At 38.3% G+C, this 144,179-nt stretch overlaps 6 protein-coding genes, 1 long non-coding RNA gene and 1 other non-coding gene across 10 annotated transcripts; 5 read left to right on the top strand and 3 right to left on the bottom strand.

The window, feature by feature from the left end:
- The first annotated feature begins 25,075 nt into the window (after positions 1-25,075).
- On the top strand, positions 25,076-27,369 carry LOC136266767 (TNF receptor-associated factor family protein DDB_G0290965-like). Its single transcript, XM_066061788.1, has one exon. The coding sequence runs from the start codon at positions 25,090-25,092 to the stop codon at positions 27,238-27,240; it is 2,151 nt and encodes a 716-aa protein (XP_065917860.1). The 5' UTR covers positions 25,076-25,089; the 3' UTR covers positions 27,241-27,369.
- A 5,052-nt stretch (positions 27,370-32,421) lies between these two features.
- LOC136266674 (E3 ubiquitin-protein ligase UBR4-like) lies at positions 32,422-90,467 on the bottom strand. Its single transcript, XM_066061674.1, has 104 exons — positions 90,339-90,467; positions 90,196-90,287; positions 89,672-89,896; positions 89,167-89,554; positions 88,929-89,116; positions 88,671-88,861; positions 88,555-88,614; positions 87,321-87,445; positions 86,896-87,133; positions 86,495-86,798; positions 84,463-84,716; positions 83,923-84,008; positions 82,481-82,670; positions 82,161-82,318; positions 80,979-81,161; positions 78,279-78,393; positions 77,963-78,158; positions 77,496-77,590; positions 77,224-77,355; positions 76,971-77,084; positions 76,757-76,843; positions 75,787-75,897; positions 73,981-74,989; positions 73,577-73,874; positions 72,676-72,879; positions 72,414-72,533; positions 64,805-64,928; positions 64,623-64,693; positions 64,156-64,403; positions 63,791-63,906; positions 63,709-63,738; positions 63,348-63,521; positions 62,953-63,135; positions 62,838-62,906; positions 62,373-62,462; positions 62,043-62,135; positions 61,933-61,992; positions 61,653-61,877; positions 61,416-61,503; positions 61,162-61,234; positions 60,942-61,107; positions 60,680-60,724; positions 60,501-60,619; positions 60,392-60,441; positions 60,244-60,320; positions 59,273-59,362; positions 58,925-59,059; positions 58,712-58,802; positions 57,938-58,190; positions 56,152-56,218; positions 55,974-56,096; positions 55,443-55,854; positions 53,868-53,989; positions 53,474-53,636; positions 53,101-53,381; positions 52,376-52,421; positions 52,121-52,218; positions 51,188-51,328; positions 50,641-50,890; positions 50,108-50,313; positions 49,867-49,971; positions 48,795-49,061; positions 48,579-48,743; positions 48,451-48,528; positions 48,347-48,400; positions 48,199-48,284; positions 48,003-48,087; positions 47,816-47,894; positions 47,539-47,730; positions 47,268-47,446; positions 46,775-47,212; positions 46,532-46,729; positions 46,276-46,382; positions 45,765-45,903; positions 45,376-45,567; positions 39,830-40,036; positions 39,000-39,137; positions 38,798-38,889; positions 38,564-38,739; positions 38,308-38,438; positions 38,038-38,260; positions 37,827-37,983; positions 37,633-37,774; positions 37,327-37,582; positions 37,064-37,266; positions 36,930-37,002; positions 36,734-36,867; positions 36,513-36,688; positions 36,243-36,396; positions 35,283-35,474; positions 35,018-35,209; positions 34,866-34,963; positions 34,706-34,811; positions 34,530-34,655; positions 34,191-34,406; positions 34,006-34,139; positions 33,853-33,943; positions 33,508-33,737; positions 33,368-33,455; positions 33,177-33,316; positions 32,985-33,081; positions 32,836-32,928; positions 32,689-32,755; positions 32,422-32,622 (listed from the first exon to the last, which is right to left on the bottom strand). The coding sequence occupies exons 1-104, from the start codon at positions 90,443-90,445 to the stop codon at positions 32,546-32,548; spliced, it is 16,422 nt and encodes a 5,473-aa protein (XP_065917746.1). The 5' UTR covers positions 90,446-90,467; the 3' UTR covers positions 32,422-32,545.
- LOC136266455 (uncharacterized) lies at positions 65,404-69,942 on the bottom strand. Its single transcript, XM_066061471.1, has 3 exons — positions 69,897-69,942; positions 68,590-68,634; positions 65,404-68,533 (listed from the first exon to the last, which is right to left on the bottom strand). Exons 1-3 carry the CDS (start codon positions 69,940-69,942, stop codon positions 65,874-65,876), a joined length of 2,751 nt encoding a protein of 916 aa, XP_065917543.1. The 3' UTR covers positions 65,404-65,873.
- LOC136266677 (uncharacterized) lies at positions 69,577-72,145 on the top strand. Of its 3 annotated transcripts, none has more exons than XM_066061678.1 (4): positions 69,577-70,244; positions 70,292-70,474; positions 70,534-71,586; positions 71,643-72,145. In XM_066061678.1, exons 2-4 carry the CDS (start codon positions 70,318-70,320, stop codon positions 71,762-71,764), a joined length of 1,332 nt encoding a protein of 443 aa, XP_065917750.1. In that variant the 5' UTR covers positions 69,577-70,244; positions 70,292-70,317; the 3' UTR covers positions 71,765-72,145. The 3 variants fall into 3 exon arrangements, with proteins under 3 accessions (XP_065917750.1, XP_065917749.1, XP_065917751.1); XM_066061679.1 differs by having other exon boundaries at positions 69,595-69,664; XM_066061677.1 differs by having other exon boundaries at positions 69,577-70,474.
- On the top strand, positions 90,454-99,036 carry LOC136266676 (transmembrane protein 237-like). Its single transcript, XM_066061676.1, has 13 exons — positions 90,454-90,571; positions 90,622-91,149; positions 94,124-94,171; positions 94,360-94,414; positions 95,266-95,306; positions 95,671-95,799; positions 95,850-95,959; positions 96,330-96,384; positions 96,433-96,586; positions 98,301-98,377; positions 98,437-98,530; positions 98,597-98,799; positions 98,852-99,036. Exons 2-13 carry the CDS (start codon positions 90,660-90,662, stop codon positions 98,866-98,868), a joined length of 1,473 nt encoding a protein of 490 aa, XP_065917748.1. The 5' UTR covers positions 90,454-90,571; positions 90,622-90,659; the 3' UTR covers positions 98,869-99,036.
- Positions 99,037-103,207: 4,171 nt separating this feature from the next.
- LOC136266673 (uncharacterized) lies at positions 103,208-104,433 on the top strand. Its single transcript, XR_010706219.1, has 3 exons — positions 103,208-103,304; positions 103,355-103,769; positions 104,230-104,433. It is a non-coding gene; the product is annotated as an uncharacterized lncRNA (long non-coding RNA).
- Positions 104,434-104,437: 4 nt separating this feature from the next.
- LOC136266672 (uncharacterized) lies at positions 104,438-108,239 on the top strand. The gene is made up of 4 exons (XM_066061672.1): positions 104,438-105,056; positions 106,059-106,226; positions 106,394-106,658; positions 107,263-108,239. The coding sequence occupies exons 1-4, from the start codon at positions 104,454-104,456 to the stop codon at positions 107,931-107,933; spliced, it is 1,707 nt and encodes a 568-aa protein (XP_065917744.1). The 5' UTR covers positions 104,438-104,453; the 3' UTR covers positions 107,934-108,239.
- Positions 108,240-110,189: 1,950 nt separating this feature from the next.
- LOC136267839 (U2 spliceosomal RNA) lies at positions 110,190-110,382 on the bottom strand. The gene has a single exon (XR_010706802.1). It is a non-coding gene; the product is annotated as a U2 spliceosomal RNA (small nuclear RNA).
- Positions 110,383-144,179: the final 33,797 nt, after the last annotated feature.

Below are 144,179 nucleotides of genomic sequence, written 5' to 3'. Positions count from 1 at the left end.
AGCAAGTTTTACGTAGTTTAATACTTAAGACTCAAGCCAAAAGGGGGCAGACACTATGAGGCACATGAGCAATAGTGTTAACAGGACAAACCATAACATGGTCCATCAAAAAGTCAAGCACTTCAGATTCTGAAGCAGCAGGACCTTGAAAAGAACCACATGCAATAGAATTTAAACCAACTTGTAAAGGATCATCTGAAGTCAAATAAGATTCAGCAATAATAGGAGGGGTTGAAGTACATGGGATGGACAGCAGAGATGTGGGGATGTCAGAAACAGTGCTAGCAATGTGCAAGTACAGCATCACAATGTTTTCCTGTACTCAAAAGACGTCTGCATCCAGAATTGTAATAATGGCAGTGAGAGGCCCAACGACAAGAAGGCTGTGAGCAATTTAGATGATTACGAGAGCCAAAAAAGTCAGCAAGTGGAAAAGTGGACCTTGATATATGAACAGAATTGTGTTGCCAGAGGTGTGAACAAGATAAAAAATGTTTATTACACAGTGGGCAACCATCTAGAATTGAATCAGAGGGGCTGGCTGCAAGAGAAGATGACAATATATCGGAACCATTAGCTACAGGGGCTGTAACTGGTGAAGCAAGAGCTACTGATTGTAGAAGGTAAGGACTTGCTGACTGGAGATGTTGTACTAACAGTTGAGGACTTATTAACTAGAGGAAGTAACCAAGGACTTACCATCTGGGGTTGAATTAACTGAGGGCTTGCTGACTAGTGGGAGTGAATTATTAACTGAGGACTATTGCATTCTACTGTAAAATTAGGCTTGCGCTAATGTATGGGATCCGGTCACATATTACTAAGCAAGAAATAACATAACATTACGTCACAGCTTTCTTATTTTCACTAGTGTTCTTCGGCTTGTAACTCACTCTTACCTCATGCATTCATGAAGATAACCTGTGATTATACAGAAAATAATAATGTGCCATCAAACTGATACCCTCTACATAGTAAATAATTGATATTGAATCCACTCGTGACTGGAGAAAAGAGTGCATTTGAGTGCAACATTGCATTTGAGTAGTAATTACTGTAGGAAAGTAAATAATAAAAGGACTATGCATAAATTTAGTATCATACAATGCAATAGTACTGTATAGTAGGGACCACAAATGTGTAGGCCATGAAAAACATCACCCAAAAACCATGCAGCCATACTTTCCCTGATAACAATGAAGCAAGTACAACTAAGCCCAAACAAGCATTCAGATCGACCTGAAATACTTTCAACAAGTTGCTACAGAATTTTAAAAATAATTATTTAAATGGAATTTTCTAGTGACTGACTGACTGACTGAGTAACTGACTGACTGACTGATTCCTTCAGACAAGCATAACTCGATAACAGCCAAGGCTACGGGCTTGATTTTTTCACTGTTTGATGTTGCTTTGGCCCGAAAGGTGCCTTTTGGCATACTGTAGTACGTACAATGCATTCTTCGTGGATTTACCGGTGTCCTCCTTTTTGTCCCATTCATCTTTGCTGACAGCAAAAAGTGTCAATTTGGCAGTAGGCCTGCACCTATTATGCTGGCATAATCTTGAGAATAACAGGTCACCAATTTCGTGAGAATAATTCCGGGATTATAGGATGGTTACAGGCATAGTTTTAGAATAATCAGACGATCATGGGAATAATCGGTGGAATTAGGGGGCATGTCTCTTCTTGATTACCTAGAAGAAAGAGTTAAGCTACTACAAATGATATAAAGCTGACGGGAGTGCTAGCTGAAAGGAGCTAAAACGCCTCTAAAAGATTGATAAACTCTAATAGAACGCTCGAATACTCTAATAGGGCAGTCAGATTGTTTCATGTTAATAATCTGCAGCCAGCATCAGGGATTTAACTGCATGATTATCTGCAATTCTAAAACTTGTACATCTTATACCAGTGTATCTTCTTCATGTCTTTGAGCATTATTATCTACCTAACTTAGTAGCTATACAGTAGTTACAGCATATTATTATTATTATACACTAATAATTGTTAAAATATACACTTGAATAATTACTGTAGATAGCTATTCTAAGTCCGCTGTAACTATTATGGATAGAAAAATGATGTGTAAGGTGGAATGCTTCATATATGGCTATTAATAATTTGGACAAAACTACTTATAGCAGCATCTTGAAAACTAAACGACTAGCCACAGATATAATACTGAATGAGAATAATTATGGAATAATAGGCTGGATACAAGAATAACAAAAGAATAATAGGAGAATTTTTTGGGAAATTCTGGAAAGAATAATAAGTAAAATTTTGAGCATTATAGGCTCAGGCCTATTTGGCAGTAGCATGTGATGGCTTCCCTTCGTAACAGAAATTGTCTGTATTTTTCATAGTGGCTACTTTGATTGCAGAGGGGCTTTTTGAACAGTTCTTGGTTTGTAATGCTGTGTAACGGGTTGAACATAGCTGACAACGAAGTGTAATGGATACTTCACTTTTCAGATGATAATTGATAGCTTGGGCGCATGATGCCATTTCTTTCTTTGGTATGGTATGTGTGGGTTCACCAGTCATAATAATTTTATTTTACAAAAAATGTTAACAAACAAGTACACAAAGAAATTTGGAATTTTCATCTAGAGTAGGGACCATAACACATCGATAAAAAGTATTGAAAGAAGCTGGAGTGGTGCACGATATTAAATCACAGTAAAACAATAAGAAATGTTATATCCCTATTGTGTTCAAGATACCACAATGGAAATGCGTAGTAGGGATATTCTTTTGTTTTACTGTGATTTAATAATGTGCACTACTCCAGCTTGTTTCAGTACTTTTTATCGATGTATTATGTATGGTCCCTACTCTAGTTGAAAATTCCTAAGTTTTTGTGTACTTTTATAAGACCATAATAATACTATGCTATCAGTCAATTTGGCTAGCATTCATTCTATCACATTATAGGCATCCAAGGACCACAGGGAGATCCAGGACAACGTGGAAGAAAAGGAATTAAAGGAGAAAGGGGTTACGCAGGGTTGAAAGGGGATAACGGAGACATGGGTAGCAGAGGTAATAATGAACCATGCATGCATTTTATTGTTTATGTAATTGTATGCTATTAGTCATTTTAGCTAGCTTTTGTTCTGTGATGCTTTATAGGTATCCATGGACTACAGGGAGAAACAGGACAACCTGGAAGAAAAGGAATTAAAGGAGAAATGGGTTACACAGGGTTGAAAGGGGATAAAGGAGACATGGGTAGTAGAGGTCTAATTGGACTTGCTGGTCCCAAAGGAGCCACGGGAACAAAAGGAGATAAGAATGGAGGAGTTGTATATGTGAGATGGGGGCATGATCAGTGTCCATCAACTGCTAAGCTAGTGTATAAAGGAAGAGCTGGTGGATCAGCATACAGTGAAACAGGAGGTGGAAGTAATCCACAATGTCTACCAGAAGATCCTGAATATCTGGATGAACCAACACTTCCACGCATGTATGCAGCAAGAATTCACGGTGCAGAATATGAAACCCAATCCAGTAGACTTAAGCGTGTGCACAATCATGATATACCATGTGCAGTGTGCTATGTCAGTGACCGTTCTGCAGTGTACACAGTGCCTGCTAAATACACCTGTCCTGATGGTACCTGGACCAGAGAATACTATGGATATCTGATGGCTGGACTATGGAAGCACAATCGAGTTCAATTCATTTGTGTTGATGTAGCACTTAAAACAATCAAAGGGTTAGCAAATGAGAGTGGCAGTATGTTGTTATATCCGGTTGAATCAAAATGTACAGGGTCACTCCCTTGTCCTCCATATGGAAAAATTATTGATCTTAACTGTGCAGTTTGTTCCAAGTAAATGTTAAAGTTAACTGATGTAGTAACTATACTTATTTTACATTTTAGGCTGTGCAACCAGAGACACAGTTGCGAATGTATCGGTATATACTGTAGCCATATTTTCAGAAAACATTTAAGTGTCTTATGGAAACTTTCTAACTATACCTGTCAGTAATAGTGTTTCTGCTGGCAAAAATAGCTTTGTAATGGTACTTTATAGCAGACAAACAATGATTTATGTACTTTAGTCTTTAGTAATGGTAGATCCTGTTGGTAATTGTAGTTTAGGAAGACATGATAATGTTAGTTTTGTTATTGTAGTTTTGTAGCATGTAGTCTACAGCATTCCTGAGCATGAGTTGCATCGGTGTGCTGTCTATTCTGTAAGCTACATGTCATCAATTATGCATTATGTTCAATATTTCCATGCATAGTGTAGAGAAAAGCACTTATCAAAAATACATACACAATACTATTGAAATCAACATGCACTAAATGTCTACAGATTAATTGCATTGTTGAGTTAGCTGTTAAGGAATGTTTGGTGTTATTTTTTGTTGTATTTTTTTTACTTGATTCATTTTTGCTTCCACATTAGTGCTGGGTTGGGAGATAAAAGGATGTTTACTGTTAATTCTTCATTAAACACACAGAGATCTCTATTTGGACTCAATGGATATGGTAGAAGGAAAATGCAGTGTTTTTATATAAATCAGAGGTAGATAAGTACTAAGAATGCTTCTGTATTAAATTAACTTAGTGCTCGGAAATTACTATACCAGTAATACTGTTTATCGTGATAAATTAACATATCCGGTTATCATACTGAGACAATCTTTGATAACCAATATATCAAAATACCAGCAGCTTTTGGTGTTTAATTAATCAATTTGTTGATGGTAGGCTTGCATCGATTATGCTGGCATAATTTTAGACATAATAGAGGTTGAAAAGCATAATGCTGGCATAATGGAGCATAATTAGGAGCATATTACAAGGGGGTGACACACAAGCACTCACTGTAGGTAGATCTGTAACCGCAGTCAAAGTCTTGGTCAGCCGAAATTTCGCTTTGACCTGTGACTAAGAACCTTTTTTGATCTTTGACTAGTGACTTAGCGATGGTATTTCAGTACTTTTCGATTGTGTGTTGGAAATTTTTAGCCTTGGCTGTTGACTTGGCACAATTTTGGTGGCCTGACCTTTGACTTAGACTTTGACCGTGGTCACAGATCTACCTACAGTGAGTGCCTGTGTGTCACCCCCTTGAAATTAATATGCAAATTTCTGCCACAACAAGTATGACTTCTGCTATAACAGTCACAAAGGCAATTAAGAGCCAACCTGTTTTGGACAGTGAAATGATCCTGACAACAAGTCTTACTACAAGTTTCCGTTCAATGGAATGAACACTTTTCATTGTGGGTTTGAGTTGTATAGGACACGTGCAGTCATGTGACCAAGGCATGGCACATGTTCACTACAGTAGCTCCATGTAAACCACAATTACAAATATACATATCTGAATTAAGTTTATAAATGCAAATAGACCAAAAACTATTTCATTTGGCTTCAAAATACAACTAATAAGGTATACATCAGTGACAAAATGATTCATCATTAATTCATCATTGATTTTTCTCCACTCAATACCACTGAAAAAGCGAACACTATCAACAGATATGCTGACAGCATTTTTGCTCTCTCAACAAAAGTTTCTTCCTTAGCTTTTTGGTTAAACTACAGTAGAGCGGAATTTTGTTATCACTAATGATGACTTCCTCTATGTTGCAAACAATATCAACTTCTGCAAGTGCGGATGCAATCAACGTGTTGAGTTTACTAGAGAAAATCTTTGAAGTCAGTGTATATTTCTTAGCAGTTACTTGACTATGCAGAATTTCAATATCCACATTTGTAATATTGCAAACAATAAAATGCAATTTATCTAATTGTTCAATTGAAGATAGTGCAATTGAAACTTGCTTAGAGGTATCAGCATTCAATTTACAACAAAGAAACATCCATACAGTGGCTGATGGCTTCAACTGGAGTGCCAGTGCTAATTGCTTGTTAGTTGGATTATGAAATGATAAACTGTCCTTAGTAACCAACACTACTGCAAAGTTGCAATGAGCAATAAGCACAATATCCAAGGCATGACTAGCAACATTACATGTACTATGCGAAAACAATTCTCTGAGCATGTGACTAATCTCAAGTTGCATCTAACTTTTAATTGGACTCTTTACTGAATAGAACACCCATGCATAGGAACCATTTCCAATAATTGTGTTATGTAATGTCATTTCAGGCTTAGTATTCTTCAAAGCTTCAAGCACATTCAGAACAACAATCTCATCAAAATTACAACTGAACATGGTTAAATTCTGTAAATGTCTTAGCTGATCTAGTCCAAGAGCTATCTCATTTACCTTTGAAGCAGACAGGTGGCAATTAATCAAAAATTAGCTAAAAACCAAGAAGTTTACAGATTGAAGCTTAGCAAAAATTATTTTCCAGTGTACATTATAAAAAACCCAAAGTTTTCCGTACCGAAAGATCAAGTGGCAAATTTCATTTTGGCACTTCTTGTAGACCAACTTGAGCTGCTCAATTAAAGCCGTACAAAAGAGACACTTGCTGCCATCAATGATAATTTTTTCAACGTCTATGTTTAGCAAGTGCAGAGGTAAATGATACAGTTAATTTATTTGAAGATATGTGCATTTCTTTCATTACCAGTAATGACTGCTCACTAATCCAAGTATATATTCTGTGCTATTTCAAGTTTACTAAATACATAACCAAACTCTAATACTGACAACTGGCTGCTGAACATCAACAGATGTGTAATTCCTTTGTGAACAACACAATTTAGGCCATGAAAAGTTAATTATATGTTTCTGGTTCCCTTCCTGATCATTTTTTGCAGAATGAATTGTGCAATCACCATACAATAATTTATAATCTTTAATAGTAGAGCAGCTTACTGAAATATTTGTGCACTTTGTGCAAAAAGTATGAAACTTTGCACATAGTATCTAACTACCATGAAGTGTATTTTGAGATGTGGAGCCATCGCAGATTTGACCTTTGGTGTCCTCTACAGTTCGTTTTATGCTCAAAAATAGTGACCTTTGTCTATATATCACCCATACAACACTCAATTTGTTCAAACTAGGTGCCAAATTGATGATCTTTATCCAAGATACAAGTTGGTACTTGTTGTAAGTTCATAGCATATTCCATTTCAAAGGTATGGTAATTTTTACCAGCAGCAAATTCATATAAAGTCAACCGCCCACACAATTACACCGTTAATCTACATTCTTTGTTTGCCATTCAATTATTTATTTTTTTATTCTAACCATGAGCACTGCAGGTTACATATACAACCAAAACATGGAGAGATATCCAGGAGTGAAGGCATAGGGGTTATGTACAATACTCCTGTGAGATAAACCAACAAACGTCATAATTTATGTAGCTATATAGTTGTGTCATCAGATTAAACTCAAATTTGAGGTTGTTTATGGCTATAATTTTGCTTTATAATGCATAAAACTCTAAGGTACATGCTACTATCAGTCACGTTGGCTGAAAAGCCTTATAAGTATCTAAAATACCGTACTGATAGCTAATTTTGTGAACTGACTATAGGGAGATTATGGCCCTGAACTATGCCTACATCTTGTATCCCCTTAAATATATATATTCGCCTGTAGAGAGACACGCACACCCAAGATGTGGTGGAGTGATTGGAGTCTGAGGGCATAACCATGCAACTAGACAATTTTGTGTTTCACAATTGGTTCTATGTAGCAAAATATGTTCCATGTTTGCAAGTATAGCTAAAAAGCTAACAACTTCAAAAAAAAGTATTTTCCAAAGCTTTACAGCAATAAAAATTTATCATACAGGTTTACTATCAGTCAGACCTTCATCTAGGAAATGACTAAAGGGGAGTCACAATGAGAGTAATGAGAGATGATGGTATAAGATCTTTGTGTTCATAGCTAGTTTACACACATGGCATCTAAAGGGGCATGCCATGCACTCAGGATATTTTAGACTCCCACAGATGCATTCTCCGGTACAACCTCTAAAGTACCTGAGAATGACTTACAGTACCTGAGAATGATGAGAAATAATCTTATGCTTGTATTCTCATGTACAGTTCTGGGCTGTTGTACCAGGACAAATACACATGTCATGTATTTCATTCAATGTTACAGTTGTTGTTGATGTATTCACTGAGATTTTGATTTATGGATTAAGGAGTTCATTTGTCAATGGGGGTAAAAAAGCCAACTATTACAGAACCCCCATTGTAGTTAAAACTGTTGATAGAGTAACATACATATAATTATGAACTACTTTATTTATTTAACTACCACAAGAGAGGAGGGTACATGCTCCACCCCTGGATATCTCTCCACTTTTTGGTTGTATATGCAACCTGCAGTGCTCATGGTGAGCTACAAATATACAAAAATTAAGTGGCAGACAATGTAGATGAAGAGTGTGATTATGTGGGCGGTTGGATTTATATGAATTTACTGCTGGTAAAAATTACCACACCTTTGAAATGGAATATGCTATGAACTTGCAACAAGTATCAACTTGTTTCTTGGATAAAGATCTTCAATTTGGCACCTAGTTTGAACAAATTGAGTAATGTATGGGTGATATATAGACAAAGGTCACTATTTTTGAGCAAAAATGAGCTGTAGAGGATACCAATGGCCAAATATGCAATGGCTCCACATCTCAAAATACACTTCATGGTAGGTAGGTACTATGTGCAAAGTTTCATGCTTTCTGCACAAAGTGCACAATTTGCTCATTTTTGCTAGCTAAGCCGCTCTACTATTATATCTGTTGAAAGGTTCATGTCTTGTAAACACTCTTTTCTTATAAAGATGCACTAACTTTATATATATGTTAACCTTGTTTTCCCCTATAATTCCATGTACTGCTATGTCAAATGTAGTATAACCACATCAAAAAGTTGCAACAAAAAAAAACAAGCCTGGTCACCTGGTCAATTTCGGGGAATTGGTAGGACCAGAAACATAGAATTAACTTTGCATGGCCTTAACAGACAATTATTAAATACAATCCATACATTAATTACCATCAATGATTAGCTCTTTAATATAGCATAAAATAATAATTTCTGCGAGTACATAAATTATGCCATTGATATTGTTAGGCTACTTGAGGAAATATACAGCTTCTTTAACATTACATTGGGACCTCTAGATCTGTGATCAGAAATCAAGAAATTGTAAAAAGTGTTGACTTCAGTGCTTCCAATATCACAGCCACTGAACTCCAATTCATCCAATTGCTTGGTAAAAATCGACAGAACTGAAAATTGCTTACATAAGTCAGTATCTAATTTGCAACACAGAAATTTCCATATGAAAATTAATGGCTCCATCTGGAGTGCCAGCGCAATTTGTTTGTCAGTAGGATTACGAACTACTAAGATGTACTTATTGACCTCATAACTAGCGTCACTGCAGTGTAATGACAAGCCGACAACATGATATATATCCAAGTCATAATTTGTAATATTACAAGTACTATGTAAAAACAATTCATACAAGTTACATGAAGATAATACGGTAAATAACTTCACTAATTCTAACTGACAGTTATTGATATGATGATATAAAAGTAAACTTTTACAGTAGTCTATTATTGTTTCATATTGTCTGATACTTAAATTACAGTTACTAAGATAAAATGCTGATACAAACTGATTGCTTTGACAAAGCTCTAATGATATCTTTGTATCTCATTTCATAACAGGGGCGTAGGGAGGGGGGGTTCAGGAACCCCCTGTAAAATTTAGCCTTCTGCAAGCAGGATCCTAACACACCATTTAGTGTGGCAGGACCAAATGAGTGAGTTGATAAAACTTACATTCATCTCTCAGGGAAGGGTTTACAGAGGTAACATGAGCCCTCTTTAAAAAGATCGATATACTCTAATAGAGCAGTCAGGTATATACTCTAATAGAGCAGTCAGGTATACTCTAATAGAACATGCATGTAAATATCCATGTCCATATGAAGTTTTTCAGACATTCCAACATTAAATACAAAACTTAGCATGACCTTATACTGCTATAGCTTTGGTGTGCAGTGTTTAAAGATATAGAGCTCCAGTAATTTATCACTTTTGTTATGCAAAATTAATTCATGCTATGCATATTAATTTTGTATAGTTAGCTATATTGTTTTGATTGTCATTTGTATCAGTGGATTCATGGCTCCTATACCACAGTGAGATATAACCATCACTTACAGATTACTATATGTGTCTCTCTGTCTGTTTCCACTAGGTGACTTTATCTAGTACTACCTTCATCCCTGGGGCACTTAATGCATCATAATTAATGTACTTTTTGCATAAAATATAGTAATTTGCTGAGTTTTGATTTATTAAAATATTGAAAGTCTCTCAGCGGCTGGAGGCTGTGCCCCCAGACCCCTGCTTCTAGTAACTCAATGCTGGTGCTGGAACCCCCCTTCAAAAAATCCTGGCTACGCCCCTGCATAAGCAATTCAAGCATTTTTTTCAATTAATGCAATCTTTAGTTGAAAAATACAAATATTTTTGCTTATCAATGAAAAGTGAATTATTGTTTCACTTTTACAATCATGCCAACGCAGATTATCATTCCATGAAGTTACAGATGAACACATTCCAGAATGTAAGGATCTCATTCTCACAATGAGATTTAGTATTTCCATAATATTATTATTAATATAGTTCACTCCTTAATGAACATGTACGTACTATTCCTTGTATTTTACTCTTACTAACTACCAGTACAACAGAGGAAGAAATATTTATGGGTAATAAATTAACTACTTCATCTGTAACGTGATCAGATAAAGCAAGGTCATAAATGAAAAAACCAGCAACTCCATTGTGCTGGCTAGCAACCGCTTTCAAAACATCTGTATTTAATAAATTCCCCCTGCATGGGTGTGCACATTTATAAATGTTTGATTCTTCAGCATGCTGTTTGTTTCCAATGCATTCAATTTCCAATACAGGGGCGGATCCAGAGTTTCGAAAGAGGGGGGGCTCCTTTCTGAAAAACAGTTGAAGACCAAAAAAACTTGCTGAAAACCAGTTGAAGACCAAAAAAAAAAAAAAAAAAGGTCACAACAATAATAGCTAGTTATCCTTACCAACTATATCACGTCTGTTATGTAAAATAAAATCCTAATTGTAGCTTCATAGGTAAGCTACACTGCCTCATGAACATTGTGACTGCTTTATTAGAGTAATTGACTGCTCTATTAGAGTATCTCGATCTTGTATGCAATTTCTTGAAGGGGGGGGGGGGCATTTGCCCCAAATGCCCCATCCTGGATCCGCCACTGCAATATCAATGATTTTAGCTCTTCAAGATGGTGTAGTAGCAACTAGATGGATGCAAAGCCATATTTTTGGCTTTGATGTATGCGACAGCTGTCGCATTTACAGACGAAGTGTGGAGAGTGTGGAGCATCTTTTAAGTAGTTGTACACCTCTTGCCCCTACTATGTATTTGAGGCGGCATAATCAAGTGTTGAAAGTACTATATCACTACCTTGTTGGATCACATACTAGGGATTATTGGCGTGACCCTAAGGCAGTTTATGAGAATGACTCAATTAAGCTCTATTGGGATCAACCTGTTGGCTATTGTCCAAGTAACCACCCAGATATTGTACTATGGAACAATCAAGATAACTGCATGTGCTTACCTAAGTATTCCAAAGGACCAAGTGACGGCAACTTTCACTCAAAGGTTTGTGAAAAGATTACGAAGTATAGTGATTTGGCCATGCTGATGAAACTTACTTACCATCTTGAGCGTGTTGTCATCCTGATCTCATTAGAATTAAAAGCTACCCTTCAGAGTATAGTTGAAGATACTGATATTATGAAAATGATTTCTAAATTACAGAAAGTGGCACTTTTGGGCTCATGCAGGATCATGAGAAGTGTTCTACTAAGGGACTAACTAGCCTTCTACCCCTACAATTAACATCTACAATTAACATCTACAATTAACATTGATACTCGCTTAGTTAATTAATGTAACCGCATGTATCTCCAATGCTTTTTTTCAGCTCTGTACATGTATGGTTTGGTTAATTCAATATAAAATTAATAATAAGTGCATTAAATTTGCAAAAATATCTTAGCATTCTCTTATAGCAGCTAATTATAAGTGTGCTCATGGGATGGTGCTGCAGATCCAAGTTCTCAAACTCATGCAGTAATAACTGTGGAGGATTTTATAATTGTGTGCTGTTGTATTAGAGTATTTGACTGATTGCTATGAAAAATTTTTTTGGGGGGAAGGGAGTCCGGGACATGTGCCCCTGTGCTCCCCTCATGGATCCGCCGCATGCTAATGCGGCGGATGTGCCAACATGCGCAGGTCCTGTCACAAATTCCTTTTGTTGGGAAGGGCTTAATACGCATGCGCACTAATATGCAAATGGCGAAATTGATGGCTTCAACTACATGCGAAATTTCTTCGACTGTATCCTCAGATCCGTTGTGCTCAGTCATTCAGGGATGAATCAAAAAGTTAGTTCTAACACACTTAACGAGTAATAGTTGGATATTACCTGATCGTTTAATGCATAAGGTAAGTGCGGGTAATTCCGGACAGCTGCTAATTCCGGACACTTAGATCGTTCTCAACAATGGTAGAATCCCTCGGCCTATAATTTGGTATGCTAATGCAGTATCCTATGGCCTATCTACAAACCAAAATTGAAGCGAATCCGTTATTCCATTGCGAAGTTTGACGCGAATTTGTAGCGCAATCACGGGTAATTTTGTTCAAAAACTTTGAAAATGTTAATCTAACCTGTCAGCCCAAGCTCATATTTTCGATTTTCAAAGATTTATAGAAAGACCATACCCTCAGCTAATTGCACACCAAACACCGTAAGAATCCATGCAGCACAGGCGGAGTGGCAGTCGATTTATCAGCAGCTGTTCGGTTGAAATACAAAGAAAATATTCGCGAATTACATAAACTTTTTAAAATACGCACTGCTGCTTTCTCCCAAATGGTATGAACTTTCTACTTGATTTATAAGCTGCAGATGAGTGGTACCTTAGTCTCCATACTTGTAAAAGAGAATTGGTAACCTGTGGAAGGCTCTACTTGCTTGTTTTTCGAAGTGTCCGGAATTAGCCGCACGTTGCATTTTTACACGCTGTTAAATTTTGGTTCATAACTCCTCAGCAGTTCATCGTATCGAATAGAAACTTGTACTGCAGATGCACCATAAGATAGGCTTTACAACGATTCCTAGAGTTTGTCTTAACTCGTTGTGAGTCCAATGTTAGATCGATTTTATCAAAGAGTGTCCGGAATTACCCTCATTTACCTTACTGTACTGACCGGGACCGTGCATATCCAACAATTAAGCGACTTTTAATAAAAAAAATTTTATTGGCAAGATACACGCGTCTACACTGGAAGAAGGTTTTCAAGGCTCTGTTATGGAGCGTCAGATAACTTTTAAACCTTTTCCAGGTTCTAGCAGGAATGGCCAGCATGACATCTACTTTCACGTAAAATGTAACAGCTTAATACGGCCTTCTTCATGGTACAAAGTAGGGGGTTTAACATTACACATAGAACCATTGGCAATGAAAATATTGGCTCACCCCAACAATCCAGGCGCGAACTTTTTAACGAATCCAGGTTATACCAGGCTAGATCTATCCTTTCTTGAATACTTTAGCTAGCTATACCGTTCGTGACGAACGTTTTACACGGTACAAATAATTTTATAAAAATCACCATCTCAATCCAATAGTCGCATACCCCGGCTGAGCACTGATTATTAGTGACGCGCGCGCTATATTTCGTGGGCGAGTTGCAATGGAGAACTATTCCGTTCTTGAATGTTTAATTCATCAACTTTTCAATGGTCAATAGTCCTAGTACATCATGCTAATAACTTTTTTGATCACGTGATACATCTTTGTATTTTGTACATGTAATCAAATAAATATTTTTAAAAATGGTCATTATAAAAATTTCAAGTTAGTTGTTTGCAGTTCTCCAACATATAAACCTGTGGAAAAAAATAGTCACATTTAAATTGGTGAATTTAAAAAAATCTTTATCACGCACACACTACACTCACACACACTACACACACACACACACATACACAAACACATACACACACACACACTACACACACACACACACTACACACACACACACACATACACACACACAAACACGCACACATACACACACTACACACACTACACACACACACACACACATACACACACACACACAAACACACACACACTTCACTACATATTCACATAAAAATAAAACACTACAAGGTATGGTAATGGTTGTTTACATTGGTTAATTTTGTGGTGCGCCACATATAGCAACAAGGGAAATGTGTATCTGTGATCAAGAATTTAATTTAGATTGTAATTAGATGGTCACACTATCTTTGTCAACTAGAGATGAACTGGCTTTTGGTAAAAAGCGAGGGGTAGCCAATGCCTTGGGACTCTTGTATGCTATGGGAGAAATCCAATCAGAAATACACAAATATATTAGAAACCAAATCCTAAATCCAAAATCATGTAAAAATAATGGAGAAAGTGAGTTTAACAAAGTAGACAATGATCAATCATGAATAACTAGAACAAGATGTAGATCAACAACTGTACAGGTAGTTACTAGTTAGCAATATCACTAAATGCTTTTAAAAATACATAAAGATTGGGAGTCTCGTACACGCCATTTGGGTGCTTTGCGTGGGCATTGGCAACCCCTCTGGTACACCATTTCTGTGTTTTGCGTGGGTGTTGGCTACCCCTCAGGAAAAATAAAATAATGAAAGACTATACAGAAGCTGATCTGTACAGAAGAGGAGCCCTGCACAGCTACGTGGGCTTCTTTTTACAAAGCATACACTCACCTTATTTGCACATTGCTCAATCGTCATCATGGACGCTTCCACATCCCACCTTGCACTAAAGTAATAGAAACAAACATCATTAAATAATATAAGCATTAATATTATTATAGCATAACACAGCAGCACAATATTACAGCATGATAAACAAACCAAAGTATTTATACAGAAAACTATGTCATAGACATTTAATCGTCTTTGAGCAAGGCCATTTTAACAAAGGCGCAAATTGGGCGTGGGCGGGCAATTCATTACATTCTTTTCGCCCTTTATAACTATCACTGGCAAACTAATGCATTACAATATCAAAGAACGTATATATTTAAACAGTTGTATGATACTTATAGACTGTTTTTTCACTGTCAACCACTTCTTGTGCGTGGGCGGCCCACCACCCCTCCCCTCCGCATCCTCCCACCCACCCACCCCCTATATGATATACGTGCTATACAGGTGAGCATATAAAAGTAACATGTTTTTGTAGAATCAGTTTTATTTTTAAAATTCTAATTGAACAAACAGTAAATTTTCATACTGTAGCTGAATGACATTAAAATACATTGAATTGTCTGATATGGCGAACTCCGGAAAGCTGCCCGGCTCTGCACAATAGCTACAGGCAAATCCCCGACAGAATTGATGCTTATACCTTTATTCTTACTCACCCGGCTATGCAATATACTACCCCTACTTGATATTGTGCACTCACAATCTTTAAGAGGCTTAAAGAATAATCCAGTAAACAAAATGATGTATTATAATTGAGGTGGTCTGGTACGTTACCCCCAAATTAAATTAACCTCTCCCCAGCTAGCTAGAAGGTTATGAAACCGATTGTCTCAATGTAGTAATCTATACCACATTTCTTACCATGTAAACACTGCTGTACTGTGGGACTAGGCGTGGCTTGGGCATTGCATAAGCTGCCAATGTAGTGTGTACCATCAGAGGATTGAAACTAGCTGTCTTCAATACCTGTCAAAAAAGCAAAAGAATTAGTGATTTTCAGCTACATATTTTTGAGGTACAAGCTGAGGTAGTATCAACCTTTGATGGCTACATTTAAACAATACTTGCATGATATAGTCCCTAGATGTTCAAACAGATTTTGATCCTGGGATCACGCACTACCATTAAATAAAATTTTATGGAAGCATTGCACCTTATTATATGTAACTCCCAGTGTGAGGATGAAAGGGGGATTGCTAAAGGTTGTCCATTAAAGATTGAAAACGTGAGGTTATAGCTACATGGTTATTGGAGAGATCAGAATTGAATTGGTATTTATAGTGCACAAAAATCTGTCTTACCGATTTTACTTAAATCGTCCAAATCAGCTGCCAATCCAATACTAAATCAATAGGTCAGTACATCTCTACTACAGGTTGCATTCAACTTTTGTCTTGTTATGTTCTTCAAATGTTTCTGTTTACACTTCAGAAAGATCATAATAACTTATGTGCTTTATGTGATTTACTTCACATTTGGAGGACAGTAAGAGCATAATACAGTCCAATTTTTTGTACAAATCAGAAAGAAAGGAAAAAAACAAGGAAGGTATGAAAATTATGAAAGCAATTTGTTGTCACACCTACAAGGTAAACTGCTTGAAAGTATAATTTGAAAGTTACTGTAGTTTGTACATGAAGTGAGAGCACTACATTTTTTTGTAATAGGCTCTTTACAAGAAACAAATCACTTTGTGTTAAAAGAGCTTGAAATTATATTCCACTCATACATGTACAAACCTAAAGAACACCTTTGTAGCCTTTGTCCACAGAATTTAGTTGTTAATTATGAATTACAAATACGTAATTAAAATCAGTAAATGATACATACTATTAAACAAAAAAAAAACAGATTACATTACATGGTTGATTAATAATCAACTTAATGTAGGCAAGCGCATGCCTGTTGGTTTCAGAAATCCATGTGTGTGTGTGTGTGTGTGTGTGTGTGTGGGTGGATGGGTGCGTACTTGCATGCATGCGTGTATGTGTGTGCCTTTCTACACCCAAGTAAGATAAAAGTTTCAAACTGCTTCATTTCATTAATAACTCAATGGTTTGTAATCTGATCTCTCAAAACCACTGGAAGGCTCTTCTATGGTGATCAATCTACTTAAATTCCAATTTTCAGCTCATGGCATTCAACGGTTAGTCTGGTAGGCACAACAACATTTTCTTAATTCACGAAACTAGATTACATGCCCATTGGCATTTTATCACCATCATTCAAATCACACTAACTAAAATGAAGAAACTATGTACTTGCAAAATGTCCATGTTATAAAACTGCACAAATTTATATTGTTTTTATTTGACCAGTGAAATGGCCATAGCTATCTTCTCCCACTACAAGTAGTTCAGTGACTACACGTTGTACAATGTATAGCACTGCTTGTTCTATCAAGTGTATGGCATAATGTACTTGTGCGTGTGTAGTGAGGTAATTGAGTGTCATCATCTGTTGTAGAAACAGTGGAAGGTGCAGTAGTGATTGATCAAATTACAAATAGTGAGTGATTTGTATGATGTGTTATTTCCATTACCAGTACCATGTGTGACCTGTAGAAGATGATAGGCCAACAACGAGAGACCTCAACAGATTTGTTACAACGAAATATGCTGTTGACTGGAAGGACATTGGTATAGAGTTGGGATTAAGACGTCATGTTCTTGATATCATTGAGAGAGACAATCCTCATCAAAGTGTGACTTGCTTTCAAAAGACACTAGACAAGTGGTTAAAGACAACTCTTAATGCTACATGGAAAAATCTGCAGGTTGCCCTTACTAATGTGAACAGACAACACCTTAATCTTGATCCTGTTGGTGATGTGTATGGTGGTAAGATTTACATGCTCTGAGTATAACTATATCACATTTGTTCTTGTTTAGATTCCTGTATAAACATTAGTAACACCAAGACCAATAAACAGTCAGATGTAGCAAGTAAGTACTATCTTCTACTCTGTGAGTAAGCTCATGTGTGTAGTAGCATATAGCAGCATAGTTTGAAGGTGGGGTTAAATAATAGTTATAAAGGTAAAAATGGTTCTATGGAGTTTAATAGACCCAAAGGCCTGAGTCTGTAGCACACAGGTGAAGTGAGGGTGCTACTAAGGGCCTGAAGGTTTATGAATTCCATAGCTCACACTGTGCCTTTATAACTGCTTTTAGATTCTATTACATTACAATTAAATTACTTACCGCATCTATCACTGTGTGAGTTTTAGTTTTGTATTTGCTGGGGACCATCTTGTACAAGTTTTATATACCCTGTCATTTGACAAAATTGATATTAATAATTTTTCTTGATAATACTTGCACCATAGCAACCATACTTGCTCATGTGACAGAATTTAGTGCTCCACTCCATCATGCTAGGAATGTGTACTCAGTGATTAAATTAACCTATAGGCCTAGATTTTGAGTGTATGTTATATGCCTGAGGGCATCATAGAGTACGGTAGTACTGTATATTAGGGATCACGGAGGTTGGAGATAAAAAAATCACCATAAAACCGGCTTCACAATACCATTCTGGCACCTTGGTAGTATAACCAAGCCCAAATTGTGTCTTCAGTATGACCCTAAATGCTTCCAATAGATTGTTGCAATTTTTTTATTAAATGGAATTTTCTACTGCCTGCCTGCCTGCCTGCCTGCCTGCCTGCCTGCTGTAAGACCTAGGTGTACGGTGCCAGAAATTTCAGACAGCTAAGATAATGACGGCAAATTCACGTATCTGTTGCTCCAATTATGTTCTGTCCACTGCACTATGCTGTTTGCTTTCATCATTCATTCACTTCTTTGTTCTAGGATAATAATAATTGCGGCGCTTAATAGTTGCGGCGCACACCACAACTCAAACATGTGATTTTAATGGAGTAGTACCCAAGGAGTTGTCTCTAGAATTTACCAACGCTAGGTTATATAGTCTTAATTACCAGTTTAGCTTTTTTGTGAGGTAGCTAGCTAATAATGTCCAGAACCACCTAGGGATCCAGATTTCTAAAAGCGAGGATTCCACTAGCCCATGGTGACACAGTGCTGGATCACTTTTCAGCTACTCAGTTGAATTCAGCTGCACAAAGTCGAGATACGTAGTCATCATAAATATACTCTAATAGAGCATTCAGTACAGATTATCGCCACTGTTCTCATTACACTGCTTGGTCTAAATCCTTTACATTTATGTTAAGGCCAAATAAACTTAATTATTAGTTTCTCATCCCCACCCACATCACTGTTTTTCTTACCTCGTGAAGGGTTTTTTGCACCACTGGTGGCTGAATGCAGCCACCCAACACCTTTTAAAGTTGGTACCTTGCTAGAGCAGTCCAAAAAAACTGCATTCTGAGTCATTTTAGCTAGCTAATTCAGCTATTTAGTTAGTAAAAAATAAAAAATCCACCCTCCCGCACTGACATTTTGAGTACAGGAGGATGAGAAACTAATCATTAAGTTTGTGTGGCCTAACTGTCTCTGCATTATTTTTCAAAAGTTCCAATGAGTCAACTGTATGGTATTGCACTGAGCTAATTGATCATGCATATCATATGCATTAACAGTTACAATCAAAATTATAGCCTCCACATGCCATTTCAAAGCATATATTTTCAAAATTTTCTTTGAGGGAGCATGCCCCAGACTCCCTAGCTTGACATGCTTAGCGCATTCAGTTGAGCATCACATGAAAGAGATAACCTCTGACTTAAAAAGCACATCAGATCAATAAAAAGTACAGCGTGCATGACTATGACCTCCATTGCAGTCCATGGATAACCTGACCACTGAAAATATCTGTATATCTCCGGAGTAAGTTGTGTTGAATGCAATTAAGCTAGTCTAATAATTGAAGCATGGGAACTATACTGTAGCATTAACTAAGCTGGAGCATCACTTATGGCACGTAGAAAAATGTTCAGAGTCTTTCTTCCATCCAACCAGATAGTCAACCTGCAAATGCTCATACTTCAAAGTATTTGTGAATCAGTTGAGTCAGAAGCAGACCCTCTCAATTAGGTCAATATATAGCTAAACTTTGCCTCGGTAAAACTTTTTTCTGGCTACACCACTGAATCCCTACTTCCTTCTAAAATTATTAATTTTTTTAAATAGCTAGTAAGTACTTAAAACACATCAAGTTAAGTCAAGTAATTCTCAAACACAACGACCTCTTCAAGGTAGATGTGCACCGATGTGACTTTTAGCTGATATTCCAATAACCGGCATAAAATAATATTATCAAGTTGATAAACAAAGCTGATCTGATATGGTAGCATAGAGTACAAATAAACTTAGTTATTAAGGACTTTAATCAAAACTTGACATTACATAAACAGATGTTACTAGCATATTGCTAGAGCATGGGTGCCCATAATTATCTGTTGCTTGTTACACATGTTACCGAGCAAATACTGGCATATGCTAAAACAAGACTGATATAGCCAATAATCTGATCATTGGTACACCTCTACTTTAAGAATGAGGTTTTACTGCACCTGCTTTGGGTACAAGATGCATAAGAGTAAACAACAAACACATAATACAACAATACTTACCTGTATAGACTTATTCACTCCAGTACTACCAGCAGCTGCGGCAGCAGACAGGCTGGAGGAAGAGACACTCACTCCTCCTTCATCTCAGTAACAAGTCCAGCTCATTCTTGTGGTTCACCAACTGCTTGTACTTCTTATCAGCTTTCTCCAGTATTGTATTGATGGAGGTTAGTGTCTGTAGGATAGAGACAAGTAATGCATGGGATAGATGTGTACAAGGCAATGTAGGTTGACTGACTGCATATATTACAACATATTAAAAATGTATGTTCTATTTGATTAGGTAAAGGTACAAAATGTACGTATTCTGTGTGATTCCCAATCAGCAGTAAGGACTAATCTATACAATACCTTCTTCCTATCCTCTTCATTCTCAATAGGATCAACAGCAGCACAACTTTTCCCAGACACTGTAGTCTCAAACTTAGCATACTTGCTGTACCCACAAGAGCTACACAGGAAGGGATCACGTTCAGTTGATAGCTCTACAATATGAGAAGACAACTGATTCATTAAACACATTTGGCAATTTTTTAGAAGACTACATCACGCAACCTTGTCTCTAAGCACTTATTTTGTCTGTCACCAGCAAATTACATATTTAAGTAATATAGTACACATTATTAATGATTGCAGTGTACTACACTTGTGACACTGGTAGACATTCTCCCCACAAGTACCACACACCAGGGTGTGCTGGAACTGAGGCACTACAACATGGACACTGTAACATCTCAGGAGTAGCCTGAAGAGAAAATAAGAAAAGAACAAATCAACTCTGCTAAAACATCTATTAATCATGCAGTAATATAACACAAACTTTAAAGTACAAAAGTTAAAGTGCAAAATACCTTCATAAAAACAAAGGACGTGTTATGTATTAGAAAAGTGTCAGTATTACAGAACTTGGCAAACTTGATCATCACATTACAGGTAATAATCAGCAGTGAGAAGTCAACCTTAAGTCAACCTGATGTTCCACAATGACCCCAACACTGTTATAAGCAAGAAATGAACACAAATATAGTTTGTACTACACACACTTTTCTTCTGATAGTCAAAGACCATTATCCCTCTTGAAATCATCATCGTCTGCCCCAACCCTCCATGGAAGGTACACTTACCCAGCCAATGGGTTCTGAATAACTCATATACAAGTTATTGAATTTAGGCCTGGAAAAGGGAATCACCCAGTCAGAGGATGCTAAATAACCTATTTTACAACCTGTTGAAATTTATACCCAATGAGAGGATGTAAATAGGCCATAGATAATAGCAGGGACCTGAGTCAAAGACTTGGTCAACTTGTGAAAAGCATATGCATGATGCAAGCATGATGCAAAGCCCTCTTGTTGGCTATGGCAGAGTCAGGGGTGTTGTCTGTCATTAGCCACATCACCTATGTTACTGCATCTGTCACATGTCCACACAAGCACACACAAAAGTAAACAAAGCCTTCAGCTGCCGTGTTAGCATGCAGCACTGGAACACGTTTACACTACTCAGGTGCTATGACTCAGGGCAGCCTGGGGTGAGACTAATGGCCCACAGGAAGTTGTGCCATGTCTCACAGGTAAAGGTGTGGGCACCCAAAGTCCCACCTGAACCTTCGCCCACTATGTGAGACATAGACAGTTGGCATTTGTTTCCCTAGCTTCCCATGCTGGGTGGGCTGCTTCCCCACACCACCAGGTCCCATTTAAACAGCTGGGTATATTGGAGTTATGTGAGTAGAAGTTTCTTGCTCAAGGAAACAACAACAACGACACCTATTTGGCTCAACTAGTCATCAAACCTTGATTTCCAGGTCAATGCTCTAGCCACTTGGCTATGCTGCCTCACACTACATGTACACCAACATATTCACACACACGCATGCATGCACAAACATACACTATTTAAATTCTACACTCTATGTACTAAACACACTCATTCTATTATATAAATAATCACACACATACACTTAGTGTACAGCATACTGTACAATTTTTACCTTCCATGTGATGACAGTAAACAGCCTTAGCAAGTTGTGTCATATCTCAAGTAATTAAAAGCACAGAGATTATAATATCTTGTACATACAAATATGCAATGAAAGCAAGCAATCCACAAAATTGCAGTTGACCCCCCTCTCCGTCTGTTATTTCAAAGTAGAAGTAGAAATACTTACAGTATGCTTGCTTACTATTGTTTTACTGCATTAATAGCCAGTTAAAGAAAGTATAGCATTGGATAGCAGCTTTATAATTGATTGATAAAAAGTGTCAGTGATATGGACCATCCTATAAGTACATTGCATAAGAGTGTGAAGTCAGGTGGCTGGTAGAACGTGATACATGAGTGGTGTAAAGATGACATATAACGATGTGTTAGAACAAAGGTAGATTTAGCAGGAAGGAATGCTGGCTATTTTACTCATATGCATACAATTGTACTGGTATTCTAGTCATCAACATATTACATACCATATAGTGCAAAATTTTAATGGGAGAAATCTTGATTGATTTGTCAATTTCCTTATGATTCATCAAATTTTTCTCTTAATATGTTGTATCTTTGGCATATTGATTATTTTGGCACTTTTACTTAACAGAATATACGTACTTACTTGTCCAATTCAAAAAAATTCCTTGTACTATAATATACATTGTTATTAAACTATCAGTTCAACCTCCAGTCACACATGCTCATAAAAAACCATAGGAGAATTCATCCAAGGTATATAATTGGTCTACAGATGGTAACAGACCGCATAAGTCTAAAGTGCTAGGAGGAGCACTTGTGTTCCAGTGGTGGAGCTGTAAGTTTGTCAGTCCCTGCATCATAGATGGATACGGCCTTAACACTATATACTACAGTGAATTCGTCCAGAAATGAGAAATGATGTCCATCACCATAGATTATTAATCCCACACAGTGTGGAATTATAATCTATGCCATTACCAATGCAGGTAAGGAATATAGTGGAACCGGATACCACTATAAGTGTTAACTAGGTCAAGTTTGTGGTGTCTAAATGTGCATACACTGATGCACTTGGGATTATTCTGTGAATGCTATCCCACTAGGGAACTGTGAGAAGGTTAAAGCCTGTACCTAAAATGTGATTATGAGAGTAATTCTTATCAAAAGTGTCCAAAATTTCAGGGTGTCCTTTCTGAGGAAATCCTCTGTATAGTTTTTTTTAAAAAGAGAAGACTGCTCAATATAAATTGAATACTACTTTTCAGCAGTGCCCTGACAAACATACAGTTATTTCATACGCACAAGAGTATACACATAAGGTCATCATTATTAAATTCCTTGTTTCCCGTCACCGCCCACGTCAATTTTTAGGTAGCCGCACCAAATTTTTATAGATCACGTGAATGCACTATTTCATGATAAAAGTAGGCACAGAGTGACCAAGTTGTAAAGTAAATGTATTAGCTGTGCATATAAACATAGCAGAAGGGTGGAAGTCCCTCTACTCTTGTTCAACAGGGTGCATGGATGTTACAGTCCTGGCAGCCTTCAAGATCAAGATACTCTAATAGAACAGTCAGAGACTGAAATTACCAGAGCCAAGTGTATAATTAATACAATAATCACTTACCGCCCACATCAGTTTTTGCTCCATTGGGTGACGGGAAACAAACAATAAAATAATGATGGCCTAATTATATGCGTAAAATTTAAATGACTTAAATATTCATATATTTATAATACACAATCTGGTCTTATATGATTAGCTTGTGTGATTGTACTACACATGAGTTTACACAGTAATGCTAATCTCTATCTTTGACACTGGCATGACTGGTGGGAGGGCAACACACAGAAGCTCACGGGCCTGTATGCCATCAAAATTCAAGCAAAACTGACTTTACCAATAACCGCATGATCACTCACAAAACACCATGAAAACACAAACTTAGCTACATGCACTAAACTTGTGATAAATCAGCTAGGTAGGGTGGCTAACTCTCCTGAGACCTCTGCATATATGCCCCCTCCAGGTTCCAATCAGCCACTTGCGCAGTAAGATAAGCTTAGTAGCTATACTGATGCCCGGGCATTACTCCGAGTATTCCCTTACAGTACACTGCACCGTATATTGATAGTTTGTTAAAGGTACTTCGAGGTGCTTCCGCTCCCCTAAATTCGCCGCGGCTTTTGAGGAGTTGTCTCCTTGACCCAGTCTCCGTGCATACTGGGCTTGAGAGAATGCTACAACTGATAAACCATGTAAACCCCTGCAGGGGGGTGGCACTCCAATATATCCTGTACTCTGACCTTCGTCCTCGGGGGTATATTGGAGTGCCACCCCCTTGCCCTGTCTCACGCATGGTTTTCCATCTCACGCATTACAATTCCTGGAAAATTTAGCTCTCATGTAAGTTAATTCCACTTCAAACCTCTTGGCAAACTGAGTACTAAACAGTGCTCTAATGGCTAAAAATGGAGAGGTATAACTGAAAATCAGTAGCCAAACAGAGTTGTCTATTTTGCAATTTTTACAGGGATTTTCCTCACGCTGCGTAAGTAACTAGCAAATCTCACTCATTTTAACCTCAGGTCTCACTCCAAGTGCACTTTACAGGTTGAGGTCTCTGTAACTCTCGATAATCTATGCTCATAGATATTTGTATGTAACTAGTCTCGCCTGGGCCGGGTTATAAATCTATGCGTAGGTCATGTGAGCCGCACAAATATGGCTGATTGCGGAGGATACGAGTACAAGTTCGTGGATACACCACCAGATGATGTGATTTGTCAAATATGCCAGTATCCTAGTAGAGAACCATACCTCAGTGTGTGTTGCGGACATGTCTTCTGTAAATCTTGCTTTGAAAGATGTGTAGAGGGTTCCATCAGAAGCTCCGTCAATCCTGAGGTCAAACCTGTTTGTCCAGTTTGTCGTTCTACCGATTTTCAGGGTTTTCCCAATAAGCAAGCTGATCGTAATGTAAGGAATATTCACGTGCTTTGTGCTAGCTATCAGAAAGGATGTCAATGGCAGGGTGAAATAAATGCTATTGGTCAACATCTTAATAATGATTGCCAATTTCATGAAATGTTGTGCCCTAGTAATTGTGGAAAATTAGTGTTACGGTCAAACTTAAGTAACCATAGAGAACAGGAATGTGCATGTCGTATTGAAGAGTGTGAACATTGTCATTTGAGAGCAGAATACTGTTATATCAGTAGCCAGCACTTGAATGAATGCCGTGAGTTATCTGTTGCTTGTCCTAATAAATGTGCAGCTAACAATATTCTTCGTAAAAACTTGAATGCTCATGAGAAAGTGTGTCCTCTGGCACAGGTAAAGTGCAAGTATTATGAAATAGGCTGCACTACTTTAATGGCTCGTAAGGATGAAAAAAAGCACAATAAACAGAATGATGAACATCATTACAATCTTGTTGTACGCTATTGTGATACCACAAAGTCCCAACTTGCTAACAGAAAACATCAACTTGCTGATAGAGATCGTCAACTTGCTATAAAAAGTGATCAGCTTATAAAAGCCAATAGTGAATTATCACAAACTAAAAGTATACTAGCAGGAACTAACTATGAACTAGCCATGGTCAGGAATCAGTCAGAAGCTATGAAATTTGTACACCAAAAATCTATTAACACTAAACAAAGGCTAGCTGTTGTTCAGCAGCAATTAATTAATAGTAACCAAAATTTAGCAAACACCCAACAAGCATTATATAGAACACAACAAGAGTTAACTAACAATAAACAAATGCTGACCGAAGCTTTAACTAGTACACAAAAAGAATTAACCAATAATAAACAAAAATTAGCTAACGCTCAACAAATATTAACTAGTACACAAAAAGAATTAACCGATAACAAACAAAAATTAGTTGATACCCAACAAATGTTATCTAGCAAACAAAAAGAGTTAACTAACAATAAACAAATGCTGACCGAAGCTTTAACTAGTACACAACAAGAATTAACCAATAATAAACAAAAATTAGCTAATGCTCAACAAATATTAACTAGTACACAAAAAGAATTAACCAATAACAAACAAAAATTAGTTGATACCCAACAAATGTTATCTAGCAAACAAAAAGAGTTAACTAACAATAATCAAAAGTTAGCTAATACCCAACAATTGTTAACTAGTACACAGAAAGAGATAACCAGTAATAAACGAAAACTATCTTATACCCAACAAGCATTAGATGTTGCACAAGATGAGCTGGTGAATCATAAACAGAAATTAGCCTGTACCCAACAATCATTAGCAAACAGACAAAGAGAATTATATGATAAAGAATGGAGACTAGAAGATGCTCAGCAGAGGTTAGATGATGCACAAGAAGGACTAACTAACATGGAAAGAATTACTGAGAGCAAATTTCAAATCAAGATTGATAAAATTGAAGCTGAAAGCTGTAAATTTGTTGAGATAGTAGAATCCAGTGCACAAGTGTCAGAGATGGCAATTCTCATGTGTAGTATTGTTGCGGCTGTTCATTGTGGTATTTTGTTGGTCTTTAGTAATGATGCAGTGGAACGACTATCAGAGATATCAATTTTCTTTCGAACCATTGTAACGGTTGGTGGTATAATGTTTGGAATTGCCTTTTTTCTGATCTATCTTTACTTGTATTATATGATTAAATATGTTTTGGCTTGGGTTTCAGTGGTATATCCAAAAACCGTTCAGTTATATGTTGCAACTAAGGAAAAGCTGGTAGCCAGATTTAGTAATAATGACTCAGAAGAGGCAGCATTATTCCTACGCCTATTTTTCTGCTTACCTTTAAACACCGCTAAAGTACTGAAGCAGAAAATCCAAGATATAAGGCGATCTCCAGATGAATTGGAAGATTAACTGTGTAGTACAGTGACACTAGAACCATACATGTATAAAAATTACAGAGTCATTTTGTTGAACATTAGAAATCATCACATGTGTACAATGTTTATGTAGACCAGTCAGTAAAATAGAAAAGGTTGAAGATGCTACAACTGGCTTACCAACTTCTGATGCATGCCAAAGATACAACAATTAATGTAATGATGGTGTACTTGTTAAGGTTCACACCAGTTCGATACAATGCCAAATTTGGGAGAAATAACACTTCATACATATTCTGACTTTCATTTTCTTGTGGGTCATTAGTTGGATACATAATCCCTTACCCACGTAAGGAGTCGTGCATTTCAACTATAGATATAACAATTTGAGTGAAGAATTTGAAGCAATGCAGATTCTGTAGGCAACATGTAAATGGACACCCAAATTATCTAGCTAGTAGATACATTCAAGATGGAAAGAACTTCATTAAGTCAAATTGTAGGCAATTGAATATGTGACTTAGCTGCTGCAATTTACTCTTCCTCATTAAGATGTATATACGTCAAACATAAATGCAAATTTTGTTTACATGTGTAACAAATACCCCCCTTCCCACTCTTAGGTTTGGCTAGTTGTAAAACATAGTTTTTTTAGCCACTGCAATATCAGTTGTTTTACGATTGGGTATGTGTCACGTACAATAATATATAAATACAAGTATATGAGCAGAGAGACTGAAATGCACACATGTGGGCACATGCATTTTTGTTGTTGTAGTGACATGATCAAAACAAGTATGAATATAAAAATATTGAGCTACAATAATGCACCTATTAATGTCATGCCCCACCTAACCCAGGCCAGGGATTTGCAAAAGCTAGATGACAAATTACCCACCCCTGGGGACAACTTTGAGTTGCAAACAGAAGCGTGTACGTACTTTTAATTCCATATTGTGCATCTGACTGCACACTTCAAAGCTACAAATCTAATCTGTTTTTGTTCTACCTACATCTGTAGGAAAAGGAGTCGCTGTATTGATGGATCATGGATCAAAGGATCGTGCATGTAAAAGGTAAAATAATTGGGACCTGGCATTAGCTGCAGCCGTAAATTCTAACTGTTAACGTTATGTCGCTTACTTAGGTTAACTCCAGGTGAAACTTTCTTCTCTCATGATACACTTCCAACTCCACTGTGTAACTTTCATTGTCAATATTGTTGGCCTGCTCCATTGCCCCAGAAAGTACTTAGTGTCAGAATCTTACAACTAAAACTACAGAATACAGAAAAAAATCCCTAGTAGTGACTTGCCAGCAACAAGCAGTCGGCTAGGCATGAGTTGCCATAAACTGCACCCTCGAGCTCCTGATGATAATTGGTTTTATTAACTCACAATATACAAAAGTACATAAGTAGAGATAGGTAACGAATTACAACTACTGTATAATGTATTCTGTACATTGAGGCAATGAGATAAAAGTCCATTATGGATCATATAAATGACTTTCACTATTATTAATAGCTATATATGAATAAGCAAATGAATAGAATTAAGCACTTTCTGGTGGCTGCAGCTTATATTAGTAGGTCAGCAATTGTCATAAGGTTTCATATTATATGTAAATTTTGGAAAAATCACATTAAAAAATTATTTAGTTTTGAAACACAACATATAAGTTGAATAAACCGTAAATTAGCTACAAGAAACAAAATTATTAACAACATCATGCTAGTTTCAAAAATTCTAATTTTTTCAGTCATGACAATAAGGGTGACTTTACAAAATTCAGTCACATATATAAATTGAAGCAAAGTAGTACAGTTGGCATTTAACACAATACATGCATGTGATCCATATGTGTAGAATTATACAAGTGAGAAACATCAGTTAGATTGTAAATTATGGGAATGTTAATGGTGCCAATAAGATATAGTCAATATAATACCTTCACAGGTATACTGCTGGTATGTCTGACAGTTTAAGTAACAACATACAGTGCAGTACTACAATTTCTTTAGTCAGATACTGGATACATTCATAGGAATTGAACCAGGGGAGGAGAACAGTACTCAAAAGTGGGGGCAAGTCATGTGGGGTGGCTGAAAGTTACACACACTAGCATGCGAACCATGCCAATACCATGCAAGGGGTCTGAAGTCATGAGATTTGATTACTTGGAGATTGAATCTGAGAGCATTTTCAGTGGTACATGTAATATACTCCAGTGGCGTAGTTACCATTGAGGCAACCGACTCGGTAAAAATTCTCAACAACAGGCTGAGCAGGCCTGAGTTTTGGCACCCCTGATTGTCTACTCAAACATTTACACTAGACAGCATTACTGTATCACACATAATAGAATCTATGGCTGTAGTACTACGCAGGGCCAGAGCCTACAGTGACACTTTTCAGCTACTTGAATTTGTAAAAGATCGAGATACTCTAATAGAGCAGTCATCGTAATATACTCTAATAGAGCATTCAGTACAGATTAGCTACCGTTCTCGTAACGCTACTTGGTCTGAATTGCCAATGAGTCAACTGCATGGCATTGCATTGAGCTAATTGATCATACAAATCAGTTACGATAAAAAATAGCCTCCACATGTCATTTCAAAGCATATATTTTCAAAATTTGCCTTGAGAGAACATGCCCCCAGACTCCCTAGCTTGACATGCTTAGCACATGCATTTGAACATCATATGAAAGAGATAATTTCTGACTTAAATATCACATCATGCAGATCAATAAAAAAGTATAGTGTGCACGACTATGACCTCCATTGCACTGAGTCTTTTTTTTAAAAAGATAAAACAAGACATAATAAACAAAAAACAATTAAGTTATCTTAAATATGGGCCTCAGCGACTTGCACAGCAATCGGTGCCTCAGCAATTGAAGGTATTTGTGAATCAGTTGAGTAAGAAGCAGACCAAATAGGTCAATGTATAAACTTTGCCTCTGTAAAAGTTTATTCCTGACTACGCCACTCACTTGTACTCATGTAATATTACAATTCATCAATGACTATCAATAAGATACTGTACATACAGCAGTAAATGAAGACGTTTCAGACAGACGCATGTTCTTGATTACGCATAGATATAATGTATTAATGGAGACAGATTGAATTGCACCAACTCAGAATTATGATTCCACTGAATGCTCTATTAGAGTAGTTAGGTGACTGCTCTATTAGAGTATCTCGATTTCGTGCAGTTCCATTCTTGCATAACCTTTAGCTAGGGATGCGCCGATTTTGCCGGCAAAATTTTTTGGAAAAATACGTTGGTAAAATCAAAGAGCAAAATGCTGGAAAATTAGGTGGAAAATTGAAAAAATAGGCACCAAGGAATGGCAACTTAGATCGAAATACTCTAATAGAACAGTCACGCATAGTATTAGGACAACATATGCTCATAGGAAATGGTGACTTAAGATCGAGATACTCTAATAGAGCAGTCACTATGTACGAAATATTCTAATAGAGCAGTCACACATGTATGTGAGCTAGAGATACTACAATAAATTTTTACTGATGCTCAGCAAAAAAAAATTGAGCAAAATAGGTAAGAAATAAAAGAATCGCTGGAAAGAAAAATAGGTAGAAAAAAAGGCAAAATAGGCTCATCCCTACCTTTAGCACAACCTCTGATAAATCAATATAAACTAAGTTGGCTAATGACTATAATATATAGTTGTTTTACTTTAACAACTGGGATTTGGAAAAGGTGAGGGGGCACTGCCCCTCCACTTGTAAAAGTAGGGGGTAGTTGCCCCCCCCCCCCCCCCCCATTTAGAGATGCGGTGATTATGCCGGCATAATTTCGGGCATAATAGGTATGTGTGGGAATCAGGAATTATGCTAACATTATGAGGTGATTATAAAGCTTTAACAGTATAGGAAATGCATGTGCAGATTGCACGATTCCGTTAAAAAATCAAGATACTCTAATTGATCAGTCAGAAACTCTAATAGAACAGTCAGTGAATATAATTTTACTCTAATAAAGCAATCCCATTGAAATGAAATACTCTAATACAGCAACCAGCTAAAGAATTCAAGATTATTTGAAGCTTTTAAACATGGTCTGATACAACACATTATTAGCCAATTATGGTGGTATAATTTGGGAAATTATTTACTGTAATAAAGCAGTCACATTGAAATGAAATACTCTAATACAGCAACCAGCTAAAGAATTCAAGATTATTTGAAGCTTTTAAACATGGTCTGATACAACACATTATTAGCCAATTATGGTGGTATAATTTGGGAAATTATTTACTGTAATAAAGCAGTCACATTGGAATGAAATACTCTAATACAGCAACCAGCTAAAGAATTTGAAGCTTAAACATCAATGAAAATGGTCTGATACAACAATACTGATACAGCAATAAACTGGCATCATATATTTAGCCAATTATGCATGGTGGCATAATTTTGGGAATAACGGGCAATTCTCAAAAGCATAATATGTGATTTTTTGAGCACAAAAGCATAATGCTCAATTTTTGGAGCATATTAGCCTCATGCCTACCCTATTTAGCTGCCGCTGAATTGAACTGTTGATGAATTTCAGGTAGTGCTTATAGACTATAGACATTGTAAAATGGCCTGTGCAGTAAGCTTCAAGTTGTTCCAGTGCATAGCTATACTTTTATCCACACTAATAATTAAAACAACACATCACTTTTATGCATGCCAAATATCAGTGGAACTGTGGCAATTCAATTTTGTTGAATTTTGAACTATTAAAAATCTTCAAGATCTGTAGCCAGCTGCATGAGTTGGGTCTAACCAGATTTTATTAAAGAGGAGCTCCAATGGACAACATAACCAGTGTCCAGCAGCAATTGCAAGCCGTGAACATTATAGCAACCAGCTACCAGCTAAAAGCTCATATGGATAATTTTAATTAAGGATGTCATTCTTCATATTAGACATTCACTATTGGCCACACCAGATATCAGCTCTTATAATTTAGACTTTAACTTTCTTTGACACGCCTTTTTTAACAGCCATGTTTTTGGAGAGGGGTTAGGCATCTGCATTACATTAAAACATTCATGTGCAAATTTACTTATTAGAGGAGGGGATAATGAGAAAGAAACATGTGCTACTTGTAGAAGTGGTGGTAACTTGGTTATAATTATTGTGGCATGACATGTACTATATTTTTGGTACCACCCCAGTCTTAACGACTTAAGTAATAACAGCCATTAAGCTATCACACATTATGTGATACAAATCTAATTTGCACCTTCACAATAATTTATGCATTCTAAAGTTTTCAAGTTCCTAAAATACTACAAATTAATATTTCAAGTTAAGATGGCTTCACTACCACAGTAGCTAGCAGTTCAGCTATAAAGTTTTGTGGAGCTGGTATCTCCTGAAGGAGGCCTGGAAATAACAAAGAATAAAAAAAAAATGTACTAAATCAGAAAGTGTGTAATGTACACATCTTACCTGTGACATCACAGAACTCATCAAAAGACTCTACTGGTAGTAACTCCTTTTGGTAGAACTCCAAAACCTTTAACAACAAATAATTGATATCACACAAAAGTATACATAACTAATTGGCATGAAGTAATAGGGTAATGTACTACTTACCTTTTCTGAAACTTCGGCTACAGCTGTGTTGTTCTTCCTTATAAATTCCATTAGTGCCCGAGAAAGCTCTGCTCCTTTTTGTTCTAGAGAGCCCTACAAATACACACAATAGTTTAACTAATGGTGTATGATATTCTACGATAGCAAACCTTCAGTCGTTTCTGTAACTCATTCACTAGTCCAAACAGCACTAACATTGGCTTGTAGACACTAAACTCTAATGGCTTGCAGTTCTCCTGTGGAAGTCTAAAAAAATAATCCATAGTAAAAATGATTTACAGTGCCTTTAGTTGTACAATATGCAGTTATAACAACAGAAATCTTAACTAGGATCAACTTACTGTTTGATATGAACAGACGACACATTTCTCACATGCGCTAACACAACCAGTCTCTTAAGGAACAACACCTTGGTCTCATTCCATTGTTCACAATTTTGTATAAACAGTGACATCACCACCATACAAGTAGGACCATCCAACTATTCACATATGTGTATACTCAATATAAATACATTCATCGGATTATGTACCTCGTATGAGACAGAGACCCACTTATCCATCGGATTTCCAAGGAAATTCTGCAAACTCTTTTCTTCATTTTGGAAGCTACGTGAATTACTGAAATACAAATATTCAAACTCCCAAATAACAAACAGTTCACACAACTAACCAATTGAGCAGGTAGAGGCCAACATGAAGGACATATGGTAGGAAGAACATGTTACTTTGTGGTCCACCTCCTCCACTATCAACACTGAAGGATTGTTCGTGAGCAAATCTCAGTAATAGTAGTTTCAAGTCATGGAGGAATAGATTGAACGAGTGGACATACCATCCCGTCACAGCTTGAAGCTGATTAGTATGATGTGATAGACAATTCTCAAACTGAGCTTCTGGAACCTAGTGGGATAAAGGATTAGCAAGTGTGTGTGTGTTGGTCTGTGTGTGTGTGTTTGTCTGTGCGCGTGTGTGTGCGTGTGTGCGTGCGTGCATGTGTCATATTCAAACAAATCACCTCTGGTCCCCATATGGGGAGAATAGCATTACACTTTGTGTTTGCATTTTGAAGCATTGCACTTTCCCACACATCACGTCCTTTAGCTAACCTAAAAAATTAAAACATTTACAGAAGTCAAACCAACACACAAAGCAAGTTTGTGTTGCTTACTTTACAGCAGAAGCATGACACTCAAAGTGGATCACATTAAAATGAGATACTGCACAAAACCCTTGTGTTTTCCGAGCCTTGTTCTCAAATTCATCTAAAGTCACTTTCCTGTTGTAAGTGTATATCCCCAAAACCTACAGTCAGTCAGTCAGTGAGTACCCTCCAGTGTATAGAGTACAGTGTACCTTCTTTGGTTGATTGTTGTATCCTTCTAGACAAATACAACACTTTAATCCTGGTTCATCTGCCAAGTCTTTCTCCATTTCTTTGAGGTGTTTTGATGAAGCTATCACTTGTCCCTTTTCATTAACTGTCATTCCAAAAGCTTTCAACTGTTTATCTCTCATAGCCATTGCTTTACGTTTCTTCTCCGCTCGAGTAGCAGCACGTGCTTCCTTGATCTACAAATGTGTAGTACATGACAAATAGCACCATAAAACTACATACACATATGTACACATACAATCTATGGTATGTTATGTACTTGCATTATAGTTGAATTATGGGTTACAATATTCCATTACCTTAGCATTCACAGACTCGTTCTCACTGAGGACACGTAGCAGGTTTTCAGCCATAGTTCCAATGTGTTCAGAGGATGATACTTGCTCCATTAAGTGTAAATGTGGTATAACCTCCCCAACTAGTATCTATGGTTTAAACAATTATGGTACATTGTACTATGCATTAAATAGCACACCTGAGTTTGTGTGTGATGTTGAGCTAATCCAGTTAGTATCTTCAACACATAAGGCAGTGATGGTCGTGATATACAATCCTTCCATTCTGATGACTCAAACTCTTTACTACAGAACAATACAATGTGATATATAACACTCTACCATGTTAGTATACAATACCTCTTATCAGGAACATGTTCTTTGATGTAGACAACACCAGAATGAACCATATTCTTCTCAATCATCAGATCCTTCAGTTTCTCACCACTAGCATCATTCTAAGAAGAGAATATAAAGAAATACAAATTGACTGCATCTACACAGTTACTCACTGATATTCCATTAGCCACTACAGAGAAACAGTCCAGGTAAAGAGCATTCTCTGGTGAGTGTTGACTATCAAAGACAGAGAAGTCAAGGTATGGAGCAAAGTGAGACACGAGGTGCTGCATGTTCGTCGGGTCACCAAATGTGAGAAACGGAATGACATGCATCAACGCCTCACGAATACTGGGAGTGGATTGCTAAACAAACACATGAAAACATAATAAACACAATGCTACCCACTGTGACCTAACATATGAAGCTAATGCTCACCACAAAAGGACTCTGCATGTGTCCCAATAACATGTTCAGTTCAGACTGAGCCTCAGTGTCTTGTGAGGCTTGTCTGATGATGACGTGTTGTGAACTACTAGCTTCTTGTAACACACTCTCCATCACCAGTAACACCTTCTCTGCTATCTGAGCACCTATACCATTGCTGTACTCTTGTTCATAGAACAGGGCCTGTTAAAAACATGATACAATAAATAAAGACCTAAAGTGGATCCTGTGATTTTACATGCATGGTTTTAAACAGGCACATCTTGCGAAGTGTTCATCCAATCTCTTAGAAATAGAGATTTTCATACTTGAGAAGGCCTACCCTTTGTAACAGTATATAAACTTTTAACAAATAACAAGGATCTCATGCGCTACGAAGCATTGAATCAGTTTGTTTCGTTTCAAGTCAGTATCGTTAGTGCTCTTGCTGGCCATTTTGTCAATCACGTGATAGCTGTATATCAACAGAATCGCCAACACATGACAACCAAGATGACATCAAGAAAATGTTTCTACGATGCAGTATGGCCGAGTTATGGCCTATGGTGTATCGATATGCGAAGGAAGAAGATGAAGAGATAGTTCATTTGTACTTTAAAGGCACAGAGTGAAGTTCTGGGATGAAAGGATGCGACAAAGGATAGACCCATTTAAACCAAAATTTAACGGTGAGTAACATGGTGTTTGTAGATTTTAGACAGCTTTTAAAGTTCTTATTCTATATTAATTTGTTTAAAAGGTTTGCGTATAATCCAGTTATCGGGATTATGCATTTTCAGTGCTTGCATTTTGTAAAACGGCTACAGGTTTAAGGGTTAAACAGTAGACTATGAAATGTGCATGCTTGATAATCAGGTCACATGTCAATGGTTCCATTTGTATTACACATTTATACCCTTGAAATTGAGACTCCTCTCAAGAACATTTAACATAAAAAAGCAAATAATTTACCTTATTTAGAATAGTTAGTAAACAGTTGAGGGTGTTCAGGTGAGGCTGAATGGCATACTGACGGTTCACCTTCAACTTAAAGCAGTAGTCCAGCAACTTCAATATCACTGAGACCAACTGGTATCCCTGATGGAGGTTCTTCACATGATACAACCTACAATAAGTAAAAACACACTTTAGCTTTTCAGCTATTGCATGATGGCAACAAGAATTAATAACAGAGGACCTCTATTATTGATAGCTTTACTGCAATAGATTTACAATACACACCTTGATAACATGGCCTCAATGCCACCACATTTAGCCAGCACAGCTGCCATCTGGTACACTTGCTCCTCATCTTCTCCCTTGTTCCCTCCACTATCCAAACTCTCCACCATGTCCTCAGTAGCATCACCTAGTAGTCCTCTCATCCGGTACACCACATGCATCACCTCATTACGTAACTACAATAGCACATATTACATGTGCTGGATAGTCAGTTAACATACATTGTTGGCATTAGGTCTAGTACACCATATCTTCTTGTATACATCTTTAACAGGCAAGTCAAGACTAATGATCTTGTTACAGACAAGTAGTTCCATCCCACTGTCATCCTCTAGTAGGGCTACCAGCTCACAATCTGATGACACAAGTTAAGATATAACATTGGTCTAAAATTCTAACTATAGTTTCATGGTTTACCTGTGCAAATCTTGTTCTTTATATCTCTCATTAAAGGACCTAGTCCTGGCTGAGTAGAACTATATGGATTACCCTGTAAAACAGATAGACAAATCAAGTTGTACTGTTTCAATTTGTAAATTAGTATTTCATACCTGCATTCGTCCTTGAAGAAATTCTTCCTGCTGGGGGTCTTTGTCAAGAGACAGGTAAAACTGACCCACGTCTTCAGTTTCTGGTTTGATGATGTTACACAATCGTTCAAATATGAATATCGGTGTGACCATGTCACGTTTGCCGTAGTTGTCTAGAGTCTTTACACACACCTCCATAAACTCTTTACGCTCTGTCTCTGTACCTACAAACACACAAAAACATAACCGAATATAAATCGCCTTTATTTTACTTTGCCGCTAACCTGAAGTCATGTTTTCTAGTAGTTCTAATAACATGTCTTGTGTGTCATCGATCCGTTTGGTTCTTTGTACAACAAGTCGTCGTAAGGCGAGATATCCATTGAGGACCACCCCAACAAGTTTGTTTTTGTACTGCATCCTGATCTTGTCGTGTTTGCAAAATGAATTGAGCAGTGATGTGAGCATTTGAAGGGCATAGCCTTGAGATAAGTCAGAACTGAGCGATGTCTCTTCCAGTTTAGACAACACATTGATTTCCTAAACAAGTAATACAAAACATAATACTAGACACAGAAGAAGGATCACACCTTAGTGATCAGCTGCCCTATAGTGGGTAGTATTCCTCGTGATGCCAAGTAGAACTTCCATTGTGAGTCACTAGTGAGATTCTGAAATAGTCCCAAAAACTCTGTAGCATTTTCCCCAGCTTTGCCAACTTCATCCAGGTAGCTGCAATAGGCCACAGAGTTAGGTACAATTAATATATAGTTGTTATCCATACCTGGCCAGTAGATCTAGCATCTCCTTCTTCTTCACTTCACCCACACAGAGGCAAGTCACCATTGCACAGGCTGACAATCGAATGGAGCGTGACGAAGAATTGAACAACATACGTCGCAGCCATGTAGAGTGACGCAGTTGAGTCTTAGCGGAAGAAACTAATCACAGAGCAACTGATAATGGGGACAGCACCAAACTACAAACCAACTAACCTTTCTGTACTTTTTGTTGCCATCTCAGACCATACTTCTCCATCAACCTGTACTCATGAGTTTCCTGTTTGTTCAGTGATTTGATCTGAGTTGACTTCTGAGCTGCCTTTTCTTTCCATGCATCAAACGTCATGTGAGGACTACCGGTCAACCATTGAGCAGCATCAACCTCCACACTAGTACCACCAAATGGTACTGTACCTATCTCATGCCAGGCCTTGTTCTACATAGGTCATAGTAACTATACCTGGCATGTACACTATACTGTACCTCATGTGTTTTACATGACGGCTTTATGGAAGGACTGGTAATGCTCTTCAATATCTTCAGACATGGTAAAGTGACATATTCCATTACAACTGGATTACACTGGTGTTGGGTTTGTTGGAACAGTGATACCACTACAGGGTAGAAACACGCAGCCCAAGGATATAAAATTTCCTTCGTGCTTTCAAAGTATGCATGTAGAAGTTTAAACAGTCATTCAGGGTATTCTATTACACACTTGACTGTACTGTAGTGCTACCTGCTCTTAGTCTTTGTTCCCAACAAGGATCTTCCATCTCCAGGCAAGCGGTGAGTAACAACATTTCAGGATGAATGGCAGTAGCAAAATTAGGATTGATACTCTGATTGGCAATAGCAGTCAAGATCCTGTTCAGTATGATCTCATTGAGTACAGCAGTGGCCTCAGCATTACTCCTAATAGAACACACATCATTCAGTTACACTCTAGTAGGTGTATATACTTGAAACTTACTTGGTCAAAAGACACAGCAGATTTCTGACCTCTTTCTGTACTTTAGCAGAACCACTTCTCTGATTGAAACTAACAAGCTCTTGTATCAGACCCTAACATAGAGCAATACCTTAACATAAATACGCGAACAGCTGTTAACACCGCTACTAAAGTCATTTACCAATGGACACACTGTATCTGTAGTTAACACATGGTGGTATACCTGTTCTACCAGCTGTTGCCTGATATCAGGCAATGTGGACAGAGCTCTCAGTAGTGTAATACAATACTCTATGGTAGCTGAGGCACAACCATAACACTTCCCAGCTTTAGGAGTGGACGATGACACAGGAAAATCTCTCTGTAACAAAAAACATTAAATTATAAATCAATCATGCTAGAATACAATTTCTAGCCTGTTGTACAAGTTTTACTAGTATAGCACTTACTATGTACAGTGTTATGCTACATGTATATCTAGAGACCAATTCTCACACACACACACACAGCACACACACACGCAACACACACATACACACAGCACACATGCAACACAATGACAACACAGGGGAATCTACTGGTCAAGCAGAAACTCCTTCCAAAAAATAAACTATATAAATATTCACTACTTGTTTATTCAACATTGTTTCTTCAACATTGCTGTTTTATACCAACACTTGCAACATTCAATTGTGGGATTTAATTTTCTACCACAACTTCCACATACACACTATACAATACACAACATCACATCACTAGAACACAATAGACCAGTTTACAGTGTTTTCAAGTGTACATATGTGAAAGAAAAAGTAATATGGAAGTTATTGACTGTAACACATTTGTATACCCAACATACTCCCTACATACTTGCTCATTATAAAATTACACCTTACACATGACTGTATTTTAACCCTTAAAGCAACATAGGCCGAAATATCAGCTGCTACACGTGGTTGTGAACATAAATTTGAAAAATGCTTAGGGGATCTATGCCCTTGAATATGCCCCCCCCCCCCACCAAAAAAACACAGTTTATTGATTGTTACTCACCTGTATATCAGGGATAGACAGAGATGTAGAGGAAGATCCACTAGGTGTCACTACTGGTGTGGATGGTTCAGTGTCAGATAGTTTGATCATTTGTTTAGTTCTATCATATTCCACTAGCTCCTTACGTGAGGCCAGTACTCCTCTGATCAACTTGCTCAACTCATGATAAGTACTCTTACAGTCACCACAGTACCTCTGTGCTACAGACTGTAATGAAATAAGCATCAATATTATCAATACATATTTGATATCACTACCATCTTAAACTATATTAGTAAATGGTCCTACTAAACCTGTTACCATGTACACTAACTAAAGGATGTGATCTGAATAAAACCACGTTGGATTACACACAATGCACAGCACAAAGAACATTCCATTTCAATCACATGACTAGTACTCCCACTGTTGGCTTGCCTTACTTAATTTACATATCACCTGATGTAGCATTTATTTAATAGTTGACATTAATAGCTTTATAATAACTGATAAAGACATTTACAACAGTTTACAGACAGTCACTACGTTGAGCGTGAGTGAGATTTAAATGGCTACAGGCTTACTAGCATACACTATCCTAGTTGTCAACTATGGTCAGTTAGCATTGTCTCATAGTGATCTGGAGACATTTAGATGTGCTAGACTTGGAGCCTGTTCTATAAATCCTGTAGGGATATTTATGACAACAACAGAGATAGTCATGGACATTCAGGATATTACTGGATTGAAACAGATAAAGTGTACAAAGTCTACTAATGACATGGAGTTGAGTTGTGGTGGGATCAAAGGAGGTTGGATGATGATAGCTAAAGTTAATACCAGTCAAGATGATGACTGTCCTGAAGATAAGACATCCACGGCCATTGTGTAGAGGATCTGGTGATCCAGCTGGCTGTTATTCTGCATACTTCTCTAATAATGGGGGAGATTATACTTCCATCTGTGGAAAACTACGAGGGTACCAATAGGGTTCACTTTCAGCTTTTGCATCAGGACCAAGAATAATCATTGATCAATCATACCTCGATGGAGTTTCCATAACTGTTGGTGATAAATATCGAAAGCATGTTTGGAGCTATGCTACTGGGTATAGTAACATTAATCGTCATCCAGATTCACAGTTGGAGAACTGTCCCTGTGCTAAATTACCCGGTAAAACTCCTCCAATATTTGTTTAAGACCACTACTACTGCGAATCTGGTGCTACTGATCGACCTGACCTAACTACATTTTATGGGTCAGACCCACTTTGGGATGGCAAGGGTTGTCCAACTGGTGATAACTGCTGTACCACTCTCGGACCACCCTGGTTCTACTGCCACTTTATTGATCCAGAGAAGGGAGCAGTTGAAGTGAGGATCTGTCGTGATGAAGGATATCACAATGAAGCTACACTAGTGAAACAAGTGGAACTGTATATCCAGTAACAGCCACTATTGACACTTGAACTACAACTTGAACTACAGCAACACACAACATGTTTATTTTAGACTTTAGATGCCATGTATATTTAGTACAGCGACTTGTGACAAAACTGTGCTTTTAACGACAAAAGCATGAAATTTGGCTCAGCACAGATCTTTAAGAAGATTTTGGGCTAAGGGGGCATCTAAGATTTACCTCTGGTGACCTTTATGGCCACTTTTGTACTGAAAATCCTTTTGTCTTTATCTTCCTCAGGAGTAATTAAACTTGTTACGCTTAGGTTTCTATGGTAACAGATAAATGTAACTAGGTTTCTACAGCTATGGGACAGTGAAGCTTTTACCATAGCAACTCGCAGCAAACTAGCCATGTGTAAGTCAATAAATATAGTTTAGCAACAGCATTGAAACCAAGTCGGGTCATCCAGGTCCCGCTTTACAGATTATCCGGGTTTGACCCACGCAATAAATTAATTAGTGTAATGATGTGGAAATGTATTAATACACCATAGCATAGTCCTGCTTCTTTTGAGAGCCACGCCCACACTATTGATCATGAGCTTGCAAAAAAAGTTCACAAACAAGCATAAGAAACTTATGCTACTTCTAAAACCCAGGCAGCCATACAGTTAATACTTTCCCATCCTAACTAAATAGGCAATTAATCAACCATGTATATTTAATTCATGCTATTGCTATTATTAACTCAACTAGATAATTGGATTTGTAATCACTGCAATTTAGCATATTTTGTAATTTGTGAATTATTTTTGTAATTCTGTAGTTACATTGCTGTGTGCTGCCATAGATAATGTATGCGTTCCTAATGGATTGGAAACGCTCGTTAAATTATTTTCCTATCCTAGTTATGGTGCGCCAATACATTGGGAAATATGTTGAGTGGCTGTTTGGCTTTCTCTCGCTTGTTTGAAGGCCAGTTTAAAGGTGTGGACATTCCTTTTACATTGTTGATTGTGTTGCGTTGTGTACTGAATAAGAACACAGCATGTCTGTGGGCACTGGGAGAAATATTGTTTGCGACAGGTGACAATGGCAGGTACGCACCAGCTGATAATTCAGCAGCAGTGCTATTAACCAACTTCTCGTCACCACATTTACACAACCAAAGAAATGTGTGATACATTGAAATAAATTTTATGTTACAGTACTGCTCAGCTTGAGCTAAACAATTGCACAAAGTAGTGCCTGTTTTCAGACGTTTTATCGAAGCAGTGGAAGTATACAGCGAAGCAGTGAATATCTAGCTAGCCTACTACACTCTACCTGCTACAAGTGGTGTAAACAGCAGCAAAGAAACAATGCTACACTTTCTGTTTCTTCAGGAAATTTGCACAACCGTTTTGAAACACCATATGTCACCATTGAACCTGAATTTTCTTACGCTGTTGTTTACTACTCTCCAGCGTCCCTACCCAGTCCCGCCTCCAATTAGTGTAGGTGGCAACTGACCCAGCTGTAAACAACAAACACTAATTTGCTGGTTACAAGAACAGCGAAATCTTCCACTTGTCAAGGCCATAAAGTTTACGAACGAGGATAGCCCATGACGTCACTATGTAAATAATACGGGCGTTTCCAATCCATGTGACATACATTATCTATGGTGCTGCTAATGAAGCGTAACTATAACAAACCACTTTAAACAGCAAATTACGCACAGAAGTATCTTCTCATTTGTTTTATAGTGTGTCTACTGGGTTTTCTCATGCAAACTGTTTAGAGAAACCCTTGAGGCTGTCCTTCATTTTAGTTCACTTAAGTACGGGCAACGCCCCCTTTCAACTAGAAGGATATGCTATCTCTGGTAGCCTAGGACTTCAATGTTGTTATGAAGTTGTTAAACGTTTATTAAAGACCGCTCACAAAGAGTTGCCATACCCATATTTCAGACCACCGAGAAGAAACCACCGCAGAGCAAAGTTTATGTGTGTGGAAGTTTAATACAGAGCTTTTAATTCTTACATCCTAGCTGCTTTTTACCATTTAATAATTTTGCTCAAGTGGGTGTATACGGACAAACATAGATAGGTACACACACGCATGCATGCACGTACGTACACACACACACACACACACACACACACACACACACACACACACACACACACACACACTTTTACGAAAACAATTTCAGTAAACCAGGCACGTGAATGGTTTAAAAATTAGGAATTTAAAATCTTAGTAGGGACAGTGTAGTGCTGCAATAAAATGTACTGAAATGAGCTGGATTGGAGTAGTACGTAATGTCTACATACTGTAAAACAATAAGAAGTGAATATCCCTACCACACTTATTGGTTTACAGTATTTGGACTTGTGTACTACTCCAATCCAGCTTGTTTCAGTACTTTTATTGCAGCATTATACACTGTCCCTAATCTAATTTAAAATTCCTAATTTTTTTCTAGTAGTACGGAGTCATACATACGTAGTGCACCAAACAGAAATTTACCAACATTCTGATAACTAACATATCGATTACAGAATTACTAAATCTGATATAGATACTCAGGCTATATGTGAACACAAACAACTTCTTTGTAACAATAGCAATTGTGAACACGGTGGTTGAAAAAGCTTATGAAAAGCTACAAGACTAAACTACCAAAAACAGTACAGTGTTTTAAATAGAAATGAGGGATGACATACTTCTAAAAGCGAATAGCAACTTTGGGGATTTTGATTAAACCAACTTCAAGTAGTCTTGATTAAACCAAGGTATAAATAGCCAAGAAGATACTTCACATGCATTATCATAACAAACTAACAGTGTGGCTAGCTAGTATAATCAACTATATTGGATTATGTACATAACACAGTTACAACATTTCTGTACAATCACATGACTAGTACTCCCACTATTCGCTTGCCTTATTTTGCACATCACCTGATGTAGTGTTTCCTTAAAACTTCACATTTATTTATAAATACGTACATACACTCGTTGACAGTTTACAGAAAGTTACTGTTGGATGTGAGCAAATAATGGCTGCAGCAGACTTATTGATAGTATGCACCATCCTGATGTTAGTTGTTAGCTACGGTCAGCTAGTTATATGTTATGGTGGTGTAGAGTCACTACTAAGCTGTGCTGGTAGACTGGGAACAGATCCCTCTAGCCCTGGTAAATCATGTAGGGATATTTATGAATACAACATGGCCAGTCGTGGACATTCAGGATATTACTGGATTGAGACAGACCACATACACAAGGTTTACTGCGACATGGAGTTGAGTTGTGGTGGGATCAAAGGAGGTTGGATGAGGATAGCAAAAGTTGATACTAATCAGGGAGATGATTGCCCTGGTAGTTGGAAAAAGATAACATATCCACAAGCATTATGTAGGGGATCTGGTGATGCAGCTGGCTGTTATCCTGCATACTTATCTAATTACAAGGAAGGGTACAAATTCTATCTGTGGTAAACTGAAAGGATACCAACAAGGTAGTACTGATGGTTTTATAGGGCATAGCAGTTTAATAAATGGACCGTATCTTGAGGGTATATCCATTACAGTTGGCACTCCTCGTAAGCATGTATGGAGTTATGCTACCGGGTACACAAAGAGCAGAATATGCCCTTGTGCAAATATAGATCCTGGTACTCCACCATTCTTTGTTAAAGACCACTACTACTGTGAGTCTGGTAGTACGTCGAGTCTGGTAGTACGTCAACTCCAGCATATAACCAGTTTCTGGGATCAGACCCTTTGTGGAATGAAAACGGCTGTCCAGAAGATGATGATTGTTGTTCCAGGCTTGGAGCACCTTGGTTTTACCGTCACTTCACTCCAACAGAGAAAGGAGCCGTTGAAGTGAGGATATGCAGGGATCAAGAGTTCGCAAATGAAGCCACCCTGATAGAGCAAGTGGAGCTGTACATTCAGTAACTAATGCTATTGGCACTGTAGACACTGTAGCTGACACATGGCATGTATGTATGCTATTATGTTACTGTATTTCATTAGACTATAGACTGAATCTGGTGTTATTGTCAGAATTCATTGACAGGTTTCTAAATAAATTTACAAAATGGAGAGGGCATGACAAGTACAGGTATCTTAAAACAACGACAACCTTTTAACAAACACCAATGCTTACTTGTATAGACTTATTCACTCCAGTACTACCAGCAGCAGCGGCAGCGGCAGCAGACAGGCTGGAGGAAGAGACACTTACTCCTCCTTCATTAGACACACATCTCAGTAACAAGTCCAGCTCATTCTTGTGGTTCACCAACTGCTTGTACTTCTTATCAGCTTTCTCCAGTATTGTATTGATGGAGGTTAGTGTCTGTAGGATAGAGACAAGTAATGTATGGGATAGATGTGTACGAGGCAAGGTAGGTTGACTGACTGCATAAATTACGACATATTCGAAAATGTATGTTCTACTTGAGTACGTAAATGAGGCATTGGTGTATAAAATGCATTATAAGGAACAAACTATATGTTATGTCAAGATTTCCAAAGGACTAATCTATACAATACCTTCTTCCTATCCTCTTCATTCTCAATAGGATCAACAGCAGCACAACTCTTCCCAGACACTGTAGTCTCAAACTTAGCATACTTGCTGTACCCACAAGAGTTACACAGGAAGGGATCACGTTCATCATAGTTGATAGCTCTATAATATGACAAGACAACTGGTATTGAAATATCACTTATAACCGTATATCTTCTCACAGCCCACATGTGCATACACAATATTTACTACATATGATTTCTCTTGGTAACGTTTTCTAACACTAAATAAATCATGCTAAACACTAAATTTTTCTCTGTCATCAGCAAATTACATATGTATTTTACACTAGGGTTGGGCGATATTGTAAAAGTGTACCACAATATATAACAAACTCGATATATCACACTGTGTAAAAATAGCCTCAATACAGTTATTGTCTCATGCTTTTATTACGATAGCAACGATATAATGTTATACTGCCCAACCCTATTTTACACTACACAATATTGATGATTGCAGTGCAGTACTGACCTACACTTGTGACACTGGTAGACATTCTCCCCACAAGTACCACACACACCAGGGTGTGCTGGAACTGAGGCACTACAACGTGGGCACTGTAACATCTCAGGAGTAGCCTGAAGAGAAAAATAAGAAAAGAACAAATCAACTCTGCAAAAACATCTATTAATCACACAGTAATATAAAGCAAAAATCAAAGTGAAACATTAAAAAATAAATAAATAAAGGACACATTACATGTTAGAAAAAGGTGTCAGGACCATACCTGTAAGTTATCATAGAATTCAGCAAACTCGATCATCACATTACAGGCAATAATAGGCAGTGAGAAATCAATCTTAACTTCTGTCTGGCCAGCAGTAAGGTGACATGACTTAGCTTTACGCCACAAATTCCTCTTGTTCTTCAACTCAATAGCATTCTGAACTGTCCTATTTGTGTAGTAAATATTGATAGTACGAACCTGAGAAAAGATATTATAAAACATTTGTAATGGAATTATTCCTACCATTTTTGCTCTCTTGATGTCAGAGATTTTGATGCTTATTTGTGAGAACATGTAGGACCCAGTCAACCGGACTAAGATCAACGTGGGGCTGTACCTCACTTCAGACTTGATAGACGTTAGTCGCACAACAGAGTATGGTACTTCAGGGTCATTACAAATCAGACACGGCTCACTCTCTAAATAATACCCATCAAAGTCAACTAGAGTTGAGAGCTGATTGTATATGTGAGCATTAGGATGAGTTGTGACTAGTTGATTCTGTGAGCTGAGAACGGTGAATGCCTTCTCTGCAAACTGCTTGCAGAGACTAGGAGAGCTTTGTTTGATATTGTTTGTAGTGATGGAGAAATAGCCAAGCAAGTCAACAAATTGAGATGCTCTGTTACCATATGCTGGTACTGATGGCCACAAATTCCACATAACATCCAGCAGATATACCTGTAACATACAAATAGAAGAGCTTGTATAGTGTGTTACTGTAAGTACACAGTACCTGCTGGTTGAAGTTACAGCCTTGGAAGACATATTGCATCATGGAGTGTACAGCCCATTTCAGTGTTGAAGAGTTAGACTGTAACATGAAGTTGTGTACGAACGTTATCAAGAGATGATGTTCCAGCTCATAATTCATCAACTGTTGTACTAGAGCAGCACATGTGTCTTTGTCTGGAGCTAAGAAGAAAGGTTAGTTAGTGAATGTAGAATGTGTGCGTGTGCGTGTATGTGAGCGTAGTGTGAGCACAATATACAGTAATTTACTGTACCTGATTGTTTGGAGGTTGACTTTGCCTTGGCAGCATCAGATGTCTTACTAGTTCCCTTACTACCAGAGTGTGACCGTTTGTGAGTTTCAGTTGATGATACACCAGACAGGCCGATAGTAATCAACTTCACAATCAACGGTGCTATCTCTTCATTGAGCTGTAGACTGATCCTCATTAAAAAAGGCAAAACATCTAAAATGTGTACAGGTAAATCATAGTGGGAATACAGCATTCAATGGACACAGTACAACAGTCATGTATGGTGTATACAGCTCACCAGTATCTTCCATACACAGTGACTGCCAGTTACGAACTCGTGAGGTAGCCACTTCAGAACAAGAATCAAGATGGTCGATCTATATCCACAAATACACAGTAAAAATACAATACAGCTACATGTAGTTGATCATAAGTTACTTGACACTACAATACAATGCAATATATTTACTATAATAGTACATTACCAGAGTTAGTAGGGTGTCATAGGAGAGGGGTGCTGGTGGTGGCATAAACACATCAATATTGTAACCTCCTGACTTGCATATGCTCCTAATAAGAAACATACATGAACATGTGTACTGTATTAACTGCATACACTATTGACTATACACATTACAAGATTTAACTCAAAAGTTTTCTACAGTTGTTAACAAGACTTACCTTATGTTGTTCAAGTGGGACCTTAGTGTGTGCAAGTCCCGCACTAGACGATACTTATCTTTCGACCCACACACAGATAATAGAAGCTGTATAAATGTTCAAGATATTAAGTTTACAGTCATCATGTACACAGTAGTTCATCTCATACCTTTCTAACATGTCTTCTCCCAATACCAGCAGGCTGCATAGCCACCATAGTGAACTGGAAGAGAATCATCAAACCAGGTACTCCTTATTTGTACTAGATCTCACCTCACAGAGTTTCTGTGTCCAATCCTCACCAAATGTGTATGGCTTGATGTGCCTTGTACACTGGCTCAACTTCTTCAACTAGAATTGTTACATTATTTTGACACACATGTACACTTTCCCATACTTACCTGGCAAGGAAGGAACAATACAATCTCAGCCCATAGCCGGTGGTATGGCTCAAAGATATCATCACTGTGACCCTTGACATATTGACGCTGGAAAAATGGACTCAAATCTCCAGGAGTGGAAGCCACATGAGCCTTTAGTAGTGCACCAGGTAGGGCAATGGGCTCCTAAAATATAATTGATTAAAAACACAATGGCTGCAACACATTTAGAATTACTTCTTTTGACATTAAAGATTCTTTGATGTCCAGCAAGGCAAGTAATATCTTGTAACAAAACTGCATACAGTCCGACTCTTCCAGTAACATCTTGGCTGTGAAAAACCAGAGGAATTGCCCTCGCTTGCTGGATGAGCCCTGTGTGCTGCTGGATGATTCTTCTTTGCGCTTTTTGTTTTGTTGCAATAGGATGTTGAAAAAACGGACCAAGAGCAAATGAACTTCAAACTTCTTACTACGTCGAATCCTGTCAGAGGCATCCTTCACCTATAACAACAATGTCACCACATTGTATAAGATGTTTTATTAAATATAAAATATAATTTAAATTATCATGTATCATGAAACCACTTAACTTCAAAAGAGAATTCCAGGGCACATTTAAGTTAATCCATGTATGGCCATGGTTTAACTTAAATGTACCATAGCCTGGCCATGGTTTAACTTAAATGTACCATAGCCTGGCCATGATACATTTAAATGTATCATGGCCTTGATATCTGATGAGGTAATGTTGTTTGTTTTTATAAGAATCCTGGCAGTATTCGACTGTGGGAGTTTATTATTGCTCACGTGATGAAAACCATGAACCCGATTTTGCATTCTACAGCACTCAGATGGAGGCGATTCGACACCCTTACCACCCTATGAGTTGATAAACGGAAGTTTACGTGTCTGCGTGTTTGATTACGTACCACGCCCACTTTTCGTATATCACGAGGTAACCACTCTACAGTGAAGCTTACCCCTCTGGATGTTTCGAAAACGTTGTAAACAGTGGTTAAACGATGTAGCAACTTTGAAACACTTGTTAAATCGTAAAATTGAGTGTTTCCGTGATATTCATAGGATTTCCCATTAACAAATGTAACTGCAACGTTACTTGCTGCTGACCCATAATCGAATTTTACAAGACCCTCTATATAATAAATCCAGCGGGTTGCCTCGTATTGGCTTGGGTGATTAGTCGCCTACATGGTACATATCAGGCAAATCACTCGGGTACATGATACAACTATTACATATTCAAAAAGGCTTAGTTAGTATACCAGGTATACACTATTGATCATACTTCAGTTTTTATCCCAAGTGCGTTGATGATTGCTTTGAGAAGATTGTAGAGGATCAACTTGTTGGGCTTGGGTAGTTCAAGATATCCGGTGAGACCATGAAGTAACTACAGAAAGATGGGATATACGGCATATGGAGACATGTATGTACTAGTACCACACACACATCACATATGCACATAATACATACACATACAAACACACTACACACAAAATGTTTATAACTGTCTCATTCATACGTACTTGTAAAAATGGAATGGATCTCAGTCCACCAACTTCTTCCAGTTGTGGCAGGCAGTCTATCAGTCCCTCCAGCAACTTCAGTCTGATCTCTTGTAGCTTGTTTTCTCTCTCCGTCTCGGGACTGTCATCTTGTTTGTCAGTGACAGGGACATCAGCAGTGTTGTCCTCGTTAATCTGTTTATCAATATCTTCAGCCACTGCAGGATCTGTGAAGGAGACATCACTGAATTAATAAAGAAACCAGTGCTACATACACAAGTATATACAAGTGCGTTAGTACTATTGCTCTTATTCTGCAGGCACACATCAGTGTGCATTGCACTGTTAAGACGCTCTCTTGTGCAAAAACACAACACTGTTACCATGTTATAGACACAGACACACAGTTGCACACAGTCCACTGCTCCATGCATTTATGTGCATACACCCACATACACATTTTACACTTAGATATACTACACATACATCCAGATTCACATGTTACACAGACAGACAGACAGACAGACAGACAGACAGACAAACAGACAGACTACCTTGTCCTTCTTCTCCACTACTATCAGCTGCCATTTCAGGTTCAGAGCTAACATTACCATCTTCATTAACGGGAGATGATTCAGCTACTGCTTCATTGGCTGCCTGTTCTGATGTTTTCTTACTACGATCACCTCCTTGTAGTGGTATGATCATGTCAGGTGGGGTGAGGGTGCCAGAGGACCTGGCTGGCTTTGGCTGCTCCTCACTTTGTCCTTGTGAAGATGGTACTTCAACTGGTTCATCCAATGACTGTAATGACATGCCATGCAACAAATTGACCTAATGTACTTTAACCCCTCCATAGAGTCTGTATAAAGGACGACCTCCATGCAATTTAAGTTACACCAAAACATAAAGTGTCCTAGGTTTTACTGTAAATTCACTTAATAAACACTTCCTCACTTCCATAACCTCTAGCAAATGCTAAACCATGGATAAAATGTACCAGGAGCTTACAAGCTCCTGAATGTAGTAAACAACCCTAAGAGTAAGGCCATAAATGTAAACCCCCGTCCTACTAAGGAAGTTCACAAGTCAACACATTACCCTATAAGGGTCCTCGTCATCTTGTAGAACATATTCATTGTCATTGACTACATCATCAGCTGGTTCTGGTTGTTCCTCCTGCTCGTCCTGTTCTTCCTGTTCAGCCTGTTGGTCTTGTTGCTGTTGCTGCTCTTGTTGAGACTACAGAAACACAACCCATGTAATGACCATCTACACACCAAGTTGTTTAAATTTGATGGAAAGAATATAATTTCCATGAAGAAAAATGTCAAGGATTATCAAAGTACTATGGTACATATTCTCTACTAACATCTCAACACTTGAAAAACAAGAATACAGTGCTCCCTCCAGTATCCAAACTCATTGGGCTCTGGGTGAGTTCAGATAATCAAAAAGTTCAGATAATAGAAGCCCATCCATTAATACCGTATTTTACTGGTTAATAGCTGCGCCTTGTACAATAGCTGTTCCACAGCTTAGAATTATTGCCATAAGAGCCGTGGCTTGTATTTGAATATACTGATGCAAGTGTCGATGAGACACGTTTGAAGCAGAAACCGGGTTGTTTAAAGCCAGGTAATAACGTTTTTGGGAGAAGTTCAAATGAATTATACTATTAAAGGATGATCAAACAAGGTCAGTCACTCGTGAATCCGTATAAATGCCACGGGCTGCTGCCACACAAGCCCATAGTAGCCGCCTTCACATAGTATCCACAGGGTTTTCATTGCTGAAAGTTATAGTAGCCGTGGCTATTAACCGGTGAAATACAGTATACAGAACTTTGTTCAATTACTCTAATAGAACACACACCTTCATCTAATAAAACAGTCACTTAGATAATGGAATTTTTGGATAATTGATGGCCGGATAATATGCACACACGTCTTTCATCTTTGTGAAATTCAGTAATAAGATATGGCCACCTCATCACAAGAGTTGTACGTTGATAGTCAATACACAAATACTCACTCCTTCTTGCAGGCTCAGAGAGAGGGCAAGGTTCAACCTAGCATCTGGGTCAAGAGCTGGTAGTATTCCCTGCATCATCATCATCATCTGCTCTGGATCTGTCCAGGGAGAACAAGTGAACAATAACAACCACTCTAACATTATTGTTATTATTAGTAATCACAAGTACCCTAAGGGTGCTATTGAAGACCTGTACAGCAGTTTATGTAAGTCTGAATTTTGACATTGAAATTTTGCAGAAAAAAAATCACTCACTTTGTACAAATTGTTCCATGATTTCAGCAGGATTGTCAAACACTCCCTGTGGCAATAAAACAATAATCATTAAAACAGTATTACTGCTTCGTGAGCAAAGTATACAACAAGTTATTAAAATCACTGTTACCATATAGAAGGAAATTTTGGCGAATAGCCAGCTAAATTGTATTTGGCAAAATAATTAGCTTTGGCAAATTCTAATGCTACAAAGATGCCAATCTCAGGCACTACGAGTAATTAGCAGGTAAAACTTTAGTGAATTTGTAGTAAATTTCCAATTTTTTCTCTATACGGTATCAGGTGTATGTTCTATTAAAGTAACTGGATGGAGCGTTGCATAGATGGAGATAACTTGGAATAGAGATAACTATACTACATTTTCCTAATGTGTACTAGGTAATTAATACATGTCCCTTCCCTGGGAAAGCCATAGCTACACTACACAAGTAACTACAGCGACCAATTAGAAGGTCATGTTAATATCGGCTCCTCTTTGACTCAACAGTGTACTGAGTGATGAAACAAAGTGAGCTTCGTGAGGGCCATCACCTTTTTGATACATTACAGAGAATATAACCACTAAGCTGTATTTTTTGTTAATAAGTCCAGCTTCTTTATTTCATTCATAGCACTTTGACAACTAAGAAGGGCCATTATTGGAGACCAGCAAAATCTTTTATGTTATGAATACAACAAAGTACTAGATTGAAATATCAACTAACCTGCATGGCTACTAACAATTCTTCCAGTTGTTGCTGCACTGCTGGTACATCTTGATTAGCTTCTTCGTCAGCATCGTCATCACCTTCCTCCTCGTCATCATCATCATCGTCGTCCTCATCTTGATCCTGTTTGCTGTCTGCTTGATCTTGATCCTTTGTGCTTTGCTCTTGGCCTTCATCTTGTCTGCTCTGCTCTTGACCTTGATCCTGTCTGCTCTCTTCTTGTTGTGGCTGCTCCTCTACAGCTTCACTCTTTGCTGCTTCAGCTGGAGGTGCTTCACCTGTGGAAGTGACAACAACATCAAGTGCATCACAACACTGCTTGTTTTGAGACTTCATCAACAAGTGAATTTGTAAATCAAGCTAAACATACCATCTGTTTGGTCCTTGGGTGAGTCCTCTGCAGCAGCAGACACAGGCTTTTCTGCCGGTTTTTCATCACTTGTTTTCTCGTGAGCTGGAGGTTTAACTGTCTTGTGTCGTGACTTCATCAAGTACATCAATGTCTGAGCACACGATGAGCTAACTTGGAAATCCTACAGCAATGGGAAAAATACGTGATAGTGGAGACACCATATGCACAGCCTTAGATCAACACTAGTTTATCAATCAGTACAGTAGTTGGCATTCAGTGTGTCTTCCGTGGCATACGGTGTGTAAAACATGTGTACATGTATGGTGCATGCACATGTGTATGTGTAGTGTAGCAGTGTGTGCACACTTTCACAGAAATTCCACTAATGTTACATACTTAACTACTACACTACCTCAGACAACAACATCTTCACAATATGGGGTAATACTACAGTGACATTTGAAGGACTGGCTTCCATGAAGCCCCATATCACCTCCACCATTGCCTGAACTGTCGTCTGTATCCCTACCAGCCCTAAAATAATGGAATACAGACACAACAATGAATCCTTCAGCAACAAAAAGGCACAGAATGTCACATATTTTACACGCAAGTAAAGATAAACACTAGACAATTCAACTATTTACAAATAGTCAAACAAACTTTATTCAACTACAGATCAGATTATCCGTTTACGTCATTTTAAGTTAGTAACAGTTACTAGCCACCATGTTTTTGAGGCATAAATCAATGGGACCCATGTGAGAAATTGAAACTTTTTGTGATTTTGCACAATTGAAGAAAGACTTGGGAGAATTACTACACCGAGTGATTAATAGCCAATTGAAGAGCGAGAATAAAAGGGACTCCGTTAATTCAGCAGTACAAGCCAGTGGGCAGCTGGAGTTTATGGCCCTGTTTTTTTCCAGCTGCGAAGTGATATTACTAAGCAACAAATAACATAACAAATACACCACAGCTTTTTTATTTTCACTAGCTTTCTTCAGCTTGTGACTTACTCTTGCCTCACGCATTCACGAAGATAACCTGTAATTATATGGAAAATATATAGTGTGATGTTTATACGGATAACCTCTATAATCAACGCCTGGGAACATTGGAGCTCACAACATACAACTCAATGCATAATTGAAAAATATATATAATAATACATGTTCCTTCCCTGGGAATGCCATAGCTACACTACACAAGTAACTACAGCGACCAATTAGAAGGTCACATTAATATCGGCTCCTCTTTGACTCAACAGTGTACTGAGTGATAAAACAAAGTGAGCTTCGTGAGGGCCATCACCTTTTTAATTAGTTTAAGAAAAACATTATTATGCATATTTCTATAGCACGTTGCTACATTATAGATAAAGCATTGTCTTGCGTGTGTACAGAAAATACAGTATGAGGGGGGAGGGAGGAAGACTAATCATGAGGTGAAGCTGAGTGCTGTATTTGCCTCAAGACATCCCCCAAGTGCTGCATTTTTCGTACACACAAGTGTTTATTGTACTTCCTGGTTGTCTTGCTTGGAGCGATTTTCTTGAGTACCCAAATTGCTTCAATTTTCGGTGATCAGACTATCAGTAAGTGTTCATGTAATCTAGTCATAGAATCAACTGATAGTCTGGCTTGTTTTAGAGATTTACAATGTCATGCACATGATCAATCGTGCCATAGATAACTAACCACAAGTACCTGGGGTTAGTATATCTATGATCGTGCTGTATTATTGGGGTTGTTTTTGTAACATTTCTTACACAACTGCACTGCATAACTGTACTATATTTGCCCAATCACGCTGTATTTGCACAATTATCCACATAACCATACTGTATGATTCATACAGTAAGGTATGCAGCTAATGGTACAATATGGAAAATACAGTACGCGGCAGAACTTTGATCCTCCCACCCAAAGCACTAATAAAAAGCACTTTGCATATACTAGAGTTGCTACATATAGTCAATACAAACCTTCAGGTGCAACTGGGGCTACGACGGGACTGAATGGTCTCTGCTTGTACATCTTCCAGAAACTGCTTGTCATTTGAGAAATGAAGTCAGCTTGTACATCAGCCTCAGCTAGTTGAGCTGATGCTACTACTGGCTTAGCCTCAGCACTCTCTTCACTTGTGGAATCTTTCGACTCTTCTTTTGTTTCAGCAACTTGGTCATCACTATCAAGTTTCTTTGGCGGTGTGATCTTTGCCTTGCTTGTTAGCAGAGCATTAGCAATGAAGTTAGAGTCAGCTAGTTGTGCTAAGTTTGTTGGTCTGGCTTTAGCAATGGCTAACAATATTTGAAGCTGGTATTGAAATGTTTCTGAATCAATACTGTCTATTTCATTGTATAATGTATTGATGACATGACACAGTTGAGTCTCATCCTAAAGGGGAAGTATATTGTAAATTGTGTGTGTGTGCGTGCATGTGTGCACGCGTGAGTGCATTGTACTTGTCAGTCATGCACGCACGCACTCACATGCACGCACACACAATGACACACCTTATGACGATAATACTTCTCCTTCTCAGGCAGCAAAGTTGCCAACATGAACTTACAATGATACTGCAGCCTCTGAGGCAGGTTCATTGTCAACAACTGAGAACTGGTTTCAGCCAGACAAGCCTGTACACACAACACACATACACATCCAGTTAAGGAACACTAAAGACACACTCACTGGTGCAGTCTCTTGCTTGGCTAGGAGGTACAAGTTACTGAGTACTGTAACCACATTACACAGCAACCTGTGAAAGAATAACACAACATAATCCTTTATGCTCTCTTGCCCACTCTAAAGTGTCATGCAAAAACAATGCACAGTGTAAGTAGTTAACCCGTTAACTTGCAGAGAACTTTTCGGAAATGTGTGTTTACATAATATGGGCACTCACAGCAACACTAGGTAGGGTAACTTAATTCTTACAGCCTACAAATAAATGCAGATTAAATGTGTGTTCACTGGGCTACTTGGAGAAGGTTAAATGAACACTGTAACTACAGTGGCTTACTTGTTATGAAGCGGCAATGAACAGCGACTCGTCGTGTCTCCGTGTTTCAAAATTCTTGCCACGTGTTTAATTTCAATTGTGGGTTTACTAATGTGAGTCATATATGGCCTGATAGAAAATTTCACAACAAATCGAATGGATGTTGTTGCAAGGTGATAGGAGCAACTATCACTGAGTTATTGACCATTTTAAATATGTAAAGGATTTGCATGTTTCTTTACTGAAAAGGTATTTTCACGGCTAGTTTTGGCTTCACCATTTAGCGTTAGGGTAAAACCCTGGGTACCATTTAATCCTTGTTAGATCACCAATAGAATGATGTAAATTGCATATAGCTATAGGATGGATGCTTCAAAAGTTACAGCACTTTGTGCAAGGCATGCGTATTTCTAACCCAGTTTTCTGGATTATGCAGGTTTAAGGGTTAAATAACCATTAACCAGATATCACCTGTGTACAAATGCATCTATCTACACCAGTTTTGTTGGTGGGCTGCAACCTTTTAAGGCCCTGAGGACCTTTGCAAAAATTATACTTAATTATACTACACAACACAACTTCTCTCAAATGGAGGCTCTTTTGCTTTGGTTATATAGCTACGCTTGTAAGAATTGATTGTGGGTTTTAATTTTTGGCATATAATTGTGAGCAGTTTGGTGACATTCAATTGAATAAATCACTTATGTCAACAAAAGGTTCAAGCCAAAAGAACCCATTACAGGCTCAACTGTAATGGTTCACTGGCAAATCATGCCCCCTCCCACAAAAAATAAAACAAAACTACTAGACAGAGGTACTTTTTTGCGTCAAGTACGAATTCGTGAAAAATTAATTAAACTGTTGCCACTATTTGCCCATTACCACACAAGTTATATCACCACCTTACTCTATAAACATACTTCTAAAAGATTGTTGGTTCTGGATGGCTACGCACCATTTTAAGGTCTAAGGACCTTCGCAAAATTAATGTTGAGGTTTAATTATGGTTTTGTGGAAATTTGTTTACTTGATGTATAGCATAGTCTGTGGGAATTGATTATGGGTTTCAATTTGTGAGATTTGCTTTTAGCTTTTTTTAAAGACTTAGGGTTGTTGAAGAATGAAGTACAGAAGCCATTCCTGAGTCCAACAAACTATGTAGCAGTCATTTTTACTCTGAAACCAGCTACAATGTGGTCATTGAACATTTTTACTGCGGCATAATAAAGTAAAACCCACAATTAAGACCTGCATGGTAAATTGAACAATCAGAAAGGCTTTGCATACATAGGAAAGGTCAGAAAAGAAAGATCTAGAGGTAACAATTGATGCTGAACTTAAATTTCATACACAATGCCCAGCAGTGGTTAATTGGTTGAAGCAATTTCCAGTCACACAAACCACCACCATCTGGGAATTATCTGCATCTGAGCCCCCCACCTCACACACACACGCACACGCACACACAGTACATACAGGTCAGTGTTGGTAAACACTTGAGTGTTGATAGGAACAGACAACAATTCATCATTATCATCAAGTCCTCCAGCACTATCATCAGTCACACTAGATGATGGTTTAGCAGCAGAGGCTGCTGGTGCACGGGCTGCGGCTGAAGCAGCAGCGTCTGCCGCTGAACGCTCTGTCCAGCCAAACACATCTTTAGCCTTGCAGTACACCTTGATACAGTCGATAAAACTGACTCCTGATGGATCTATGCTAGGACCAACTACATGAAGGAATAAAATACGTGCACACTATAGTACACACACGTGAACGCATCAAGTAAATTTCAGGAATAAAACACGTTTTAGAAATCCTGAGAACAAGTTCTTGAAGTTAATTTGACCTTCATTACCACGACTTTCATACATTGTTTTCAGATATTCATACCTTTGGAATGGTTGGTCCTATCAGCAAAAACTAAATGGCATCTTACTGTAAATGATGTAGCAAATCTGTTGAACTTTATTTCAAGTCTGTGCACTATAGCATATGAAAGTTGTTGCCATTTGTATTTTGATAAAGAATTTCAATAAAAATATGTACGTAGTCAAAATTTTACATGATGCCATCAATTATTACATTAAAATTACATCAAAACTCAACACTATGTAGCTAATGCCTTGTGTAGTGATATCATTAAATAAAGAGAAAAAATATTGGGTGTGAATAATTCCTGATTTTTACTTGATGCATTCACACTGTCATACAAGTGAACACAATCAAACTTATAGTCTTAAAACTTACAGTTTATCTTGAAGGATTTATCAGCAGTTAGTGATTCCTCCCGTGAAAACGGGAAATCAAACCATCTAGCTGTCCCACTGGGGAATGCGACCTACAAAGTAGGACAGAAATTATAATAATAACCAACCCTGCATTGCTTATTGAAATATCATAAAAAAGCAATAACACGACATGGATTTATTGCAAGCATGCACACTAGAATATCGGTCTCACCTGCATCATTCTACCGAAGCACTCAATGGTAGAGGGTGCTCTATCCAGTGATCGTGATCCCAGTAATACCCTCATCCCAACCATCACTGTGTTCTTGTGTTGGATGTTGGTAACCTCCACACTAAAACCACTCATCTGTAATAACCAGTAATACATCCTACACTTTGCTACTTTGAACATGTACTACATACTAAACAAATGAATCGATTGGATACTTTACTCTTCCAAATGTCACACATGTATATGTATATTATGCAACATAATTATACACAACACACATACATTGTAATAATAGTATATAACGTTCATACGTACCATACACGCACAGTACAACATACTAATACCTACCCTGGTGTTGACAACATATAGTCCAGCAGAGTTGAAACGATTCTTAATCTGTTGTATGTTGTAGACATGTAGCAAGTCTGATCCTCCAAACTAAAAAATGAAGTACAACAAATACTCTTATGCCAATAGCAATATTCCAACAATTAAAAGTTGGTTTCCATATAGCCATAAAACCGTCTGCATCATACATCACCTTCTTACCAGAGTATTTACAGGGGCATACAAAATATAATTTGATGGTATTACAATGACCCTGCCATTGCCATTGTAAGAGGATAAACTTTTCTGGATCTTCTGGCGGTGCAGGCAATCATTCATAAATAGAAATGGTACTACAAACAGAGCCAGAAATGTCCAATCAAACTGATGCTCACATGAAAGCCATGCTTTATCTTGTGTCACTAAATGCTGACAATATTGTAACAAATGGTAAATTTGTTGCCAGGTTTATTTCCAGTGTTTTATAACTTACACTAAAAATAAAATATGAGAAATACACAACGTTCTATCTATCCTGACTATTGTCTAATATCGCAGCAACCTCAGGGCATTAGACAGCAGCATGCACTTCTGACTCCAGTGACAACGCAAGCATTTGTGGCTACATGGACACCAACCTTCAAAGATAGATTTAAAAGATACAAACACACAACATATGTTCCCTGGTTTGGTGACCTTCCCTACACCATATACCACTACTACTATAACAACTAGTAACACCATCACTACAATGTACAGTCATGGTACACTAGTTATTATAGTAGTAGTGGTGTAGGAGAGGCAGACACTCAAACACACATGGGGAGGGGATGATGTTACACACTCATGACTCGTTATCTCCCAATAAGAACAACCAGTAAAGCTGCTGGATCACATGACTAGCATGTGATCCTGAGAGAAGACTTAAGGAAGTGTGTAAATATTTCACTTCTGATAGTTAGTGTTGTGATTGGTGTATAGGGCTATAGTACCTCTAAATCTTCATTCTGCATCTGCTGGCAGTGTTCAAAGAAGTCAATAGGAAACTTCAGAGTTTCTTGCACATGAGCTATACAAGAATTTAATAAGCATACGCAAGTGTGTGTGCGCATGTATTCTATGCTTGGGTGATATACACACCTTGCTGTTTCGACTTTTTCCTTGCCTTAAACTTCAGTGATGCCAGTGGGCTACAAGACACATTACACAATACAAGTTCCTTTAATACTAGTAGTACAATAACACTCACCTAGATGGCTGGAATAACGGGTGTAACCAGCAGTTGTTACTCTCATTATTGTTAGCAAGGTAGATCTTCAAACTACCATCTTCACACAACAAGATAAAGGTAGTCCTTGGAAGAGAACCCTGTATTGGACAAGGGAGTACATTCAAAATGTTTTCAAGAACAAAATAAGTGGTATATACCTTTTCCCCAGCAGAGAGTTGTCTTAATGCCACCATTCCTTGTACCTACACAGGACAATAAAACAAAACGTATGTACAAAGGCCACTACACCAAAAAGCTAGTACCACAAGGCCACTATTACTGCCACTATTACTTTGGCCACGTCTGGACCCAAACTGGCATTATACTGGAATGCATATGTTATAGACAATTTACAAGACTCAGACAATAAGTGCATTAAAGCAAAGCTTCTACTTCACATGTTAAAGATCATTAACTAACCTTTGCCTTACTGGAGAACACCTTCAACTCGTGTACTTGTATCTCTTCTTGTTTCATCATCAACACTACAGGGTTACTGGTGGACTGTGCTAGGGCAAACACTAGTCCAGGATGATTGGACACCTCAGTCCACTGGACTAAAGCCTGAACACTGGATTTACCATTGCTACAGGACAAATATTTTCATTATTATATGGTATTATGTGTGACTGATACTAACCCTTTGAGTGGGATGTAGAAGACTTTATCAAATGCCGTGTACGAGGGGTGGAAGTGAGCAACAAAACTCTTCCCTATGAACAAATCACAACAGTATGTTACATATAAAGTACTTTACAAGAAGTGCCACAAATACTTCCAACTATCTATATGATATTAACATAGGTACCATGGATATTAGGGGTCATGTTACATTGTAAGCTTTACACACACACGCACACACGCACGCACGCACACACACAAGTATATACTTGCCTTGGCTGTAGCTGAAGAAGAGAAGTTGTAGGGCATGAGAGTAGTAGACTGAAGCACCTCCACCAAGTATGACATCTTCTACTGGTTCCTGTGAGAAACAATACAGAGAATAAAAAGATGTACACCTTATGCACATACAAACTCACAGGTATTACAAACACATTTACACATAGCAGACTTGCGTGCACACACACACACACACGCACGCACACACACACACACACACACACACATTACCGTCACTTCAGCATGGTTCACAGGGATGTCAATAGTAAAGTACACAGGTCCATCAATAGCACTACAAGCTGGTATGATGGGCTGACAATACAATGACCCATTAGACATCATCACTATGAGAAATTTGTCAGAATTGGTCACCACAAATGTGGCGTCCATGATCTTCCCAGACAGTGCAATGAAATAGTAAGATGGGCTAATAACATCGACTGAAAGATCGTAAATCTGAATTAAAATGCATTTATTTAGGAAGTGATTTTCTTTATACATGCACACTAACTTTGACAAAGGAGTCTGCTACCACAGCTATCTCTGTCTGAGAGCCTGGCATCCATAGTGCCTGGAATACACCACAGTTCAAGGATATGCTTGAAGGATGGAGTTCCCTACCTTCACGATATAGCCGGATGACTCTACTGATGGATGAAGCCCCAAATGGTCCACCTGTTGTCCAGAATTGTTGAAACTCAACACATGACACTCCTGTAAGAACATATGTAAGGTAACATGCGTGTAACAGATAGTCATAAACTATAACAACACAAAACTGGGTACGAAATGGGATTGCATAAATAGAAGACATAAGAAGGTCAAACACAAAGAACACAACACTAGTATTGAACTAAGCTAGACATTTCTACATTAAGTAACACATTACGACGACACACATCCTACTCTACACTGTAATGGGAGGTCTATTAGTATTACTCATGTATGTACCTTTAGTCCACACACTGCCAGATAATCCTCACTACTAGGATTGATGGACAGTGACAGTACAGTGAACGGTAAAGTAGCTGATCCCAGTCTCTGCATAGGACAACAAAGTACATGCACTATCAGAAACCACTACACTGCATACACAGTTACACAAATACAAATAAACAGTCAGTGTATTATGCATGCATGTAGCATGTTGTTCTGATTTATAGCCAGTCTTGTATAAAATCCTGGTCCCTTTAGACACCAGGGATTGGAAACGCCTAACCAAAATATGATGAATAAAACAACGAGGAGGGAAGAAAGCAATGAACGTTAGCTTTGTACTATCACCAGTCACGGCTAGTGGTCAGAGTGAAAACTTGTATAAAAGAAATAACTCTCTGGGTCACAATCTAAGACAGTGCTAACACACAGTGTATACATGTATGAGTACACACTGCAAAACATGACAACACTTCTCACTGTGAGGGTGAGTTTTCTTCTGTTGGAGTCAGCTTGTTTCAGTAGAGAAGACAATTGTAGTACAGTAAGCTATAAATAACACATCAACACAGTTGACTCATAACACAATCCATACCTTCCCCTTATCATGGCTTACAACCAGATGTTGTTTACGTCCCTTCCCGGATGTCATACAACACATGGCGACACGACGTATAACAAACTTGTTGAGTAGTCCACGAATGACTTGAGCCTGGTCTCCAGATGTGTTGAGTCGTATGTTATCAAATGTTCCCTCCTGAGATCCCAGCGTAGCTGACTGTAGGGTGGTGTAACATCACAAGTGAAATAAACCTGTATTTGTGTGTTATTGTATAAACTGTCTAATCAGGTCACTGTGTCGATTAAATGCATAAATTCCCCAATATGTCATTTATGCATAAAGCGACGTTCATTAATTAATAACACAAGGAATTTTGGTCCAGAAACAACCACAATAGACATGTTGTACTATTCTAAGGTAATACATACCATCACAGATTCCACATGAGATATTTTCTTCTCAGAACATTGTAGCTTGTGTAGTGCTTGTTTGGCCACTGCACTACATGACCGACCATGAGTAGTTGAAGTCTCGAGGTCCATTTTAGTTGCCGCTAGTTTGTTGAAGAGCTGTTCACAACTTGATAACAAATCACACTGATCCTAAAATGTGTGAATTTCAACGTACACGCTATAAATCACAGGAATATACAGTATATCTATTATACAAGTCCAGTGAACAAAATGAAATAAAAAGAAGCTAGTGGGCTACACATTGTGCTGTGCAATACAGTAATACTAGCTGTGTTGAAAAATGTATAGACATTCCACACATGACATACACACATACCAAATATTCTGAGAGCTCTTTCTTGTAGTCCTGGTAACACACAAATTTGTACAAACAGTTAAACACAAAAGTAGCGACTAACTTTAATATTTTCTGCCACCTTGAGGACAGTAGCGGAAGGGCCTTGGGTAGTCGTACCTGCACCAGATGACTTGTCAGTAGTAGCATGACCTGTATTACTTTTCTTGTGAGCAGGCACTGTGAAATATAGTAACTAGTATATATGATAGATTAAGGCAAAAAGGTAGACAGACACAAATACTCAACATACAATGTATGGTGACTACGGGGCCACATTGCTACACTATACTAACTAGTGGCACAGAAAATCACCAGTTGTTCTACCTGTGTGCTTCACGTGAACCAGTTACCATAGTAACAACTGGACACACAAATTTCACAGGAACACATCAATGTAATTATTTTAATACAAGATATGGTTTTTACCTTTCTTAGACTTCACAGTGGTTGTTGATCCAAATGGTTGGGTATCAGCAGTGCCAGCCTTACCAGCACTAGCTGCACCAGGACCCCTTCTGACCAGTGCTTGACAGCTGCCATCCTCCTTGGCTCCACAGTCACAGAAGAATGAGCCACACTTTGAGTAACTTAGCTCATGTCCCTTATGACACACCTTAGCACACACTGTGCACACTCCAGTACCATCCACCAATTTACAAGTGTGACAATGATACCTGGAATGGGAAAGAATTGATAGCGCGCATAATTTGAAACCACATTTGCATTCCGGTCACACAAGTACCATATACTACGATCACCAGACTCTTACTCTATACGAAAGGGCAGGCACTGCCAGGCTAAGTGCAACCAATTACAGATGCAAGTACGCACTGGAGTGCACACATGGACACAGACAACATGCACGTACACTACAGATGCAGACACACACTTACCAATGCTGCTCGGTAAACTCCCTTTGAGTATGAGTGAAGGTGCACAATTTGGAGTTAATGGACTCATCATCCTAAACAACAAACACCAACATCAACAGATAAATACAGCTGACCCTCACAATTTCCAAATAACACAATTCAGACAGACCCTAATTATTAAACACAATTTCTACACAACTAACAGAGTCCTCTCCCCCACTCTCCTCCTCTTCAATGTATCCACCATCATCACCACACTCTGAGTCTGTATCATGTAGGATGGAGTCTACATCAGCAGCTAACTCATGAGTACTCTGGTACCGATCCCTATTATGTGAGTATTAAGTGGCATGAATCATACAACTAGCAGTTATTAAGAAACCTTACCCACATGAAAATTTTGATAACAGTTTGCATGCAATTTGCAAATGCATGCAAACAAAACCTTAATTTATGGGCAGAATGTGTGCATTATGGTAACAAAAAGCTGCACGCTAATTGTGCATGTTTTGCATGTATACAGTATAATAACAATGGTATACAATTATCTGGGTTTCTATATTGTTTGCATGCAACTTGTTAACACTAGACAACATCATTTTAATAACTGTTTGTTGCTATATTGTTTACATGCAACTTGTTAACATTCGAGAACATCATTTTAATAACTGTTTGTTGCTATATTGTTTGCATGCAACTTGTTAACATTCGACAACATCATTTTAATAACTGTTTGTTGCTATATTGTTTGCATGCAACTTGTTAACATTCGACAACATCATTTTAATAACTGTTTGTTGCTATATTGTTTGCATGCAACTTGTTAACATTCGACAACATCATTTTAATAACTGTTTGTTGCTATATTGTTTACACGCAACTTGTTAACATTCTGCAATATTATTATTTACAACTATATAATTGCTACGTATAGCTACATGTGCATTATTAAGAGCTTAATAGTTATTTGTTGCGGCTACATTACAATATTAAGCCAGGAACAACAATGGTCAACTGGCAGCACCTAAAAAGCCACCTGTCATTGATTCCTCAACTCTTGCAAATTAAAGACACACTATGGGCTTGCAAAACCACAACAATGCAAAACAGTACTTTAGCGTGGGTACTGACAAGTCAGAATGCAACACCACACAAAGAACCACTGTGTACCAGTTTTGTTTGCTGGCAAAGTCGTAAGGCAACACAGTGAGGTATAACTGGATTTCACGTGACCGACATTAAGTTCAATACAAATTCAAAGGTGTCATAATACTAATCTTTTTCTAATGTATTTACAAGCATTGCTACATACACATAATCTTTCACACTAGCAAAAGAAATATACACACAAGGACCTAATATTTGTTCTACAGGAATCGCTATAATTTCTGAAGCTTGGTTGTACGGCATAAAAGTTGAAACATGAGGTGTGTTATCACATGGACCATCACAGGGTATCAGTTTGGTCAGCACGCAGTACACTGATGAACAAAGTGTGTCATGGTAAAAACTTTTTGCAATACCATAGTGAATTTGATTGTTCACAAAGTAGGCCAATGCTGAGTTATTCCTTTGTGTTGCATTTCTTTTCCAATCGTAACTGTAAAAAGGGATACCGTGAATTTTTATACGTAGGTATTTCACAACACGAGAGAGGTCTTGGCAACCTAAAATAACTTGTTCACTTGCAGATACTGAATTTTTAAATGACTTTCCTAAAAACTGTATATTTGGACATTGAGTAGTTCTGTTATCTGCAGGATTATGCTGGTAGTGAATGCGCTTAAAAGCCTGGTGATACAATTTCATGTGTACAAAATCATCTGCAAGAGCAGGCAAATGTTGCAAGTACGAGAATGATGTCGTGAGTTGTTTATCAATCTGATGGGTTCCACGAACAAGTCCTTTAAGTATTCCATTTAGTCCCTCAAAATGAAAACAAGAATATGCCCACAGTGGGCCCAACTCTTTCACTGTGTCTGGCAGATGGAGTAACAAGTGTACATTAGCAGACATGTACCGGTAACCATACAAATTTTGAAAATCATGACAAAATTTCATTAAAGATCTCTGACAAAACTGTAAGTGCACATTTGAAATTGAAGGTTGCAACAGGATATAGATAGACATGGACAACAAAGAAAAGTGATTCCAATATTCAGGAGGTAAAATTCCAAATAAAACTGGCAAGGAGTAATACAGTAAAAAGGACCTGAGCTCTGAGGCCTTGTAGTATTTGAAGTGCTCTGAAATTGCTCGAGGTTTCCGGCTGATTATGGATGGAGGCTTAATTTCTTTTAGGCGTTTGTCAACTAATGAAACATACTTGCCAATATAATAGCTTTCTCTGCTATGTTCAGTGCCGAACCACAAGGACAATAAGGCCTTCATCACTCCAAGTAGTGTACAATGCATATAATCTATTGAAGTGCCAGCAATAATATCATGGTGCTGTAGTTTCATTAACCAGCTGGGACCTTTTATGCCATTAACAACTGTATCTTTCTGGCAAGCTTCTCTGGCATCTTTTTCATGTAAATCTGCATTGCGTTTTGGTCCAGTCGGATCCATTGCATTAAATAAATATACGTGAGTGTGGCCATGACCTTGTTCACTTGTGTAAAAAGTTTCACCAGATTGAAGGCACTTGTTACAACCATAGTTACCATTGAACTGCATTGAGTTCAGTACTAAACATTTGGCTGGAAGATCACAGCTTCCTGCTAGTAAGATGGCCTTACACAGGAAGGGCAAAGGTACGAAGGGAGAAGAAATTACTATGCCAGGATTCTCCAATGTTATCAGCTCCTTTACAATAGTTTTTAAATAAATACCCATATTTGGTTTTGCCTCTCCAAACCACAAACCTGCTAAAATACAGTTTTCCTTCAAAATTCTTTGCCTGTGTGGTAGTTCATTAATTACAAAGTACATAGGCCATAAGCTATACTTGGATGACTTAAATAAAGGAATGCCATCAACGTTCCACAGAAGGGAGAGATTGTTCATACTTTCTAGAACACCACCTGGAGACATCAGCTTCTTATATAATGATCCATCATAAACATCTTCGTAATTATCTATATGTTGCTTCTGCCTCTGAAACCTATGGCTTAAACCAGCTAAAAATTTCTGTTTTGAGAACAAAGCCCTGATTTGAGTTGATATCGAAAAATGCAAAAAGTAAGCCATATCCTTAGCAGACTGGAAGATTGAATTACATATGCTGCAAACTGTATCCTTTGCTGAAAGTTCCGAGAAGCAAGTTGGACAGTAGTAACACAGTTTTACTGGAGTAACTAAATAGGAAAAATACTTTTTGAACTTGTGTACAGTTGTACAACACAAATTTGGCTTTGGGCAAATCAGTTCAATGAGGTACAAAAGATCTGAAATTGCTTCGTTACTCAGGTTATGACGTACCACAAAGGTCAGAAGTAAAATCATAGTTACTTTCAGTGTAATTGTTGCACCAGGATATAAAGGGACATCTGTGTTAGGACTACTAGCATTATGTTGCTGACCGTCCTGTTGGTGGTCACTGTCTTTTTGTTCACGGTTATTGTCTGATTCACTGACAAATTGCTCATGGTCACTATCTGAGTCACTGAATGATAGGTCACTGTCTGATTGCTCATCCACATGGTTATTTTCACTACACTCTCTCTCTGGTTCACATTCTTTGTCAGTAGTAGTAGTGTGCTCAACATCTAGGCTGGCATAACTTCTCTGTTCTTCATCTTGTATGTATCCTTGTTCTCTGTATGGCTCGTCACCATAGTCATATGGCTCATCACCATAGTTATATGGCTCATCACCATAGTTACTAGCCATATCATCACTCATTTCAACATCTGGTAGCACATCTTCATTGTTGTCCTGATTTTGTATACTTGGTTCATTTTCAGAGTTAGCAATAATGCAAGTGTTGTCTATATATGTACCAGGTGTCATAATTAAATGGCACAAACAACCCTAAACAACTCACCTGTTATAAGACGTTCAACAGTAGGAGAATCAACGTGTGATTTGACTGGAAAGATTAACAAGGAAGGATTAAGACGATCGTGTCAATTACATTGTTGTCCTGTAGTACATGTTATCTAAGCACTCTGCTTTAAGCAAATAACTTTACATGTAGTCATCCATGCATGGCGAATTTTGCTGGGTCATACTATGTTTGAATGACAAGATCTAAGGCAGGCACCTTCCCTGTGTTACTTAAACATCAGATAGTTACTACAATTAGTCCTGTAGAACCATCTACAACTGGGATCAAATCAAGTGATCAAGGGGTAAATTAGCACTGAATCAAGCGATCAAGACATTCTAGAAAGTGTTGATTAAGCTAGCTCACAAACAAAATAAGAATTTACGAAAATATATGCTAAATCATCGAGCAATCAAGGCTTTTTTGTGATCAAGGTATATTTTCATCGATCAAAAACCTTGATCCCTGTTGCAGATGGTTCTACAGGACTATTGGTAGTAACCCACCCCTTGTTAAAAGCCAAAGGCATTGTATCATAAGCAAACAAAGTATGTAATTAAGTTTATAGCTTCTGTGGGGTGCCTTAAGCTTCTGTTAACTACGAAACTGTGTTTTTTGGTGGATACATCTTTGCTTTCTACACATATTACTCCAACGTGAAGCTCATTCTTATGTGACATCATTTGTGTAGAAAGCAAAGAAGATGTCAAAGGGCTATAACAGTAAAACAACCATTAAACTTTTAAAACTTGATGGATAGATTGAGGGAAACACCACTATCAGTGCTCTCTCTTGCAAATAATAAGCAACTACAGCTGGCTACAAGGCCAGATTAACAGGCACTATTCAACAAGGATGGATTAATTAAAGGGACAGTGTACCAGTATTGTTTACACGGTGAAGCCATTTAAGTTTATGATGCAACATTACCTAATTGCATGACGTAAATTAATAAAGTAGTGGGCGAAGTTTGTAAGCTTTGTAAACACCTACTGCTGTGAAAGCATAGCGAGGCACAGCTGTATGAAATAACACTACACTACAACAACCTGTGTTCATGTATCACAACCAGGTGAATGGTCAGCACGCTACACAGCGATTATCATGAGGCGCCTGTAAAATTCCAGTTGTGCGATGATTTCGCTGGCAGTGAAATAACGCGGAATTGAACGGCTTCGATACCGATGCACTATCCCTTTAATAGTAATGTCAAAATACTTCTGTGGTAATTTAAGGCACCCCACTAAAGTCATACAAGAAGTAAAAATTTGGTACTCACACAAAACAGCTGGTTAGAAAATTACCTGCATAAAGACACTTGCTGTAATGGTAACGAGTTCGTCTAGGCATATTCATGAGTGGATTTTCTGTCGCCAAATACGTATTGTAAGGCCCCCTTTGGCTTTGATTCAACGTTGCCATGTTGTAAATTTTCTATGTGAGTATCCGGCGATGTATCGCATTTCGTTTTGTTACACTAAAAGCGCGCTAGTTACTTACTGTTACTTTGGCAAAATTCGTTAGGCAGGTGCGCTCGTATTTGTAAGCAGTTTTACTCCGAGAAGAAGCTGTAACCAGCAGGCGCTTTATTGGCGATACAACAGGCGTTTATTAGCGCAAGAAGCCACACATTGGTTTGTGGGTTTGTACAGGTATGTAATTGGCTTCCTGGTAAATACATTTTTCTTACCATAAACAGCAGGTGGGCTGTCTCACCACTACAAGATGACAAACCCAAAGTTTGTACACATTATTTGGACTGGTACTGAACTACACAGTGTACAGGCATCTAGGACTGTGGTTCAAGGGGAGATAAAACCTGGGGAAGACATAACAGCTAAATGGAAGGGGAGATCATATGGAGCAACAATTGTGGCAGTTGGTATGTGCTGGTGTAATTGCTATAGATAGCATTATAATAAGTGTCACTGATGTATCTAGGTAATGACAAACCTCCACTTGTCGCCGCGATGAAAAAGGCATGTGAGCCTGACACAGTCCAACAACTTAAATCTTTAAAATGCAAGCAAAAAGCTGCTCAAAAGTCGATTCAAAAGGCAAGGAAAGAATTTCATAGTGAATTTTATGAAGAGGAGGAAGAAGTACCTCCACTGCCACCACCATTGCCAATAATGCAGTTGATGTCCACCACCACCACTGTACCAGTTACCACCATGCAAGACATCCTACCCACTACTAACACTGGCCACCATGTTGTACCAGCACTCCAAGCAGCTACCTTACCAACTACCACCCACCATGTTATACCATCACTTCCAGCAGCTACCTTACCAACTACCAGACACCATGTTTTACCAGCACTCCCAGCAGCTACCTTACCAACTACCAGACACCATGTTATACCAGCACTTCCAGCAGCTACCTTACCAACTACCAGACAACATGTTATACCAGCACTCCCAGCAGCTACCTTACCAACTACCAGACACCATGTTACACCATCACTTCCAGCAGCTACCTTACCATCTACCAGCCACCATGTTGTGCCAGCTTTTCCAGCAGCTACCTTTCCAACCACTAGCCACCATTTTATACCAGCACTTCCAGCAGCTACCTTACCAACCACCAGCCACCAGGTTGAACCAGCAGCTACATTACAACCACCACCACTGTTTGCAGATTTATTAGACGATGGATTGCTGGAAGTCCTAAGATCCGTTGAGCAAAGCGAAGGGGGCTTGAATGATGTACAGCCCTTTGTTAGCCTCAGCAGAGAAGTGGCTGACATTAAAGAGAGGTTGGCACGCTTGGAGGACATAATATCTTCAAACAGTAGTAGCATTCGGAAGACGAATGATGGTTCAGCTACAGTACAACTTATTCTTTCTAACACGACTCTTGGATGGAAACTTGCACTACGCAAACTTTTACTATTGAAGTTTGGGGTAAATATGCTTGGAAATTCCTGTGCTGTGGGAAGAAAAGACGCGAAGTTTAACAAACTTGATGAAGCAAAGCTGCTCGAAATCAAAGGTACCCATCTGTATATACAATTATTTAATGTTATGTACGTACTGCTTAAATTACAGAGATGATCTTTGCTACATACGCTGGAACAGAAAATTCCAAAGACTTAACACCCCAGACTTTCAACAGCGTGGTGAATAGTGCTTGTGCAGTAGCACGAAGATCTGCCAAGAACATGACTTGAGTATATACCTATATACACATGCATATATGCTACCTATTAACTGTATTTAACATGCATGTATTTATTTCAGAATATTTATAAATAACTGTAATTAGCATACGAAAATATAATTACAAATGTTTGTTAACAAAAACTTATATACTGCATGCATGCGCACACTAACATACAAATTGCATGCAAACTGCACACATGCACAAGCACATATGGACTAATTTATAACACAAACAAATTGCATGCAAATCGCATGCATGCATTGGTATGCAAACCAAATGCAGTCACATTGTATGCGTGCCTCTGGGCGAAATACTCACATGCAGTTTGTGTGCACAGTGTTGGCAAAAGTTCACATCTTGCATGCATACACATGCATGCAAATTTTTGTTAGGGTAGGGCCACTTATGGAACCAAATTAATTAGGCCTATAACGAAGTGGCCTTATTAATGAGGTCATGTAGTTTCATTAGGGGTCCTACTATATAGATGAGGTAGCCACAATAATGCAAGGGTTAGGTGGAAGCTAAACGTGATTTTACTTTACCAAAAGCCAACATACAGACAATCACAATTCTTCAGCAGTAATGTTTGGAATTGCACACGAGGATAAGCGGCATTTCCCTTATATAGACAATCCAATGGACTACAGTCTTACTTGTTATTGATGTACTGTAGTGCTGTAGTGATGGTAGAGATGTAGTCCATGATGGATGCTACTATCTCCAGTAGTCCATCCTTCGCCTTGTTGTCTTCACACTCCAAATCAACAAACGTCCTGTATGTGACAAAAACCATATACTTGTATGCTTTGTATTGTGTGTGCGTGCGTGCGTGTGTATGTACGTGCTTCGGATAATCAATGTCCCACTGTATTTTAAAATTTCACTATACAACAATTATGACTACAAATCCATTACCCATTCGAGATCCACCCAGATAGAGTTGCCACTATAGTGATGTAAGACTGATCCACCACTGGTGCCAACAAGAAGATACAGCTCAGCAATACAGTGAACCGTTGTAATGGATGCTTCTTTGATATCATATAAGATAGTAGTTCCCCACCCTGGGGTAGTAATAGCTCACACAGTAACAGCTTACAAAATGATCGATCCACTGCACTAGAATATACAGTACAAATAATTTAAACGCAGCAGATAGGATAACTGTATCACAAACACAATACAATTCAAAGTGAGTATCGATAAAGAGTTGATACTGATAATGGCAGATCATATAATCATTTAATTAAAAATTGAAACAATGGATATTACAAATATCATAATTTATAACTAATTGTACTTGCAGCAAGTCTCAATCAAGTATTGTACACACTAAGCTACTTCAGCAGGCTTTGCCTGAGTTTTAACCACATTGATATTGTATCCTACTTACAAGAAGAATGCATCGGATATTGTATAAAATTGAGTATAATCCAACCCCATGCATACATACACCAGCATTTCGATTTAAGCCTTTTCTCATTATTTCTTCCAACTACTTTTTCCTTTTACAATGTGTGGCAGAAAGACATTAGCTTCCTCAGACAAATGCCTCGATACTCAACAAGGTGAGCAAATAGATTGCTCTTCAGATTCGTCATCTAATTTGTCATCACCAGAAGCTAACTAACAACTGTCTTCAAACTGTATTTATAACCACCATCAGAATAATTGATTGTGGGTTCTAATTTATAAAAAAACTCAAAGGTATTTGGTTATACCAACAGTGTTAAAAGCTTTACAGTATGTACATGAAAACACATACGTTGCTGCAATGCTGAATGCTATACAATGCTGAATGCTACACAATGCTTACCAATCTTCTTCAACTAAAGCAGTGATGAAATTCTTAAGTTGATTCATGTTGGCAACAGCTTGAGACTCAGAATCAGTTTCATGTCCTTCACGTCCAAATATCAACTTCTTTGTCCATTCAAATACCTCATCTAATGGACGGCTGGTTAGGCTGGTAATTTGGTGACACATGAGGACCAAGTGTGGCTCCACTAGCTTGTTACTAGCCTCAACAACTTTGTGAAGTAACGTGACTCCCTGACAAGCTACCTTACTGGGTAGTGCATCCTTGGAGGTAGCCATCACCAATGTAGCTAGATCTGTGAACACAAACAAACACAAAATGCAGCTAGTTTAAAATCAGTTAAAAACATTGCAGTAGACAAACACACACACACACACATATTACTAATACGATCACTATACCGGTGGGTGGATCATTAAGATACAGTAGAGACAGGGCGGGCCAGACCGAAGAACAATCAAGGAGATAATTGAATAAAGTCAAAGTGTCCGAAAGTAGCCCACCATAGATGTCATGATCTTGTAGTTTTGGATTGCAGATGAGGCGGAAACAGTTCACGATTAATAATTTGCTAGCATCAAGAGCTAAAGCTTTCTCGTCACCCCAAGCAAACTTCTCCTTGCTTTCCAACACAAAGCCACTGACTGCATCGGTATACAAGGGAGCTATGAAGTGAGTGAAGTTTTCACCAGGGCTAAGCTGTTGTAGACGGCTAGATAGTTTAATCAAGCACAACATTGCTGTTTTAAGACTCCTTGATGGATCAAAGGGTCTGTAGCCAGCAATGGCTGAAAAATGTGCTTCCAGCGATATGCTAAATAATGCCTCTCTCCTGTTATTATTAGGAGCGTTATTGGCATCACCAAGGAGTAAAGAACTTGACCAAGACTTTAGCATTTCTTTTATCACATCTGGCAAGTGATTTGCAAATAGAGTTGTATTTCCTGAAATCCCAAACATCGATGATTTAATTCCAGCAACAGACAGCAAAATGTCATAGACATCAGTAAGTGAAGCCTTCGATTCTGTTTCACTATTCTTCAAGCTGCTAAGAATGAATGTATGAGCATAAGAAATAAGCCTCGGTAACAATCTGCTACACAATATAGACACTGTATCTACAATTCGTTTCTCTTTCTCAGCAAGTTGAACAGGTTTTTCCGGTTCAGCAGGTTGATCCTGACCACCCTTAGCATCATCACTGGGTTTGTCATCACTTGGAACTTCAGCAGCACTATCTACAGAGTCTGTTTTCGTGTTGTCAGGCTCTGTAGGTGGTTTCTCTTCTTCAGTCATGCTATCTGAGATGGTGAGGTAGCTGGAGATCTCCATGTCTAACAAGTTCACTAAAATGTCTATTGCAATTATCGTCACCAGCGATGGCTGCATGTCTGAGGTGTCTTCACACAGCTGGGTAATTTAAAATACATCACCAAATACAGTAGCATAATTGGTGAATTACTAGTATAGAACAAATAGCAGGAGGGAAATAATATGGCATAATTATGACTGTCTCAGCAAAAACCTGTCTAGTTCGCACAAGCATGTGTATTGAGAAAATCAAAACTTAAAAATAATTCATAAAATTACACATGCTACAAGAAAAAATATGCAAGTTTTTATCAGGCCAGTACTTGAAGAAGGAAGACTCAAATTGATTAAAACTATACATCAACTTATTCGTCTACTCATGGGGAGTTCGAAAATCTTTGTTTCATTTCTGTAACCCCAATGGTTTGCATGTCACGTGCGTTTTGTTTACGAAGCAGTAGACGTAAACAAAATTATCACCATTTCTTCAACAAAACCGCCTTCATATGCCTATGTGTAAGTAACTGCAGGGCTAAAACTATACCTTGGTTGATCTGCCAATCCACAGTGAACATTGTAAGCCAAATTCCAACTTTGTAGACTAGAAGTTATGGCTGCAAATGCAAGCTCCTGTACGTAGTTTATTTTTAGTATAGTCACTGTACAAATCGATTTCCTTGTTCTTCCTACTTTCTAGCGCTGTAATTCCATAACTACTCACCACAGAAGGCTGAAACTTTGGTGAACCATTCCTTGGACAATGCAGATAATGCTGAGAAATTAAAAAAATAATTCAGAGGTTGTGCAAACTAGACGGGTTTTCGCTGAGAGGATCACAACTGTTGAATTATTTTATAGTGATTCAAAATGAAATATCTTTACATAGTATTACTGACCTTGCCAAGAATTGTGATCACCAAAGAGTTAGTTTGCTCACTGGAGGACAACGACGTCACTTTTCCAACAACTTCATCCGCATCTTCTTGTCCAGACATTATCAAGGCATCCTAATGAGACAAAACATTACAAATAGCAACACTTTAGACCAGACTACTTGTTTCATGGACTTTTACCTGACAGGTTGAACATATATTATAAAATTGTTTCAGCTATATACCTAACTGTTCTATTAGAGTATATTGATTGCGATTGTCTAGGTGCAGGAGCTAAGTCCTTCTAGCCTGTCAAAACACTGCCCTAACACATTTGCAAAACACCACTTATTGTTAATTTTGTGTTTCAGATTCTCCACCTGCATGCTAGGTCTCACCACCTAAATTTAGTCATTATTATGAACTAATGATCGTATAAACTAACTTACTTACTTAGCTAGGCATAGAGAAGGAAGACTAGATGGGCTATAGTAACAATTATATTATCATTTACCAGCACAGCTCTTCAGTAGTCTTGGAACATTACTATGTTAAAAAGGAGCTGGTTTTACCACTTGAACTGTAGACTTTCAGTCTTTCCCGGTGTGTAACAAGTAAAAATAGTATAGCTAAGTTTTATAATTTCCTGAGGGAGACAGGTCCTCCTCCAAAACTGGTATACATGATATCAATATTTGGTAGTTGTGCAGCAAGGTTGACACCTAGCTTCCTCATTCTTTTGCCTGTTGTACTATCCCCGACATACAAAACTTAGCTATGCAGGCAAATTACAAAACACAATACACATATTACAGTGAACCCTGTGTATTAAGGACACTTTGGGAGTATCCCGATTATCAAGGTGTCCTGATTTTACAGGTCAATTTACATGCTAATGGATACTTTGGGACCATTAACAAGTGTCCAGACTATACAAGTGTCCTTATTTTCAAGTATCCTGATAAACAGATTCCAACAGTACAAGCTCACTTACAATGATATCTGATGGATCAGTGAGCTGGGAACTGAACTTGAAGCAAACACGCAGGGAGTGAATAAATCGTGAAGCACTGGATGAATCCTAACAACATACAAAATATACGTATATGATACAGGTAAGTTACACCAACATTAAGAACATCCCACCAAGCCAATTTTAATCCCACACACATGCACTATAGCAATGTGTACATGTCATAATTTAATACCTTTATAGAGAAATTTTCCTGGGCAAGAAGTGCTTTAAGAAATCTTCCTGATGGTGGAAGATGGTTGAGCAGTTCCCAACAAAGACCAAAACAATGACGTACTGCCATGGCTGACTGGAGGAGAAACAGTATAACATAAGCACAACAATGTGTGGCGGTGTAAAAAGTATACAGGTGTAGAGTGGATAAAGCATGTGTGTGTATGAAGCATTTACAAATGTACAAAAACACACACACAAACACACACACTGACCAACACTCGCGATTGCTGGGGTTCCATGGGTAGAGTTTCATCAGCTCCAGTCACCATCAAAGTCACCAGAGCATCATACAAGTCATTGTAGTCTCCATCATCACCAGAATAGGTGAGTAATAACTTGATCACCTGAACAACATGACACTACCTCATACAAAGACTGAACTAAGTGTAGGATCTAGTATATGTGTATTTTTAAAACTAACAAATTCTCTTCAACAGGTAGAGCTTTCTTCATTATTGTGTAAGTTGTGTGTTGCTGTCCATACCTCCACTTCTTCTTCCCCTTCTCTTTCCTCTTCCTCCCAAGACTCATCATCTTTACCAGGACGTCCTCTGATCTCATAAAATCTTGGCACCATTGCTGGAAGAGAAACAACCAGATCACTAACTAATGCAGGCTAACATGTTGAGTACTAATGACAGCAAAATGTAGTCAGTTTGTTTATTGTTCTACAATGAATCAAATACAATACAAAAAATGTCACTACATACACAAAACACTACACACACTCAATATAATATATACATTATACACAGTACACGATGTATGGTGACTACGGGGCCACATTGTTACACTATACTAACTAGTGGCACAGAAAATCACCAGTTGCTCTACCTGTGTGCTTCACGTGAACCAGTTACCATAGTAACAACTGGACACACAAATTTCACAGGAACGTAGTAACAAGCCTCTGCTATAGAACACCCTTTCATTTGACACATAATAACTTACCATCTAGTGTGTCTGGTTTTGGTTCAGTTTTCTTGTTCTTCTGTTTCTTGTTCCCCTGCTCATCAGTTCCCTTCTTAGAGCTCAGTTTGGACAGGATGGTACGATAGTTCACCTCTAGTGTGCTGGGTAGGCAATCAGGACTGGATGACAAGGTGCGGGAAAATGATGGAGCAACCTTGAATATGTTCTTGTTGACCTAATGGAGGATCAACAAGTTTCTAGTTATCTCTTGAGTATGTACATAAACCATAACTGTACAAAATACACATTATGCCTGTTACACGTATGTGCATGCACGCACTACAACTAGTCTCACTTGTTGCAGGAGCACTTCAAAGTGTGAAGACTTCTCCCCGGATATCATATTCACCATATAGTCAAACACTAGTAGAAGTCTTGACACTGGTAATGGTGATACTAGTGCACCAGACCTGTTAGTAACAGGTACAGTAACTTCTGTATACACTGTGGCTACAGTATAGTAGTAGTACTGTACACATACAAGTCATAGCACTGTAACAAGTGCAATATGGAGAGAAAAATAGAACTACAAAAGCGTCATGATGATTTACCAGTTTTTTTTGTTTTGTACTCAACTAAACTAATGGCACGATCAAAGTGGGGTGATGTTAGGTAGCAGGAGGTGAGACTTAAATAGAAATGTAATCTTCAGTAGAAATTCCACAAATAGCCTGTAATAGCGCCCAACCATCATGAAGGAAAAGTGAAACTGTAATTTTTCTTAAAACCTGGTTTACTGACATTGTTTTCGTAAAAGTGCGTGTGTATACCTATTTTGTCCGTACACACCCAAGTGAGCAAAACTGTAAAATGGAAAACAGCTTTTACGTAAGAAGTAAAAGTTAAATGAAGTCTGTATAAACTTCCACACAGGTAAACTTTGTTCTGAGGTGGTTTCTTTTCAGTAGTCTGAAATACGGGTGTGGAGACTCTCCTCAGACTTTGTGAATTACCTTCCCTTCAGGTTTCACAGGCGTTTAACAACTGAAAAATAACTGTGCAGGCCTCATAGACTACCGGGAATAGCCTATCCCTTCGAATTGGAAAGGGGGCGTAGCCTCTACGTACGCAAACAAAAATGAAGAGAAGTTTTGAGGCTTTGTCGAGAGAATTTGTGGAAAAAACACGATAGTCAAACTATGAAACAGTTTAGAAGATACTTCTGTGCGTAATATGTTGTTAAAAGTAGTTTGTTTCCTTAGCAACGTATAGCAACATAATTGAAGAATTACAAAATACGAGAATTACAATAAATTAATTAAGTATTATTGTACAATCGAAAACCTATAATAAAATAGTAATGTACATATAGTTGGTAAATTTCCGATGAGTTGGCTAGCTGCATGGCGTCTGGTTTTAGAACCACAACATCAACTTGTTTTAACAGAAAAGCCCATAACAGTTATGCTGTACTGCATAATAGGGATCACAATAGTTTTGGTCAAGATCATCATCAAACCTACCCACCTTGTGTCGCACTTTGGGCTATTAAAAAGCCTTGCAGACAAGATAAGTATGTGCTCCAAATAATTATGCTTATGAGCTTCCGTGGTCAATTATATATGCTGTCATGTCACAACTGATTGTGGAGTTTAGTTATATCCTAGGATTGGATTTGAAAAAAAAAAAGACTGGTCTTATTGCCTATGACCATGAGTACATAATAAAAATAGGAAGGGCTCCCTATTTTTATTATGTACTCTTGCTATGACAGCAGATAAGATTTTTCACCAAGAACACAAAGCTACATGAATAACTACTGGATCAAATTTCATAATCAAAATCAGGTAGACTTGAGTGGTTTAATTTTGATGGTTACGTACTTTCCCAAGCACCACAGTGGGCGAGCTGTAAGAGCAGTCTGGGGCATTGGCCAGCCTGGGGTAACTGCATATGGCTGTACAGTTCTGTAATGTTGAATAAACACCTGTGCTGTAGTGTTGATACTCGAAAGGTCCATAATTCCTCCCCACGTGCTCCTTTTTCATTTTGTAGGCAACATCTCCCACTACCCCTACTGGAGCTCACCTGATACACTCAACATCCTATCTAAAATGGCAGGAAACTTAGCTGTTGGCTACTTGTACAGTAGATGCTCTGGAAGGTAACCAATGTATTTAGACCATGGATAAGGCCACAGGCTTAATTTCATCACTGTTTTACATACCTTCCCGCATATGCAGCTACAACGTTCTTTATTTCTTCATCACTACCATATAAGGTTGTTTGGATTGGAGCTTCTTGTACTGTTCTTAGTTTTGTAAATTAAACGTTCACTAAGTATAGCGGCAGGTGTATGACTTTAAAACATTATACTAGTATCATATCATGCATGCCATCTCGTTATTTCTGGTTTTGCATTTCTTCATTTCAACAGACTTCATTATAAATGTAATTCTGTTTTAATTACTAACCATTAACACCTCCCTATCTTGTTAACTCCTTGAGCTATAGCTGACATGTCTGGCAAAGGAAGGAACTGGAACTCTGTACATAATATGAATTCACTTATCTGAACACTTTTACGATTGAACAGGCACACAGGTGTTCGGATAATGGAGGTCCTACTGTACACTATATGATATTTATGTTTAGACATTTAAACCTACTGAGGCTCCGATGAATATTGAAGAGGTTCTCAGCATCCATCTTTAACCAAAAAAATCAAGAAACTAAAGCCCCAGTCACAAATATGTTGTTCATTCACAATCAAAGGATTCTACTGCTTATGCAACAGGATACAAATGACATCGCACATGTGTAATGAACCACTTAGATTCTATAATCTATTTGGAATTTAGTGCTTGAACACAATACAGTTCCTACATTAATGTAGGGAAGATTTAGTGCTGGAGCACAATACAGTAACCTGCATTGATATACGGGAGATTTAAGTGCCACATGGCACTAAATCTCCCCTATAGTAGTGTAGGAAACAAAGCCCTTTTAGCGCCAATTTGTACGGAACCCCCTCAAACAGCCCAAAATAAAATACCTAACAACTCCAGACACTCTTATCAATGACCCCACACAAAGGGACAACAAGTCACTCTGTGAAGCAGTAGACAATCGGTGGAACACTACCAATAGTAGTTGTAGGTTGGTCACATCAAGATCTTCCGTCACTTCACTATCTTTACAATCAACACTTGCATTAATCTCCAGTGATGTCAACAAGCTGAATAAAAAAATCAAAATGAAACAAGTTGATATATGTTCTACATATATAATAGAGGTGTACCAATATATGGTATCAGTGGCCAATAAAGAAATTTTGATAATGTAGGTGAGAGCCAATATTGCTGCTAAAAACCGATTATGATATGCTAATCTTGTAGGACACTGTGTTATCCACACTATATTCCCTTTATACATCAAACACAGCTGGGAATGGTAGTTATCTTGCTTGACTGAAAACGCTATGCAAAAGCCATCTAAGTGTGCACATGGCTACTGTTTAATACAATCACACAACAAACAGTCAGTGTTGAGCACTGTGAAGTAGTAAGAAAATGAACAAAAGAACACAACATAACACAACAACCAGCCATCTTCACAAGCCATTAAAAAGCGGAGTAATCCCAACTATTCTTGGCAGGGAAATGTATCAAAATATTTGTGGGTGTCTATTGTGTGAGTTGTTAATAGAGGAACATCACCATGGGTAACCAACTAGTCAGTGATTATAAATAACTTTTAACCTGTCATCAGTAGTTAAAATAAATAGTTTAACTTCCAAATTAGGTACACTTTGGGTTTATGGGTATATCAAATTAGTATCGTATTGGCTTCAATAGTTTCTTGTATTAGTTTTCTTATATCGGCACATTTCTACCTGTGTAGTTAAACAACTTGTACCTATGAGATATGACAACAATTAAAGGACAGATTATTTTCAAAGTTGAATATGAATATTGCACTATTTACTTTAATAGCTAGAACATACACTTACTAATGGAAACACAGTTGAATACTCTCTAATAGAGCAGTCCCTATATACCTGGAATGCCCACATTGGCACATCCATATTTTCTTGACAAACCCATTCAGGACATTCTTAAGCCTGCCTGTCACAGGAACATTCTATTGTTCTTAATTACTTTTACTGTCATGCATGCTTACATTCAAGGGCATGATCAAATAGTTTAATAGAATAGTCACATGTTTCTTCACTCACCCTTTCCACACACTCAGACACAGTGGGTCATCATCTGATTGATCCTTACTGCTCTTCAGTCGACTGATCAGCAATCTAGCTAGTATGAACAATGATCGAGGTGGTATGTGTAGTGGCCAACAACGAGTGGATAATCCCAACTCATTCAACAACACATCCTATATAAGAAAACAAAAACAAAAATAATACTTCTGTACCAGCAGAGCTACCCATCAGGTAGCAAACCTTGCTTTTGGAACTTACATGGAGCTAGACCTGTTGGGATCACACTCTGTCATATTATGAGTTTTCACTGTATATACTGTACAAGTCATACCTACCTGTAGTGAATACTTGAGCACTTCACTGGTGATCATCTCCTGGACTAGTTGTAGTAACTTCTCAGCAAACTGTCCAAACTCTTCCAGCTCCACTAGTTGTTTGTACTTGTTGGGGTCATCACTAGTGATCACATCAACACTCTGGATCACCTGAGCTAGCTGTGACACGTGCTCCATTGTCAGTGAAGTCCTGTATGTGAGAGAAGTGAAAGTGTACTTATATTTTGTAAGATTTCATTGCATATAACAAGTAGCTCACACCACTTTTTACTTTTGTTGCGTGTGGATTGTAGCTTGTGTCATAGTGCCAGACAACTACCCAACAACTACCCAACAACAACTACCCAACAACAACTACCCAACAACAACTACCCAACAACAACTACCCAAGTCAAAAACAGTCAACCAGAAGGCAAGAAATGCACCTAGAACAGAGAATCAATGATGAAAGGTGACCTCACTGCAAGTGCATCGAAAGCTAGTGGAGCAGAAATGGTCACAATTCCTTTCATGAGTGGAAGTACTAGCAGATAGTGGTCAGCGTTCCTGATGCAGTTCCCAATTTTTCATACAATTTGGGAACAGATATACACCAATAGGTCAATCCCTCCATAGTTCTGCAAATTGTAGGATGTCATGACCAATCTAGTGGTACTATACATATTGGTCAGTCATGTTAGCTAGGAAATATATAACGCACTATTATTCAGCTTCCAATCAAAGTCTCTGAATTATTACTGAGATGGAAATTAACACAAATGTAAAGGCAACCTTGTAACCAATCCTCTATATCATATTCCAAGTTATATTATAAACCATTAGAGGATAATGTTATTAAGACTTTACAGCACAACATACAACGGACATAAGTATTGCACATACAGTGCAGTAGAGCAATGCTCTCATCTGGCTGTCAATACAAACCTCACCTATGATACGCATCCCTGATAATGCTAAATAGCTAGCAACTACTTCTGTGCTCTGGGCCAGTTACACCCTTTTCATATGGACACCCAAAAGTGGGTTCAAGCTGGTGTTGAATAACCCACATTCAACAGTTTCTGTTCACAAGCAATCATCACATGATGGTATTCATTGAGTGAAAATTGTCTTCAATACATTTTATGTATTCATTAAAAACTGCAACTCACTTTTGAAGCCATAAACTGAGAGTTCAACAGCCTACTGCTTTGCAGGGTTGAACTTGGTTATGACTTTGAGGTTCAACCTGGGTTCAATGTGGTTGAGGTGGTCATATGAATGCATTAACTGAGCGTGTTAACCGGGTTGAATGTGGGGTTTAAAGTGACCATACGAAAGGGGTATTATGCCACTACAAACATGTGTAAGCATTAATCCAGAAAAACAAGGAACACTTCGATAAACCACACAAGCACGCATGCACACGCACACACACAACAACAACACGTACTATTACATACTTCAGGTAATCTTGGTAAGCTTTGTGATGAGTGTGTTCAACACCAGCCAACAGGCAGTCAACAATACATTGTGCCACCCTCACAAACTGGAATAGGAAACACACACAAAATTATCAAGTGTCCACAATCCAGACATCTACACCATACCATAACTATGATAAATATAACAAAGCAGTGATTCTCCTACTATATATACTACTAACAATATCACTTCTACCAAGAGTACATAATAATAGAAGAGGGAGAGTAACGTACTCTTGCTTCTACTTATAACAGAAAAGTTGGCATTTCATGACCTGTTTGGGTAAGTATAAATGATATAATTCGAGATCTTTGTCCAATTGTTCTAGTGAAGTATATATGCCCACTTCCAAATACGACACACACTTTAACGATACACTATAACTAAAGGATTGATTACCGACATTGTTCACAAAACCAATGCTTAGAAAATGATAGAATTAAATGTGATGAATTTCAAATAAACATCAGGAGTCAAATAACAACACTAGCTTCATTCAATCAACACATGATCAATACCTGGACTGGTTTACGTCTTGTTCCATCACCCAACTTGTTATCGTTACCACTGCTCTTTCCACGAGGTGGCAACAGAGGTAATCGTGGTCCCAGTGATGATGGCTGTTCTGACTTGGGTAGTGACACTTTCCTCTTTGGAGGGAGTGGCGGGGGTGGTGGTGGAGGCACAGCAGATTCATTGATGGGTGTGGCCTGTTCAAAATTCATGGGAGTGGTCCACTGCATGGCACACATTGGGAAGTTCGGCCATGGCTCTAAATATAATATAAAATATTGGAATTATATATATACACATTGCAGCATAGACCACCATTATCTAAACAGCTGTATATAGCTTCAGTAAACTGTTTAGATAACATAGCCAGGAGCTTATGAGCTGCCGAAGGAGCATGAAACTTACTTTAACACTGCCTGCCGGGTGCCATCGAAATCCAAATTCATTAGCGATTAGTTTCCATATAAGGAAAGAAAAATCTCATTAGTAGACGCCATGTACTAATTGTGCGCGACACTCGTAGCAATTTATTCAAAAACATGACGTAATTTGGATTGTGATGGAACCAAGTTTCATGCTCCTTTGCCGCCTCATAAGCTGATATAGCTTATATACACATAGAACTCCATTTGATTATCGTATATAGCTGGTTATTTTCTTTGCCGCCTTATAAGCTGATATAGCTTATATACACATAGAACTCCATTTGATTATCGTATATAGCTGGTTATTTTCGAACCAGAAATTTTCATAGAACAGTAAAATCCAAAGTTTTAAATTCGAAGAATAAATATTTCGAAGTACAGGTGGATTTCAAGCAAATACAAATTCATGTCACAAATTACAAAAATACGTAGAGTCTACGTGTGCTCGCCTTACTGATGGAATCGAGGATGGAATAATCCCCACTTTTGCACACTGGAAAGAAGACAGTTATAATAAAGAGGAGTAATTACAGTAGTTAGCAGCCACTGGCGAGGCAATTGTCGGCTAAATCAGGGTACAGCAGCAGACGACATGGATTCTCAACAATGGCCATTCTGGATAGTTTACTGGCTATTGATGCAGTAATGATGCAGTTCAACTGTTATTGATACTACTGAGTTTAAACTTGTAAAGAATACAATACACGTTGTACAATCACATGAAAGCATGTTATGCTTACTTGTGGGAATTTATTTTCGAAGACAACAGGACTTTGGAATCTATTTTCAAAGAGAAGGGCCTCTTCGAAACATTCGAAAATAAAAACCCTTTGAAGATAACCAGCTATACGGTATACACTTACTCAACTACTCTAATTGAACAGTCACCTATTTGCAATTTGCAACTTAAAAAATCATAAGCTTGGAGGTAATTGGAACAAGGAATTCGAGCACACACACACACACACACACACACACACACACACACACACACACACACACACACACACACACACACACAATGAATCTGGGCACTGGCCTTTGTGCCAACCTAACAAATTATTAAAATAGCTTAATACAGTGACCTGATTATACAATTGAATTCATCACCTTTGCAATTGACTTCGTCCTGTTTGCAGTAGAATTTGTCTCGTTTGCAATTGATTTCGTTGCTTTGCATTAGAATTCATCGCCTTTGCACAAGAATTCGTAACAAAATTGGCAGCTGCTGTCAACACGAAAACAAGATGTAGCAGCTAATACATGATCTTGTTGAACTACAACTGTTGTAAGCAACTCTTTATGAGGAGATAACTCTTCTGCTATGGCTTCCGATGGGTGTGGTCACTCGCAAACAAGTTAATTAACTTCACAGGCAGCTAATGGCTTTGCCTATAACCAGTTTCAATTACTCTCTAGTGTCTCAAGTGGTATTATCCATGGTGAAAAAGATTCACCTTGTGATGAGCGGCTGGTTTCTTACAGTCAATGTTGCTATGACGAATTCTTGTGCAAACCCGACAAATTCTAATGCAAAAGCGACGAAATCAATTGCAAACAGGACGGATTCAATTGCAAAAATCTGTAAAGATGTGCTGGCCTGTACACTCACCAAGAGATGCCTCTGATCCAGTGTCCTCATCACTGAATAGATTGTACTCACAAATATCATCAGAAGAAGCAATGGACAATGGTGGAGAGTTACCAGTGTGTTCTTCAGCTGCCTCTTTTGTTGCTGAGTCTGTTGTGTCCTTGCCTGTTGTGGCAGCAGCTGCCGCCGTGTCAGAGCTAGCTGGTGGTGGCTTTCCATCACTCTTCTTTCCAGATGGTTTACTAGCAGTAGATGATGCTGCCACAATTGCCTCAGTAGCATCACCAGCAGTGCTACTAGTAGTTGACTTCACCACTTGAATAGCCTATAACAGAAATAATAAATAGAAATACAACATGTGAACAGCAACACACACTGCAAACTACTCTAATAGAACACACGTACACACACGCACTAGTTACCTTCTTATATGAGCTACACAATAAGGTGAACAACACGTCTACTAGTGGTACTGAAGCTATCAACATCCTCATCCTCTGCCATGGAGTGTAGCTGGCTAGGATGTCCAGTTGGTCGGCAAACGGGATAGACTGGTCTGACTTGTTGGATTCGTCATACTCCAAGTCTTGCACTAGAAGGCATAACACTTGGAAACCTTTAGTAACCAGGTCCACTGACCAGCCAGCCAGCTTGGCATAACTGTAGGAATGACACAGAATACCATTAATATTTTTAGTAACACAAATAACAATTTTTTCTGCTTTATGCTATAGGCATACATCACAAACCAGCACGCACGCACGTACATACACATGCACACGTACGTACACATGCACACGTACGTACGTACGTACACATGCACACACACACACACACACAACCACACCTCAGAGCAGCTGAAGGCTTGTTGCCTACTGAAGTATCCTGTTCAATCAATGGCTTGCCAGTCAATAATGGTTGAAGGCCACCAAATATGTTATATGTTATCAACACCCACAAGTTTAACAACACCTGCACACAGATATAATGGCAATAATTTTATATGTTACACTGGATAAGAGATAAGTGGTCCGCTACCTACTTATACAAGTCACTACAACTAACACTTCAATACCCAAGAAATGTATAATATACAATATTGCAAGTTTTGTTCTTGTAGGAGGTAAGGGAACTATAAAGCCAAACCTTACGGGACCCAAAAAACTCTTTTATTATAACTAATTTCTATTGACTGAAAGCATACTATAAAAGACCCTTTCTAGTATCTATCTATCTATCTATATATGTAATATATAAACCATGGCTACGAGGTGTATTGCACTTGTATACACCCCGACTCCGAAGTCAGAGGAAGGGTGTATATAAGTGCAATACACCGAAGTGAGCCATGGTTCATATGATATATACCATGTTTCTAAATTAATCCGCACTACATTACTTACTAACAAGCCATACGTACACAAACCAACTTCAAGTATATACTTACACTTAATTCGCCATAGTTTGGCATGGTAGACATGCTGGAAACGTCCCTCTCACAATGAAGAATCAAATTGATTGTGGGACTTAGTAAACATATCACTGTATATCACCAGGACTTGTCCGTTCATATTCAACAAACGTAGGAGCAACGTTACTTGCTGCCACTCATCATCAAAGTCACTAGGTATGGGTATAAAATGAGTCCAGTGGGTGGACTCGTACTGGCTGGGGTGATTGATCGCCTAGCGTGACGAAGGCTATTAACCCGAGTCATCTGGGTGATTAGTCATGCTAGCGTGGGCGTCGTTCACCCACCCACATCGGGCTATCAGCCTATTATCGTGACACAGTAATGTGTCACGTGACATCCCAGGTGAGTATAATATATACTTACCTGAGTGAGTATATATACTCACCTCAGGTAGGTATATATATACTCACCTGAGAGGGTTGGGGTGTATATGCCCTATATGCAACCAGTGGCGCCTTTGAAGTTTCACGTGACCATGGTATATATATATACCCACATACAATATATATATACCCACATACAACTGGTATAATCAAGAAAAATAATTTAACATTTACATCTTTCCACAACAGAAGTACTTGTACACACAAATAATTTTTCCACTCACATGTCCACTAACTCTGGAAGACTCTGCAATTTCTGACTCCACACAAGTACAAGCCTTCAACTACACAGAATAATTCCAACATATGTGACTAGTACTACCAACTAAAGTGTACTTACTGAAGACAATATGATGGCATGAAGGGCATTGACCATATTCTGAACATTACACACCATCTCAACTGTCTTGCTACACTGCAATTGTTGCAACAACTCAGCCACCTCCATCTTGTCACTGGTGGTAGCTGATGATGACTGTTCTCCATCTACCTTCTCCTTATCACTAGACTGGGCCTCTGATTGCTGTTGGTCTGTGTAGGAGAGATGATAAAACATATGCTGACTATGCACACACGTACACGTACACGCGCATATTACCATTGTCAGGACGAGCTGCTTTAGTCAATGATGTGACAGGTACAGCATAAGCAGCAACAGCAGCCTGTAACAATAGGCAGAGCAGCTCCTTCACTTGACCAATATGTTCCTCAGTCAAGGACTCCAGAGTGTCAGGAATAGTGAGAACCAGCAGAGATGACTGCACTGCCACATATAACTGCTTCACTCTATAAAAAAACAACTGTGGTCTTTTCTGCTCACCATATGCATGTGTTACCTGTCAAGTAATTCTGAGTTATCTGTAACTCCTACTGGTGTACCAACAGTCAAAAACTTGCTGGGTGCTTTACTGTGTTCTCGCAGGGAATTAAAAACTGGTAAAGATAGACAAAAGTTCAACAGCTCCTTTCTACCCTTCAGCTCCCTCAACACAGTCCTGCCGTTCTTCAAACAAGCAGCAAACTGATCCTCAGACACAACATGTTCGTCATAGTATGCATCATTTGATATGCAGTACTTCGGGGCAAGACCAGAAGAGTCAAATTTTTCAAAAAGCTGATCAACACTCAGTGTCTCCTTTTGTGCTGGTGGTGGCACTGGTGCTGTTGCTGCTTGGTCACCTTCAACTTTGTCCTCTTCAACTTTGCCCTCCTCTTCCTGGGCATCTACAGTAACAAAACTATATGAACTGTTACGGCAACAGTAACCATAGGTATGTCACACTTGTGGGTGTGATGCACATGTATCCGTGTGTGTGTGCGTGTTACAATACACACAATGACCTTTAGTATCCTTATCTTGGCCATCCAAGGAATCAATGTAAGAGTTCACAACTCCATTTAACAGCTGTAGATCATCAGAAGATAGAGCATCTTTGCCATAACACAACTGAGCTATGAGCATCAAGAAGACCAGAGAATCCTTGGGACTGCACTGGGTGATTGATTTGAGAGCAAACTGCAATAACACTCTGTACACCTGCTTCTGTTTGGCAGCATCAACACAAGCTGGGAAATAAAAATATACCATCAAAAAGTCAATGTCTACAGCTAAGACCATCAATGCACATTCTATATTTCAAATACTCAGTACAATCCCCCCAGGGCAGTACACTCTTTTTACACAGTACAAAATTATGCATCTCTAAAAATTAAAGGTTCAAGAATTGACTTTGCCCCGAATCAATAGCAGCACAATGACACACTTTACTGTCAAATTATCCTATGGAGTTTTAACAGAATTTTGCTGAGTTGCACATGCACTTTTATTAGAATAATGCACGTTTAATTCTCAGTTGTCAACTTACCGAACTTTTTACGTTTAAAAAGTTGATTGGCAGCCAACAACAGAGCGCAAACATCAACTGCGTTTAAGCTGCCATCATTAACGGCTGTTTCACTGTAATAAAGTGCGTATAAATCGACAAACGATAACGCTATTATAACTTACTAGTTTGTAATTTCATCTAGAATTAAACAAAATTCATGTAGGGAGAGATTATGAGCGGTGACGACAGAGAGAAACTCAACATGTCTCTCTTCGTCCGCAGTAGCCATTTTATCTCTCTTATTACTATCACATGAGTATGTACGCATGCGCATTTAGCGTCCTCGGGTGTCTTGGCAACAAATTGACTTAGTAAACAAACCCGAAGACGGATTAAAGTTGTGGCAATATTGGAGGTATGTATTTTTTCCTGACTGCAGACTAAGGACAGAGTGTCTTGCAACAGGTCGATTTGAAGAGTAACGTTGGGCATTAATAAGAATCATGGATGGTCGAGAGTTACCGTCAAGCCAGAGTTACACAGATTCTGGACCAATAAGTGTTTCAGATTTGCTGAAATCAACTACCAGCAATAATGCAACTAAGAAAAGGAAAGAATTTAGAAGACAAAAGCCAACAGATCACGCCAGGGACTCGGCAAACAAGGCTGCATCTCGCGATGGTGTACCACTAGAACAGCCCACTGAACCTCATACCAATAGTTCTACAATAGAAGCACCCATTTTAAATAGACTACGTAGTCGGTTAGATCCTATTTACAATCCTTCCTCTGACATGCCATCCCAGGCAGCAGCAGACTCAGACTCCAGTGCTGCACCCGTGGAAAAATCAGTGAAGAGGACGAAGAAGAAAAGGAAAGGTAAAAAGCCAAGGAACACTGAAGAAGAAGCAACTCAAGATAGTGTTGATCAACCTGTAGCCACTGTCACTGCTTTGTCCACTGAGACAGATAAACCAGCTGACAACACCACAGGTTGGTATTCAGTATGTGTTAGCTACATGGGGTCCATGCACACAAGAACAGTCAGATCAGTACATACAGTGTATAGACTATGGCAAAATATCTGCATGTGTGTACACTCTCACGAGTGCACACACATACACTCCTCCAGCCATTGACAAAACCCAGCCACCCATTATGTTATCAAACCATTCTAATAAATTAACTAGTGTCCATTTGGTTCTACCTGGGGTACTTAGAGATAATGAGTTACTCTCTAGAATTCCTATGGATATAATTACATGAAAATAACAAGGAGAAAACATCCTGACCACCAGGTAGACTCCTGTAAGTGTTGGAGCGTAAATCGGATGGCTGCAGGTTCGAGGCTACCTATAGGTCCAGTCATGGATTTTTTCTCCTTTCTCCAACTTTTGAAACACACCTTAAGTAGCTAAAGTCTTTGAGAAGGCTGTAGGACCAGGTGCCCTACAGACTGTAAAGCATTAATAAATAAATAAATTCTCGCAGTGGAGTATTGTAAATTTATCACTCAAGATATCATAGTTATTTTATGACTAATGGACAAGAAGCATTAGCTAGCAACATTTTACTAACAAAATCCGACAGCTGCAACTGCATAATTATATGTTCTGAGGGCCTTAAGTATAGCTATATTTGTTGTAGTTATTTGAGATTCATATCTTTCTACATAGTAGAGCAGCTTAGCTAGCAAAAATGAGCAAATTGTGCACTTTGTGCAGAAAGTATGAAACTTTGCACATAGTACCTACCTACCATGAAGTGTATTTTGAGATGTGGAGCCATCGCAGATTTGACCTTTGGTGTCCTCTACAGTTCATTTTATGCTCAAAAATAGTGACCGTTGTCCAAACTAGGTGCCAAATTGAAGATCTTTATCCAAGAAACAAGTTGATACTTGTTGCAAGCTCATAGCATATTCCATTTCAAAGTTATGGTAGTTTTTACCAGCAGCAAATTCATATAAATCCAACCACTCATGCAATATTACACTCTTCATCTACATTCTTGTTTGCCACTCAATTTTAGTGTATATTTTTTTAGCTCACCATGAGCACATGTGCAACCAAAAAGTGGAGAGAGATATCCAGGGGTGGGAATGTACCCTCCTCTCTTGTGGTAGTTAAATAAAGTAGTTCATAATTATACATATGTTGCTCTATCAATACTTTTAACTACAACGGTGGTTCTGTAATAGTTCATTTGGGGGGGGGGGGGGGGGTGCCCCTTTATCCCCTTTGACAAATGAACTCCTTAATCTATAAATCTAAATCTCAGTGAATACATCAACAACAACTGTAATACTGAATGAAATTCATGACATGTGTATTTTTCCTGGTACAACAGCCCAGAACTGTACCTGAGAATACAAGCATGAGATTACTTCTCATCATTCTCAGGTACTGTAGGTCACTCTCAGGTACTTTAGAGGTTGTACCTGAGAATGCACCTGGGGAGTCTAAAATATCCTGGGTGCATGGCATGCCCCTTTAGATGCCATGTGTGTAAACTAGCTATGAACACAAAGATCTTTATACCATCGTCCCCTATTACTCCCCTTTAGTCATTTCCTAGAAGAAGGTCTGACTGATAATACTTTTTCTAAAACCTGTATGCTAAATTTTTATTATCGTAAAGCTTTGGAAAATACTTTTTTGAAGTCATTAGCTTTTTAGCTATACTTGCAAACATGGAACACATTTTGCTATATAGAACCAATTTGTGAAGCACAAATTATCTAGTTGGTTATGCCTTCAGACTCCACGTGTTTGTCTCTAAAGGCAAATATATATTTAAGGGATACAAGATGTAGGTATAGTTCAGGACCATAATCTCCCTATAGTCAGTTCACAAAATTATGGTATGTTTGATACGTTTAAGGCATTTCAGCAAACGTGACTGATAGTATCATGTGAAACCTTAGAGTTTTATGTATTAAAATGTTATACAGAAGCAAATTGTAGCCATAAAGAACTTCAAATTTAAGTTTAATCTGATGACAAAACTACATAAATTATGACGTTTGTTGATTTATCTCACAGGAGTATTGTACATAATCCCTATGCCTCACTCCTGGATATCTCTCCATGTTTTGGTTGTATATGTAACCTGCAGTGCTCATGGTTAGATTAAAAAATAAATAATTGAATGGCAAACAAAGAATGTAGATTAAGGATGTAATTGTGTGGGCGGTTGACTTTATATGACTTTGCTGCTGGTAACGATTACCGCAACTTTGAAATGGAATATGCTATGAACTTGCAACAAGTATCAACTTGTTTCTTGGATAAAGATCTTCAATTTGGCACTTAGTTTGAACAAATTGAGTGTTGTATGGGTGATATATAGACAAAGGTCACTATTTTTGAGCATAAAATGAACTGTAGAAGACACCAAAGGTCAAATCTGCGATGGCTCCACATCTCAAAATACACTTCATGGTAGGTAGGTACTATGTGCAAAGTTTCATACTTTCTGCACAAAGTGCACAAATATTTTGCTAACCCGCTCTACTAACAAAGGCTAAGCTACACATAACCATATAATTTTTTCTATCGTGTGCAACTTGTCCAACTGACTAAGAGTATCTATTGCTAGTATAACTTAGAGTGGAATCCATTCTAAATGTCTGGAACTGCCATTGTACATGTGCTACATGTGTCTACGATACACTATGAAACTTGTAGCATTATATAACTGTGTATGAGTCCATGTACAAGTATATGTAGATAATATGCCAGCATATCAAGTATATACTTTTGGTACTAAAAGATTTTGTCAAAAATTAACATTTCCTGGGAGTATAAAGTTATTGAGCAGCATGGTCTCATATATTCAACTATTTTATTTCAGAATGTCTTACAAAAATCTTTTCCGTCTTGCTATTGTTACAGTTAGAGGAATAGGTTTATTGTTACAGTTAGAGGAATAGGTTCACATGCTTGTAAATTATTTTTTTATGTAGAGAATCAGGAAAGACTGTTGCTGTCTTCACCATTAAGACAACTACCAGGTGCAGTAAAAATGTCATCACTTTATATATACGGTACATAGTAGATCTAATATTTGACCCTCTAAAGGAACCACTGAGTCATGCACAATTTCACACAAAACAGATTTTACGCAATCATAATACAAACTTGAAGTCAAATCCTCTTAGCAATGTATGTATTGTATTTTATACATTTGTTCATACTGTAGCTGAACCAGCAGAATTGGATAATGTAGAAAATCAGGACAGGGGACTACCAGAAAGGTAATAGCCAGTACTCAGTTTTTATAGCCGGATATTGTGCATGTAATTAGAGTTGCACCGATATGCATTTTTTCACATTTGCCGATACCGATTATTTGCCTATTCCTGTAACCGATATGCCGATATTTACCGATATTCTTCATTTCTTCAGAACAGAGGAGGAGGAGCAGAAAATCACCTAAAGTTTATGCGTATAAACTGCATTTGTAATGATAATGTAATTAATTACGTGGGCGGCCGACTTTTACAATGTTTTACACAGTTTTGCTACTATCTCCTTTCATGGAAAAGGAAGCCAAGTAGTTGTAAAACAGCTAATCAAACAGTATTTTAGTGGGACTACAGACTCTTTGTGAAGAGTGATCAACTAATTGCGTGGGCGGCCGATAAATATACACAGCCTACTATAGCCTTGCAACCACACTTGTGCAAACAAACAAACTCAAATAGTTACAAAACAGTTAAACCACTTACTGCTACATTCACCACCTTTACTTTCACCTGTTCATTGTCGTCAACTTAACGATTGATTGTGGGTTTCGGTTAACCGGCAAGTTATTTCCGCTTCGTAGCCGATACCGATACTTGTAAAATTAGCTAATATCGGTTGTTACCGATAATTCAACCGATTATCGGTGCAACTCTACATGTAATGTACATGGTTATTTATAGGGTGCATTGGGTGTTAAGTGTACATACCTGTATAGTGTGAGCCTGCAAACTATATACAGGGTAGATCATAACTGCAAGTATTATAGCGAACAAAGCGCTTAACTAAAAGAGTATATAGATATCTTAATCATCTAATGACTGAGTCATATATAACAGTCCCGATGGTGTTTTCTTTGCAGCAACAGATATCAGCCAGGAAAGCAATACTTTGACCCTGAAGGTACAGTATGATGAGCATTGTATGTGTAAAGTTGGTACATTGATATTTTTAGACTGACAGTATAATCAAACATGAGCATTTCAATCCTCGCTGTGTGACCTTTTTTGCTTAAGAGCTACTTTGATATATTGAACTCTCCATGACTAGATTTGCTTAGCAAAATCATGCATTTGTTCTTGATCAATATTGAACCCATTCATGATTTATAAAACTATAGGTGTCATTACAGAATTACTATCCTAACTGCTGTATTTACAAATTATTAAATAACTTTGTGTCAGTTAGGTCCCAACCATCTACACACATAGTACAGCTTTCACTGTATATCCAATGTATGTACCACACTATCCAAGCATTTCTACAGATCCTCACCTACTGGTATCAGAAGAAGACATCGTAGAAGGAAACATTGATGAACTTGTTACTGATACTTTACCACAGGATCAGCCGAGGGTGATTGAAAGACCATCCACTGTTTTTGTGGAGCAGAAAGGTACTAATACATTTCAGATTGTGTCATGTTTGCATTGTTTGGTCCTTCAGGCAAGCGTGGCTTTATTGAGCATAAAAGAGAAGAGTTAAATGCTCCAGTGATGAATCGTAGGGACACCATCCTGCCACTGACAATTGTTTCCACAACCCAACTTTGCATGGTTTGTTCATATTGATATAACATACTTGTGTTAATAATTATGACACTAGTATTAAGTTCAATGTAGCCAAATCATAGCTTCATATTTGTGTAATATCTTGGCAAAGGTTGTAGCTACATTACTTTGTTAATGTGTGTTCTATTAGAAAGTATTTCAGATTTTGTATTGTGGCTTGCATTCTTGTACACTGTGGTGTCTTAAGCACTTATTTTATATGGTCAAAATTACACACAATGTTGCAGTGCAAATATCTTATTAAATTCTCACAATTACTGTAATAGAACAGTCAGTTCAGATATACACAATAGCTGAATTACTTCTGGCTATAACACTACTGTCAAAACATTACATATATTTTCTCATCCTTCAGTATATTCATATCATCATCAGTAAGATTTCTAATGCAGCACATGGACTTCTAGCAGGTGAATATATAACTCTAATCTAATACTAGTGATATCCCTGTAATATAGGCTTGTCCCTATGGGAGTGCATTATGGTGAATCTGCTGGCAAAAGAAGAGCCGGAGCAAGTGCTCCTTCTACAGTTTTATTCAATGCTATCCCTACCATCTCATTTTGTACATTTGTTCCTGTCAATTCTAGTAATCATCAGCCTGTTGGACAGGTAATGTTGTATCTGTGTGTAGCTGATAGAAATATGTTAGCAATAGCTGGACCTGGGTGGTAAATTGGCTATATCATAATGCCTTGATAATACTGGCAGTATAACGGTACAAGTGTGAGGAAAAGTTAGAAACTTTATATTTGTGTAGAAATAAAAGCAATGAAACAAGGAGGTCATCTACATCTGTAGTTGTAGTAGTGGACATTTAATTCCTACTTCAGCCATATTCCGTATGACAGGAAATTTTGATGAAAGAAAACTTTGATGAATTGACGAATTAGCAGTCATCAAATTTTAATTTGTCAAACGTCAATAAGTACCCCAAAATCAGTGTTTAGATCTGTGATTTCTTGCTTTTTGTCAAAATTTTAGTTGATCTAAGTTGTGATTTGTCAAATTTTCCTTTTGTCAATATTTCCTGTTGTACTGTACAGAGTATAGCCATGACTGAAATATAGGGATTAAAAGTCCTATAGTATACAGTAGCTGTGGTGAAGATGATCTCCCTCTTTTTATTCCTATAATGCCTACTCAGGTATAAAATTTAGTTTTCCTTACACTTGTAACATGACTGTTGAACCAACGCATACTGGAAAGAATGGTAGTGGCCAGACATACTATAAAAATCAATTGAGCGACTTATCATGGTGCCCCAACTATTAGTTACTGGAAAGTGATATTCCACTTCATTTTCAGCTTTGTTCCACCAGTTCCTTATATAACATTGCAAATGAATAACAGCACAAGAAGCATCTCTACCATTATTTCAGTCACTATGGAAAATGCATTAAAATGCACACCCTGACTATCGATTACTGGGAAGTGAATGACCATTCCTCTTTGTTATGTTCTACCTGTTATACAGGGTTATGTTCTATCTGTTATACAGTGTTATGTTCTACCTGTTATACAGGGTTACAACAGTACTAGTAGCGCCTCTGCTATCAGTAGTCACCGGAAATTATGGATGATTCTCATCACAGCCAGCTGTCCTGAAGCCTCTACGTGTTGTTGATAATCAACACTTATGCAGAGAAAAGGGACGTAAAGACTAAGTCCATGATGCATACTTTGTAGCTGCTGCAATTGGCGAAGTGACAAGTCTCGGGACAAAGAAACATTGAAATCATTCATGTAGCATTAACCATAGTCAAGGCATCTGATCAGTCAGTCAATCAGTTAGTTAGGCAGCCAGACTCAATTAAATAAGAAATTTTAGAATTCCACAAAGGATTTGGGGTCACTCTGAAGACATTTATTACATGCTCATGAAATTTTAAGGCAAGACTGTTACTGTTACAGTGGAATCTCGATTATCTGAACTAATTGGGTGGAAAGGGTGCTCATATAATCAAACAGTACGTAAAATTGAATATCCAGAGCTTTGCTCAACTACTCTAATAAAGTATACACTTGTTGACAAAATACAGTCGATTTGGTGTTCGGATAATCGAGAGTTCGGTTAATCGTTGTTCGGATAATCAAGGTTCCACTGTATTGCCACACTCAGGCATGCTGCACTCAGGCATGCTGCGGCGTCGCTGCCCAAAGGGCTGTCTTTGTCAATATTGTTTTTCTATTCTTATCCATCACTATCCTAACGCTTCAGAGGGTGACAAGCACACATATAAGGGAAATCACCAAGATTTTTGCTAGGCGCTACTATAACTGTTGTGTGTTTGTGTTTATGAACATGACATGATTTCCTCTATAGACTTGATGTTGTTAAAACAAGTAAAACTTGTTTGGATACTTTCATCAAAATGCCACACCAAATTAGCATAATTATTTGTAAGTGTGAAGATTGTATAATGAATGGTGAATTTACATGTGTTATTTCTTCCTCACAGCACTGGGATTTCTTTTAATTGCATATGTGTTCACATTGAGCATTGTCGCAATTGATGAACGAATATCACTTATCTCTGATGCTCCAGATGAATGGTAAGTATTAAAGAATACAGTTTTAATTTCTTTAACCAGTTTCACCACCTCCCTTATATTCTGCAGGTTAGATGTATTAGAAACATCAGATAGTCCACCAGTTTCTCCTGACACAATACAATTTGTTCTCAATGGCACTGTATATGTGTCCAGTGGATCAACTAGTAGTAGGGTAGACTCTTGGCTTGCCATCAATACAGTCAGAGCTATTTGTTATAACTTGAGCTGGATGTTGTCAGTATGGCTTGTCTCGTATAACAGACTTGAAGGTTAGTCAACTAGAGGTGTATAAATTTTTTTAATACTCTGTATTCTTTGCAGAGAGATTGAAGGTCTAAAATATACAGCTATATGAAGTGCATAGCACACCACACTACGTATGACGTGGAAGACACAATGTACATGTACAATTGAGTATATATGTATATATATATTTACTGTTTATACTATAGACTGTGTAATACCCATGCATTTGTGTCTCTTTGTATACAACATGGTTACTGTGAGCCTAGAAAATTCCTAGCAGTATACAGGTTATTTAAAAGGTCCTGTTAGTAATTGTGTTAAAATAGAAAAACTATGTGGTTAATCAGCAAATCTGCTACATCATACTAACTGTGAAAAGTACATGTTCAAAGACAAGCTAAGGTGGATATGTGATCTGGACTAGCTTTATGCCCATATTAGGTATATGTATTCAGGGGTATTATGAAACTTTTGATTAGCTAATGTTAAAGAAAAAGATCATTGTGCATTAATACATGTATACTCTTAAAACTGCATGGTAGAACTGAAACACAACTACAACCATATACACTAAAGTGTACAATTATCATTGTTTCAGATTGCATTCTTTGCATGGTGTATTGATTTGACATTTTTATCAGTCATAAGGTCATCACCTAATAAAATTCCCTCAGCAATAACGAACATTGACCTAATTGAAACCTTAATCCAATGCACAAAGATCCATTTTATGAATAGAATTGCAGATTGTATAACCAAATGATTAAAAGTTTTAAAACAATGAAAATGGTGGTATGCTACATGGTTAAGGCACACAATGAATGTGAATGCCAAATCACCTAAAGTAACAAATTTTCATGTGAAACAGCAATACAGTGAAGCCTGTCTATAATGTAGAATATGTATGGATACCATGTAGCAACCATCGTATTTTATCACCTTCTATTGTAATGGAAATAGCACATACATTGTGCATGCATGTCACTTTTATCAAGTTTCATCTATTATCATAGCTACGTATTATCAACACACATGACACATGTACACATATACATATGCCCTTCCCTATTAGTATAGCGGCACAACACATTAATCGTGCACTTTTAATTTCATAAAAGCATGAAACTTTCCACACAAGTATAGTACTGCTCATGACATAATTTGATACAGTGCCATTGCAAATTTGGCCTTTGGTGATTATTATGTCCAGTTTTTTTCCTGAAATTTGCTGTCTTTATCTCCTTGAGACATTAATTAACCGGCTCGCTAAAACATGGTAACAATATAAGATCTTTTTGAACAAAAACAACTTAGTTTTTATTTTGAAGTTAAGAGGTGATTTTACTCCAATATTATGATCATTATTTATATTACCCATGAATTTTGAGATAATTTACCTCCCATGGGTAATTTACACCCCAAGGACAGATAACCTCAGAAAATTTTGGAGATGATAATAAAAAACAATCATAACTTCAAAACAGAATTACCTTTTAACTTCAAATAAAAACCAAGTTGTTTCATTCAACAATACCTTTTCTTTGGTATGGTGTTTTAGCATGCCAAGTAATGCCTCGGGAGATAAAGACAGAAATGATCAAATTTCTGGGCAAAAATGGCCATAAAGGTCAAATCTGCAATGGCACTATATCAAAAATGCATGTCATGAGAAGAAAGTTTCATGCTTTTATGAAAATGTGCAGGATTTAGTTAATTTTGAGGGCTTCACCGCTATATATACTATATCATGCAACAGAAAATTTGGGGACCTGACACCAAAATTCCTGTAGCCGCCATTGGGGTGTATCCATTTATTGGACAGGGCTACTGTATTCACATCAGCGTTGAAACCGGGTCGGGTCATCCGGGTCAACCGCGTCACATTTTCTCCGGGTCATCCGGGTCTGACCCGGTTTACAAATTATCCGGGTCTGACCCGTATTGGATCACGTGAGAAACGAAATTGATCTTTGGCGACGTGGAACCTATAAACGCCAGTCGCGTAGCTCTTTCATGAGCCACGCCCACTTATCGCGTTACAAACATACGCTCAGCCACGCCCATTTATTAGTAAGTGCAGTCTGTAGCATGAAACTGTGTCCGTTTCAGTCTGCAAGCTTACGTGGAGCCCACTAATCGATTAATGTATGAGTTGTATATAGTCTAGGTCTAATCTTGCAGCAGGATATTAAGTACTTTTGTGAGCCACACCCATTTTAATATATTGGGAAATTGCAATACTAAGTATGTATGAAGCCACACCCAATTGCTGTCTGTAAACTCACAGTAGCTACGTGGAACCAAACCCACTGAGTGATTTTAAATTATAAACTTACTGGCTTAGTTATCACATAACAACTACTCGTTTACTCAACACGAATCGAACGCTCAAAACGTAGTCTCGCTCGCTCGAGAATACCCGAAACATAGCTCTTATCGCGCGCCTCGGCTTAATTTAATCCGGGTCACATCCGGGTCAAATCCGGGTCTGACCCGGATAGCAATCCGGGTCAGTGGGTCATCCGGGTCAGCAGTAGTGACCCGGTTTCAACGCTGATTCACATAAAGTTTGGTCAAGCACCTAATTTCAACCACTAATAATTAATAAGTAATTGATTATATGACCAATCGGCCATTAGTTTGTGTACTACACACTAGCTCATGATCAGGGTTCTCAAATGTCAGAAACACATACTGCCAATTCATACAACAACACCAACAAGTTACTACTGGTGGGTGAAACTATATAGTTTTCAATCTGTTCCCAGTTGTGTGTATGAGGTGAAACCTTGTTAAAACTGCCTATGGGAGCCGCAAGGTAAGTGTCTCTTTATTATTAGTAGTGTGGCCATATTACTACTGAAAACCTCAAATGAGACCATCAAACAAATTAAGTGGCCTTATTATTGACAAACCATTAATTTCAACACCTAGAAAATGGAATTTTTTATAATACGCACTATAACTACTTATAGAATACACTGTATAAAAATTATTGCAGAGTTTCATCCATAGGCGGCGGAAAGGGGGGGGGGCTTAGCCCCCCCTCAGAATGATATCACACCGAAATTATCTTTCTTGGAGTGGGGCTGAAAACCGTGATAAAGATCGAGATACTCTAATAGAGCAGTCACTCTAATAAAGTAGTCAGTGTATAGCGAGCTATGAAAGGATTTTTATGTAGTTTATCAGCTAGAAATGGTAGCTGGTGAGGTGGAAAGCTCTTGTCAGTTGGTTGCGACCTTTTTTTTTTTTTTTTTTTTTTTTTTTGGTCTCACCTTACCAAACTATAGAAATAAGTCTGGGTCAGCCCAGCCCCCCCTCATATCAACTACTTCCTCCGCCGCTGGTTTCATCACAGTGAAACATAGAATATACATACCAATTTTCCATGAAATATATGTACAGCTTTTGGCAGTTGAATTAGCCAGGTAGCTATTACCGACTGCTTTAATGAGAAAATATTGTGTAGAATATCCTGTAGTGTGTGGCCACTAGCCTTATTAATGAGGTGGCCCTATTAATAAAAACCAAATCAATGGATCAGAATAGTATGGAAGATACATCTAGACTGGTCATATAACAAGGTGGCCTTATTAGTGAGGTGGCCATTAATACTTAATGTAGCTAGTTATTTGCAAAGATGTGCATGCAGCCTTATCTGCTTGTTAGATAGGCTGTGTAGCTAATAGGGCTGAAAAGCTATAGGTGATGCTAGATATAACATTTGTTACATACGTGATGTAAGTAATTGTGTGGTGTATAAATTTTGTGGTTTACAACTCAGTCAAAACACTGATTTTCAGTGGAGCTTTGTAAACAACATTAGCTAATTTTAAAACTCACATAGTAAAAGTGCCATTAGCTACTAGTAAAATTAAATCATTTTAATCCGGCAACGAGCCTTAGTCACAGCTGGTGGCAAAGAATTCTATAGTTGTTCAAGGACATCTTGTATAATGATTGCTATACCATGCACATTCTGTGTAGCAAAATAGTATAATATGTATGTGTGTTGTAGAGTATAATAAGAAGTGGTGAAATCCTTTGAAGTCAGTTTTCATTTATTCTACTGCTCTATAACATTCATTATTTTTAGCAGGCTGTTGAAGGCCCTTAGCTAGCGAGACTCAATAAATCCAACCTTAGCATGTATAAAATCAAACAAATATGCCAGCCCAGTAGTCTTGCAGTCCAGTAGTCCAGTCCAGCGATTAGTACCACCCTGTAGGCTGATTTGTAGCTACATACGTACTAAAAATTCTTGATGATGATAGGAAGATTGATGATTCAAAGAGAGGATATCCATATTATTAAAGTCAAAAGTGTCATTTATTTTCAACACATGAATCAGCTCTGCCAGACATTGCATCATCATAGTCTTTCACTTATTGGTGCAGAAAGCCCTTCAGTTTCCATTAGGAGTGTTATAACTAAACAGACTAATGTATGTCAGGTTATTATTAGCTGAGTTGTAAGCTTGAGGTCTTGACAACACAAGTTGCTCTGATAAACAAATCAGTACCAGGTATGTAATTGCTGTGTATATAGCAAGGTTATGAACACATCCTACTGCAGATGTCAGACCTTCAGCCTCATCATCATGTGTTGCGACGTGTGTGTATTGAGAGGCATTTAAACTTAGCAGATGATCATGCACTAGTAAACCGGCTGATTGCCAGTGGCTGTGTTAGTGAAAAATTATTACACAGTGATGCATATGTTAGTAAAGATGTACAGAGGAAGTATTTTGCTTGGTTTCAGAATCAACCATATGAACTCTTTCTAAAGTTTATGGAGTGTCTTAGAGGAGATGAAAAATATTCCAAACTAGTTCGTATGCTGGATAGAGCACTAGCTGAACATGTAGACCCTCGTAGTGTGAATGAATATAGTAATGTCACTGCACGCATGTCACACCATTCAGTAAGCACCCACAGTGCTGTTGGTCACAGTATTTCTAATTCTAGCAACAAGTTGCCACTGACAACAGGTAATTTAGTATAAAAGGATTGTATGCTTTTGTATGTAGTATAATGATGTACCTGTGTATTTGGGATATAACATGGGACCAATTTTAATAATATTATACTGAATGCTTTGGTGTTGCTTACAATGGCTATATATGCCTAGTTTATTACTGCATCAGAATCAGACAATAAATTCTGATTGTATAGCTATACGGCAGCAGTTTCTACTTCACTATTTCATAAATAAATTAAAACTGCAACTGAACTTGGTACAGAAGTAGTAATTCACATGTGGCTGTATACTGGCATTGTAAATGTAAAATTCTCAGTATTTACCATATAGTACTCCATAACATGTAACAGCAAACTACATATTGAATATATAAATTGTTGACTGGCATAGCAATTTTTATTATAGTGTGTTGTTTGTAGATGCATGCAAAGTATACATCAAATAACACACTTTATCACATGTATATACAGCAACTGCTAAAAAGAAGATTTGCTTTGTAAGGTTAGCAATAGGAGATAAGGAAACAGCAGTGTTTACTAGTGAAGGAGGAGAGCTGTATTCCTTTATACACAAGTTTCGTATTGTGGTCCCACCAAGTGCTGTTCCATCTGGCAAACAGGCTATTCTTACTGTAATAGGATGTTGCTCTGGACCATTCCAACTTCCACTCAACTGTAGACCTTGTAGTGATTTTATGTTTGTAGAACTGGCAGGAATTGACTCCTTCCAGCAACCAGTACTAGTGGAAATATCACACAATTTGATGATTAGCAATCATGTACAGTATCACAATGTTGTGATATGTCACTGCAGTACACACAAGATGGCAAGCGGTTCTCCATTGGTGTTTACTAAAATTGCTAGGCCATGTGTGTCTGATGTTGATAATGTGTTCTCATTTTATTTACAAAACTTTTGTGGATTATGTGCTGCCTATGAAGTTGACAAAACATTTCCATACTTGAAGCCGAGTACATCTGAGAATGTAAAGTTCAAGTACCAACCATTATTCCATGATTTTAGCATAGTTGATCCACCAAAGTTTATCAGGTGCTATACACTTAGTCCACTCTTTCTTGACTCGCAAACTGTATCTCAACCGCATTCATCTATATCTATGAATTCAAATTGCTCACCAAAGAGAAAGCTACAAGATGATACCTATAGTTACACAAGTGTAATGAAGCGCATGTGTCAACCAGAGTATACCATGCTATGTTACTGGCAAGTATCGCTGTTACCAGGAGCAATGTCTTTTGTCATGTTTGTCTGCAAGAACTGTCCAACATCTATTGCAGTAAGTTATGGGTCCTCAATAGAATGATATGTGCATATAGCAACATATGATTATATTCAAAAAAATGTAAAGTGGATACTCATTGAATATGAACGGTAGAATAATCGTGCAGTAACTTACAGTATACCAGTCATTAACTAGTTGCAGTTGCTGTGACCCAACACCAATATTATATAATAAATACATTTGAGGTTTATAAGGAGTAATAGGTGTGCAGAGATAGAATGGTCCTTGTGTACTGTGTAACCACATTCCTGATTTAGAACACATGTGAGATGCTCACGTAATCTGGGCAGCAATTTGGGCACTACAAATTGTGGTAAACAGTCCCACAACTGTCCATAGTTATATCAGATTAGACCTGATCAAATTTAGAAGCATTAAAAAGGGAGGGTGGAAAAAGTAGTTGCCTAGTTCACTATATTATATAACTTATCTGTTGGATGTCACTAAGTAACCAGTTGTTGGGTGTCTTTACCTTATTCGTCCACACTATGCTGATACATGTGACTACACTATTTGCTATTGTTCATATTTCCTTGGAATATCAGATCAACAGTGCTGTGCCAAATGTGGGAAAAACTTTGCAGTTAAACTTGTATTGATGTAGAGGTTTACTGTCAACTGTAGAACTCACCATGCTTAATACATTGTTGTACACATGTAAGATCTAGAGTTTTGTATCTTTTATATGTACTGTACAGTACAGTACATGGAGCTTCAAAGCAAAGCACTAGTTGTGTATCTGACTGAATGCTAAAATGATTGTTCTATTAGAGTAGTTTCAGACATCGGGAAAGTGTATAGAAAGTTATAAATAATTTACCGTATTTATCTGAACACTAGTGGTCATCAGGGGATTGAACATCAAGAGTTCACAGACACCACAAGATGCCTTGTAATAAACTATAGTACTATGGTTCCCTGTAATTACTCATACTTAGATATGTATGTATGTATAATGTATGTATGTATGAATGTATATATATGTTTTAATTGCAGGCTTGTAAGTTGCAGGTGAAAGAATTATCCAGTACTAGTTGTAATCCATCATTACTGCTATACAAACATTTTGATTTCTTTTTTAATGAGAACAGGAAAGTGTTAGTAGAGGTGAACCATCCAAACACTACTGGCTGGACTGTTGTAACAAGGACTAAAGTATTAGAGGTAGAAATCAGTAATATTATACGTAACTTTAAGAGGTATTAAATTCAATTTTCAACTACTGGACTAATAGAGAATTAAATAATTACAGTAAATACAGGCTATGTATGCACTTTAGTATAGCAGAGCTCTTAACATTTAATCCCTGTCATGTGCGTATGTGTATATAGGTACATGAAAATGAAGTATTAGGAGATTTGCAGAGTTGGCAATCCTTTGATAATGGAAGTATCGGAGTTGCTAACTTTATGAGGAACAAAGTTGCAGATCACCAATACCCTCCCAGAATGATAGTAGACATTTACTATCATAAGGAACAAGCTGATTCACCAATTCTAAATGTCACCTTATCGGTAAATGGTATTTATGGCACGGGTGATAGTGACAAGTCTGTCTGCTTTCATGTCCACTCCAGTATGTTTACAAGATTTTCATGTAAGGAATGTTGCTGTTATGTATTGTAACATAATATGCATACTTGTGAGTGATTGGTAATAAGGTGTCCATAATACATAGCTACTGTACAGACACTAAATTACAATAATGTAATGTTCAATACATTACTGTAAAGTACACTACTGAGAGTCTATTTTTGTTTTTTTGACTTTGACAAATGCCTTCCTGTAGTTGTCACTGCTAATGTATGTTGAACTAAACTGCATGTCCATGTTTGAATGCACCCATTCTTCTCAGTACATTATAGGACTATCCCAGATCTATACGCATATATTATATAGGAAAAACCTTGATATGTATCACATCGTTGTGAATGCTTAAGACATAGAACATAACTGATACCTGCTTAAGCAAGGGTGTCCAGAAAAATAGTAGCAAGACATACCTAATTGTGTCCAGCCCTAGCTGACTGCTCTATTAGAGTATCTCATATTTTGCAGTACTAAATTATCTTCTAAAGTTTTCTTTCTCTTGGTTACCTAAATGGCATGTGATCTAGTAAAATGATTCTTGTTCTATTAGTGTTATTTAGCTTTAAATGTACTATAATATAGTATTATTGTACATTTCCATCCAATTGCAGTGCACACTAATTCATTCTCAAATGATGATGCACAACCTGACTCTGTATCAAGGAAAAAAATTTCACCAGATTTCTCCAAGTACACTCTCACTAGACGAATACTGATACAAGTTTCTATGATATTGGACAGTTTAGAACAAGTAGCATATCGTCTTAGTATTGACAGACACCAAATGTTTAAACTACAAAAGGAACACAGCACACAAAGTGAACAATGTTATCAACTACTAATTCAGTGGTGGCAGCAACCCACTAAAAGTACCCTAGAAGATCTCTATACTGCGTTATGTATTACAGGCCAGGGACATTGCCTCCTTGATGTGCTGAAACATGATAGTGATTACAATGACCTCAAGATTGTTTCTAAACGAAGTAGAATCAGTGAAGAGGTTTTAAAAGGAGAAGCAGGCAGTGATCCCAATCTATTACAGGGAGTTGCAGTAGAGTTGAAGAATTGGTGTTCTGTTGGTAGAACTCTTGAGTTAAAGGAAAGTGAACTACAACAAATACACTATGATTATCAACACAGTATTGAAAGAGGCTACCAAATGTTGAATAAGTGGGGACAAAAAAACGGTTCGGCTGCGAAACTTTCCCAACTGGTGATAGGATTGTTAATAATGGACCAGCATGATGCTTTACATTTCTTGAAGTGTATGAACAGCAAATGAACAACAAAGAAATGCCATTGATATATGTATACAAGAGTTCAATGCATTTGGGAGCAATAATTTTTATAGCTACTATATTTTGTATTTCTATCATATTTATGTGATAAACACATGAGCGCGCAATGCACACACATGCACGCACACACACATACATGCATGCATACACACACACGCACATGTGCACATACATGCAAACAATACACTGATACACATAAATTATAATACCTGTAAAGCCAAGCTTTAATGGAGTGCAATATTTAGAGAATAAAGAGATGCGAAGCAGTGGCAGATCCAAGGGAAGAGGAGAGCACAAGGGGCATGTGCACCCTCCCCCTCCCAAAAAATACATGTGTGTGTGTGTGTATAAATATGTCAAGCAAAGATCGAGATACTCTAATAGAGCAGCCAGTCAAGTACTCTAATAGAACAGTCGCCCCATGTAACACTATATTAAGAATCCTTCACAGTTACTGAGTATAATTTATTTGGAAACTGGCATCTACATCACCATTCCATGAGAACATTTAGCCAGCTAGCTATTTTACAGATAAAATGTATAATATGGTCTTTTTTTTTGTATGCCATTCTATATGATCATAACTGAACTACTTATGACTGTAGTGATCCTTACAACCAGTGACCAATAAGTAAGCATGATGTGTTATTTTAGAAAACTGTGTATAAAACTACTCTACATAAAATTCAGGCCTAAGCAATATAAATACTTTTAGCTTCTGGGGGGCTGTGCCCCCTAGCACAAAATGGTACCCTGCTGGCCTATTCCCAAAAATTATTATAGAAATACCATACATGCTCAATGAAGATACCTTTACAGAAGAGGTTTTAGTGTTTCTAATGTCAAATCTGGCTACCATTAAAGGTAAGGAAGCCCTTACACAAGGCCTACTGTTGCTTTGCCTGTTTGTCACCTGACTACACTTGCAACGCTAGAGGCTAAATGACACATTGTGCAGTCATTGTTTTACACCACAATACCCAACTCAGGATGGAGTGGCAAGTGCCTTTTGGGTTCCTGACAAGTGTCTGCTCTCTGTACCTTGTTCATCTGGTTTGGCGTAATCTTTATGAAGCAAAACCAGCTACACAATGCATGTGGAAATGATTTCTGCTGCATGATTTGTTTGTTACTGAAAACAGGACATGATGGCTGCACCCCTTAATGGACTGAGTATAGGCAACCACACTCCTCTGTATCTAGCTGGACTTTATATAGAATATGCAGAGAGTGGGCCTTTGAATTTCTCCCTACAATATGCAGCAAAATGTATCACTAACAGAGAGGAATATAGCTATTCTTCATTGACTTGACATTATGTCAGATCAAAGTCATAGTTGATCTGACATGATCTGAGATTGTCTTAGCAGCATTCATAAGCATGCCTAGCTGGAACATGCCCCCTGAAAAATTATTGGATTTTCAAAGCTTGGATGTGAGATTTTGACACCCAAAACTCCTTCAGCAGTCATGCACTGCATCACTGTTAAGCCACATACATAATAAATCTGTAATAATAACATTGTGATGATGTGATGTAATGTTTTGTGACATGTATATGTCTATATCAAATATACTGCAGTATATTTAAAACCCTTTTAGAAGCCACTGAAACAGTGTGTGAATGTGTGGTAGAATGGTGGGGTTGCACTTTGCCGAAAGCTGCAGCTGCAGGTTTGATCCCCCAAGCTTAACAAATTTTCTTTTCCTTTTTGGACCTTTTGGTACACCTTTTTAGAAACTCTTTGACTGCTCTAATAGAGTTGCTGACTGTTCTATTAGAGTATATCGTTTTTTTTAGCGGAAAGTGGTCTGTCATCCTTGACCGGTTCAGTAAGTAATTGGGCGGTCTTCGAGCTAATTGGTCGATAAATGTCTGATGGCCGACTGTTATAATCCACTCTGATCACTAATCCACACTTCTAATTCTGGACTATAACACTAGGAGTTAATAATAGTGGGGAGGAGAGTGTCTAACGCAATACAGAAAACTGAGTTTAAGGGATTTATCTGGAAAACTTGTAGTATGGAAGATTGCTGTAATCATCCCATTTTTTCCCGCTAGTCTTACTTTGAATCACCCAAAAATCATTTGTCTCGGTAATTCATTTAGTAGTAAGAACTTTTGGTGATAAATAACAACATAGTTTAATGGAAGGGGGTCAGCATGTTAAAGCATATCAACATGTTGTTGACATGCACACATTCATTGCTTTGTTATTGTACAATCCCCTATGATGGGGAGGTGAGCTAACCAGGAGATACTGCTATACCTGGGCAACTCATGGAGAGGGTGAAGCAAGCTTCAAACTCCTCTCCAAGGTCCACAAATTAGACTAATATCAAATAGGCTAATAGCCTACATGTCAGATATTAGGCTGACAAGAACAGTTATTTCTTACTTGATCTTAGCTACTAGAGCCGAGAAGCGATGAAAAAATCGGCTTACGTTTACTTGTTTTATAGTAACACTCACACAATCAACTTGTGGTATTGAGTATCTGTCGTTGATGGTACGAATCACAGTTTATTATCGTAATTCTTCGGATACTGTCCCGAGTTTTCTGCGCACGTGGAAAGGCGTGTGTGAACAAGCCTACCTGTTTCGCTAAAGTCGCTGGTCTCGTACTTATGGCAGTATCATTGAATAAGAATACTCCTGCTCGTGTCTTGTTTCTCTGTCGCGGTTCCTGCATCGCGGAGGTTGAAGTTCTAGCGGGCTGAAGAAACCACTAAGCTTATCGATATGGAGATTTTTATGAGGTACTATAGTTTAAGGCCATCATTATGCGCCTATCAATGTAATGCCCGACTACCACTGATACGGGCTGAGGGTGGGGAAAGGTCCGGGATGGTGGGGGAATTGATTGCTAAATTTCCCCGACATAGTGGGGATTTGTCTTCGCTAAAGAAATTCACTCAGACAGCGAAGATGTGTGCTTTCAGTTTAGGAGTGTCTCGGGTGCTAGCTATTACGTTCATACTATCCACTCGAACTAACTCATCACTATAGACCAACGCCACACGACCGTACAAATCCCCTCCTAGCCCCAGTATTCCCGGGGTCTGCAGGCCGAGACTTGGTCGGGGTTTGTATCGCCAGTACTCCCCCAGTGGGTGGGGAATTGTAATTTTCAGAAATGCAAATCCCCACCTCAGCCCGTATTAGTGGTAGTCGGGGATTACATTTATAGGTGCATTACTATCTAGTACTGTATATTTGATAAATTCCACAATGTTTCCCGTCCTGACTCCATGCATGCGGGCGGGCGGTCTAGTTCCATTATTCCGCGATTAGCGGCTTTTAAACCCATTATTTTCCTGGCACAACCAAGGCAGCTTTCACCTTCCATTTTAAGTTGCGATAAATAACACCAACGTGCATTGCGTACACGTATGGATTTTACTGAGCCTGCATAGTCTTCAAAACAAACCCAAAAGTAATTGAAGAGTACGGAATAATAGGATATTTAGACCTGACAGTAACCAGATATAAATGGTGGACTGGAACCAATTTATTTTGGAGCGGCCTTATAAGGTAGGGATCATGAAGGTTTGGGATTTTCTGCCCCACACAATACTTTCAGGTGCCTTGTATGGCTAGAAGCCCCGAATTGTGTTCAGCACAACCTCAAAAGCTTCCAAAATGTTGCTATGAAATTTTATATTTTAAACCAGGCATGTGCCCACAATTGGTGGCACGCATCGGGTTTACTGAATTTGTTTTCGTAAATGTGTGTGTGTGTGTGTGTATACCAGCGTTGAAACCGGATCACTACTGCTGACCCGGATAGCAATCCGGGTCAGACTTGGATAGCAATCCGGGTCAGACCCGGGTGTGACCTGGATTTATTAAAACCGAGGCGTACGATAAGAGCTATATTTTGGCTAGTCTCGAGCAAGCGAGACCACGTTTTGAGCGTTTGATTCGTGTTGAGTAAACAGGGGCGGATCCAGACTTTTAGAATTGCAACTTCAGCCTAGCTGTAGGTTGAAGACCAAAAAAAAAAAAAAAGGTCATCACCTACTAACAATAGCTACCCCTCACCATAGATACCCTCAGTTTCGTGCTACATACTGCACTTACTAATAAATGGGCGTGGCTGAGCGTATGTTTGTAACGTGATAAGTGGGCGTGGCTCACGAAAGAGCTACGCGATAAGTTTCCACGTCGTCAAACGAACAATTTCGTTTCTCACGTGATCCAATCCGGGTCAGACCCGGATAATTTGTAAACCAGGTCAGACCCGGATGACCCGGAGAAAATGTGACCCGGATGACTCGACCCGTCTCAACGTTGGTGTATACTAGTTCATAAATGAATGTCGTTTTTAAGCTATGAAAGTTTGAATGTATTGTTCAAAAATTTGGCCAATATTGGTTACATAGTTTAAGTGTATGTTAGATAACCACTGGAGGTTTTTTTAGTAGGGTTGACAACCCGAGGGTGAGGTTTGGTCACCGAGGCATGGCATTAATTAGTGACTGAGATGCAGCCGAGGTCACTAATGAGGTGCCAAACCAAACATGAGGGTTGTCAACCCTACTAAAAAACTTCCAGTGGGTATCTAACCTATTTAGAAAGCATTTTGTTACCAGCATTGACAAAAGAAGCACAGAGTCACGCTAGGTAAGATCCTTTTCAGCGTGTTTACGTGTACGTGTGCCACCGGCTTGGCTTTATTACAACTGGCCATGAAGCAACAAACTTTATTGCAACTGGCCACGAAGCGACAAATTTTATAACAACTGGCCACGAAGCGACAAGCTTTATTACAACTGGCCACGAAGCGACAAACTTTGTTACAACTGGCCATGAAGCAACAAGTGTTACAAACAGGTGCAATAGCACAGCTGAAGTGTGTTGATTGTCTAATGGTGACAGTGCTGACAAGCAGACGAATGCAAATATGCTTTCTGTAAACTTGGCAACACCAGTAGTTTGATTTATGGCTAGCTAGTTGTGAATGTGCAACATTGTCAGTTGGGGTAACTGTGATATGCATCGAGCAGCTGGCTTGTTTGGTTTGATGGCTAACTTAGTCTGGTGCTGGTATGGCTGATGAAGGTAAAAACCCAAATCTCACTAACCATACCACCAATAATTAAATCAGTGACAGAAAACTTTTTGAAGTGTTGTTGAATTTTACCATAACAGTGTCACGTAACAACAGGTCTCTAAGTGAAACTTAGAGCCCTCACCTCATGTCTCTAAGTGGTATTAATAACCTCATTAACTGTGTCAACATCAAAGAGAATTATTCATGTTGCTTTCTAATTGAACAATATACTCATTGTTTTGGCTTCCTTTGGCAAATGGAATTTCTCACTTGGCACTATAGTTCACATTTTGGCAGCTGGAGAAAACACAAAACAATATGTAGCTGCTGCTAAAATATCTTATAACTACAATGGCAGTACACAACTTGTGAAAATTCTTCTTATATACAGCTTGTCCAACCATATTCCCAACTGCACTTTGCCATTAGCAGTAGGCGTGGTCACTTGTGATGCAAATTAATTAAACTTGTCAGGCAATTTGTGGCTTCGTGTACAACTACTTTTATTTACTATCTAGTGTCTTAAGTGTAACTATCCATCGTGAAAAGGTTCATATTGTGATGAGCAGTCAGATTCCTGCAACCTTGTGTAATTTCAATTGCCAGAATGAGCCAGGTTGTGTATGTCACTTAAGTCATTCGAATAATTCACCCTTCGAACCATTGAACAAATGCAGTACTTTCGTTTATGCACTAGCGTGTACCTATGGACCTATCTACCTATATTTGTCCATACGCACCCATGTGAGCAAAATTGTTAATGGTGAAAGCAGGTTGCGCACAAAAAATTAATGAAGTCTGTATTAAACTTCCTAAACTTGCTCTGAGATGGTTTCTTTTCGGTGGTTTGAAATACAGGTGTGGCAACTCTCTTCAAAGTTTGTGAATTGCCTATCAGGAATAGCCTATCTCTTCAAGTTGAATGGGTTGTGTCCCTTTATTTAACATAAACAGAATTGAAGAGCAGCTTTGAAGCTTTGTCAAGAGAGAATTTATGAATAAAATGCGATAGTCAAACTATAAAACAGTTTATAAGATACTTACGTGAGTACTGTGCTGTTAAAAATTTAAAGTGATTTGTTTATCAAGTGCTTCCTTAGCAGTGCATAGCAACACAATCAAAGAATTACAAAAATTTCATGAATTACGAAATCTGAAAATACAATAATTAATTATGTAATGCAATTCCAAAACCACAGTAATACATAGTTGGTTAATTCCTGATGATGGAGTGAACTAGCTGCATGGCACCTGGTTTTTAGAAGTAGTGTAACATCAAATTGTTTTATTTTCTACTGACTGACTGACTGACTGACTGATGCCTTCAGACTCGGTAACAGCTAAGGCTATAGGCTTGGTTTTTTCACTATTTGACATTGCTTCAGGCTGACAGGTGCCCTTTGATACTCCAATGTATTTGAAATTCATAGACATAACTGTGCCCTCCTTTGTGTCCCATCTATCTTTTCTGAGAGGGAAAAGTGTCAATTTGCACCGTGATCTGTCCCATTTTTGCTGTTGCGCACGCGTATCTGCACTCGTGTCCACCATACCACATCTGGGATAAATCAGCGGACAGTTGACTTTACCTCAGATGTATAGCACTTTTTTTGTTATTTATCACTTGTTTTCAACTCGAAGAACTCTATTCAATTTGCCAAGGTTACACTTTACGCTATTACATAAGAAGTGCACACTAGTCTGGAAAGGATCCAGTAATCTCAGAAGCAGGATCTCTATGGGAATGTCTGTTTCAGTACTAGTGCATCTTGCCATGAAACGTATTTTATAAGTTATAACGAAACTAAAGTTTATTCTATGACTGAGTTACGATGGCATGCCGCCATATTTCGTCAGTGGTGGTTGTTGGGTTAAACATTAAAATGAAATCCTGTGGTTGGTGGGAGTATTAATCGTTAACTTTTATAATACTCATAACCACTATAATACTGCAGACTGATGTGTACTGGTTTTTCTCAACAACAACCACCTGTATATAAAGACCAGCAATTTTAAGGTGATCATCTTACACAGGCTCCACTGTAGGTACCATCTTCAACTAGGGAAATCTTTTAGTCGCAAAATATATTTAAAACTGTATTATTTATAAACTAAAACCCACAATCAAATCTCACTTATGAGGTTATATAAGAGATTGTGTAACCTTGACTAGCATTTTCCATTTTGATTTTGACTTTACAAATACATTTAATTTTTGCAAAGGTCTCTATAGGACCTCAAAAGAGAATACAATGTTTATGAAACCACTAAAGTGTGTGGTGTGTCATCGATGGTAGCTTTCTTACATAATTGGTAAGGACAACTTAATTACAGGAATCACCCAAATTAATTTAAGCCATCATTAATGTTTCAAAATTCTTTGTATGAATTGTTCATGAGAGGATTGTTGTTGTGTAGAGGCTCTGCTTTTCATGGTCAGGACTGACATCACAGTTACTACATTGTTGTACATGCGGGTCTTCTTGAGGGGTTCAACAACAACTAAAAATGACATGTAAGACTGCAAGATATTGAACTAAGGTTTCAGTATGTAATTATTGATTAGTAGTGTTTAAAATTGATTTCAAATATTTAGAAGTGTGTACCTACTACACACGCAATGGCGGATCCAGGATGGGGCATTTGGGGCCAATCCCCCCCCCCCCCTCCATCGTCAGATCCCTCACCTTGTGGAGGAGCCAGACACACTTATGATTAAAATAGCTACTAACTCTATGCTAGGCCAAGAAAATGTGCACATTTTACTACAAATTCATCTGGTATCAAAGCAAGTCAAAGTCAAACTAGCTGTGAAAGTGTCACCCAGCACCTTGGTGCATACTAAGCGCCTCTAAAAGTAATTATCGTGTTGCGGTTGTTAAGACATTCAGAGTCTTGTAAACAGCTTTAGGACTTCACAACCACCTGGAAAGGACAAAATGACAAAAATAAACAGTGAGACACTACTAAAAGGTGATTATATGCTGCTTCAAAAATGCAGCACTAAACTAGAGAATCTGGCTCTCCCCAACCACTTACAACTTAGCCTGTCTGTGCCCCTCCCCTTGCCAACTCCTGGATCCGCCCCTGACACGTACATATCACTGAAATGTTACTGAATAGAAATAATCAGAAACTTTTAACAATTTTAAATAATTTTATTACCAACAATTCTGGATTCCACTTTGAAGCCTTAGTTTGAAGTAGTAATTGGATTTACAGTGGCACCTCCTGTGCTAATGGTCACCTGAATTAAGCAGTTAACTTTGTACAACTACCATCATCACAAGGTCCCTACAACAAATGTATGCATTGTGCTCTGTATTAAGTGGTCACCTGTCTAATGTATATAGCAGTTAGCCAAGAATTCACCCATACAATTGACATCGTCTCAATAAACTTGTAATTATCACACTTTTGCCTTTCAATGAACATAACATAATTCCTTGGTTGAAAACTGTTCCTTCAATAGTAGCCACACTTGAATGGTACCACAATCGATTTCAAAAATAAGGTGTCTGAGCACAAGCGGTGGCTGATTTTGAATAGTCGCCACATTGATTCATGGAGCTAAGGTAATAAACACTGTTATTTAACTAGGTCAATACAGTATCTGGTTTTGTTGTTTAAAAGTATTCAGTGGTCATTAGCAATATTCATGACAAGCTTACCATGACATTTCTGTACTGATAATTGCTAATAAAATGAAATATTACACTTGACGTGAGCCTCATAATGGCAATTAGGTTGGAGGTATCTCTTCTACGGTGGAGTGTATGTACCACATTTCTGGGTATTAAAGGTAAGGGTGGCCCAACTGGAAAGCTCCTTGTTTCTTTTCAACATGGCTTTCAGTTCTTTTAGTATACTGGTCATTAGACACAAGTCATCTACATATTGAAGAGTTTTTATTGTTTCATTGTGAATTCCTTAAATTGGTAGCCTCCATTCATGTCTTCTACTTCTCTAAGTAGCTGCTCCACTGCTTTGCTAGATTGGATAGAATTAGTGAGTATACGGGTTATGTATCTACACTCCTTCTGTGAGATAGATCAACAAAGGCCATATGTAGTTGTTTTGTCATAAGATTTAACTCAAATTATTTATTTTTTTTATAGCTATAATGTTGTTTTTGTATATTTGATGCATAAAACTCTTACTTGAAGGTTATACATGCTGCTACCAGTCATGATTGCTGAAAAACCTTTGCCTTGTATGAATTTCAATTGTCAAGATGAGCCAGGTTGTGCATGCACATATCTGAACATCACTTAAAGTCATTCATATAATTCACCCTTCAAACTTGTCCATTGAACAAATGCAGTACATTCATTTATACACTAGTGTGTGCCTACGTGTCTATCTATGTACCTATATTTGTCTGTATGCACCCATGTGAGCACAATTATTAATGGTGAAAGCAGCTTGCACATAAAAAGTAAAAACGAAATAAACTCTGTATTAAACTTCCGCACAGGTAAACTTTGCTCTGAGGTGGTTTCTTTTTGGTGGTCTGAAATACAGGTGTGGCAACTCTCTTCAAACTTTGTAAATTTCCTTCCCTTTGGGTTTTACAGGTGTTTAACAACTGAAAAACATTGGTGCAAACCTTGTAGACTACCAAGAATAGCCTATCCCTTCCAGTTGATAGGGTTGTGTCCCTTACTTAACACAAACGAAATGAAGGGCAGCTTGAGAGAGAAATTGCAAAAAAAATGCGATAGTCAAACTATTAGAAGATACGTACTTCTGTGCATAAATAATATGCTGTTAAAAGTGGTTTGTTTATCAAGTGCTTCCTTAGCAGTACATAGCAACATAATCGAAGAATTACAAAAATTTTATGAAGTACAAAATCTGAAATTAAATTAATTATGTAATGCAAATCCAAAACCACAGTAACACATAGTTGGTTAATTCCTGATGATGGAGTTAACTAGCTGCATGGCACTTGGTTCGTAGAAGTAGCATAACATCAACTTGTTTTATTTTCTACTGACTGACTGACTGACTGACTGATGCCTTCAAAGCCGAGAACGGCTAAGGCAACGGGCTTGATTTTTTCACTGTTTGACATTGCTTCAGCCTGACAGGTGCCTTTTGACATACCGCAACGTATGCTTAATTCAAAGACGTACCTGTGTCCTCCTTTGTGTCCCATCGATCTTTACTGAGAGGAAAGGTGTCAATTTGCACTAATGCCATGTTATGGCTTCCCAGTGTTTGATGGGAATTGTTCCAGTGAGGCTTACTTAAGTCACATAATTATGGTGACTTATGAGGCTCTAGCAGATCAAAATAGCAATCGTTTCCAATCAACATATTTATTGCAGTAGATTCAGGGTGACAGGGAACTGTATCACCTAACAAGCCATTACTAAACTCTTTATTCAAAAATTCAATGTCTTCAGCCTTCATAGGTACCCTGCTTATCTTCCCGGTTATGTTGGGAACAACAGTGACTTTCATAGTCATAAAAGTTTTGTCCTTGAGGCATACCTTCACATTACTCAGTTTACAGTTTATAGTTTTGGGTTTGTCGGTGCCAAATGTTACTACTGATAGCCTTTCTGTTGATTCAAAGGGCAGTTTCAGTTTGACGTCTATCTGTTCCGTAATGTAAGATCGTTGACTCCCTGAGTCTAAAATAAGTCGAATTTTGTGGTATCATTTTGTAAATTCTTTACTGTCACAGTTGCTGTCTGCATCATAACCTGGCTATTTGAGGCAACCAAGGCACTGTCACTGCCTTCACTAACACTGATGTTTTGAGCTTCTGTAGTTTGTTCAGTGGCTTGTAGCCTAAACAAGCTATTGCAAAGACTACGGTGGTGGCTTTTTCTTTTGCCACAGTGGGCATGTGTCCTATCCCTTGTGCATTCCTTTAAACTATGGCCCTTCTTTAAACAATTATAACAGCATCCTTTCAATTTCTCTCTTCTACTTTGTAATGTCTTATATTGTAGACATTCATCAGACCAATGGGTTTGCCTGCAATATACACAATTGATTTGTGGGTTTTGTCGGCTACTTGCTGCTAAAATCCCCTCTGCTGATCTGTGTTGGGACAGATGGGGTATTAAAGGAAAATGACCTGGACTGTTATATGGTCCCAGGCTATCATGACCATCTCCTCCTGCCATCTCCATGGCAGAAATGTACTTCCCTAATGATTGGTGTAACGAAGAAGTGGTCCATTCCTGATCATCTGGTTTTTGCATGTATAGTTGACATCAAACCCTTTGTGGTAACTTATCTAATATCAAAGAGACAAAGTGTTGATGACTGGTATTCTCACCAACAGTCTCTAGACTACGCAGGTGGCATTCAATTGAATCATAACACTGTCTCAGTTTTGGTACATGGTTTGTTGCAGGGGGTACATGTGACAAATTGCGATAATGTGCATCAATGATTAATTGTTGGTTACGAAACCTCCTTTTAAGTACTTCAACAACAACAACAACGTAATTGTCATTTGAAAGTTGGTAACCAGAAATGGCTTCTAATGCCTCCCCTCTCAACTTAGACTTCACGTAATTTAGTTTATCAATAGAAGCATACTTTAACCTTGTCTATGGACGCCTCAAACGCATCCCAAAATTCCTTCCATTTCAACACGTCTCCACTAAAGGGAGTAATTTCAAGCTGGGGGAGGGGGGGGGGGGGGTTTAATTGGATTATATGTCTGTGGTGACAAATCACTTGCTACATCCCCTGTCTGTTGTGTTTGTCTTACTTGATCTGTTGTTACTGTGTGTCTCCTATCACTCTCACGTCGTCTCTGCTCTAGTTCTCCTCTAAGGACTTTTAGTTATGATATCTTATCAATAATAGTGCAACTTCATGCAACTACTACTTACGCATCTGCTGCATCCAATGCTGCACATAGTATTATAGACCAGCTTAGCAGACAGGGACAGATGCAAGAAGAATGCTTGCATCAAAAAGCCAATTAAAAGTTTATTAATAGCTGAAAAGTGCGTTGTAATAGCATAATGATTGTCGCGGATCATGCGAACCAATGATGTAACTAGATTTAATGTGTGTGTATTAAATAGAAATACTAGTTAAACAGGTTTTTGAGAGCAGGTGTTCATTGTTCGTAAATGAGAAAAGAAAGTTGTTGTACTGTTGTTGTTCCGGCATATTTTAGAATCAGGTCGATAAGTCATCCATGACATATGGTGCCGAAACCCGGGAGGCTTGCTGGACACAGATATTCACCTTACCTCTTATTAACTAGAAACTAAGAATCTGTGGTACTGTGGAATATTCGATAACGGTCTACAGAATACAAACAGTGTATTCCAGTACTGAGATAAGACCTGTTATGTGAAGAGATGTAGTTTGTGCCCACATTCCCTGTTTTCACAAGCCTGGTCACTGGTTTTAAATTATGCACAAGTCAATTTCTCTTTAATGACAGTAAGGTAAACATAGCTGTACCATGTGTACTGCATATATAATTGTTAACTCACTGAATACTGAATTGAACTACATTCCTGTCAGAACCACAAACAAACAACTTTGGTGATTTGCATCATTAATTTCAGCTTAAAAAGTGACATCACTATGCACACTACACAGCTACATGATGTTTAATGCTGGTCCCTGCTCCTGGCATCATCATGTGTAATGTTGAGATGGTCCTACACATAGGGTAGGTACCAATGGTAGTAGAGTGAATAAAATTGGGATAGAAACTTTGTAAAAACAGTTTGTGAGATCTACTAACAACTGATTATCACTCTTGGGAAATTGAAATATTCATAATGACCAATTTTTCATATGTAATCTAAAACCCACAATCAAATCTCACTTGTTAGACTATATAAGAGATTGTGTAACTTTGACTAATTGTAGCTAAATCCAGAAGAAAAGAAAGTGAAACAGAGTTTTAATTTTTGCAAAGGTCTCTAGAAGACCTCAAGACAATACAATGATGTAAATGTATGGTAGATCTTTGGTGGTGGTTTCCTAACATAATTCATAAATGGTTCAGATCACAAAGTGGTTACCAGATATTTGGAATTATATGAAGAAGGTGAAGTCAAGCATATCAAGGGTGTTTGGCCAGTTCTCTCAGTTGAACAGCTTTTCGTAGTAAAAACTATCCTGCGAATAAAAACAAAACCCATAATCGAACAACCTACATTGGCTTTTTGATAAGCTGCCACCATTCCCTACAGGATGGGTGGGTGGGACTGTTGATATGCTTGACTTCACTTTCTTCATATAATTCCAAATAGCTGGCAACCACTCCATGGTCTGAGCCATTTATGGATTACAATTCAGAAGGCTCAGTCTCACATATTAACAGTGTTGTTTGCAGCTGGTTGACTGTGTTGGCTGAGCACCACTCTGCTAAATGAAGGGTTGTGTGTCAGTCTATAGTAAAATCGTTGGAAAGTTGACTCAGAACTCCAACCTGCTGATGCAGCTGCAGACTGAGTGAGCACCGAATACTGAAGTACGTATCAATATCTGAAGCATCTAGCCACAGTAATTGAAGAAGCCACCTTATATGGTTTGATAATTGCTCCAACAGGTTGGTTTCCCTTCCCTGAAGGGGTTGTGTCCTACTCTCATATTCCTTCAAGATTGACACTGGGCACAGTCTACTCCTTCCTGGAAGAGAAGGGAAAGTGAAATTGGTAATCTGTGATGTGAACCTTGACCTTGACTGCTTGGCCAAGGTGCTTGGATAAAAAAAGACTCCAGTGCACCTGTTTGGATATATCCAGTTTTGATAGATCAGCTGATCTTGATGGGCGAGACAATGCAAGCAGCATTGTCACTTTCCATGATAAGTGTTTCAAGAATAACATCTGTTGTGTCAATGCAGTTTAGCACTTTCTGAATGTCCTAGGTTTGTGAATAATGTGTCAGTGGAGGTCTGGCATAGAAGATTCCCTGCAGACCAGGGGGTGTTGGCCAACTGTGTGTAGCCATCGATCATCTCATGAACTAAGGAGGTTGCCGACCGATAGGTATTTACAGAGCTGTATTGGTATCCCTACTTGCAGAGGTATGCCAGGAAGTTAGCCACCTGGATTATGGAGCTACGAAAAAGATCTAAACCCAGTTCAGAACACCAGTGGCGCCACTTCGTGAATAATGAGTCATAGGACGTGTTGTTTTAGTCCTCCAGGAACTAAGAATAAGTTCTGTAGCTTCCTCCAAAAGCTGCTGACCTCTGTATCTCTTCTTGAGATATGCCATGTGGCTAGTTGTGGGAGCATCAGTGAGTTGTCCCTGTTGACCACTATCTCAGTTTCTGTTGTTATCAGTCTGGGATAATCCACCAACATCTGTAAGAGTGTGGGATACTGTGGTTAGGATCTCCACACTGGTGCTACCAATACTATGTTGGCTTATTGAGCCTGGACCTGAGTGAGTGTCTGACCTATCAGATTCCAAGGTGGGTTGGCATACGCCTTGATATGTGTCAACACTTGGAGAAATGTGTCTGTTGCTTTTGCAGATGTATCTGGCTTCCAACTGAAGTACTGTGGGCACTGGGCAGACAGACAAGTCGCAAAGATATCCACTTCCAGTGGACTACTAGTATCCAGTGGTCCAAAGATTTCCGGTATTTTGTGGAATATTGAGGGAGACAGCCTCCAGTCTGTCATGTCTGTCTGGGCTTGTGATTTTGCATCTGTGATTCCGGGGAGGTGTTGAGCTGTGATGTGTATATTTCTCTCCAGGCCCTTTGTCAGATTGACCAGGTCTCTTGAGACAGTCTCCCCAGATGGTTGATATAACTGCTGTGGTATTGTCGATCCTCAGCAGGATGTTTAGTTTGGACTAGTGTTTTGCAAATGACTGCACTGCTAGTGTTGCTGTAAGCAACTCCAAGCAATTTATGTGGAGAGTTACCTCCTCCTGTGACTATGCTCCCCTTGTGGTTTGTATTCCACAACAAGCTCCCCATCCCTGCAGTGATGCATCGGAGTCGGACACTGTTTCAGCTCTTTCAAGCTGGTTGGCGAGAGGGTCAGTGTACCCCCGTAATCCTGGGAGTTGGTCTCCAGGGCATTGGAGAGAGCCAACTGCAGATTTCTGTAGAAGACGGGTGTAGGGGAATTACACATGTTGTGAGTTCATTTTGCCAAATAGGCGTGCTAGTATTTGGGCTGAGGTTAACTCCGCCATCCTCAGTATCTGTTGAGTCTCTGCTCGAATCTGTTTTATCTTGGGAGGAGGAAGTTGTAGCTCCATATTATAATGGAGTTGACTGTGAGACCAAAGAACTTTATGGTCTGGTCTGGGGTGAGCACAACCTTCTCTGTGTTGATGATGAATCCCAGACATTCTAGTAGGTATACTACTGCTTGAAACTGATCCAGAGCTTGCTCTTTGGACTCTGCTATAAGGAGTATGTCACCTATGTAGACAATCATCCGAATCCCTCTCTGGTGTAACACAGCCAGGGCTGGTTTCAGAGTCTTAGTGAACACCCATGGGGCGGAGCAGGGGCCAAAAGGAAGACAGGTGAAGCAGAATGTTTTCCTTGAAACTGCAGGTACTTCTGATATGATTGGTGTATCGGAATTGCAAAGTATGTGTCCTTCAGGTTGATCTTTGCCAGCCAGCCTCCCTGTCCCAGAAGGTCCTTTATGGTGTGAATGCCCTCCATCTTGAAGTGCTCTGGGTGAACAAAGCTGTTTAGTTCTTTGAGGTTGATGATGGATCTTTGCCCCCTATCCTTTTTGGGGACCAGAAATATGATGGAGTAGAAGTCCTCCGAGGGGCACTCCACAGGTTGTATCGCCTGCTTCTGTAGGAGCTTGGATATTTCCTCCTGTATTAGCAATGGTGGATCCAGGATGGGGCATTTGGGGCAAATGCCCCGCCCCTCTCCCCTCACCTTGTGGAGGAGCCATACTTCTGATTAAAACACTAAACGTTATGTCAGTCCAAGATAAAACTCACAAAATATGCAAATTTTACTAGCATTTATTATGAATTCGAACCAAAGTCAAACTAGCTATGAAACTGTCACCCAGCACCTTCGTGCATACTAAGCGCCTCTAAAAATAACTATCGTGTTGCTGTTTAAAACATTCAGAGCCTTTATTAAACAGCTTTAAAGACATCATAGCCATCTGCAAAGGCCAAAAATGGTAAGAGTTACTACTAAGAGGTGTATTATTTGCTGCTTCAAAAAATGCAGCAACTAACAAGAAGATCTGGCCACATACAACTTCCCTGTTTGTGCCCCTCCCCTTGCCAGGTCCTGGATCCGCCCCTGATTAGTGTAACCTGCTCCGAGGTATAATGTGGATGAGTTGGCTGTGATTCTTGGTGTGGAATTGCCACAAAGTCTATACAGTATCCTTTAAGTGGATAGTTCTATAAAATCAACATCATTTTAGTAATGTGTAATACACCTTAAAGAACATAGTTATCTGTATCTAACAGTTGTGTGGTAATCAGTACAATACTTGATATGGTATATTTTTCTAAAGGAGTCCTAAGTGCTATAATATATTGATGCATTGGCCGCTAATAAATTTTCAAATACCAGCTGTTATTCATTGTAATGTGATATATGTAACAGTGTGTGTGTGTGCGTGTGTGTGTGGTACGTATGCACGCACGCACAGCATGTGCGAACTGTTAGTGTTGTAATATTATTTTTTACATGCAATATGTACTGAAACACAGTTTTTGCTGTGTCTGCTGTATTAGTCATAATATCCCTTATGACCTGGTGTAGTAAACTTGCAGAATTACGGAGGGACTGACCTGTTAGTGTAATAACCAACTGTTCCCAAGATGTCAGTGGTATGACAAAAGGGAACTGTGTTGGGAACACTGGCTAAGCTGCTATCCCATCCACTCATGGTGGAGTAGGACAGTAGTGTAGCTGGGATATGATTAGTTCAAGTTTTTTGCTCCACCTTCAAAAGATTTGGTCTTATTAAAGTCACAGAAAAGAGCTTTGCATACAAAGAATTTGAGTTGTTGACAAACAAAGCAACCATCATGATTGATAGAGACCTTGTAGCATGCTGTAATATAGAGGGGTACCTTGTATATTATCAGTAAACCAAATATTGAGATTTAATCGAAAATCAAGATTATTTAAAAAAAGAATAATCTAGATTATCAAAAAGGCAATATTGCCCAACACTACAACCACATACAACAACAGTAAAAGTGACATTGGAGCAGATGTGCTACCATATATGGGACTATTACTTCATTATTAGTTAATTAGTTAGCGGTACTAACTACTGTAGTCAGAGGTATGGTAAATGTGACCTGCTGAGTGAAAACCAACCATTTGTACAAAATTCTATTTTGCCCGGGGCTGTTCCAACTGTCAAGTGTTATAACTCAAAGACCATTCATCAAAAGGTTGAAACTTTGGCTGTCCACTCTTTGTTACTACCATTTAGCCAGAAATTTTCGAGGGACGAAACTTTCGCAAATTTCGTGAGTGATGATAGCTTCGTGAAAATATAATTGTGCAGCTTATACACATCGCTATCACCCACTTTCTAGAGTTTCGTGAATTTAAAAATGTGAAAATCGTATTTTGCACAGTTTCGCGAAAGTTTCATTCCTCCAAAATTTCCCACTGTACAGTATAGATCACAGAGATGCAATAAAAATGGAATCTGAGGAATGTGCAAAAATGGCCATTTTTTGCTCAGCCGGCCACGAATAGTTTTGTTAAATGCAGTGAAATCTTATTAAATATATTACATTGTTTAGTACACTTTCACTTCTCACACACATACAGGATGTCACTGACAATGGAGCATATGTCATAGCTAGCTCAGGTGATCCAGAGTGTTGATGTGATCAATAGTGATGTATAAACAACTAGTGGAGCTGGAAGAGTTTGGACAGTTTGCTGAGAAGTTACTAGAACTAGTCCAGGAGATGATCACCAGTGAAGCGCTCAAGTATTCACTACAGGTAGGTATGACTTGTACAGTATATACAGTGAAAACTCCTCCATAATATGACAAAGAGTTTGATCCCAACAGGTCTAGCTCTATATATTTTCCTCTGCAGAAAAAACTTTATGTATAATTATGTTAAAGCATAGCCGCGAGTGCTATATGAAAAATAAAGTACGAGGCGCACGGCCGAGTACTTTATTTTTCATATAGCACGAGCAAGGCTATGCTTTAAATGATTTATGGAACTTTCTAGTCGTGTAGCTTCACCATACACTAGGACTCGCAATTAACAAGCGTTGCACGAACTATTAGCTGTCTGAACGCACACAAACTAGTTTAACAAAGTAACTCACGCGTATTTCACCATAGTTTGGCATAGTAGACGTTCATTGCGTCCTTTGGCAGGTTTTGCTCGCAACCCACAATTGATTCTATTGTGAGTCACATGGTGAAGTATTTCCGTGATATCTCCAGGACTTGTCCGTTTACATTAACAAACGTAACAGCAACGTTACCTTCTCCCACCCATCATCGAAGCATTTAGGTATGTCTATAAAAGCAATTCAGTGGTGGAACTCGTATTGGCTGGGGTGATTGATCACTCAGCGCGGCGAGGCTATCAGCCTTCATCGGCTTGGGTGATTAGTCATACTGGCGCAAGCCCCGTAGGCTATTAGCCTACACTAAGGCACATGGGCAACTGTGCTTTATTGCCCACAAAGAGTGCTTTATTGCACCGCAAAGAGTGCTTTATTGAACAAATAAAGCACTCTTTGCGGTGCAATAAAGCACTCTTTGTAGTCGATGAAGCAGTTGGCCGGCTGAGAGTGTACTTTATGATATTTAAAGTACACTTTTTCCTTTTGATCTTGCCCACGCAAAGTTCTATAAGATTATTATAATTGTCTTGAAGTGTTCATAACAAACAGCTTCCACTGTAGTCATGATGATGTATTGCTAGTGTGTGTTCTATTAGAGTAATTGAACTATAAATAAATAAGCCTTATAATTTTGGAATAAATTTGTTTCTTTGGACATGTCAGCAAGGTTTGGGGATAAGTTAATGGTATGTAGCTATAGTACCTTTCTTCTGGTACATGAATATTATATTATGTGATCAGATGTGTAAAAAACCTGACATACACTGTAATGGCACAAGCCCAAATTTTCAGTATAGATCATTGATTAGAATGAATAAAAATATTGCATAATTGAAAAAAATTTCTGCAAATTTTTTAAAATACTTTGTCCTTTGTGAAGAAAGGTTCCAATGATAAAACCTGGGTATCATCTTATTCACCTCCTCAAGAGGAGTTTGCAAATCTTTGTTTCATTGCTGTAGACTAAAGGATACGTGAGTTATGGCATTTGTTTATGTCACATCAAAGTGATCGTACATGCACTATTGATCTTTCTTCACTGATTTCGTCTCTGTATACATATGTGATCGGATTTCACATAACAAGGCTTCCACACACACAAAATCAAACTTACGATTTTACCAGAAATGGATTGCTGGTCTAATACACTATCATATTTCACACTGTACTTCCTTCAGCACTGACAAGTCTGGTTTCTGTAGCAGCTTTCTTCCGACCCTGTCAAAGCCACGAGTGTGAGATTGGCACCATTAAATGGCCACGGCTTTGTGATAATGGTGTGTAGTGAGCTGGGACTTCACAGAGAGCTCGCCAATAGTGTTCTCAGTCAATTTGGAGTAATTTGAGGGTCATGGAGGGCCATGGAGAGCCCAAACTTGGCCTCTGGATTCCAATCGTCTTCTTACTTCATTTTATACCCGTATATTAAGACCACCGTCCACCCCCACCCTCCCACCCTATTACTACCACCTGTGATATTATTACCCGCTCGAAAAAAGCTGCTCAAAACAGGGCAAATTTTGGGTATCAGAAATGTATACACCCACTCAGTGATAGCTAGTGAAAAGATGAACAGTTGGTGCAAATTTTGTTTGCACAGCTGTAGGCACTGGGAAGTTATTACACAATGATTCCTTAAAATCGCCATATCTCCTAACAAAGCTTTGTGCGTCGAAGCCTTGTTTTGTCAAATTCAGTCACATATAGTGTAGAAAAGTGATAGAAGGGAAAACTTACTCAGTAATGGACTCCCCTATTCATGTAAAACACGATAGTGTAAGTAGCAGATCTGTACTGCATTATGTTTAGGCACCTGCTGATTATGCCAACATAATTTAAAGCATAATAGGTGACCAAAAGCACAAGCATAATGCCAGCATAATAGGGACGATATTTGAAAATTTAATTAAAATGCACAATACGCACGCCTGAAAGAAAGCAAATATTCACTGCCAATAGTACTATTAGTGCATAATATAACTTATTAAACCGTTTCTTTGTTAGTTATTCACGCTTTGCAGAAATGAGATCGAAATACTCTAATAGAGCAGTCACTTACTCTAATACAACAGTCAGGAAAGGCTGATATACTCTAATAAAACAGTCAGTTCTAAAGCATAATCTTGATTTTGAAAGCATAATTTTGAGCATTATAGGCTTAATTTTTGAGCAGTGCTCAAAAGCATAATAGGTAAAATTTTGGGCATAAGAGGCCGGAGCCTAATTATGTTTGTAAGTTACGGCAGTTTTATAAGTGCCTGTAATTTAGTTTTCCTCTACTTGCTGTACAGTTTGATCTTTCTGTTGTTGCTACTTTGTAGGGCTGTAACTCCTAAAGTTGTTGGCATACAAGACTAAAACTTGGCCAGAACATACACTTGGCTAAGTACGTATGTAGATTACAAATATTCAATAATAAAGAATTTGAAAAAATGTGCTATTATGTTGGGTTTTCACAGATCCACTCACATATGTATTTATTTTTCATTCTTCTAAGATACACGGTACCGCTCAAACGTAACATGGCACCGCTCGATTTGCAAGTGATTAAAAAAACTCGCTAATTAAAGGGCGTGGCAACCGTTTCCTTGTTGAATACTCGCAAAGGAAACAGGTGCCACACCCTTTGATTAGTGAGTTTTTTAATCACTTGCAATTGAGAGGTGTGAGTGAGTGCGATGTTATGTTTGAGTGGTACCATAATATTGAATGAGTTAGGATTATCCACTTGTTGTTGGTCACTACACATACCACCTCGATCATAGCTAGATTGCTGAGCAGTCGACTAAAGAGTAGTAAGGATCAAACAAATGATGACCCACTTTAAAAAGATTTTTACATGTGGGAGAGGTGTACAAATTTTGATCACTATAGAGCGAATAATAGAGTGATAGAAAATTTGTGAATACAGTTTGTGAGAGCTACTAACAACTGATTATTATTCTTGGGAAATTGCAAAAATCAATGAAATGTGTAGTTGTAATGAATTTCCAACTTGTTTCATATGTAAGCTAAAACCCACAATCAATTCTTACTTGTTAGACTATATAAGGAATTGTGTAACTTTGACTAGCAAGATAAACCCACAATCAATCCTTACTTGTTAGATTGTATAAGGATTTGTGTAACCTTGACTAGCAAGTTAAAATAACAATACGAGGTCGAAGTGTTCTGATTTTGCAAAGGTATCTAGAGGACCTTAAAAGACATTGTATGATACGTCATTGATGGTAGTTTCCTCATGTAATTGGTGAGGATCACTAATGTTGAGGCAGCATTGATGTTTCAGTTGAAAAAATCAACATCATGCCATTCATGTTAGTGATGTGTGATACACTTTAAAGGTGCTCGCTGATATTTGAAGCCATTTAAGTGCCAGCCCAGAAACCACATGCGGCTATTGCATCATAATTGGCATTAGTACGCATACTTGTAGTATCCGTGTTAAGCGGACATGTTTTGCGTCAGAGAACACGAGGAAGAATAGCATGTTTTTTCGCTTCAGAATCGTCACTGAAGTGTTAGCAAATGATTGTCTGATGGATCAACAGTTATGAATTAATCTAAAAGTAAGTGTTATTTAAGGCAACAAAGGTGAACGCACTTTTCGCTTGTAGGCAACATGCGTTCGTGCCTTGTTTTCTCGAGTGATAGGGTATGCTGGTAGTTAGTATTGTAATTGTAAGCTGCTTATGTAGGGGACAATGTTACCAGCTGGAATCACAAGACGTTACAAGCTGCTGATGATGGCGTGCCTAGCATAACCTATCCAAGAGCGACTTGGAGACTCCAGGCGGAGCAAGAAGCTGTTCCTGTGTGTGAAGAAGAGAAAGCAGAGCTTTTTGTGTTTAGAACAACGTTTATGACATGTTATTTTGAAAAGTTGGTGATTGCGGTCAATAGGAATTTGTGTGGTTATTGTATCAATAATGTTGGGCGCACGCAATCTTTGCACGTTTACTAAAAATAAAACTAGTTTTTGAGTGATAGCCGTGAAGGCTTCAAATTTTATAGGGAGATTCGCTGATAAATTCTCCAGAGATCTATGTTTAGATTTTGTCCATAGCGTTATGGCTTCATGAGTTACGGCACCGAGAACATGAGATTTTGAATGGTGTAGCACACTTTTAGTACTAACTTAAGTTATATGTACGCTGTGTACTAATACTAAACATAGAGTTGTGAGTTATAAGCTGAAGTTTGTTCAATGTGGTTTCCAGTGCTCTACTGTGAAAAATGGAGGACTAGTTTCGATTTAAGCGCTTCATAAAGAACTACGCATAGCTATAAAATGGTATAGGCTAGAAGAATTCTGCTTGGTTTGTGTTGAAGAGAAAGAGAAGCACTTCCAACGTAAGTAGCATATGGATTCATTTTATACATTATGCGAGTATAAGCAACAATACAAAAATTGCTTGTTGTATGGCTCCAAATAGCCGCGAGCACCCTTAAAGAACATAGTTATCTGTATCTAACAGTTGTGTAGTCATCAATACAATACTTGATATGGTACATTTTTCTAAAGGAGTATAAAGTGCTAAATATTGATGCAATGGCTGCTAATAAATTTTCAAATACCAGCTGTTATCCGTTGTGATGTAATATAACAGTGTGAGTGTGTTTATGTGTGTGTGTATACATGCAAGCACAAGCTGTGAGTATTGTATAATTTTCTGCATGTAATATGCTTTCAAGCAATAGTGCAACTGAAACTCAGGTTTTTGCTGTGTCTGCTATATTAGTCATGATGTCTGGTCTAGTGAACTTGCAGAACTATGGAATGACTGACCTGTTAGTGTAGTAGCCAACTGTTCCCAAAATGTCAGTGGTACGACAAAAGGGAACTGTGTTGGGAACACTGGCTAAGCTGCTAGCCCATCCACTCATGAAAGGATATGTGATTGTTTCTTCTCCACATGTCCTTGACTCACTTGCACACCTTTTCCAACTTCTGCATAATTAATCCATTAGCTTTATGATCTCTGGCATCCAGTAATTCTGATATATGTTTCTTGCCTTCTGCTTTGCTGTACTTGACTTGGATAGAATTTGAATCTTGAGTTGCTGAACTGACATCATGACACAAACCATCAACCGCTGATAGTGTTGGGCAATTAATCAATTAAACTAGATATTTTTTCATCAATCTAGATATTAATCACTAATCCATTTTACATCTTGTCAAGTAGCAAACATCAATTTTGTTGGTGGAGCATCACAGTAGTGTAGCTAGGATATGATTAGTTTAAGTTTTATCCCCCACCCTTAATAGGTTTGGTCTTGTTAAAGTTCCTTTGGTCACAGAAAGGGCTTAGCATGCTAAGAAATTTTGAGCTTGTTGACAAACAGAACAACCATCATGATTGATAGAGACCTTGTAGCATGCCTTGATGCAGAGGGGTAAATTGCATACTATCAGTAAACCAGATATCGAGATTTAATCAAAAATCGAGATTATTTTTAAAAGAGTAATCTAGTTATCACAAAAGGCAGTATCTCCCAACACTACAACCACATACAACAATAGTAAAAGTGACATTGGAGCAGATGTGCTACTATTTATGGGACTATTGCTTCTTTATTAGTTAATTACGTAGTTAGTACCGTGGTACCAACTGCTGTAGTAAGAGGTATGGTAAATAATTTTGTTACGTGTAGTGAAATCTCATGCAATAAAGTATGTTAATTAGTACACTTTCACTTCTCTCACATACAGGACGTCACTGACAATGGAGCACGTGTCACAGCTAGCTCAGGTGATCCAGAGTGTTGATGTGGGGCCTAATGATGACCCCAACAAGTAGAAACAACTAGTGGAGCTGGAAGAGTTTGGATGAGAAGTTACTACAACTAGTCCAGGAGATGATCACCAGTGAAGTGCTCAAGTATTCACTACAGGTAGGTTGACTTGTACAGTATATACAGTGAAAACTCCTCCGTAATATGACAAAGAGTTTGATCCCAACAGGTCTAGCTCTACATATTTTTCTCTGCAGGAGAAACTTTATTATTATTATAATTGTCTCTAGGCCCTGGGCAAATACAACCAAGTACAATCATCAACAGGACAACCTACTAATGGGGCATGTACAAACAGTGCATGGCCAACACAGTGTGTACAGATCATGTAGAAAAGATGCACAGGAAATGATACATATGCATATATACACAGTCAAGGGAGTTTAACTGGCATCAGAAAACCACAATACTAAAACACAACTGACACAAAAACCAAGTTAAGTTAGTTATATTGAAAGTTTATATTGTAGGTGTGACATGACTCTGAAAATGACTCACCAGTGAAGTGAGGCTATGCAGAACAAGGGACATGGTGATGTCTTAATTAGCAAATGATCCCAATCAAGCCAATATGGCACAGCAGACTCCATTGTAACTAGAGGCCACTGGTGATGTGTCAGTATATCGGCGGTGTGGCATTGGCACTAGTTGGCACAGTGATTAGTCTATAATATTATGTATACAGCCATGCACAACATACAGGAGACAGTTACACATTGTTGTATATGTAGTAATGCATCTTCTTGTTACAGACTCACAGTAGCGTAGTAAGCCAGGTGGAAAATAATTCCAGCCGCTAGCAAGCCAGATGAAGGATGAAGATGTATAATACAACTACAAGTATTACGTTACTCATTACCTTGTTGTTCACGAGTGCATCAGCTGGTTGTTTACGGGCAAATCAGCTGGTATCCCAGCTGGGCATCAGCTGGTATCCCAGCTGGGCATCAGCTGGTTGTTCACTGGAGCGCATGTCCTGCATACAAAATACACAGTTACAAACATTTAAACTTACTTGTAATCTTGTTGTTTACATGTAAAGTGGCCTCTGGCTCTCCTGATATCACTCCACAGATGTTTAATTATCTTCTCATTCCTGCAATCTGTAATTAAGCAAGGGTGTGGTGCTGGGCGTTATATAGAATTACATGTACGGTCATGTCATCAGCACGAACAGGCATACGGTTGTGCCTTCATTCACAGACAAATCTATCCCCGCTTAGTTCATGTCTCTAGGCCTTGTAGTTTTCTCAAACATTATTTATTTATTTATTCATTCATTCATTCATTATTATTTATTAATGGTATGTAGCTATAATAACTCTCTTCTGGTACACGAGTATTAATTTTATTTTTCATTCTTCTAGGATAATATAATGTTTAATGAGTTGGGATTATCCAGTTGTTGTTGGTCACTACACATACCACCTTGATGTTCATACTAGCTAAATTGTTGATCAGTCGACTGAAGAGCAGTCAGATAATGACCCACTGTATGCAGAAAGGGTGAGTTGATGTTCTATGGTGTTGATGTGCTTTGCTTTACTATGGTATGGTCACTATCATAAATCATTCCTGAGATTGTAAATAAAATATTAGCTATCACAAGTGTAGTCACTTTGTTCCCTTAATGTGTTGCTGTCAATAGTTGCCCAGATCATTAAAGGTGAAAATTTTTTTGTGAGTAAGTTTATGAATTTCAAAATCTACCACTACAAAATTTGATTTATCAAAATGTGATATTTGATATAATTTTTCACTTATGTAAAGGTGATACTGAGTTGTTAGTAACTCTCACAAACTGTGTTCACAAATTTTCTATCACTCTATTATTCACTCTATTATTCACTCTATAGTGGTCAACATTTGTATACTTCTCCCACATGTAACAATCGTTTAAATGTGCCTTGAGATCAATTTGAAGGTTTAGTTACTCAAGAAATGTTCAGAGTTTTGCACAATTTGTGACCGGATCTGCAAGAATCCCATATGTTAGTGCATTTTTTTGAATTCCATTTTATTACATTTTCTTTATCTAAATAGCCAAAGGAATGGTCAACCTCTAGAAGTTTCAAAGATACAGTACTACAAAGTGACAACAACTGGAAAATCTATTTGTACAGTGACTATACAGAAAATAAATTACAGGTACTTAATTAAACGCTCATAACTTATGAAAGCAGTCCTGTACTGAGATGAAACTTACACCATCGGATTCTCTGTGAATAGGCAAATTCATTGCTGGGTAAAATTTCCCTTCCAGGCCTTTCCTATGACCAGGGTGAACGTGAAAACATGAAGAAAAAATGATAGTAAACTGCTTATCCAACGCAAGGCAAACTAGCACTCATATCTTCCGTTGCCTCAGGAGTACTGACCCGAAACAAAGATATCTGATCTCCTCTTACTTTGGGAATCACGATGATATCAAGGTATTTGCCATTACCACCTTTCTTCACTATGAACAAGCACTCAAACAATTTCCTTTTTTTTCTCGATTTTATAAAATTTTCACCTGATTGCATTTATTGCGTTCTATTGTAAAATTAGGTTTGCGCTAACATTCTGACAGATCCGGTCACGTTTGTTTGTCATGTGTGTATCAGTTTGTAGCTAAGCTTGTTATGATGGTTTTCAGTAGTGTTCTTGTAGGTCCCTAATGGGATGTGATGTGATCACAAGTAATAGAGATTTATTACACTTCTTGGATTACAATGAATACTTAGTTGGCTAACTTTTGTAATAGTCACAGCCACTTTAATGCATAAACTAAAGCCCACAATCAATACTCACTTGTAAGTCTATATAAGAGGTTGTGTAATCTTGACTAATGTGGATAAAGGAATTTGTTCTTCAATTGTTATACTTTTTGCAAAGGTCTCTAGAGGACCTCAAAAAAACATACAATGTTTATGAAACCATTAAAATGTGTGATACATCATTGATGATAGTTTTAGTTCACCTAATTGGTGAGGATCACTCAATTACAGCAATCATCCAATTTATTTTTGTAGTAGGTTTTCCAATATTAAAATTCAACATCTTCAAAGTAATTTGCTCACTTTTGTTACATGTTGGACTATCTCTCACTTAAATACAGCTGCAGTGGCAATAAATTCTATTCCCTTCTTGGGGTAGAAATCAATTGAAATATCTGTAAAATCTGAGATTACAAGCTGTAACTCTCAGAAGGCTTGATCCCTTATTGCAATACTGCAGTTCAATCTTCCTCTCTGAGTAAACCTTCACCTAAAAGCATTGGTAGTTTGATTGGTGAGGTAGGTTTGCTCTAAAAACAGGTTTTCGTCTGCGGACACTAAATGATTGATAGCCCAAACTTCCTCACACCACAGTAGTAATCATCCGTCAACAAAGAAGTCACATACAAAGTTTGGTTAAGTTGTTACATCTCTAACCATCTGGGTGAACATGATATAGGACAAAAGGTTTCCTGAAGTTACACCTTGTCTACACAACATGTCCACTTAAAAATAGATATCTCGGTATAAAACTGTAGTATGACTAATCGTAAAGTTATTGTTGCTGCAATTCAGCTAGCTACAAACCCACTCAGCCTATTCAAACAGGCTCGTGTGACTAGGCTTGGGTGTGGTCAGTAATGATACACTGACTACATTTGTTTGTTTATTATTACCAGGCAGGCAATATTTGTATTGAAGTATGAGATCATAATTGTCATAGCACTGCATAAGACATCAAGTGTCTTAAATGGCAAAAATCATGCTAGTTAATTGTAACTTTCCTTAGTGCCATTTATAACCTTATGATTCCTGACAATGATGACCTCACTTCTAGCTGTACTTTCGGAATCATACAGTTGTTTATGCCAAGATTTCTATTTTTAAGCAGTTGAGTGGGCAAGTTATGTAGTCTAGGTGTGATTTCCAGCAAATATTTCCCTATATCACACACACTCAGATGTTTAGAGATGTCACAACTTAACCAAACTTTGTATGTGACTTTTTGTCGATGGATGATCACTACTGTGGTGTGAGGAAGTTTTGGTTATCAATCGTTTGGTGTCTGTAGACGAAGACGTGTTTTTGGAGCCCGAAATCATGCTCAAATGATGCAGCGACAGGAAATCTACCTCATTAATCAAACTACCAATGCTTTTTGGTGAAGGTTTGCTCACATAGTAAGGTCGAACTCCAGTATTGCCATAAAGGATCAAGCCTTCTGAGGGTTACTGTTCATAATCTTGGATTTTGCAGATATTTCTATCGATTTCTACTCCAAGAAGGGAATAGAATTTATTGCCACTGCAGCTGTATTCAAGTGTGAGTTAGTACAACATGTAACAAGCTGTTAGCAAATTATTTTGAAGATGTCGAATTTTAACATTGTTACAAGAATCATGTACATATTTAACAAGTAGAAGGAAAATTAGTAATTTTAAGTTGGATTAGGGATCAAAGAAAAAAGTGGTGAAACAAGGGAATAGCTAAACGTGGTGAAACAAGGAAGGTTGCCTATACCTGCAGACATACTAGTGGACATTTAATCCCTAATTCAGTCTATAACCATGATTGAATTAGGAATTTAATGTCCACTAGTATATCTACAGGTATAGGAAACCTTCCTTGTTTCACTACTTTTAGCTATTCCCTTGTTTCACTACTTTTTCTTGTCATCCCTAATCCAACTTGCAATTCCTAATTTTTCTTTTTACTTGTTTGTATACTTATTTTATAACATAATTATGACTAATGAACCACATTAAAGAAAGAATGGTGCCAGAAGTATAATTTTGCATCAGCACATTTGCTAGGTTTGTGTTGATTATGCCGACATAATTTTAAGCATAATAGGGGATGAAAAGTATAAAGCATAATACTGAGTATAATTGCAGCATAATGGGATAAATTTCTATTACAATAGTATAATAACTTCTGCTGTAACAGTCACAAATTCGAGAGCTAACCTATTTTGGATGGTGAAATGATTCTTGAAAACCAGTAGAAACAATGCATCCTAGCCTTGCTACACTGTACCTCATTGTAACGAATACTTTTCATTGTGGGTTTGAGTTAACTAGTGCCAAGACATAGAAAGGCAGTTTAGTTGAGCTTCAGTCATTGAATTTGGTATTATCTAACATGTCACGCTGTCTGATTTAGAATATGATGTGATATGATGATTATTGTTATTGGAAGACAATAGCTATGATGGAAGCTCTGATGACACTTATAGAACTTTGCGTGGGTGAGATCAAAGGGAAAAGTGTACTTTAAATTTCATAAAGTACACTCTCAACCGGCCAACTGCTTCATCGACCACGAAGAGTGCTTTATTCGTTCAATAAAGTACTCTTTGCGGTACAATAAAGCACTCTTTGCGGTGCAATAAAGCACAGTTGCCCACGTGCCTTATTGTAGGCTAATAGCCTACGGGGCTCGCCAGTACCACTAATCACCCATGCCGGTGAAGGCTGATAGCCTTGCCGCCCTGAGTGATCAATCACCCAGGCCAATACGAGTTCTACCACCGGATTACTTTTATAGACATACCTAAATGCTTTGATGTTGGATGGGAGAAAGTAACGTTGCCATTACGTTTGTAAATGTAACCGGACAAGTCCTGGAGATATCATGGGAATATTTCGCAATGTGGCTCACAATAGAATCGATTGTGGGTTGCAAGCAAAACCTGCCAAAATACATGTTGAACGTCTTTCATGCCAAATTATGGTGAACTACTTGTGGATTACTTTGTTAAACTGGTTAGGCCTGTGCCGATTATGCCAGCATAATTTGGGGCATAATAGGTAACCAAAAGCATCAGCATAATGCCAGCATAATAGGCAAAGTTTTTGTACATTGGTTATCAGAGGAGCTGAAACTCTGCCTAATTTGCATGATGCAGGATGGGATAGTGTGCAAACATGGTAAAAATCAGATTTACAGCTACGTTATGAAAAAAAGATTAGTTAAAGATCGATATACTCTAATAGAACAGTCACCGCATAATGAAATATTCTAATAGAACGTTCACAGATGCATTTGATACTCTAATAGAGCAGTCAAGACACAATTTTATATGAGCATATTTGGAGCATACTGGAACACAACTGGGCATAATTGGAGCATAATAGGGGAAATTCTGGAGCAATGCTCAAAAACATAATAGGCAATTTCAAAAGCATAATAGGCTCAGGCCTAAAACTGGTTTGTGTGTGTTCAGGCTGCCAATAGTTCGTGTAATGCGTGTTAATTACGAGTTCTAGTGTATGGTGAAGCTACACAAGTAGAAAGTTCCATAAATCATTTAAAGCATAGCCTTGCTTGTGCTATATGAAAAATAAAGTACTCGGCCACGCGTTTTGTACTTTATTTTTCATATAGCACTCGCAGCTATGCTTTAACATATACGTTATAGTTATATTCCGGTACGAGGGTGATATCATTGTTATTACACGAGTCCAAGGCGGAGCCGAGGACGAGTGTAATAACAATGATATCATCCAGGTATATGGGATATAACTGTTTTATATCCCAGTGCGCGGGAGTGCGCAGAAGTTTATGGATAGTAAATTAAGTTCTGGTTTGAGTTACTGTCACTGTGCTCAAGATTTCGTCCGAATTGTGTGGAGATTCTACTTTGTAGCCACAAGAGAGACCTTACATACTGCCTACAAAACTGTAGCAAAGGGCGGTGTTATGAAGCAGCGGTTCCAGGTATGATTCACCTTCGTCAGAAATTGGTATAGTGGTGTCGCGTGGTGTGCAAGAGAAAAATAAAGACCAACAAGTGGCTACCATAGTCCAAGATAGAACGATGAAGCTAGAGGAAGTTAGTTCTTCACCATAGTAACCGTTGGGAGTGATTGCTGGAGCGAAAATCGTCACGTACTATTCTTGACATTTGGTAAACTATCGTATTGGTAACTTGTAGTGTTATTGTGTGAAGGATTAACAGTTTTCTTGTAAGATTTAGGTAGTTTTAAGTACTGTATTGGTGTGTTTTGTATCAATATTTCCTTATTTGGCTGTTTGTTCCATCGGTAAACAATGCCATTCACGGTTATTATGATGTCACGAAAGAGACTGAGTGGCTCCGCAACAGGGTGATAAGTTAATTATCACTGGGTGATAACTAATATATCGTACAGTAGCAGCGCTGCTCTGTCTAGCTGTATGGTAGTTATAACCCAGCGCGGCACTTTGATATCCCAACGCACTGGGGTTTAAATAAAGTTAGTAGTCAGGTTCACTATGTCAAAAAATACACTTTCGCTCAAAGTTTATGGGGATTACCAAACCTATACATTTTTGGAAAGCTTAGAGCATGGAGAATCTGAAAATCATATGTACAGATTCCTGCAAGGTCAGCATTTTTTAATCTCAGAGTGACAGCCAATAAAGTAAGAAATTCCTGATGTATCAATTTAATTTAATTTGACATAAAAGTTTAATAAATAAACTCAGCAAATCCCTGGTTTCATTTTTGCACCTCTATTCATTAGAGGTGAGGCAGTTAATTAATCATGAATAATTGAAAGTTTTTACAAAGGAAATAGAAGAACACCTAATATACTTCAATAATTCAGGAATCATGCGGTACAATAGTTATTGTATAGTAGGGACCAGTTACTGTAACTTTGGTGATGTGCATCATTAATTTCAGCTTAAAAGTGACATCACTATGCACACTACACAGCTACATGATGTTTAATGCTTGGTCCCTGCTCCTGGCATTAACATGTGTAATGTTGAGATGATCCTACATGTAGGGTAGGTACCAATGGTAGTAGAGTGAATAAAAGAGTGATAGAAACTTTGTAAAAACAGTTTGCAAGAGCTAGTAAGAATTATCACTATTGGGAAATTGAAATATTCATAATGACCAATTTTTCATATGTAATCTAAAACCCACAATCAAGTCTCACTCGTTAGTCTATATAAAAGATTGTGTAACCTTGACTAATGGGTGTAACAAATGCTATAAGAAAAGAGTTGTAATTTTTGCAAAGGTCTCTAGAAGGCCTCAAAAGACAATACAATGATGTAAGTGTATGGTACATCTTTGGTGGTGTTTCCTAACATAATTCATAAATGGCTCAGACCACAAAGTGGTTACCAGTTATATATTTGGAATTATATGAAGAAGGTGAAGTCAAGCATATCGACAGTGTTTGGCCAGTTCTCTCAGTTGAACAGCTTTCCGCAGTAGAAATTATCCTCTGGATAAAACAAAACCCACAATTGAGCCACCTACTTTGGCCTTTTGAATAGCTGCGACCATTCCCTACGGGATGGGTGGGTGGGACCGTTGATATGCTTGACTTTACCGTCTTCATATAATTCCAAATAGCTTGCAACCACTCCATGGTCTGAGCCATTTATGAATTACAATTCAGAAAGCTCAGTCTCAGTGTTGTTTGTAGCCGGTTGGCTGAGCATCACTCTGCCAAATGAAGGGTTGTCTGTCGGTCTATAGTGAAATCATTGAAAAGTTGACTCAGAACTCCAACCTGCCGATGCAGCTGCAGACTTATGAGCACCGAATATTCAAGTATGAATATCTGAAGCATCTAGCCATAGTACTTGAAGATACCACCTTATGTGGCTTGATAATTGCTATCAACAGGTTGGTTTCCCTTCCCCGAAGGGTTTGTGTCCTACTCTCATATTCCTTCAAGGTTGACACTGAGCACAGTCTACTACCTCCTGAAAGGGTAGGGAAAATGAAATTGGTAATCTGTGATGTGGACCTTAACCTTGACTGCTTGGTCAAAGTGCTTGGATAAAAACAGACTCCAGTACACCTGTTTGTATATTTCCAGTTTTGACAGATCAGGTGATCTTGATGGGTAAGACAATGCAAGCAGCATTGTCACTTTCCATGATAAGTGTTTCAAGGATAAAACTGGTGTGTCAATGTTTAGCACTTTCTGAATGTCCCAGGTCTGTGAATAATGTGTCAGTGGAGGTCTACCATAGAAGACTCCCTTTACAAGCCTGCAGACCAGGGGGCATTGGCCAACTGTGTAGCCATCGATCATCTCATGAACTAAGGAAATTGCCAACCGATAGGTATTTACAGAGCTGTATTGGTATCCGTCCTTGTAGAGGTATGCCAGAAAGTTAGCCACCTGGGCTATAGGGCTGCAAAAAGGATCTGAACCCAGTTCAGAAACACCAGCAGCACCACTTAGTGAATACTGAGTCATAAAACTTGTTTGTTTTAGTCTCCTCCAGGAACTAAGCATAAGTTCTGTAGCTTCCTCCGAAAGCTGCTGACCTCTTTATCTCTCCTTGAGATATGTCATATGGCTAGTTGTGGGAGCAACAGCGAGTTGTCCCTGTTGACCATTATCTCAGTTTCTGTTGTTATCAGTCTGAAATAATCCAACAACATGTGTAGGAGTGTGGGATACTGTGGGTGGGATCTCCACACTGGTGCTACTAAAATTATGTTGGCTTGTTGAGTCTGGACCTGAGTGAGTGTCTGACCTATCAGATTCCAAGGTGGGTTGGTTTATACCTTGATATGTGTCCACACTTGGAGAAATGCGTTGGTTGCTTTTGCAGATGTATCTGGCTTCCAACTGAAGTACCGTGAGTACTGGGCAGACAGACAAGTCGCAAAAGATATCCACCTACAGTGGATTACTAGTATCCAGTGGTCCAAAGATTTTCTGTATTTTGTGGAATATTGAGGGAGACAGCTTCCAGTCTGTCGTGTCTGTTGTCTGGGCTCGTGATTCTGCATCTGTGATTCTGGGGAGGTGTTGAGCTGTGATGTGTATATTTCTCTCCTGGCATCACATCCAAATATCCTTTTTCAGATTGACCAGGTTTCTTGAGACGGTCTCCCCCAGATGGTTGATGTAACTGCTGTGGTATTGTCGATCCTCAGCAGGATGTTTAGTTTGTACTTGTGTTTTGCAAATGACTGCACTGCTATTGTTGCTGCCAGCAACTCCAAGCAGTTTACGTGGAGAGTTGCCTCCTCCTGTTACCATGCTCCCCTTGTAGTTTGTATTCCACAACAAGCTCCCCATCCCTGCAGTAATGCAACGGAGTTGGCAATCATGTCTATCTTCATCTTGAGGAGAGTCTTTCCATTCCATTTGGACATCTCTGTGTCCCACCATTTCAGCTCTTTCAAGCTGGCTGGAAAGAGGGTCAGTGTGCCCTCGTAATCCTGGGAGTTAGTCTCCAGGGCATTGGAGAGAGCCAACTGCAGATTTCTGTAGAAGAGGGGTGTAGGAGGAATTACGCATGTTGTGAGTCCATTTGCCCAATAATAGGCATGCTATTGTTTGGACTGTGGTCAACTCCGTCATCTTCTTTATCTGTGGAATCTCTGCTCGAATCTGTTTTATCTTGGCAGGAGGAAGTCATAACTCCATATTAATGAAGTTGACTGTGAGACCCAAGAACTTTATGGTCTGGTCTAGGGTGAGCACAGACTTCTCTGTGTTGATGATGAATCCCAGACATTCTAGTAGGCATACCACTGCTTGAAACTGATCCAGAGCTTGCTCCTTGGACTCTGCTATAAGGAGTATGTCGTCTATGTAGACAATCATCCGAATCCGTCTCTGGCGTAACACAGCCAGGGCTGGTTTCAGAGTCTTTGTGAACACCCATGGGGTGGAGCAGGGGCCAAAAGGAAGACAGGTGAAGCAGAAGGTTTTCCTGTGGAATTGAAACTGCAGGTACTTCTGATATGATTGGTGTATTGGAATTGCAAAGTATGTGTCCTTCAGGTTGATCTTTGCCAGCCAGCCTCCCTGTCCCAGAAGGTCCTTTAGGGTGTGAATGCCCTCCGTCTTGAAGTGCTCTGGGTGAACAAAGGTGTTTTGAGGTTGATGATGAGTCTTTGCCTCCTATCCTTTTTAGGGACCAGAAATATGTTGGAGTAGAAGTTCTCTGAGAAGTACTCCACAGGTTGTATCGCCTGCTTCTGTAGGAGCTTGGATATTTCCTCCTGTATTAGTGTGACCTGCTCCGAGGTATAATGTGGATGAGTTGGCTGTGATTCTTGGTGTGGCATTGCCACAAAGTCTATATGCTATCCTCGAAGTGGATAGTTCGATAAAATCAACATCATGCCATTCATTTTAGTAATGTGCAATGCACCGTAAAGAACACAGTTACGTATTATATAGTTATACAACGGGCACGAGTGTTCTGCCTGATATAAACGCACTTGCCTTCGGGCCTGACGGCCTTCAGGCTCGTGCATTTATACAGGCAGAGCACGAGTGCACGTTGTATAACTGTTATGTACCACTCACCTAGTAGGGCGAAAAAATTTTTGGACACACTTTTGACTTAGAAAATTTTTCATCTTACCGTTTTTGTTTGTTTTACGGAAAGGCCATGGTTCGCGAGTACCGAGGAAATGGTCACGGGGTCAAGAATCAGTGTATTCCTTGTCCTCTCAATGTTGTGAATAACAGATAAAATAGCTAACTAGACTACTTGTGAATCTTTTTTTCATTCCCCAACAAAAGAAAAGGCATGACTCTGAATGGCTGAAGCTCCGTAGTGAAAGCTAGTCTCTAAGTGAAGGAAGCCGGGCTAGGACTTTTGTAAGAACATGGTGGAACTTAATGTGTATAATATATTATTGTGTGACTGTTGAGCTGCACATTATCACTATTGGTTGGTTGAAAACGTACATAACTGCATAAAAAGTCTTATACCTGTACATTACGCTGATTGCATGTATCCAGGTTGTGACCTCAGTAGCTAGTTTGTTCTGTAAAAGCACAGATAAGTGAAAGTTGGCATCATTTACCCTGATTGTATTTGCAACTACTAGGGTATGAGAAGGGAAGCACTCACTTCAAAGCCGTGAGAAAAACGTGCAATTTGGAAAGTAACAACTTCAGCCATAATTTTTGTGTCACATCATTTAAGTGTTTGTTATTTCAGGTCAATGGGTCAGCAGTGCTGACCTACGTACAACCTAAATAAGACAGTGTCCTAGTGAACCAAAGTAACCATCAAAGTTTCCTTTTATAATAGATCAGGTAAAAGAAAAATGAAGCAAATAAGTGCAGTGTACCATTTATCAGTGCTAATAGA

The sequence above is a fragment of the Dysidea avara genome, chromosome 9 (assembly GCF_963678975.1).
Source record: "Dysidea avara chromosome 9, odDysAvar1.4, whole genome shotgun sequence".
In the NCBI taxonomy this organism is placed as follows: domain Eukaryota; kingdom Metazoa; phylum Porifera; class Demospongiae; order Dictyoceratida; family Dysideidae; genus Dysidea; species Dysidea avara.
Note: the sequence above shows the minus strand (reverse complement) of the source record. Positions and strands in the feature narration are given on the sequence as shown.

Coding starts and splice junctions, on each gene's coding strand:
- LOC136266677 (XM_066061678.1), top strand. CDS start 70,318: ATGACAAACCCAAAGTTTGTACACATTATTTGGACTGGTACTGAACTA. Junction 70,475..70,533: donor AGCAACAATTGTGGCAGTTG/GTATGTGCTGGT, acceptor TGATGTATCTAG/GTAATGACAAACCTCCACTT. Junction 71,587..71,642: donor AAAGCTGCTCGAAATCAAAG/GTACCCATCTGT, acceptor CTTAAATTACAG/AGATGATCTTTGCTACATAC.
- LOC136266676 (XM_066061676.1), top strand. CDS start 90,660: ATGGATGGTCGAGAGTTACCGTCAAGCCAGAGTTACACAGATTCTGGA. Junction 91,150..94,123: donor ACCAGCTGACAACACCACAG/GTTGGTATTCAG, acceptor TTTTTTATGTAG/AGAATCAGGAAAGACTGTTG. Junction 94,172..94,359: donor ACCATTAAGACAACTACCAG/GTGCAGTAAAAA, acceptor TTCATACTGTAG/CTGAACCAGCAGAATTGGAT.
- LOC136266674 (XM_066061674.1), bottom strand. CDS start 90,445: ATGGCTACTGCGGACGAAGAGAGACATGTTGAGTTTCTCTCTGTCGTC. Junction 78,159..78,278: donor TTGAAGTGCTCCTGCAACAA/GTGAGACTAGTT, acceptor ATCCTCCATTAG/GTCAACAAGAACATATTCAA. Junction 59,060..59,272: donor TATATGTTGTCAACACCAGG/GTAGGTATTAGT, acceptor TGGTTATTACAG/ATGAGTGGTTTTAGTGTGGA.
- LOC136266455 (XM_066061471.1), bottom strand. CDS start 69,942: ATGCCTAGACGAACTCGTTACCATTACAGCAAGTGTCTTTATGCAG. Junction 68,635..69,896: donor CAGCAAGTGTCTTTATGCAG/GTAATTTTCTAA, acceptor TAATCTTTCCAG/TCAAATCACACGTTGATTCT. Junction 68,534..68,589: donor TGTTGAACGTCTTATAACAG/GTGAGTTGTTTA, acceptor GTACATATATAG/ACAACACTTGCATTATTGCT.
- LOC136266767 (XM_066061788.1), top strand. CDS start 25,090: ATGGCTGATTGCGGAGGATACGAGTACAAGTTCGTGGATACACCACCA.
- LOC136266672 (XM_066061672.1), top strand. CDS start 104,454: ATGTTTGTAGAACTGGCAGGAATTGACTCCTTCCAGCAACCAGTACTA. Junction 106,227..106,393: donor CAAGGACTAAAGTATTAGAG/GTAGAAATCAGT, acceptor ATGTGTATATAG/GTACATGAAAATGAAGTATT. Junction 106,659..107,262: donor TATGTTTACAAGATTTTCAT/GTAAGGAATGTT, acceptor ATCCAATTGCAG/TGCACACTAATTCATTCTCA.